The sequence below is a fragment of the Electrona antarctica genome (assembly GCF_951216825.1).
Source record: "Electrona antarctica genome assembly, chromosome: 1".
Taxonomy (NCBI): domain Eukaryota; kingdom Metazoa; phylum Chordata; class Actinopteri; order Myctophiformes; family Myctophidae; genus Electrona; species Electrona antarctica.
Genome location: NC_136806.1, coordinates 45,886,594 through 45,995,289, shown reverse-complemented (window position 1 = coordinate 45,995,289; position 108,696 = coordinate 45,886,594). Strand labels below are relative to the sequence as shown.

At 41.9% G+C, this 108,696-nt stretch overlaps 6 protein-coding genes across 12 annotated transcripts in view; 5 read left to right on the top strand and 1 right to left on the bottom strand.

Annotated features, from left to right (window-relative positions):
• aff2 (AF4/FMR2 family, member 2) overlaps positions 1-2,165 on the top strand; it is a gene marked incomplete at its 5' end in the record, with an annotated part of 112,102 nt that extends 109,937 nt beyond the window's left edge. The window contains 3 exons of the mRNA XM_079497174.1: positions 276-331; positions 922-1,172; positions 1,542-2,165. Coding sequence (XP_079353300.1) covers positions 276-331; positions 922-1,172; positions 1,542-1,663 — 429 coding nt within the window. The 3' untranslated portion in view covers positions 1,664-2,165. The remainder of the gene's footprint in view (positions 1-275; positions 332-921; positions 1,173-1,541) is intronic.
• A 6,222-nt stretch (positions 2,166-8,387) lies between these two features.
• LOC306924988 (homeodomain-interacting protein kinase 2-like) lies at positions 8,388-14,167 on the top strand. 2 transcript variants are annotated; one of them, XM_079503668.1, is made up of 9 exons: positions 8,388-8,438; positions 9,423-9,732; positions 10,814-11,005; positions 11,219-11,400; positions 11,722-11,845; positions 12,153-12,263; positions 12,364-12,438; positions 13,014-13,198; positions 13,297-14,167. In XM_079503668.1, the coding sequence occupies exons 2-9, from the start codon at positions 9,424-9,426 to the stop codon at positions 13,418-13,420; spliced, it is 1,302 nt and encodes a 433-aa protein (XP_079359794.1). In that variant the 5' UTR covers positions 8,388-8,438; position 9,423; the 3' UTR covers positions 13,421-14,167. The 2 variants fall into 2 exon arrangements, with proteins under 2 accessions (XP_079359794.1, XP_079359793.1); XM_079503667.1 differs by lacking the exon at positions 8,388-8,438 and adding an exon at positions 9,045-9,171.
• A 2,171-nt stretch (positions 14,168-16,338) lies between these two features.
• Positions 16,339-21,399, top strand: LOC306929047 (homeodomain-interacting protein kinase 2-like). Its single transcript, XM_079509398.1, has 8 exons — positions 16,339-16,628; positions 18,003-18,194; positions 18,471-18,652; positions 18,980-19,103; positions 19,392-19,502; positions 19,610-19,684; positions 20,335-20,519; positions 20,626-21,399. The coding sequence occupies exons 1-8, from the start codon at positions 16,362-16,364 to the stop codon at positions 20,747-20,749; spliced, it is 1,260 nt and encodes a 419-aa protein (XP_079365524.1). The 5' UTR covers positions 16,339-16,361; the 3' UTR covers positions 20,750-21,399.
• A 6,856-nt stretch (positions 21,400-28,255) lies between these two features.
• ids (iduronate 2-sulfatase) lies at positions 28,256-37,911 on the bottom strand. Its single transcript, XM_079500705.1, has 13 exons — positions 37,709-37,911; positions 37,175-37,311; positions 36,746-36,923; positions 36,415-36,503; positions 34,942-35,142; positions 32,629-32,799; positions 31,994-32,120; positions 30,755-30,919; positions 30,290-30,396; positions 30,039-30,155; positions 29,849-29,959; positions 29,179-29,310; positions 28,256-28,971 (listed from the first exon to the last, which is right to left on the bottom strand). Exons 1-13 carry the CDS (start codon positions 37,773-37,775, stop codon positions 28,879-28,881), a joined length of 1,695 nt encoding a protein of 564 aa, XP_079356831.1. The 5' UTR covers positions 37,776-37,911; the 3' UTR covers positions 28,256-28,878.
• A 521-nt stretch (positions 37,912-38,432) lies between these two features.
• dcps (decapping enzyme, scavenger) lies at positions 38,433-45,409 on the top strand. 3 transcript variants are annotated; one of them, XM_079509414.1, is made up of 6 exons: positions 38,433-38,671; positions 41,112-41,262; positions 41,448-41,593; positions 42,219-42,332; positions 42,577-42,687; positions 45,030-45,409. In XM_079509414.1, the coding sequence occupies exons 1-6, from the start codon at positions 38,477-38,479 to the stop codon at positions 45,294-45,296; spliced, it is 984 nt and encodes a 327-aa protein (XP_079365540.1). In that variant the 5' UTR covers positions 38,433-38,476; the 3' UTR covers positions 45,297-45,409. The 3 variants fall into 3 exon arrangements, with proteins under 3 accessions (XP_079365540.1, XP_079365539.1, XP_079365538.1); XM_079509413.1 differs by lacking the exon at positions 38,433-38,671 and adding an exon at positions 38,923-39,425; XM_079509412.1 differs by lacking the exon at positions 38,433-38,671 and adding an exon at positions 38,923-39,455.
• Positions 45,410-45,847: 438 nt separating this feature from the next.
• Positions 45,848-106,756, top strand: LOC306929015 (uncharacterized protein). Of its 4 annotated transcripts, XM_079509351.1 has the most exons (18): positions 45,848-46,667; positions 55,180-55,368; positions 69,577-69,626; positions 73,185-73,270; positions 80,635-80,809; positions 82,612-82,738; positions 85,080-85,220; positions 85,495-85,554; positions 91,443-91,601; positions 92,342-92,441; positions 93,327-93,573; positions 94,908-95,466; positions 96,164-97,601; positions 98,073-98,164; positions 99,016-99,169; positions 99,575-99,693; positions 100,780-100,870; positions 104,524-106,756. In XM_079509351.1, the coding sequence occupies exons 2-18, from the start codon at positions 55,351-55,353 to the stop codon at positions 105,018-105,020; spliced, it is 4,113 nt and encodes a 1,370-aa protein (XP_079365477.1). In that variant the 5' UTR covers positions 45,848-46,667; positions 55,180-55,350; the 3' UTR covers positions 105,021-106,756. The 4 variants fall into 4 exon arrangements, with proteins under 4 accessions (XP_079365477.1, XP_079365475.1, XP_079365476.1 ...); XM_079509350.1 differs by lacking the exon at positions 45,848-46,667 and having other exon boundaries at positions 54,604-55,368; XM_079509349.1 differs by lacking the exons at positions 55,180-55,368; positions 69,577-69,626.
• The last annotated feature ends 1,940 nt before the right edge of the window (positions 106,757-108,696 follow it).

Below are 108,696 nucleotides of genomic sequence, written 5' to 3'. Positions count from 1 at the left end.
ATACAATGACAACTACCTCATCTAATACCATGACAACTACCTCATCTAATACCATGACAACTACCTCATCTAATACCATGACAACTACCTCATCTAATACCATGACAACTACCTCATCTAATACCATGACAACTACCTCTATCTAATACCATGACAACTACCTCATCTAATACCATGCCAACTACCTCATCTAATACCATGACAACTACCTCATCTAATACCATGAAAGAAGAACCACAGTCGCTCTTTAAACAGACTTCTATCTGTGGTTCTAGAACTCAGCCAAGAGCTCCTCCCACCAAGCACCTTCACCATGGAGAAACAATGGAAAGTAAGTACACACACACACACACACACACACACACACACACACACACACACACACACACACACACACACACTCACGCACGAGGCGCGCACGCATGCACACACAAATAAATAAACAAATATGTGTAGCATAATTCCTTGCATGCCAGAAGCCTAATCTTTTCCTCAGCCGATGGGGGGGATTCCTCGTTGGCTGGTTACTCATGCAAACAGAATCCGTCCCTCATATTCATGGTCATCACCATGCTGGTGACCCGTGGTGGACCTTTTTTTGTCAATTCTTTTGTATAAATGGAACTGAATTCCATTTGTACACTCAGAGTTAAGTGGGTGCTTGCAAATAAAGATTGAAGCAAGTTGGACTCGTACTATGCCATAGTGGCGTAGTAAATAAGCGTCATAGATATTCTGAAGAAAACATGGAGACTGACATTCAGTAATTGGGTCTGATGATCAGAATAAGAACATTAAAATGGTGTGTAAAAAAGAAAATCTAAAATTTTCCACGGACAAGTCCAAGTCTTTGCCACAAACACATGTGTCCGTGTTACTGACATGTTGGTGACCCCTGCTCTGTGTGCGTGTGTCTTTCAGGCTAAGCAGCGCACCTTCACCTCTCTGCCTCAGCCCCTCCCCTGCGGGCAGTGGGGGTGCAGGCAGTGGCTCAGGAAGCAGCGCTGCATTGTCGTTGTCATCGTCGTCGTCGTCGTCATCGTCATCGGGCAGTGTGGCCATCCCTCAGCGGATCCACCACATGGCCGCCAGTCACGTCAACATCACCAACAACATCCTGAGGAGCTACGAACACTGGGAGACTGCAGAGAGACTGGCCGCCGAAAGTCACGGTAACATGAACATGCATTCACTCATTCATTCATTCATTCACTCATTGATTCATTCATTCATTCATGCATTCATGTATTCATGCATTCACTCACTCATTCATTCATTCATTCATTCATTCATTCACACACACGCACACACACACACACACACACACACACACACACACACACACACACACACACACACACACACACACACCGCAGAGTACACATATGCATTAAGATAATGTAAGCCATAATGTATGTATCCTGATCCCTGTTGCTCAATCTGCTTTTTCTCCTCCAAACTTCTCCATCTCCATTACTGTCTGTCTGTCTGTCTGTCTGTCTGGCTCTGTCTCCCTCTCTCTCTCATGCACTCCTTTATAGAGTTCTTCCAGGAGTTGGATGCAGTGATGGAGCAGTTGACTCAACAGAGCAGCATGACTGAGCTGGTCCAGTACATTAGACAGGGACTGCACTGGCTACGGATAGAGGCCCATGTTCCATAGGGAATGGAAAACTAAAAATGACTGCATGGGAACCTGGAAAACTTGAACTGGGACCACAGCTTGGGCTGGAGGTAGGCTAGACATGGGCTTGGAACCTGTGATGAGACCGTATAACCAAGGGGAGATTATTCGATTCGCACAGAAACTGCCTCTGAGATTTCCCACTTGGGCCACTGCCCCTAATCACGCCCTTATTTAACCAGGAAGACACTCTGAGGTTAAAGGTATGCTTCCAAGGGGCACGGTACGGCAGTCGGTAGCGCTGTGGCCTCACAGCTAGAAGGTACTGGCTTTGATTCCTGCTGGGGGCGCTGGGGGTGTGTTCTCTTCTCCACGTCCAACCGGGGAATCTTCCCCTGTCAGGTGAAAAGAAACAGCTTGAAGTGCATTGAATTGAGGTCAGTCCATCGCTCTCCCCAGGTTGGCAGTGGGAGTGTAGCGTCCAGGATTACACAAGATAATTGACACTGGGTTGCAAAAATAGTGGTATAAAGAATTTGGAATTTGGAAAAAAAAGGTATGTTTCCATAAATGTTTCAGACAAGCATCATAATAAATACGTGCTCTCTTTTGGTGGTCCTAAAACTCCCCTGTGATAAGCAGTGGATTAGAATATAGTTTTTGGAACCTCGCCTGGTTGTAGATGTTGGAATAGGCATTTAACAGAGTACCATGGCAATCAACTCTCAAACTAACACAATGAAATGATGTTAGATGAAATGAGGACCAAATGCAACAGGGATGTGGTCAAGTGACACTGTAGCACATGCACCTCTGTATCATTTAGTGCACTATGAGATGGTTCTCAGAATGTGGAAGGAAATCTCAGATGGAGACTCAACTCCCGTGAGAATATACTGTGCAATTACATAAAGACCAATGCTTATGGTTTAAGCAGAAGGGAGTTCCAACCACGCCTCAAGCCTATGGCAGGCTAGTCTGGTGCATCTCAGAGGCAGGACAGCCTATGGCAGGCTAGTCTGGTGCATCTCAGAGGCAGGACAGGTAGCAGGAGGAAGGAAGGCACTGGAGCAACTCAGACAGTTTAAGCCCTTATTTTATTCACAGGGTGCAAGTAAAAATGTACAACGTTTCGATGTATTGGTCACATCTTCGTCAGGTCATGAACGAAGACCTGACGAAGACCTGACGGAAATGTGACATCGAAACGTTTTTTACTTGCACTGTGAATAAAATAAGGGCTTAAACTTAATCTGAGTTTCTCCAATGCCTTCCTTCTTCCAATGCTTAGGGTTATTCCGTTGTTCCTTTCATAGCTTTGACGAAAAATGTCCATCGACTACCTTTTTTCACTGACGAAAACTAAATAGAAACTAAGCTAACTAAACTAAAACTAAGACAATATATTGCCAATTTTGTCAACAAATAAAAACTAGACTAAAATGTTAGGGAGGGACTAGTGGAGAAGAGAAGACATTTTATTGAAAAGACTAAAGGCCGTTTTGGATGGGGTGAGTGACACAGGCATACTCGCCTGGATCAGCACATGTCGATGTCTGCACATGAAACTGACCACAATCCAACTCTAGCAACCCGTGGGGGCGTGTGCACGAAACGAGCTTGCGTGCGACAATTTCACGGGACCTTAAGACTAAAACTAAATATGAAATTACTGTAAAAATCAACACTGCCACAATGCACCATCCATGACCAGTTCTATCAGTTTTATTTTCCAAAGGTGGCCCAGTGAAGTTATGGAATATGAATCCTAAATGGCTGCTCTAAAGGTTTCCTGTCATATTGACTTAAAAAGTTAAGGACTGGTTCCTGTCAAATCTTTTTTTTTTCTTCTCTTTTCTTATTAATAAATGCTACAGAGGCAGGTGTTGCTCCTTAAAGGTGCTGTAAGTGATTTGTTCCTTTATTTGGTGTTAAAGAACTTTTTAATAAAAAGATAAATTAACACATTGATGCCAAAGACGTATATTTACGTCTGTAGGTCTTTATAGTGGTTTATGATACATCGCAGTATTGGGTTGCTATAGCTAGTCAAGCGACCAAGATTCTGTGTAAACAGCGATCTTACATTTCTTTGAGTGTAAATTGCTTCCTGAATCTGGCCCTATAGATGTTTATAAGTACAGTATTTTCTGTTCACTAAAGAGCTGGAGAGATGGCAAAACACATGTTATTATCTGAATACGCTGTTAGCTGTAGTACTAGTGTAGACTGTAGAGCATTAACAGTTGACAGTGAGTTCACCCAAAAAAAACACTTACACCACCTTTAACAATGGACTGTCCTCTTCACAACAATTAAAATAGAGGGCTCCTTACATGACGGTTTACAGTCAAATGCTGTAATGTATCAGTACAGCTTCTAAAGTCTGTAATCTTTAGTGTTCTCAGCTGTTACCACATCAGTCGTATCTGGTTCAGTAATCTAATGAAATAACTCCACATACTAAATGTTTTGTTTTAGGAGTTGAAATGTCTATGGCCCTGGGTTTCCCCAAAGCACAGATCTTAGTCCTGAGGATCTATGCTGGGATTAGGATCATGATAACACTAAGGCTGAGAGCTCAATTCAGTGACTCTACTATAAATCTTGTAATGTTTTCTCCAGCCCGGTAATCGTGTGCATAAATGTACAGCTTATTGTCAAGTCTATTTAAATCGTTGCCTGACTGAACAAAAATGTTGTTTGTATATTATGATGTACAGACTGTGACCCTTGAAGAGAGTGTTTTCTCTCTTTTTTTTCTCCAGTGTTTTTTAAGATGGATGAATGAATGGTGATGGAAGAGAATGTAGCGTGCATGTACTTGCACTTACGGTATGTGTGTGTGTGTGTGTGTACGGTATGTGTACACTTGTGCAGCTTTGTATGTTTGTGTCTATGCAGTGTTTGGTTGCAATTACACAGCAAACAAAAAACCCATGTGACTTTGAAACCTCTCATGACAGATGCCATATCTTCCAAAGGAATAAGTGGTTTCATCTTGTTTAGACTCCAATTCAATACAATGTGTGCCAAGAAAACTTAACCTCTGTAAATGCAGCTCACTCAGCATGACGGTACCCTTTTTCACCATGTCCCCATTGATGAATGTGTATATTATGGGCGTTGACGTGAATGTGAAATGTCATTTTCACTCTGATGATGAAAAAAGCAACAAGTGCCTCTATTCATGTCCAGTGGAAATTGCTCTATTTATTTGAGAACAAAGAATTAATCTAAAGGATTTTGCCATACCATATTGGTATAAAGATATTTTCTTTTCTTTCTTTTTTTGGTAAACTTTCATGAGCTTTTAAAATGGTGTTGATGATAACACCATATTTTGGCTTTAAAGTATTACAAATGTGTGACTTAATGTCTTCTGAAATACCTGATATACCAGGAAATTCTAAATACCATAGCATGCAATACGTGGTGTCTTCAGACAAAGAAGGATTTGTTTTCCTTTTTTTTGTGCATAGCCATCCTAAGTCATTCTGAGCATGAATTAAACTGCAATCGCTGTCCATTGTCTGGAAGATTCAAAATGTTTATACGTTTACATTGATGGACGATAATCCAAAAGCCAAGCTTCCTTGTGAAATCCCTTTCATAGACCATTCAATTCCAATTCCGTTCTTACAAGTCATGAAGCCAAATTTGATGTTTATTGGTAAAGAAGGACCAATCAACTTCAGCAATCAACGGCCAATAAAACAAAAGGAACATAATCGTTTTTTTGTTTTTTTGGGAGGGGCTCAGTAGTTGTAAACCCAGTGTTACTCAGTTAATGATGTTTGATGTTGTTTGTTTTCTGAAAGTGTTGTTACTATACAGTTGTTATTGTTAGCTTCACACAGAAGTCCTCATTTTTGGTTTTATGCAAATAAAGTCGGTCTAATGTAACTATACCACAGTGCTCCATCAAATGTCATAATTTTGAAGACATGTCATCATCACTACAAACTAACTGCCACATTATATGGTTATTGTTAAAATGATACAACATCTGTCTTTCTATCTTTTTTATCTGCAATGTGTCAGACAAATTATTGGACAAAGGTTGTCTATAATTCTGACACATCTTTTATTTCTCTATTAATGTAATCACTATCACATTTTTGGGAAGGTTATTTCGGAAAATGTATTTATGTTGTGATCAAAATTCAGAACAAAGACAAATAATGTAATAATCCTAAAACGGATAGTTGCAGAGCTTCTAGTACGATTTGTAAGCCCTATATAAATATACTCTGCTATACCAGTAAGACGCCTAAGGGCGAGAAGAGAGGTCGCTTGCACGCATCCGCCTCGTTGACGGCAGACTGCTGGGCGAGCGATGGCGCTTTTGCATGGTGGGTCAGATCAACAACGTTTTAATCTATTTGATCTTCATCAGGTCAAGTCACATGACCTGATGAAGATCAAATAGATCTAGAGAATAAAAAGAAACGTTGTCAGAATTCTCAATAAAGAAAGTCCTACCCCTTGTACCTGGTGTGCAGGCTCCATCCATCATCTACTGAAGTCTCTTTAGCCCAGCACCCAGCCTGTCGATGTGCGTATTCTACGTCCGCATGTATTCTGTACTGGCCATATAAGGAGCATGTCTTGAGTGTACAGGGTTTGATGAGGGATGAGCCTTAATTTTCGGGACTGTTGAGAACTCTAGTTTTCGACGGCTGCCGGGCGTGGCTGCACTAATAACTTTGGGGCGGGCCCGTCTAGAGTTTGAATGGACAGGTATCAGTCAAAACGGAGACATCGAAGAGGAAAGATGGATGGGGAAGGATCAATATATGGAATGTCAGAACAGGTCAGCTCCATATATGGAGATCTAAGGGTTTGAGGTTTGAGGTAAAAAAATAAATGGTAAATGGTGCATTTATATAGCGCCTTTATCCAAGGCGCTTTACATAGATTGTGCATTACATTCACCCATTCACACACACATTCATACACCGATGGCAGCGGAAACCATGCACGGCACCAACCAGCAATTAGGGGTCAGATGTAGAGTTGCTGGCCAATAGTGATGACATCAGGGATCTCCATATATTGGCTTAATTGCGACAGCAAGTCGCATTTACTATGACATCAGGGATCTCCACGAGACCTGGGCACCATACAGTATATGGGGGCTTTCCCATGTATGGGGATTTTGAGTGACTGACTGACGGACAAAAAATGTACTGTGCGATTTCATGGTAAATGCGACCTGCTGCGGTCACAATGAATGGCAGGTCTACAAGCTCACAACGTGTCATCATGTGCAAGATGCTAGCAGGGCTGGTGCCTGGTTCCAGTTTACAGCTTACTCTGTCTGGAGCTATCTTCTCTGCAAAACTAGTACAGGTTGTATGAGACAGTTATACTATTGTTCTAAAATCGCAGAATGGCAACTGTGGACTCCATAGCCAGACTCTCTGCTGCTAAAGACAGTATTATAGGCCTACACATATGAGACAATTTATAATATAGGCCCCCAATCATGAAATTATCATTTTAAAGGAATATGACGGTTGTCACACATACACAATGATGAATAAATTGGATGGATATGTATACCTACATTATCTTGCTTTTTAACGAACTGAAACTGTTTTTTAGCTGCAACCAACTGGAAATGTAGATTGTCCTCCCTAATAGGAGTATAATATTGTTTAGCGACACGCATTAGAACTATCTATTTCAAATAATGTATCTGCCCCAATTAAATTCCATGAGTTCAAACTCATCTCTTTGTTTTGACAGTTCAGGTGTGCATCAGTGAGCACTGAGCATGCATAGCTTTGGATATTTAAATTAACAACAATCTTAACCTTTTTGCCTCATGAATCATATGTTCAAAACAAAACTTTGTGTAACTAGTCAAGTCAAGGAGGATCTACTCAATGCACATCACCAACAAAGTTAAGAGGTGTGGAAACTCCAGAGGGGAAGAAAACAACAGGTCTTGTTTATGGTTGCTCCTGCTCTGCTTCATAATGAAAAAACAAACAAACAATAGTATGGATGGAGTCATTTGTGAGGACCTCAGACCTGAACATAAATCACTATGCCAGAAAATGCCAACTTTTGTTGGCATTTTCCACAATGGATAGCAAGTGAAACTGAGTGTGAACTGGTTTTGTATAACTACATAATTCATTTTTTCCCATACCTACAGTATATAACCCTGTATGTGTACTGTATGTCTTGTGTTCATAGGAGACAGAGAGCACATACTGTACATATACATTTGATATGAGTAAAGTCGATTTGAGAAGGGCCCATTCACTTAATGTCACCTTGGCCAAGAAGAGCCGAAAACCAATGTTTGTGGCTCAGTTGTGTTCATTAGCTTACTAAGTCACTGGAAAACACATCACAAAAGCCTTAAAACTGCCCCAGGCAGGCAGTGATATTGTCTGGCCACGCAAGGCCCAAAGTGTTTACATAGCTACTGTAATGTCTGAAATAGTATATATACTATACGGCAACTGCATGCCACATATTTCCATAATAAATAAAGCATATGTTTTCATGAAAATGTATTTTTTTATTTCACAATATGTAGAATGGGCCCATTTCAAAAGCACAAGACAATACAAAAACTGCTACTTTGAGGACGAAACCATGAAAAGCACTAAGGGTCCTCCATTTTAGAGTGGTTTTGAAGGATTTAAGGGATTCACATTTCTTAATGGCTGTTGGAACGAAATCAGAATCTGCCATTGCAATTAAAACAAATTGCCCCAGGCACTGCAGGCAGGCAGTGATATTGTACGTCTGGCTAAACGAGGCTATAGCACCTACCCAAAGACAATAATAAGTATGTTTACATAGATCTGTATACTGTAATGTCTGAAATAGCATACTATACGCTATACGGCAATTCCGCAATTGCATATGCCACATATTTGGTCCATACCCCTAATGCTTCTATGATTCTGCCCTGCAAGCATTAGGGCTATGGACGAGAGCTAGGCTTTGGCGTGAAAACGTGTAGCCTATACTATAATTTAAGGCTACATAACATACCGGTATGTACGTGTAAGTTAAAACCAGCTCGTTCATAATGTACCAAAACGTAAACAGCTAGCCTAATAGCCTTGCAAGCTTACTGTTAGCTTGCATGATAACGGCAGCATTAAAATAATAATAATTACAGTTATCATTAGGCCTACATGTCAGACATCAGCGCACAAACAAGGCTATAGTGACAACAACAAAAAAATATTTAACTGGAAAATAAACACTAAGTCACTGACTGGGTCTTCAAACTAGTTCACACAGGAACAGAAGAAATAAGGTTAACAAATAAATTAATCTATTAGAGTCTTTTCTTGGATCTACTAGCTAGCTACTGTAGCTAGTTACTGTTAGCCTATCGGCGCAGGCGTTCAGCGCGCTACGTCATCACGTCCTAGAAGAACCAATGGAATGTGAGCGTTGACCTTGAACTGGAACGTCAATTCCTCTAACCAATGGGACGCGCGTATTTTGAAGATACGGTATGAAGGAATAACTGCTCGAGATTTATTACATTTTTGAACAGCGAACAGGTAAACTGAAAAGTGCGGCGCTCATGTTACAACAGACGTTAACTTCTTAAACTGTAATGCTAACTTTAATGCTAACTTCTCAAACGTTAATGCTAACTTCAATGATAACTTCTTAAAGTTTAAGAAGTTAGCATTGATGTTTCTGTCTGCATTTTACACCAACGATGTTCAGTAGTATTCAGCTGGATTTCCATCGACCAGTTTTACTTTTAACTAACTACTAACGTAATGTTTTTCTGTCTACATTTCAGCATGTCTTCTGCTTGTCAGCGTCAAGGTGATAGATGCTTATTCATGGCTTCTCAACGTCAATTGGGTGATAGATACCGGTTCTCAATGAGGGACTCCACCGGGTCCGGACTAGGGCATGTTGGACACCGTCTCGACGGTCCCGCCCGTCCGGCGCCGTTGGTTCTGACCTCGACTAAAAACTCCTACGAGGTGATGTCTTTTCTTGGCCGAGGAGCGTTTGGGAAGGTGCTCAGCTGTAAGGACATGGTAACCAACCGGACAGTGGCCGTTAAGATGGTGAAGGACAGCACACCAGGATCCAAACGTGAGGTAGGTGATCTGAACACTATGATAGTGCTTACGTTGTCGCTAGTAGCAAAAACGCCCGTTAACTCTCGAGCTTATTTTTGGGGGCAAGCGAGAGCCGTTAGTCCATGGTAAGCCGATCTATTGCCATTGGCTGCATGTTCTGGATATATTTCAATATGTTAGTGTTTGGTATAATAATGTTTAATGCATGGAGGTGTAGTCTAAATAAATTAACTTTTTTGCTGTGCTATGATTATGTCATAGGCTCATAGCGCCCTGGAGTGAGTTGTTTTTATAATCTTTCTGTTACCAATATTTGGGGATAAAGAAAAAGTTGAATTGTACATTTGGTTTGATAATGGTGTACTGTGCATGTTATAAATCATATATTCTTTACATTATTTCGGACCATTTTACAAGGCATACATATTTATTTATTTTTGAAATTATGGCAGCCAAATATGGACGTTTGTTTACAGGACTTAAAAGGGGTGGGGGGCAAAGTCTATGGACTTAGTTTTAATGTTTGTTTACAGGTGTGCACCTACGATATAAATACCAAAGGAGTGAGGTGCCCCTCACTTCACACAAGTGTGATTTGTTTTTGAACAGTAGGCCCTAATTTAATTTCCAACCGTTTACCAACTGTACCACTGCACATAAATTAGGCTTTTTCTTTTGAAGGTGTTTACCAATGGTTACAGGCAGCAATGCTGGTTGATGGGTCCAAACATTATGTGCAAGGCATCTATTACATAACAATAATAATAACAACAGTAATTCATCAAGAAAAGAGATTAATAGCAATGAAATGAATAAAAAAGAAAAACGTTTAATCTACACAGCATGAGCATAAACAATGTGGTTACAATGTAATGTTTACATAAAGGCTGCCATCAAGTTACTCAGTTTCATGTGTACAAACAAGTTGCTGTGGAATGTTGTTTACATTTACAATTTTGTCGAGATTTCTATATCTACTCCCAATAATTAAAATGTAATGTGATGATTATTATTAAAGAACTAATTGCATAATTATGTCTTTAATCAAATAATATTTGAATGTGAACTCATCATCTAAACTCTCTTTCTCTCTCAACAGTTTGAGATCCTCAGGAGGCTGCAGCAGCAGCGTTTCGATCCAGACGAACACAACTTTGTACGTTGCTTGCAGTTCTTCCACTTCAGTGGATCTTACTGTCTGGTATTCGAACAGCTGCATATGAGTCTCAAGGAATTCATTTCCCGATACCAGCCGTTGTCCCTAGGAGAGATACGGCCAATAGTTCAGCAGGTATGTTTTGTAATCTTTTGTAATATTGATGTAACTTAACTCCAACTTATAGTACATATACATTATAATAGTACATTATAAATTACATATACAATATCACAACGCATTGTGAGCTTGCCGATCTGCTATTTTGTTTGTTTCAATGGGGGCGCAGCTAGAGGCTATTTGAGGGTTGTTTGCATGAAAAGAACCCCTCTGTCCTCTACGTTGCAGGTGGCTACAGCGTTACAGATGCTGAAGAGAGCTGGAATCATCCACACTGACCTGAAGCCTGACAACATTATGTTGGTGGATCACCATCGTCAGCCCCTCAGAGTAAAGGTCATTGATTTTGGCTGTGCCTGCACCACTTCTGAAGTCAAGTGTGGCGCCAATATCCAGTCACCCTGGTACAGGTGAGTGAATGTTCCATTTTATCGCTTTATATTGTATCATATCTTCTCATTCAGCACTTTGTAAGCTCTTGTTTTGGAAAAATACTACATACACGTTTATAATGATAATAATAATAATTTGTTGTTACTTGCTATTACTTCCCACCTTGCATCCCTATTCTGGGCATGTCATAATAATAATAATGGAGGCATGCATTGCAATATGCATAGACCCCTGAGGGACTCTAGTCAATGAAGTATATGATGTAAGTGGTTAGTAACATTAGGAGCATTGACATACATGAATTAGACTTTGTATGTGTGATGTTTCTCTTCTCTCAGGTCTCCAGAGATCCTGTTGGGGCTCTCCTACACAGGGGCCATTGACATGTGGTCTCTGGGATGTGTGGCAGCAGAACTCTTCCTTGGCGCTGTACTGTTTCCTGGAATGAGTGAATACGACATAGTAAGTATAGAAACATAAGCTCATAAGTTATGGAGTTAACCTAGCGTCCCTATTCTCTGAATGTTAGGTCACCATTTTCACCAAATTGAACATTCAACAGAAATGGATTAACAACATTTGGCGAAAATAGCTGAGATTGTAGATCGGATATTTTCATTATTTGATGTACAACAAACTAAATGATAGTGTTTAAGTGGTTGATACATTACATTCTATAGCGTAGAGCTAATTTCAGTACGGTTTCCTATGTAATGTGAACGTTCATGGATTAAACATTATGAATGACTTGATGTTGTGTTGTTTCTAGATGAGATTCATCACAGAGACTCAGGGACTGCCACCAGCACATCTACTCCATGCTTCAACCAAGACCAACATGTATTTTACAAGAGACTTGACGGGTGTCAGGAGGCTCAAGGTACAGTACAAACACACTTCTGCCCTCAAGGTACTATATTCTTAAAATACAGGCTACTGTATATGTGATAAAACATGATTTTAATTTGTTTTCTTTTTAGACACCGGTGGAGGCAAGTGTCCGGTCTGGAGGAACCAGGGTGTACACTTTATGCTCCCTAGATGGAATCAAAGAGGTAAGTGGTCTTTTATTTTACATTCATATTCATCATTTAGCACTTGATGTTGACCCTCATCATCATCTCAATGTTGACCCTAACTAAACTTAATTTATAAAAAATCTGCCTTTATGGGTACATTTGGTCACATTGTACACACTAGTAGGGATGCAAGTGATTGATTAATTCTGATAACCTTATCGATCCATTCAAAGTTGATAAGCTGCGTTTGTTTTGGTTTTATCTGAGAAATTGAGAATCTTACAGGGCCAGGCTATGGCATCTTTTATGAAGAATACAATTAAATGAAAAGTGCAAAAGTGTCTTTTCTGTCACATCACATGCAAAAGCTGAGACATTTCTGTGTCTACCAAGGTGGGTGGGGGGATTTTTTAACCGGCCCACATGTGCGTTTCTCGGCTACACACTCAAAACAGCATTACATTCACAGAAAGCAGCCAAATGATAGAACCGCAGCATTAACGCTAATCAACGCTGATTAATCGATTTTCAATTAATTGTTAACATCCCTACTCGGGATGTAAAACTATTGACCAGGAAAGTGATTGTTTTTTCTTTTTTCCTATTTATAGATCCATCCGCTGTCCACCGAGCTGAAGTCTAAATACCTGAGAACGAAGGATTGCCATCGCTTTGTGGATCTGCTAAAGAAAATGCTCGAAATTGATCCTGGGAAACGGCTTGAACCAGAGCATGTACTGCAGCATCCATTTGTGACAATGAGCCACCTGGTGGACAGCTTGCAACATAGCTCCTTGTAAGTGTGTGTTTAGTTTCTGTTTTTGACCTGTGCTGAAGTCTGGATATGTTTTTGTGATTGATTAATCAAGTCATTCATTCATTATTGCTTTTCAGTGTGAGGTCTTGTTATGACAAGATGGGCGTCTGCCAGACACAGAGGGTCACAGCTCCCACAGAGAGGAAAAGGCCCTCATCTGAAGCAGCAGAAAGCAGCCCGGACCGAAAGAGGAAGAAGTGACAGCGGGCAACAGGAAACGGAGGATACATTCATTGCTGATTTGGTGGTTGGCTTATGCACTGGACAGATCAAGACTGCACCCTGTCGCTCGAGCATCTGACCAAGTACAATCAGATTCTCAGAATTGAAGAGGAGCTTGGAGACAAGGCTTGTTTTGCTGGGAAGGTTTTCAGAAATTGATATAGTGGATTGTCATAGTAGTTATATAGTGAATTATAGTGGCTAAGAGAAAAACAACTCTGTCAGTCTGTCAACTTTTGTTAACTTGTAAACAATGACTTCAACAGACAAACAACAAAATGAGAGAACGCTGAATTTAATTCAGCAATTTACTTCATAAGAGTAAGACATTGCTCAATGATTATTGCATGATGTACCATTATGTTTGTTTGCTTGTTTCAATATCTCACTTGTGTCATACTGCCATGATGACTGTTGTGGTCTTTATGTGTTTATGTGTGGTCTTTATGATACACATCCCATGGAAGCAATGGAGATGAAGTTGTTTCATTCTTTAGATTAATAGATTGTATTTCAGCACATGAAGCAAGATCCGTAGATCTTAGAGGATTAGTTAAACACCCCATGATTTTTGTCTTTTTATTGTGATTTATGATGAGTTATTTATGATTATGATGTAATATTGCTTGTTGTATATATTGTATATATTTAGAATTTTATAGAGGTATGTAATTAAACCATATATGTTATACCCTATGCAACATGTTGTGAATTAATTTATGTTAAACCCTGCACAAAGGTGTTGTGAATTGAATTGGCTTGTCCATGTAACTTCCTCTATTTACTGTTATCCAAATCCACATTTTAATTAATGATGACAGGAGTGGTTTAACACACATTTTCTGTATAAAACTAATAGAATAATGACATGAGACATTGATAAACAGATTCACATAGACAAAGACACATTTCTTAAAGCTGCATCAATATTTTGTTTGCAAATAGAACATTTTGGCTAATCTGTATGCTACAGTATGTTAGTGCAGTAAGGCTAGTGCATCACATTTGCAGTAGTTGGAGGTGATCTCCCTGTAGATCCTGTCCACTACTGGTTGACTAATGGCATTGCCAGAAACACCATTTCAGTTACCAGGTAGGAGCTACAATCACTTTCTGGGGAAAAAACTGATTTGTATGGTGCATATGGCCTTTATAACCACTGGTAAATTGATCTGCTATAATGTTTATACCTCAAGAATGAACCAAAGACAAGCTATTTTGCCTGTCAGGTAGGAGATTTTGGCAGGAGCAATAATGCATATTATGGCTTATAAGGAAATATTAGAGGTATGTCCACTGGTATACTATATCCAGTCTATATATCAGCTCAGTCGCCTTGTAGTTAGAGTTCATATGTAGGGCAACTGCATGCCACATATTTCCATAATAAACAAAGCATATGTTTTGGCGTGAAAATTGATTTTTTTATTATGTCAAGTCAATACAGAAACTGCTACTTTGAGGACGAAACGAACCCCTGAAAAGACTGTTTACATCAGGGTCCTCCATTTTAGAGAGTGGTTTTGAAGGATTCAAGGGATTCACATTTCTTAATGGCTGTTGGAACGAAATTAATGTAATCCCTCCGTAGCCAGAATCTGTCATTGCAATTAAAACAAATTGTCCCAGGCACTGCAGGCAGGCAGTGATATTAGAACCTACCCAAAGACAATAACAACTATGTTTACATAGATACTGTATACTGTAATGTCTGAAATAGCATACTATACGCTATACGGCAATTCCGCAATTGCATATGCCACATATTTGGTCCATACCCCTACCCCTAATGCTTCTATGATTCTGCCCTGCAAGCATTAGGGCTATGGACGAGAGCTAGGCTTTGGCGTGAAAACGTGTAGCCTATACTATAATTTAAGGCTACATAACATACCGGTATGTACGTGTAAGTTAAAACCAGCTCGTTCATAATGTACCAAAACGTAAACAGCTAGTCTAATAGCCTTGCAAGCTTACTGTTAGCTTGCATGATAACGGCAGCATTAAAATAATAATAATTACAGTTATCATTAGGCCTACATGTCAGACATCAGCGCACAAACAAGGAAATGAAATGAAATGAATTACTAAACTCAAGAACTTGTTTCCAGCCAGGCCCTGCTCATAGAACACATTTCATCGTAGTGGTTCAATGCCTTGTTCAAGGGCACTTCAGCGGTGGTAATTTTAACATGTCGGACAGCTGATTCGAACTAGCGACCTTCCGGTATCAAGACCGCTCCGCTATCCGTTCGGCCACCGCTGCCACTATAGCCAGCCAAGGCTATAGTGACAACAACAAAAAAGTATTTAACTGGAAAATAAACACTAAGTCACTGACTGGGTCTTCAAACTAGTTCACACAGGAACAGAAGAAATAAGGTTCACAAATAAAAATCTATTAGAGAGTCTTTTCTTGGATCTACTAGCTAGCTACTGTAGCTAGTTACTGTTAGCCTATCGGCGCAGGCGTTCAGCGCGCTACGTCATCACGTCCTAGAAGAACCAATGGAATGTGAGCGTTGACCTTGAACTGGAACGTCAATTCCTCTAACCAATGGGACGCGCGTATTTTGAAGATACGGTATGAAGGAATAACTGCTCGAGATTTATTACATTTTTGAACAGCGAACAGGTAAGCTGAAAAGTGCGGCGCTCATGTTACAACAGACGTTAACTTCTTAAACTTTAATGCTAACTTCTCAAACGTTAATGATAACTTTAATGATAACTTCTTAAAGTTTAAGAAGTTAGCATTGATGTTTCTGTCTGCATTTTACACCAACGATGTTCAGTAGTATTTAGTAGTTTCAGTCAGCTGGATTTCCATCGACCAGTTTTAACACACTACAACGTGTTTTTCTGTCTACATTTCAGCATGTCTTCTGCTTGTCAGCGTCAAGGTGATAGATGCTTCTTCATGGCTTCTCAACGTCAATTGGGTGATAGATACCGGTTCTCAATGAGGGACTCCACCGGGTCCGGACTAGGGCACGTTGGACACCGTCTCGACGGTCCCGCCCGTCCGGCGCCGTTGGTTCTGACCTCGACTAAAAACTCCTACGAGGTGATGTCTTTTCTTGGCCGAGGAGCGTTTGGGAAGGTGCTCAGCTGTAAGGACACGGTAACCAACCGGACAGTGGCCGTTAAGATGGTGAAGGACAGCACACCAGGATCCAAACGTGAGGTAGGTGATCTGACACTGACACCCCGAGACCAGTTGGCATGTGGCAGCATGTGGCAGCGGTGGCCGAACGGATAGCGGCGCGGTCTAGATACCGGAAGGTTCCCAGTTCGAACCAGCCGTCCGACACGTTAAAATTACCACCGCTGAAATGCCCTTGAACAAGGCATCAACCACTACGATGAAATGTGTTCTATGAGCAGGGCCTGGCTGGAAACAAGTTCTTGAGCTTAGCCCAGATACCCTGGGTAAATATAGATTTCATTTCATTTCATTTCAGTTGAAACACTATGATAGTGCTTACGTTGTCGCTAGTAGCAAAAACGCCCGTTAACTCTCGAGCTTATTTTTGGGGACAAGCGACAGCCGTTAGTCCATGGTAAGCCGATCTATTGGCTGCATGTTCTGGATATATTTCAATATTTTATAGTGTTTGGTATAATAAGGTTTAATGGATGGAGGTGTAGTTGTCGTGTATTTAGTCTAAATAAATGAACTTTGTTTTGCTGTGCTATGATTATGTCATAGAGCCCTGGAGACTGGAGTGAGTTGTTTTTATAATCTGTCTGTTACCAATATTTGGGGATAAAGAAAAAGTTGAATTGAACATTTGGTCTGATAATGGTGTACTGTGCATGTTATAAATCATATATTCTTTACATTATTTCCGACCATTTTCCAAGGCATACATATTTATTTACATGTCAACTCATTATGGCAGCCAAATATGGACGTTTGTTTACAGGATTTAAAAGGGGTGGGGGGCAAAGTCTATGGACCTAGTTTTAATGTTTGTTTACAGGTGTGCACCTACAATATAAATACCAAAGGAGTGAGGTGCCCCTCTCTTAACACAAGTGTGATTTACTTTTGAACAGTATAGGCCCTAATTTCATTTCCAACCGTTTACCAACTACCACTGCACATAAATTCGGCTTTTTCTTTTGAAGGTGTTTACCAATGGTTACAGGCAGCAATGCTGGATGATGGGTCCAAACATTATGTGCAAGGCCTCTATTACATAATAATAATAATAACAACAACAGTAATTAATCAAGAAAAGAGATTAATAATAGCAATAAAATGAATACAAAAGAAAAACTTTTCAAGTTTAATCTACACAGCATGAGCATAAACAATAATAGGTTACAATGTAATGTTTACATAAAGACTGCCATCAAGTTACTCAGTTTCATGTGTACAAACACTGTGGAATGTTGTTTATTTACAATTTTGTCGAGATTTCTCTATCTACTGCAATAATTAAAATGTAATGTGATGATTATTATTAAAGAACTAACCATGCATAATTATGTCTTTAATCAAATAATATTTGAATGTGAACTCATCATCTAAACTCTCTTTCTCTCTCAACAGTTTGAGATCCTCAGGAGGCTGCAGCAGCAGCGTTTCGATCCAGACGAACACAACTTTGTACGTTGCTTCCAGTTCTTCCACTTCAGTGGATCTTACTGTCTGGTATTCGAACAGCTGCATATGAGTCTCAAGGAATTCATTTCCCGATACCAGCCGTTGTCCCTAGAAGAGATACGGCCAATAGTTCAGCAGGTATGTTTTGTAATCTTTTATAATATTGATGTAACTTAACTCCAACTTAGCTCACTTCATCAAATATAAGAACCATATACTGCAATTGTTTCCTATGTCACAGGTTTTCAAGTAGGGCCTGCCAGGGGTGCCATTTGGAAAATAAAATAGTACATCTACAAGCTCACAACGCATTGTGAGCTTGCCGATCTGCTATTTTGTTTCAATGGGGGCACAGCTAGAGGCTATTTGAGGGTTGTTTGCATGGAAAGAACCCCTCTGTCCTCTACGTTGCAGGTGGCTACAGCGTTACAGATGCTGAAGAGAGCTAGAATCATCCACACTGACCTGAAGCCTGACAACATTATGTTGGTGGATCACCATCATCAGCCCCTCAGAGTAAAGGTCATTGATTTTGGCTGTGCCTGCACCACTTCTGAAGTCAAGTGTGGCGCCAATATCCAGTCACCCTGGTACAGGTGAGTGAATGTTCCATTTTATCGCTTTATATTGTATCATATCTTCTCATTCAGCACTCTGTAAGCTCTTGTTTTGGAAAAATACTACATACACATTTATAATAATAATGATAATAATAATAATTTGTTGTTACTTGCTATTACTTCCCACCTTGCATCCCTATTCTGGGCATGTCATAATAATAATAATGGAGGCATGCATTGCAATATGCATAGACCCCTGAGGGGTCATATACAATGAAGTATATGATGTAAGTGGTTAGTAACATTAGGAGCATTGACATACATGAATTAGACTTTGTATGTGTGATGTTTCTTTTCTCTCAGGTCTCCAGAGATCCTGTTGGGACTCTCCTACACAGGGGCCATTGACATGTGGTCTCTGGGATGTGTGGCAGCAGAACTCTTCCTTGGCGCTGTACTGTTTCCTGGAATGAGTGAATACGACATCGTAAGTATAGAAACATAAGGTCATAAGTTATGGAGTTAACCTAGCGTCCCTATTCTCTGAATGTTAGGTGACCATTTTCACCAAATTGAACATTCAACAGAAATTAACAATAGAGATTGTAGATCAGATATTTTCATTATTTGATGTACAACAAACTAAATTATAGTGTTTAAGTGGTTAATACATTCTATAGCGTAGAGCTAATTTCAGTAAGGTTTCCTATGCAAATGTAATGTGAACGTTCATGGATTAAACATTATGAATGACTTGATGTTGTGTTGTTTCTAGATGAGATTCATCACAGAGACTCAGGGACTGCCACCAGCACATCTACTCCATGCTTCAACCAAGACCAACATGTATTTTACAAGAGACTTGACGGGTGTCAGGAGGCTCAAGGTACAGTACAAACACACTTCTGCCCTCAAGGTACTATATTCTTAAAATACAGGCTGCTGTTTATGTGATAAAACATGATTTTAATTTGTTTTCCTTTTGCTTTTTAGACACCGGTGGAGGCAAGCGTCCGGTCTGGAGGGACCAGGGTGTACACTTTATGCTCCCTAGATGGAATCAAAGAGGTAAGTGGTCTTTTATTTTACATTCATATTCATCATTTAGCACTTGATGTTGACCCTCATCATCATCTCAATGTTGACCCTAACTAAACTTAATTTATTTAAAAAAATGCCTTTATGGGTACATTTGGTCACATTGTACACACTAGTAGGGATGCAAGTGATTGATTCATTGATAATTGATAACCTTATCGATCCATTAAAAGTTGATAAGCTGTGTTTGGTTTTATCTGAGAAATTGAGAAAATATAAAAGCCATTATATTCATTAATCAAATATTTATTTGACCATTTGAGATACAGGGCTAGGCTATGGGATCTTTTATGAGGAATACAATTAAATGAAAAGTGTCTTTTCTGTCACATCACATGCAAAAGCTGAGACATTTCTGTGGCTACCAAGGTGGGTGGGGGGCTTTTTTTAACCGGCCCACATGTGCGTTCCTCGGCTGCACACTCAGACAGCATTACATTCACAGAAAGCCGCCCAATGATAGAACCGCAGCATTTTCAATTATTTGTTAACTGTTACGTTTAATTGAAGAATTTCCTAACGCTGATTAATCGATTTTCAATTAATTGTTAACATCCCTACTCAGGATGTAAAACTATTGACCAGGAAAGTGATTGTTTTTTATTTTTTCCTATTTATAGATCCATCCGATGTCCACCGAGCTGAAGTCTAAATACCTGAGAACGAAGGATCGCCATCGCTTTGTGGATCTGCTAAAGAAAATGCTCGAAATTGATCCTGGGAAACGGCTTGAACCAGAGCATGTACTGCAGCATCCATTTGTGACAATGAGCCACCTGGTGGACAGCTTGCAACATAGCTCCTTGTAAGTGTGTGTTTAGTTTCTGTTTTTGACCTGTGCTGAAGTCTCTGGATATGAAATTGCTTTTGTGATTGATTAATCAAGTCATTCATTCATTATTGCTTTTCAGTGTGAGGTCTTGTTATGACAAGATGGGCATCTGCCAGACACAGAGGGTCACAGCTCCCACAGAGAGGAAAAGGCCCTCATCTGAAGCAGCAGAAAGCAGCCCGGACCGAAAGAGGAAGAAGTGACAGTGGACACCAGGAAACGGAGGATACATTCATTGCTGATTTGGTGGTTGGCTTATGCACTGGACAGATCAAGACTGCACCCTGTCGCTCGAGCATCTGATCAAGTACAACCAGATTCTCAGAATTGAAGAGGAGCTTGGAGACAAGGCTGGTATATGCTGGGAATAGTTATATAGTGAATTGTAGTGGCTAAGAGAAAAACAACTGTCAACTTTTGTTAACTTGTAAACAATGACTTCAACAGACAAACAACAAAATGAGAGACAACGCTGAATTTAATTCAGCAATTTACTTCATAAGAGTAAGACATTGCTCAACGATTATTGCATGTACCATTATGTTTGTTTGCTTGTTTCAATATCTCACTTGTGTCATACTTCCATGATGACTGTTGGTGTGTGGTCTTTATGATACACATCCCATGGAAGCAATGGAGATGAAGTTGTTTCATTCTTTAGATTAATAGATTTTATTTCAGCACATGAAGCAAGATCCGTAGATCTTAGAGGATTAGTTAAACACCCCATGATCTTTGTCTTTTTATTGTGATTTATGATAATGATTTATTTATGATTATGATGTAATATTGCTTGTTGTATATATTGTATATATTTAGAATTTTATAGTGGTATGTAATTAAACCATATATGTTATACCCTATGCAACGTGTTGTGAATTCATTTATGTTAAACCCTGCACAAAGGTGTTGTGAATTGAATTGGCTTGTCCATGTAACTTCCTATATTTACTGTTATCCAAATCCACATTTTAATTAATGATGACAGGAGTGGTTTAACACACATTTGCTGTATAAAACAAATAGAATAATGGCATGAGACATTGATAAACAGATTCACATAGACAAAGACACATTTCTTAAAGCTGCATCAATATTTTGTTTGCAAATAGAACATTTTGGCTAATATGTATGCTACAGTATGTTAGTCAGGGCTTAAAGTTCTCAGTCCTGAGGATTTCATAGGGGTCATTTAAGTCTTGAGATTTTTTTTTTGCTTTAAGCCCTGATGTTAGTGCATGGCTAGTGCATCACATCTGCAGTAGTTGGAGGTGATCTCCCTGTAGATCCTGTCCACTACTGGTTGACTAATGGCATTGCCAGAAACATCATTTCAGTTACCAGGTAGGAGCTACAATCACTTTCTGGGGGGGGACGACGATTTGTATGGCCTTTATAACCACTGGTAAATTCATCTGATTGGCTATAATGTTTGAAATATACCTCAAGAATGCAAGAATGAAGCAAAGACAAGCTGTCAGGTAGGAGCTTTGGGCAGAGTGCTTAATTTCACCCGGAGCTTGGCGGAGCTCAGCTCCGGTACCTGTCACTTGAGCTCCCCCACCTGTAGAGGCAGCTCCGGTAGCTGTAGAGGGCGCTCTGCCACCCCAAATGCACAATACAATATGAATCGTCTCTATTCAAGTCAACTAGGCTTCTTCCTCGTCATAGTTACTTCTATTTCCAGTACGATTCCAAAATAAAACGTGGTTTGAATGATCGCATTGCAAGTACAAACAAAAAAACACTCTTATTTTGAAATGTGTGCCCGTTTTGAGAGGAAATAGGTGGCTATGGAACCCCGGTGTCACTGTTGACGGTGTCGGATGCGTAAATAAAAACAATCTGTTGTCGTTCGTTGCATATGGAATATGGAACTTTCATACTTTTATGGAGCAATAGATTAACTGCTACTTGGAGTTTAGCCTTGGGGACAGCATGCGTTTTGGTGAGTTCTTATGAACAGAACTGACTGCATTGCCAAATCTCGCAAAGACACCCGGCTTTACAACATGGCTCGATCAGAATCGAATATCATAACGCTTGCTTTGGTGGGCCCGAAATAAAAAAAGACTAGTACAGAATTAAGTAGTAGTAGCATTATTGAGTTGTCATCTGAGGAGGAGGTGGTCGGAGGAGGAGGCGGAGGAGGAACTTGGATAAGACAACAACAACAACAACGTGCATGCAGGTATTTAGCATTGCGTACTGTTCTGATGATGGGCCACCCTAACTTAATACTGTATTTTATATAGTATTTAATATAATGTTGAGCCGCTGTGCCAACTGAACTGCAAATGCCTACTGTAGTTGTGTGTTGTGAGCCGGCGGGCCCCTGTGTAAACTGCTGCTGCAAATGTTATTGATTGACTGATTGGAAATTTTATTCCGTTTGTAGAATGGGTACAGTTCAAACGAAAGTAGCCTACACAGGTCAATACAAAATCTGACTGCTACGAGTATAAAACCAGAAAAAGAAAAAGACTTGTTACTTCAGGGTCCTCCATTTTCAATTCATCAGAACATTTAAAGACATAAAAACGTCTATATGCTACTCTATTGTGTTCTGATGGGTGGGCTGGCCGTTGGTTGTGCTAAAGAAAAGGCAAAAAGATCCGGGATAAAAAAACGAATTTTGCGCGTGCATGTGCGTGCACGTGCGTGCGCGCACCCGAGCTCCGGCACCTACGAATTTAGAAATTAAGCATGGCGCGCCGCCGCCGCAGGAGTAATGCATATTATGGCTTATAAGGCATTATTAGAGGTATGTCCACTGGTATATCCAGTATATAAGACCACTGAGCTCTTATACCAGCTCAGTGGTCTTGCAATTAGAGTTTCCGCCCTGAGACTGGGAGGTTGGGGTTCGATCAATGGCCAAGTCATACCAAAGACTGAAAAATGGGACCCCACTGCCTCCCAGCTTGTCTGTATTAATACGATAGTAGCCCATATCTAGTTTAACCTAACTATGTATGTCTTTGATAATTCATAGAATGATTATTTAATTTCTGGGCCTACACAGTAAAGTAGCCTACTGTATACATAGGAAATAGGCTGTTAAGAGAAAGATGATCGTTGACAGGTTCATAAAAGGAGCATATGGAGCAGTATATGGAGAATATGAGGGGTCTGTACTCTGTAGCCTACTTGACCCCTCCTTTTATCCCTCTACTCTACATCAAATCTCTTAAAAGAAAATAGCCGATCTACAAGCTCTGTGAGCTTGTATATTGACAACTACCTTGGACTGTATCAGCTGTGTAAGAGAGGCTGCATTAACCCTGTTTTTAACCACCCTATAAACTTCATTGACCAGGGTCTCGTTTTGGTCTATATTCTAAGCCTCCTCCCTTTTTGAGGGACGCTAGTACAAACCAACGTCTGGCTTGACATCATGTGGCAGCCAAGTCTATGGACTTTTTATGTTTGTCTTATTCATGCCCCGCGTGGTGTCATGTGGCAACCAAGGCTATGGACTTTTTATGTTTGTCATAAAGTCATAAAGTTTCATTCAGTTACTGTCTCATTTTCCCTACAAAACCAAAGAGCAGTAACTTTTTTTAATAGACATATGCTATAGTCTCCACTCTCCATGAATACGTTTCTGAATACATTCTCGCAGGTATAAGATAGCACTTATAACCTTAAAACCATTTTAGTGCCAGATCTGATCTTCTTGTGGACATGTAATCAGCAATCAGTTTCCATGTGGTTTCATTGTGGCAAGCCAGACTCCTTTACTGGGGTTAATGGATGCTTATTTCTACATCAGAGCAACAGTTAGGCTGCTTTACCATGCATGATTAATTCATAGAATATTTCACATTAGAATTCTAGAGCGATGGAAGGTGTGTGTATATTTGTGTTGGTGTGTATGCCGCTGCTGCATTGCCGCATGTGTACACATTGCACAAGTAAGAAAGAGAAGTGAAAATAAGTGTGTGTGTGTGTGTGTGTGTGGGGGGGGGGGGGGGGGGGGGGGTTATATGAGGGAGAATGTGAGGGAGAAAATAAGAAGAAAGGGAGGTGCACACTACACAGACAGAGGGAGGGGGACGAGAGATGAGTGAGAGCAAGAGAGTGTGAATCCTCTATGAATCCCAAATTAGAAGTGTTTATTAATCTGACTGATATGAACACCAGCTAATTTATAATTTCCATAAATGACCTGGGCTGGGAGGAAGGAAGCTACAGACTATTTATTGTGTGTGTGTGTGTGTGTGTGTGTGTGTGTGTGTGTGTGTGTGTGTGTGTGTGTGTGTGTGTGTGTGTGTGTGTGTGTGTGTGCGTGTGCGTGTGTGTGCGTGTGTGCGTGCGTGCGTGCGTGTGTGTGCTGAGGAGAGATTGAGGTCCAGAATTCTGTGCTAGTGTGTCTGTGTAAGAGTGCATGCACGTATGCTTCTGGGTGGCATAGTGCCAGCTATCTGACAAGCCAGATTTATAGGTTTAATTGCCAAAAGTAACCATGCAGTCAAATAAGCTCTCAGAGACATCATTTAGCCTCACGCTCAGTCTCATACACATGCATGTGCATATACATAAAGGTGGGGGTGGAGGGAACACCAGCACTTCTCACATGTGGTAGATATACAGCTAATTGTTTATTAGCCCCAGTAAAAGGTTTTGCAGAAATAAGAAGGTTCATTTTACGGGATTATTTTTTACAGTTGTCATAATATGAGCTTGTTTGTATACACTGATTCAACATTTCAACTAGACTAGAGTATAATGTCAGCTTCATTGGTGCAAGTCAGTCCAGACGTTAACCCATGTCATGTGCTGTAGTAGGCATATTAGCTGCACATACGCTGGTTTAGAGCTGAAAACCTGCATTTCCGTGTGTCACATCATACCTCCATATATGGTCACACCTCGTGACATCACGCCTCTATATGGTCACGGCCAGAGACTTAAGGCCAGGCCCTACCTGGGCCCTCATCAAACCCTGTACACTCAAGTCACTGCCCCCGCTGCCACCCTTAAATCTCCATATATGGAGCGGACCTGTTCTAATAAATAATAATAATAATAATAAAACTTTATTTGTATAGCACCTTTCATGACATGAAATGCAACTCAAAGTGCTTTACAGAGCAATGAAGAGAGAAAAAAAAGAAAAGAAAAGCAAGGCATAAACATTAAAAAACAAGAGCAGTAATGCAATACAGTGAGGACATGAATAACAAAAGAAATTAAAAAAAACAAATCAATTAAAAGCAAGGGTGTAGAAGTTATGACATTCCATATGTTGATCTGACCTCATCAAACCCTGTACACTCAAGACACTGCCTCTGCTGCCACCCTTATATCTCCATATATGGAGCTGACCTGTTCTGACATTCCTTATGTTGATCTGACCTCATCAAACCCTGTACAATCAAGACACGCTCCATATAATGGCCAGTACAGAATTCATTCCATATGTTGATCTGACCCCCCATGCCAAAGCACCAGCGCTCGCCCAGCAGTCTGCCGTCACCCAGGCGGATGCGCACTCAGGGCGTCTTACTGGTATATATGTATGGGTGGGTGTGTTTGAACCCTAGACTATAGTACTACAGACACAACAATTATCTGTTTCTATCACACGCTCCACCATAGAGGTGATTACCACAACTCCACTTAATGAAAGGAATTCTTCTCAAAACTCATTCTCTAAATCTCTGTGTGCAGAGTGGCAATTTAAAGAGCTTGCTTCGTCCATCACTCTGCCGCCTGTTAAAAAGTGATTTTGTTAAACAGTGATTTTCCATTCAGCTCTGCCGTCCTTGGCTCAGAGGCAATAATGAGACGAGAGCTTGTCAGCCCTAATTGAATGACTCCAGATTAAACTTGTTTCTCACTGAGTGCGAACACATCACATCCTTTCTAGCTCCTAACTGCATGGCTTCTTAAGCAGCCCACAAGTTCTGGAATCAAAAGATGTTGTCCACAAAAGTAAAATATTTGATGAGAACTGATAGTCTGAAAATGATAGTGTATGTTCACATTATTGTTATTGTATACTTTACTTTACCTAAGACCATTTTCAAATATTTAATTGTTTTACATTTTGGACAAAAACATCCAATTGTACATCGAGGTGCCCAGATGTCCCTATAGTGACTACGTATCCTGTATTCCTTTTATGCACACCACTGTTCATGAGTGATTGGAAATATGTTTTAAAATGTAATAAGTGGAATGAGTGAAACGAGGAATAGGTCAGTTACCAACTCTGTTTTAAAAAAAGAGAGAGAGTGAGAGAGAGAGAGAAACGGTATAGACATACAAAAGAGTCTCCTAAAAGTCTCCTGGCAACTTTGTGAAAAGATTTAAAAACTGCCCTTGGGAATAGCTAGTAGCCTACCAAGCTACTATATGTTTATTTATTATTAATAATTATATATACATGTCATGCACACACACCTTCTCATTATATCCATGTAGCCAACATTAACACAAATATAATGTACCAGGCATAAGTAACTGGGCATTACCAGAATGCCATAACACAACTACTAGTGTATATGGCATAAATAATGGATGGGGTGGAGACTAGAGTGAGTGGGTTGCTGGAGGAGCGAAGGGGCGGAGAGAGTGGAGACGGGAGTATAGGACAGAGGAATGGAAAGGAGGCAGAAGAATTTAAAGTGTAATGTAATTGCTATAAGGATCAATGTGGCAGTGGTCAAGGATCACAGCTTTAGATGATAAATATTGATATATTAAATGCAGGGCAAGGATATGAGTTGACCTATAAAGAGGTACAGAGAGGAGACACCAACAGTTAGGTTGAATCATGTTTAACCTCCATCTCATTTCATACAGACAAGGAGCACACTTGTCTCTGTACTTGTCTGTGTACTGTACTTGTCTCTTCAGCCCTACCATATATCATACATAAACAGACCATTTGTATATTTATTACTAGCCTACCTTTCTCCATAATCATTAAGTTACTGGACTTACTGGATTAACTGGTTGCTTTGTGTTCAATCATTCCTCCAGAGACTACGGCAAGCCTTTTCAATTCACTTAATGCTTTAGATAATGTGATGACTTTGACAATTATAGATCACCATGTGTCAAAAACGTTTTGGAATTCTATGGTTTCCTTGAAAAAATGTCATGTGAGCAGCTATAGTAACACAACCCAAAATTGGATCTTTCGTCCCTCTGTAAATGCATTCCACTTCCACGCAGCACGATTGTTTTTCTCCTTGACCATATTCACATGGCATGATGGCAGCCAGCCATATAGCACACTACTCAGGTGGTGAGAACCCAGATTAATTGAATAAGTATGAGTTGAAATGTCATTTTCACTTTGATGATAAACACATTCAAAAAAGGAAAATTCTAATGGCTTTGTGTTATGGGCTTATGGCCTTATCTTGGGCACACCCTACCCTTTATACCTCAAATTCTTTGCCATATTTTATAATCTTGAAAAACATTTTAAAATAGTTCAACTAGCCAATTTACATCACCACGTGAGCTTGTAGATCGGCTATTTGAAGGTTTTTCAAAATAGTTAAACATTTTAGGGATAAGGGTAAGATATAGCACGTCTTGGTCTTTGACATGAAGCCAAGAGGAGCTAGGGATTGAACCGGGGACCTTCCGGTTCCCAAACAGACAACTCTGCTGCCGACTGGAGAGGTATAGTCAAAGAGACTGGATTTTATACACACGTATTCAGAATATACAGTCAGGACTCATAGTCTTGTTTCACTTACATCATTTATTGGAATTGGATGTAGTCTACAAAAATCAATTGGGCATATAAATATATTTATAGCTTGTCCTCCTGAGATGTGAATCATTTGTACAGAAAATATTTTTCCCTTCAGTGTGTTGGTCCTTCGCATTAAGGCACAGCCTCAAAGTTAATACCATCAGTGTCCTGCAAACACCCCTGTATGAATTTACCACGTCTTTAAACACATTACTTTGATTGTCCCCAAAATATGAAATGTGCCAGGAGGTGAAGGGCTGAATACATCATTGAAAATGTCTCCAGAGAAAATCACTTGTAACCTTTAACAGTTTAATTCCTTAAAAGTAGTTGTTGAATCCATTGATAGATCAAATGGGTCCTTTGACAACAAGACATGGCACACCGAGTGAACAAATACATTTTATATAAAATTGCACTCCGCTAATTACTCAAGTGCTACATGTAAATACAAAATGCACGTTATATTAAAGTGACATCCAGGATTTCTTTCCCTTCCATGTAGATTAAGCCTTCTGCTCAACCTGTCATCCCTTTGTATTCAGTCTCAATCCTCCATCTGTTCCGTTAACTTTAGTGTCTGTTCATCACAGACATCATGCCTTCTGCCTAGTCGCTTTCATCCATCTCTTTAGTTTGTCTTTTCATCCCTGCAGTGAGGTAGAGAAGCTGCAGCTTCATGGCCTCGAGTAGACTCGGAGACTGGACAGGGAAGAGAACCATAAAATACGAAGTGAAATAATACATTACACACACACGCACGCACGCACGCACCAAATCGAAGGAATCACCAAATAAAAAACCTTAACAAATCTGACCTTGAGTCAAACCATGAAGAGTCAAGTAAATCACACTATTATTCCCCCCCCCTCCTTTATATTAAGATAGCCATGAAGAGGACAAACTCACATGATTAAAGTTGGCCATCTTTTTCATCATCAGGCTGTGTTCAGTCATAGTGAGGTTATAAATGTTGATGTCCTGAGCAGGGTCGTCATCTAACATGTACAACTCTCCACCATGAACGTCAGATACATTCACCTGAACAGGCAGACAAAATAAATATCTAGCCAAACTGATACAAATATTCCCATTTACCGAGACAGACCGATGAATAAACATTTTCATTGGGCAGAAACGCATCTCCAGATCTTTGTTTTTTGTAAAAAGTATGCATTGTGAGCTTATGCCAATAAGCTTCATGCATTGTTCCTATAATGACATGGCATACCCCCAAAATAGGAACACAAGGTTGAAAGTGGTTAAGTCCTTCAGTGGGGTTTATAAATATTTAACCAATGAAATAAATAAAATAACAGCTTGTGATAAAAACATTTCCTAAAACACAGATGCCTGGACCGGACTCTCTCAATGGTTGGGATGTTCATCTGTGAACCTGTTGGCTTAAGATGAAATGCTGCTAGAGCCTTCTTCCTGAGCCTATATAATTCCTATTATCCCAGGGTTTTGTCCTCAGCCTGAGAGGATCCAGAGCTGTCAAGAATTAAGATAGATACAGATGGCTGAACTGTTATTTTTTTAGCAAAGTCATTTTCTGTCCAGGTGATAAAATCTGTACCTGGTATGTTTGAGGGTTGAAGCCCAGCCACACTGTGTATCTGTAGTCCCATGATCGTAGAGAATAACCCATTATCTTTATGTCCTTCAGGTCAGGGAGATCAGAGTTCCACTGGAAGGAAAACAAAGAAAATAGTCAACATGTTTGGCAGGAACATGTGTGAGCGATGCATCCACCCATCCCTGTATACCTGAGGAGTATCAGCAGGTCTTGGGTACTGACTGAAAGATATCTCTTCCTCATCCTTTCCCTTCTCCCTATGTCTGAAGGTGTAGGCCAGGTTGTCTCCCTCAGTGCACAGCTCCTCCTGGAAGGACCAAGGGTATGAGAGAAGACTTTAAATGAAAGTTATAGGAAAGAATTGCAGAGTCAATATGAAAACGCGCGTCTTTCAACTCTAAACAAGGAAAGCGCTGGAATAAATGCCTGAGTAAATGCTACCTTGAAGGAATCATCATCACAAGGCTCTGGGGCTCTCAAGCCAGCCATGTAGGACATAGTAGGGAACACATCAACCAGCTCCACAACATTCCTTATTACTTGGTCATCTAGAGAGACAGAAAGAGACAACGATTAGGGTAGTGAATGTTTGCTTTGAACGATGAATTAAGATTAGTACAAAATCCTTTTCTTTTTTTGAAATATGATTTCCAAGTATTAAAATGTAAACAGCTTTGGCAAGTGTCTTGCTGTCCAAATACTGCATAACAACTTGCATTTCTGTCACATTTTAATCTGGTTAGAGATCAAGTCCAGAAAGGTCACAGGATTACACTTGGTTGACCATCATTTTGTCTCATTTATATTTCATTATAATTATTGTACTCTCATCAAATCTTAACTCTGTATGGCTCAAGAACGTTTGATTTATTAATTTGCACTCAGTCACTGGTGTAAGGGTCTTACTCTCAAATGTTTGTGCTGACAGGCTGAAAACATCCATAAAAGGGAAGTTAGACTGGTATTCGGGAGAGGCAGTCACTCCAGGAACATAGAACATCAGAGGCACCCGAGTTACGACATCAAAATTAGAGTATTTAGCCCATTCACCATGCTCTCCTAATGACCAACCTGGAATATAGAGAAATGGAGACAAGAACACGAGTTAGTGCTGCTTTGAGTTACGATATCTCCTCATGATCAGGATCCCATCTCCCAGGCAGTGTAGTTTGGTTCCAAACAATGCAGTTTAGAATCCAAATGTTGAATACATTCGACATTATAGTGAAGACAAGATAAGCGGGTGAAGATATTGTATATAGATGACGGGCAACATGGGTCATTAATTAGATTCAAATCCATGATGTTACAAATACATCTCTACCTACACAGACTTATCAATTTTAATAGGTTGAGACAATGTCTTAAAAGGAAAATTCCATGCTAGAAGGCTTTCTTACCTTTATTTGTAGTTAAGTCCCCACCAAAGAGGTCCAGGTGTTATTTTGTGCAAAAGCACATTATTGGCCATTTACCCTACCATAAGCTCTCAATTAATTGAATTGCATGGGGCATTGTGCCAATTTGCTTATTTCCATCGCTCAAAAATCAATTTGTTTTGTATACATCCTCTCTTCATAATGTAAATAGTATCCCAAGCAGCACACTTTACTACTTATTTTGATGGAAATAAGCTAATTAGATTAGGAAAACCAAACCCCCATTGAGGGCTTATATTAGGGGAAATAGCCAATAATGCACTTTTGCACAAAATAACACTTGGACCTCTTTCGTGGGGACGTAACAACTACAAATAAGGTAAGAAAGCCTTCTAGCATTGAATTATCCTTTAAGCAGCATTTGTCCCTTACAGTTTTGAGGGGCACCCTTTGGAAACTTATGATACTATACTGTAACCACACTGCCATCCACAGGGGAATGAGTGTATTGCAGGTATGCAAGTATGGGGACCCTTGTACGTTTTCTCTTTTGTGTCTGGTATACCTCCCTTTACATTTTCCTAATTTAAAAATCATTTAACCATCTATAAAACGTAACAAGCAGAACGTGAAAGGAGAGCAGGGGGAACTACATGAATATACTTTGTCACCCTAATAACATTCGTGTGTCCACTGTCCAAAATTGTCACCATGTATACAACATATTGCTCTGTGGTCTGTTTGTCTATTCATGGTGCATACTCACCATGATCTGAAGAGAAGACCACCATTGTGTTGCTAGCCAAGTCGAAATCATCCAGAGCACTGAGCAGTCGTCCAACCTGAGCGTCCATATAGGACACTGCAGCAAAGTAGTGCTGACGGATACGCAACTATAGGATAATGAGACAGACGGAAAAACCTGTCAGACAGTTACATGTGTCAAGATCTAGTGCAGTGTTATACACCAAACCCAACCCAAAAAAAAAGCATCCGTACACACGCTTTATTGCGCGGTGCACAGGTTTGTGCGCATTGGAGTGCACTGGTGGTCTGTGTCCCATTTTAAATAGCTCCTAAAGACTCATTTTTACAAAGCTGCATTTTAACCCCTTATCCATGTGATTTGTGACTTTTTTTATTGTCATCTTCTGTTGTGTTTTATCGACACACTTTATTGTATTTTGTGCCTTTATGATCCATGCTGTTTTTATATATTTTTTGTTAAGCACTTTGTGACTTGCTCTTAAAAGCTGCTGTACAAATACAGTCATACACTCTAAAACAGTGGTGCACAATTTTTCATATAGAGTGGTGATGGCATACAGTGAAGGTACGACCTGATGATGGCAGAACCACATAGTCAAAAAATACTAACAGACTGTCATGTTCATACTGTACCTGGAAGTCCTTAGGGATTGGTCCATAAGGAAAGCTGATGTTGAGAGCTGCGACATCCTCTCTCAACCTCAGGTCCATCCAGGGGTTGTAGGCCACGGGGGGAAGGAGATTAGGAACATCTGCATCAGGAGCCAGTGTCATTTTATCTATGGGATACAGACTCAGGTACTCCTGAAGATTTAAACAAAATGATATGCCATTAGTATGTTGCCTGAGGAAAAAAGGTGCCATCGAGAAGCCATAAGACACTTTGTGAGGGATAGTCAGGACAGTGTTTATAATGTGAATTTAATTCCTTGTGCTGCTCAAGGAGCCGGCACTGTAGAATGTACACCTTAAATGTCACGGTCACAACATTATAAGACCATCTTAAATATTTGGAGTTTAAACCAGATGCAAAATGAATATCATGCAGACGATTGACTCAATTTGCAAGTGTTGTAGTACAGTTGTACTGGTAAAGGATGCTCAAACCACCATCTTACAGAGATTTAAGCATAGCAATGTTTCCTCCATGTCACCAGGTTAGAGAAAGTGAAACTTAATAGTGGAGCTCAGGTAGTAATGCTGCATCTTGGTCACCTATATCTTGATCACCCATTTACTGAGTCATACATCTGTAGGGCAGGACCGAGCCCAGCCAAAGATACTTGCATAAACACATTAACTAGTGTCTGTATGCCGTTCTCTTGTCCACAGAGAATTTTGCATCCTATTGAGTGAATGGTATTGTCCCTGTACAAATGTGCATTGTTTGTAGTCATTACGGAGCAATATAAAAATTTATTTGCGTCATTCAATATAGTTGGCACTTATTATATTAAACGCAGCAACCCAGTCTTCACAGCATTGTAACAACCCATTTTCTTTTTTGCAAATCAAAGGAGTAGGCAGTCCACTATAACCCAGTCATTTCAGCTTTAGCAATGGTGACATGTTTCAGATATTATGATGAATAATGACACCATAAAGATATTTATATGAACTAAGTTAACTATGATAAACATTTTTCAAGCACTGTCCTCACAGTCTTATCAATTAATTCCCTAGTAACCATTGTATAAACTCATCCCTCAAAATATTCTTAGTCTTTTCAACAGACATTACTACTAGAATTATTCTGCGGCTGTAAGTAAAGGTGGGTGCATGTGAAGTCCTGGCACTGCCTGGTGCGTTTTGTGATACTTGGGGGGGTTGGTGTAAACTAATGTAAGCAGGGGTGTGTCGAGTTCTACAGTTATACGCTATATACATAGTGTGCCGGAAGTTTTGGGGCAAAAAGCATACATCGTCTGTTAACCATTTCATTCACTGACCACACACACACGAGCGTACAGCCTATACGTGCACATGTCGCGCAGGAAATAATTACCGTCTGAAAAAACCTAGACTACAGCACTGAAGTGACAAGTTTCAATAGGTTTTGCACTGGGCATGTGGTGATCACCCCATTTTACAAGGATGGACGATGGGGTGCCGTGTCTGATCTTCACATTCTCCTCACAGCAGAGCAATAAGATCTGCCCCGAGTGTTCCTTTCTGCCATTACAATTTCCTGTTAATTAAATGATACACATCTGTGCTTTGGGCAAGCAGGGGTAGAGAGGTTGAATTGGTTGCTGGGGGGGGGATATGCCCATGTTGAGGTAGCATAGGTTAGGAAATAGTAATGTCTTATCCAGTCATATTGAGCTCAAATGACCATTTCAAGGAAGGCAGAAATTTGATTTCGTTCAAATCTGATCTACTGTAAGTGGTCTGGTTATTGGAGTGAGTCAGTGAGCCAATGATTTGGCGCTCACATGCTTACAGTATGTATCATCATCCGACTGTAGCGTGATAATTTTGTTACAGTGCCTTGTTGTCCAACAGTGAGTTGGTGTCACATGTTCATCTAGTTTTCAGACCAATGTGAACAACTGCAATTACCATGCATCTGATTATCTTTTTAAATGCCAATTCTGACAGGACAGGTCAATAACGGCAATTTCAATTAGACTAGCAATTGTGATTCAGCTTTAATGGTCTTTAAAACAGTGATTCTGAATGGACCAATTACTGTAGTTACAGACAGATGGAGGAGGTTGTGTAAGTGTGACTCTGATAGGACCACTATGATAGCAATTATTATGAGACTAATTTGTAAGGGTGAGTCCGAATGGATGTCTTTAACAGATTCGAGACAATTCATAATGGTGATTCCAATTGGAGGCTTTGATTCACATGGATTGGCTAGCAATGGGTTTGCTGCTTGTACAGCTTGATAACAGTGTTTCTACAATAAACAACTCATGTATATATGAACCAATGTACCTCAGGTATCCTGAAAGGAATATGTGGTTTATGAAATCCCACAGCTAGGAAGAATGGTGCATCATCATTGACCCTGGTTTTCAGCAGCCTTATTGCCTCTTCTGTACTCTCCATGTCAGGCAGGGTTCCTCCTGGCTGCTCAGTTACATTCACGGCACATAGCACATTTGAATGAAGCTTACCGTCTGGTCCCTTACACACCTAAATAAGGAAAACGTAATGTTAATATACAATAAAAGACAATAATTTGTTCTTGTACGCTACTCTGTTACGCTGACAGCACAAGGAGGGTTTACAACATGGTTTATTTGACAACCAGCAAATGATTGTATAGTTATCAAGCTATAGTTTTTTTTCCCACGCACTTCACAAACATGATCATATTTTCTAAGAAGGATGAGCACCCTGACATCAGGACTGCTTATCAAAAGAGTTCCTTTTTATCCAGTATTCAACTAGAGCAGCGGTTCCCAAACCTTTTTGGCCACGCACCCCCTGTTACAGTACCTCCTGACCTAGCTGACGCACCCCCTGTTACAGTACCTCCTGACCTAGCTGACGCACCCCCTGTTACAGTACCTCCTGACCTAGCTGACGCACCCCCTGTTACAGTACCTCCTGACCTAGCTGACGCACCCCCTGTTACAGTACCTCCTGACCTAGCTGACGCACCCCCTGTTACAGTACCTCCTGACCTAGCTGACGCACCCCCTGTTACAGTACCTCCTGACCTAGCTGACGCACCCCCTGTTACAGTACCTCCTGACCTAGCTGACGCACCCCGTTACAGTACCTCCTGACCTAGCTGACACACCCCGTTACAGTACCTCCTGACCTAGCTGACACACCCCCTGTTACAGTACCTCCTGACCTAGCTGACGCACCCCGTTACAGTACCTCCTGACCTAGCTGACGCACCCCCTGTTACAGTACCTCCTGACCTAGCTGATGCACCCCGTTACAGTACCTCCTGACCTAGCTGACGCACCCCCTGTTACAGTACCTCCTGACCTAGCTGACGCACCCCCTGTTACAGTACCTCCTGACCTAGCTGACGCACCCCCTGTTACAGTACCTCCTGACCTAGCTGACGCACCCCCTGTTACAGTACCTCCTGACCGAGCTGACACAACCCCTGTTACAGTACCTCCTGACCTAGCTGACGCACCCCCTGTTACAGTACCTCCTGACCTAGCTGACGCACCCCCCCCCCCCCCCACATGGAAATAGAAATTGCATAAGCTATATAGAGACATGCAACCTGAATATGGCAAATGTATATACAACATAGGCTATATTCTGCATATACTTGCCTTATATTGGCATAATATGTTAATATATTTCAAATACAACCATAGCACCACCAAGAGCCTTTTCATGTCGCGCAACCCCTAGAAGGCGCCCGCGCCCCGCGCACCACAGTTTGGGAACCACTGAACTAGAGGGTAACAAAGTATTATCCCATAAATGTACCTTTTGTTTTTCATGTATGAACGAGGGGGGGTGATAAGGAGGGATGGACCAGCTGTAGGGGTAGTCATCGGTGTGGTTGGAGGCAATGCCTAGTAAAATAAGCATTTCTTGTTATTTTCTGACAAAAACCAAATCAGTTGGACAGGACCAAAATGTTATAGATTCAGTAAAACTTTTTGTAAGTTAAAACAGTGTGCAGGACTTTTTCCTACACAATTGTCATTGGAAGCAGGTGTGCAAGAGACCTCTTTCAATAGACTTGTTTATTTTCTAAATTATATTACGCTCACCCAATACCCACCCTAACAGGAGGTCAGAGATTGAATCTTACCTGGATGAAATATCTTGCCCACAGACATGGTAGTGTATCCTGTGGATTTAAAGTACTGTGGCATGGTGGTGTAGTTGCCAGCATGTACTCTCCAGTAAGAGTTAAAGTCATAAAGTCTGGTTGTGTCTGGCCTCCGACTGGTCAGCATAGAGGTGCGACTGGGGCCACATACAGCTTGCTGACAGCGAGACCAGGAGAATGAGACACAAAAAGACAAATACTGATACTGTACAAACCTTATCATGAAGCACTAAACAATGCTATGCCTTGCCCTATGCATAATTCAACAGTCAGTGTGCACCCAGTCACTCGCACACAGGCGAGACCAACTGCTGGAAATTATTGACAACTTTATCAATACACAGGCCACTTAATCACTATGCAATAACTCTTTGCACAGCATTGCAACTGATAAGCAACTTCACTGACCTGGGCATATGCATTTAAAAAGACTTGGCTTTTGGAAGCCAATTGATCAATGTTTGGTGATTTCACTACTGTGTCCCCATAGCAACCCAGGGATGTCCTCAGATCATCTGCCATGATGAAAAGAACATTTCTCCTCTCTGAAAACAAAAACATGGTTTAAAATGATCTACTGGTCACTTCAAGTGGGAACTATAATTTCTGGATGGTTATGGACTTATGCCAGTATAATAATTTCGTTGCATGTGGAATGGGATGGAATGAGTCGACAAAGTGTACAGCAGCAGACAGTGTCTGAGTGGGGTATCGTTCATTATATTTCAACAATATAAAATATATTTTATATTGTAACAAACTCGTTTGTTTAGGTTATGGATGTGCACTGCAGTCCACCACTGAACTCAACAGGCTACCAGCTACTTTCAGACTTCCTACACAATAACACAGCATATTAGTTGACCATATGAAATTATGAACAAATAAGACAAACGTTATAAAGTTAGGTTAAAGGTTTTCTACCCAATTAACCAACTTTACCTCTTGCAACGACGGCCATGCAATGCAGAATCAGGAGGCAAAGACATTTCTGCATGAACAAAAACATCCTGTTGTACCGAAGAAGATTTAAGACAACCTTCTAATGTAATTTACGTTAACGTTGATTTAATCTCGTACTTCATGGACATCTACGACGAGACGTGCGCGTCTGCTGACAAGTGCCAACAAATCTAATCAGCTGAGTTTGCTCTTTAAATTACTTCCTGATTAGGTGCGTCCACCGATTCCTGCATTTTCATTGGTCTACTTAGAGGCCGCTCCGCCCAGCAATGCTAATCATATTAGTGAAATGATGAATCATTATTCTGTTTCAGTCACATTCAGTGTCATTGAAAGAGAACGACACTGAGAATGAGTCTGCCTCTATAATTTACTGTAGCCTACTGTGGAAGGAAAATGTTGCCTTTATTATGACAAAAATAGGACATTTTCTTATTGAATCAGTTGATCGGTTCATTGCGTCCTGTTGCCCTGATTTTCTATTTGATTTATTTGACACTGTACGTGTACTGTACACAATAGTTACAGAGCACCTACACAGTAAAATCGTCAGTGTTCATTTAACTTGGGATTCAACTTTAAAACTGTATATTTTACAAGACTTTACACTACAGTGTAATTCCCTTGCCTGTCTTATGGGTGCAGCATTTCTACAGTATCCGAATTTAACCAAAACACAGGAGGTGACGTAGGCTCATAGGCTGGCCATCTGGCCATGCCCCCCCTCCCTTTTTATTTCAAACAAATATGGCGGACAACGCGACCATTGAAAACAATGAAAAGAGTAGTAATGAATTATCTAAAAAGAAGCTGAAACGTGATTTGGATGTGGAAGACCATGGGGATGGAGTGGAATGTGGAGCAAATATCCTGTCTGGTTTCAAAACAACCCGAGTTTTGAGAGAATCTGCACGGGAGAAGACCATATTTATCCATGGAAAGGTAACGTATCTAACCGTAGCGTTACTACAGAATTTCTACAGAATGTCCGTTTTTGTATTACTGCTCCGTAAGATTGCATTCGGAAAACATGGCACATGCTGATTGAAAAAGCAATTTAAACTGGTGCGCGTGGTGGCGATGAATGAATTAGTTCGGCTCTATAGTTCGGATTTATGTCCCGCCTCCCACCTCGTTCATTGGCCAGGAGTTTTGCTGTCACTCAAACACTACCGGAAGGCGGGTGACGCACAGTCAGTCAGTCAGTCGGCGTGAGCGTAATAAGCTGGCGTATAACATTGAAACAAACAAACAGCTCTTACATTAATTAATGGACTGGAGACGAGACTGCAGCCAGCTCATCTCCGCGTAGAACCACTGAGGCAATTTTATTAATGAATATATTAATACGAAGAAAACGGTGCCAAGTATGCCCAAAGTGTGTTTATACCCGCGGTGCTTCAACCGGCAGAAGACGAATTCAACTGTTACATTTCACCAACTGCCTCGAGACCCTGAAGTTCTGCAGTTGTGGCTAAGCGCAATGTCTATAAATGATGTGGAATCACCGAGCTTACGTTCACGGGATGTCCGTGTGTGTAGTGAACACTTTTCTGACGAGGACTACCGTACCCCGACTAGAGGACAACAGAAATCTAAACTTTTGAAATCTTTCGCTGTTCCATTTACTTTTGTCGACCCTGGAAGACTTATAGAAGTCTTCCAGGTAGAAGTTCCAGTGACAACAATAGTAAAGGTAGAAGTTCCAGTGACAACAATAGTAAAGGTAACTAACTGGATAACTCACTCACCCCTTTTCCACCTCAGAGTCAAAAGTGTCATCTCACCCCGAAAGTCCGGGCATGTCGCCCGGGGTGAGATGTCTCTACTTTCGTGGTGAGTTATCCACTGACTAGTCCCACTGTTATGTCCTCTGTGACAGAGAGAGCGCGCAAGAGGGTGTGGAGTCTGTGGACATTAGATGGCAGTAGTAGTTTTTGAGTGGTGTAAACCACTCCAACAACTGGCTTTGTACCCGTGTCTGTTCGTACCAAAAAAAATGACCCGTGTCTGTTCGTACCAAAAAAAATGAGCATGGTTGCTATGGTCACCCAGTTCACACGGGTGTGATTTCATTACGTCAGACATTACGTCAGACCACAGCTGATCAGTCTATATAAGACCTTACACCACTCAGTTCACACGGGTGTGATTTTTTTGAATATGAATAGTTTACTGAATATTTCTACTTTTACTGTGTGTAAAGTGTTTACACCTTTATTAGTTTGTTTTACAAGGTTATTATTATGAAAGCAAAGCACTACCTAACACTAGATGTAGCCTACTTAACAACTTGAGTACTTCCACTCAAGTGGTTACTGATCAATTTTAAATGTCAAAGTTTCACTCAATCACAGCTTATTTTACAATGTCTCATAGTAATTTATACTTTCATATGTGGTCAGTAAATCATAAGGTGAGCTGTCCGCATCTCTTGGATGAGCTGTCCGTCTCTTGGGCGAGCTGTCCGTCTCTTGGGCGAGCTGTCCGTCTCTTGGGAATACTGGTTAACTCACCCCTTTACTACCCCTTTACCAACTCACTGTAGAGACATCTCACCCCGACATGTCAAAAAGTGAAAACATATCAGAGTTATCCAGTATTCAAACTAAATGGAACAGCAAAAGATTCATGTGGAAGTGAGCTAAACGGTGAGGTGATAAGTTGGTCGATTTGCTTTTTTTTAATACAATATAATAAAAAAATATATCAATTGAAATGACAGTCTGACATGGTTGAAGGGCTCATGGACTAGAAACCTGAACATGCTGGGAGTCAGTGGGACCCTGGACCCAGCCCATGCAGTTGACTGGTGATTCTCGTATTTTCCACTCGTTTATGGATTTGAATTACTGGGCACAGTTCCAAAGAAGTGGTAGACGAGATCAAGGGGCCTGCCCTAAACGGTACCGGTTATTGAAACACTCTAGTCTGTAGGTTCTCAAAACAGACTATAGAAACTTGCAAGATCTTCTGTTGCAAATGGCTCATAATATATAAAATCAAAGACAACTGTAATATTGTATTTATTGGAATGGCCTATTCCTAATGGATTTTATTTGTCTGATTTATTGTAACTATATAACAAATTATATCAAAATGTGAGTTGATGACACTGAATTATGTGCATGACGTGATACCTGGGAAACAAAAGGGGGCCGATCATTTGTGTCCCTATCTTAATATTAAAATGGTTGTTGATAGATTGATAGGCCTAGTACGGCATAGTGCATATGAATCCCATAAATAACGATAGCGATTAATTATACTGTCCTTACAACACCAGACGAGAAACGATATGTAAACTTGAGCAGTCAGTGAGATTGCTTGACTGAAACTGCCGTTACACATTTTTAATTATGACTTTCATCCATGTCCCCAGCTGGAAGACCAGGAGGCCGTGGTGATCCTAGAGAAGACTCCCATCTCAGAGGACAGCTTGTCTGAGCTGTTCAGTGGTTCCAGGATGAAACTGGACATGAAAAATGATATCTACAGTACTTACCAGCTCCAGCCCCCTGCCCATCTCAATAGTATGGCCACCTACACACACTGTTCTGTCATTTTCTCTCAAAATGGCAATCCTCTTTGCCTGTGAGTCAGTGTAATTGAATGCTGGAATTCTGCCTAGAATGCTTGTAGTAAGATGCAGTGAATAGTGAATACTGTAGCAACTGTAGGCCTGTTGTTGACAGACCTGGCTTCTTTTGTGTTGCAGAGATCAAGACAACAGTGGTGTGTCCAGCCACAGAAAAACATGTGAAGAAGTACCAGAGTCAGGAGATTTTTCTGGTGAAGGAGACCGAAGAGGACTACAACAACATCACTCTGCCATACATACAACAGCAGAGCTTTAGTATTCAGGTCAGTTAACATACGTAAGTTGTTAAAGGTGTATTTCACTTTACAAAACCTTCTGGGGTCATTTTAACGTCTGCTCTGACTTTTCTGTGCACCCGAGACAGTTTTTAAATTGCTGCTTGATTTTAGATATTTGATATTAATTTTATCTGACTGAATGGGCTTATGAGGGTGCAATTGTGCATGTCTGATAAAAATGAATATCAAATACTAACAAACAAAACAATAACTAGTATTAGTTATTATTATAGATTGGTTTAAATGAGTCCAACAGGACTCATTTAAACAAATCAGATTCCAATCTGGATGTGGCTCAGATCTGATTCAGGCTGGATTTGGCTGCCAGTGTAAATGGGGCCTTAGATTTAGGCATAACGATTTCCAAGCATGGACAGTATTCACACTCCTAAAATCTAACACACCCATTATTAATTAGGTCAGTTGCAGCTATGTTTTTACAATACGGTGTACTATAAGCCAAAGTCAGTCTTATGCAGTCAAGAGTCTTGACTCTACGATGTATTTAATCATGGTGTAGTTTATAACCTGAACTGGAAAACAAACTACAAAAATCAAGTAATTAATTGGACCGTTTTGTCATAATTCTTTGCATAACTGTGTCCTCCAGTGGGTGTTCAACATTCTGGAGAAGAAGGCAGAGGCTGATCGGATTGTTTTTGAAGATCCAGACTCGCAGCTTGGCTTTGTGCTCCTACCAGACTTCAAATGGGACCAAAAACAGGTTGGAGAGATAAGATGGATAGAACAACAAATTAACTTAATTAGCAAATTGCCAATGTGATGTGAACTTGTGTGTTCACATCACATGTGATGTGCTAAATCGGGACGCCATGTTGAGCGTGGAAATCATTGACATTGGGTTCAGACATATGTAATTTCCAGTCTAAATCTATAAGGTATTCTTAGTTTGTTTTTAATTTCATCCATCACCCAAAGCACTGATATAGCTCCTCTGTCCTCTCCAGAATGATAACCTGTACCTGATTGCAATAGCTCATCAGAGAGGGATCAAGAGCCTCCGAGACCTGACCCCAAAGCATGTTCCCCTTCTCAAGAACATCCTTAAGAAGGGAGAGGTGAGAGTGAGATATTTATTTCCTTTTAAAATGAGAGAGGGCAGGCCCACTCCCTCAGTGGACAGTAAGTAGTAGTAGTAGTAGGAAGTGGTGGGGTTCTAAATTGGCATTTTCAGGTGGGTTGCCAATTTCATCCAATCACGAGAGAGTACCCATTTATCACTTTAAGTTTTATAGTGTTCCGTTTCCAATTTTGCCTGCTCATTTCATTTTGTCATCACTTCCCATATTCATTTGTTAGTTTATGCTGTATATTGTATAAATGTGTATCTGAAATGCATTTTCTTTTTACTAAAGAGCTGGAGAGATAAACTCAGCTTAAACTGAACTTTGGTCCATTATTTCTCCACTTTAATAATACCAATTGGCATTGTATTTGATATCATTTTATCTATCCTATCCTTGATTAGTCACCTTTACAACGAGGTATAGATTGTAAGGATCAGGCTTTTGTGGAATGAGCAACACAACTAAACGTGTGGGTAGCGCCTCCAAAAGAACAGTGATGTAAATAGGGTGCGTTTTGCGTCCCAAAACGCACTTTATAGTTTTGGGCCGCAATACACCAACAACCTCTGCGTCCACGGGATGCACTACTTACTCAGCATACACAGTAATAATAATCCACGTGAAAAAAAAGAAATCGCGGGGGGGGGAAATGCGGTAAAACAATAATCTACGGACACGATAATTTTGCATGCCCGCATCCGACCTCATCCTATGTTATAAAAAATAAAATCCACGTAGGAATCGTTGAAGAACCACTAGTCTGTAACTAACCTCGCCTCACCAGGCTTTCCACCACCTCGGAGGAAAGCCTGGTCTCTGTTTCAAAAGTCCGCATGATCCGGTCGGGAGCGGATGATATCGTTACGTCATGTTGTAGTATTGTTTTGTAGTCGACAGGCAGGAACAACAGGCGCGACTTCCTTTTCCCTCAAACCGATTTGTCTTTTATTAAGAAAAATCGGTTTGAGGGAAAAGGAAGTTGCCACCTGTTGTTCCTGCCTGTCGACTATCATCCGCTCCCGACAGGATCATATACCCAAATGAAATGGTGCCCAGGCTAGTCTGTAACAACACAGTGCGCTGCTGTGCGCCGCCATGTTGGCTCTGAGCGCAGCCTCTAGATTAGAGCTGTTTAGAGACAGAGGGCCCTATTATGCGTGTCTTAAGTACCAGGTCTTATGACCTAACTTAAGACCTGGAGGCGTGGTCAATGCCATTTGGCTATTCTGAGTGGCCAAACAGCATTGACCACGCCTCCAGGTCTTAAGTTAGGTCATAAGACCTGGTACTTAAGACACGCATAATAGGGCCCAGTGAGTGATGACAATGGAGTGATCAGTGACGCATGCAGCCCCACGAATAAGCAGTGAACGGAGATGTCGCAACTCTCTCAACTAAACGGCGCTGCCTCCGACAGAAATATTTAGTGGAACATGTTTTAGTGTGACAAGCAGGCCCGATTCAATGGGAAACACACATTGTGTAACACACGCCGATATTTTGACTAAGTACAATAATTGCAACTGCAAACAACTTTTGGTTGGTATATTAACTCTCAAGACTTAAAATTGTTGTTAAACATCAGGGGTTCCCAAACTTTTTTGGCTTTGGTACCCCTTGGGGGGAAGAATCCCCCCCAAACGATTAATCGTTAATATTTAATTATACAAATCGATTTTCATTTTGGACACATTTACACATCCCTAGTATGGGATGCCATCCCACAGCAAAATGTGGCTAGGTTGGTTGACAAGCATGGTGCCAAGCTGTTGCAACTGCTTTTGGATCTTCCACCCGCTACCGAGTTCCCTAACACTGAGTGTAAAATTAATAAAGTGTAAAAATGGCCAATAACAATATGTGTGTTCAATACTTGTCTTTTTTTAAAACTTGTTTTCCTTATTACTGTGGCAGAGTGCAATCATCCAATCCACTAAACATCAAACATCAATGCTTTGATGCTTCACATCAAAGCAAGGGTTGAATACCAACCACCACATCCTTTGGAGGTGCTACCCACACGTTTAGCTGTGTTGCTCATTCCACGAACGCTCGTTCCTTACAATCTATACCTCGTTGTAAAGGTGAATAATCAACGATTAAAATGGTATAAAATACAATACTGATTGGTATTATTTTAGTGGAGAAATAATGGACCAAAGTTAAGTTTAGATACCCCTTTTACTGAATAAAGACTTTAACAATGATTGCGCATGCGTTACCAGTTAGCTAAAGAGCCAGGCCCGATAGGCAAGCAGCAATGCAGCACCCTTATGCAATCAATTTATCAATATGGACGGTGAAGTAACTGTTTCACTTGTGTTCCATCCTAGGAGACCATAATGCAGCGCTATGGGCTGCCAGCCTGGAAGCTGAGGGTGTACATCCACTACCAGCCGTCATACTACCACCTCCATGTCCATTTCACCGCGCTGGAATACGACGCACCTGGTTGTGATGTGACCCGGGCTCACCTCATCCAGAATGTCATCCAGAACCTGCAGTTGTACCCACAGTATTACAAAACCCAGACCCTGTCCTTCACCTCGAGAGAAGATGACGGACTGCTCAGCAAGTTCAAAGACGCTGGAAGGTTGTAGTGTACAGGATAAGAATGTGCTCTATAGTTATGGGTAGAATTTGGTGTTTAACTTTGTGTTTCATGAACAGTTCTTTATTGTTTGAAATAAATGTTACTAACTTTGTACAAAAATTGAATTATACAGTACGTCTGTATTGTGTTGACTGTAATGCCATTTTACTTTTGTTTGATTTTTTTTTTAAACAAACTACATGCTATGTCAAATGAATGGTTTATATTACATTAGGACTAGGTCTTAATCACATGGGTGATGGTTCTTTATAGACTTGAGACTTTTTGAAATAGCCAATCTACAAACTCTACAATCGATGTAGATCGGTTAGTGCTATTAAATTACACCCTTGGCTTGCACACTTGAGGGCGCTGTTGTATTGAACACGAGAATGCTGAAAAGGGTTGACCATAATGGGAATGCTGGCAAATAAGAACCTAAAATATGACGGGGGGGGGGGGGGACATCAGATGGATGGATTTGTTTGTATAAAGAAAGGACATTTTGTGTTTATCTCTGTTTATCGGGGGGTTTAAGCATTTAAATTGGATTTTATTTGAAAATTTAGAATTTCTATTCGGTGCTCAAAAGTTAGAAATTACGCCATAAAATGTCTTGAAATACCGGTAGGCGGTAGCCTAATTTCCATCCTTTTTCGGCGCTTTCACAGCTTTGTTTCCATTGAATTAAAAAAAAATACAGAACTCTTTAGCAGATAGGTTCTCACTTGTTAGTTGTTAGATAACATAAAAACCTAGAGACTTGTCAATTAGGCTACTTATCTGATCTGAGGTCAGTTGGGCGGTGCTACTAACTGTATGCACTCGCTCAAGGTGCGTTCGTGCAGTCTCTAAATTTGAGGAAACGAGGACTACAAAACTCCACAGCAGTGTGGAACAGCCCATTTCACATCTTCGGTCCCGAAAAAAAATGCTATTTATTGTCTGAAACAGGCTGAGGAACCGGTAATAATGATTATACTATTGCGAACAACAACAAGACATCGGTTAACAGACGTTTCAGTAGGCCCATTTCTGACCCCTAGATATTTTTCAAACCTGTTATGTCGTTTCAGGTCGTTGTCTTTTACGTTGCGTATGATCGAGTTAAGTGTCCCCCTTGCGCATGAAACGCAAAAGTACAGAGATTTTTATTTAAAATAATTCCCAACAGTAGAGTTTACATTTTACGAGTTTTACAGGCGAGCCTGAACGTTACATGGGAGAACAAGACGCCACGGACGGCCAGGCTGCAGAGAGAAATAATCTAATGATTAGCCAGCTCCACTATACTAACATCATTGATGGCTTGGTTTCAGTCACTGAGGGATGACTTCACCCTGAGACCGTTTGAAATAGGCCTAGAGGAGCAGACCTGGTAAGTACCGCCACCTTTACACGTTGAAAAAGTATGCATCAAAATCTCTGCGAAATTTAACTTTGTTTAGAGCCGAATGCTGCATAGATCGAGAACATGTGTGCTTGTGTGGTCTTTGATTGATAATCAATACATAGTGTGCTCACTGTGCTGTGCTTTCGTTTCATTGACCGTCAGACAAAGTCGAGAGAAAAAGTCCTCTGCTAGAGTCTCTAGACCACGACTCTCATTGAACATGATGGTGATGCGAATGCATGAGTGTGTTTTGCCCAATAGGATCCAATCCAACATTTGTTCATGTCTTGTAGGCACTGTGTTATTATCCCCATTGATTTTGTCCCCTACCCTGGTCCCTGACTAAGCCTTTTTGATTGATTTTTGATTACCATGAGAATGATGAGACCATGCATCATAAACTTTATAGAGCCCTGCCAGGCTGCCAGGTCCGGGAGGTCCCCGCTGTCAATCATGTTATCTTGTGTCAGAAATCAGAATTTATAGAGAGTTGGACTCGGGGTTGTCTATTATCTAGTGTAGATTTAGGCTAGCCCATCTTTTTATTGCTTTTTTTATTATTATTATTTTTTTTTACTTTTATAGACTGGGTGAAGTGAAATAATGATTATCTTTTCCCTGCGGGCATTCTGTCTATCTGTCAAAAGCTATGCATTGCATTGACAATTCCCTGACACACACACATACACACGTTGTGTATGACTGTTGTTGGATAGTCAGGTCAAGGACAGCCAAGATTAAGGTCTGTCTTCCACTGTGTGGGAACCACTCTAATCCCTAACACAGACACTGACTGTTGACTCTGTGGTGCTAGAATGATCTCAGACTACTACTACTTATAGTCTGTCTGAATATATATTTTTATTTTTTAATCCCCAGTTATGTCTCTGCATGGTGGCCTATATTTCAACAGTAGTCCACTCCAGTCATTGTTTGATGCAGTTGGATTGTCATTGATCAAGTGCCAATGCAAATGTGTTGTAGCAACTCAGTGGTTCTCAACCTTTGAAGGACCAGGGCCCACTTGAAAATCTCCAAAGTGTTCGCCGGCCACTGATCTGACAAATTAACACAGCAGCTGAATGGCTCAAGCTACCGTATCAAGTCAGATGGGCCGGCCAGTGCATTTTCAGAGCATGTTTAGGCTATTTTAATGACCAATCAATCTTGTTCCCAAAGTCATTTACCATGACATTTTTCTATATTAGCCCCCCCCCCCCCCCCCCCCCCCTTATTATATTATCATTAAAATATTTGTATTGTGGAATTTGGGGGCCCATTTGTAAGATCCTCTCGGACCGCAGGTTGAGAACCACTGGCATAAACCTTATGCTTGACAACAAAGTGTTTATAATTCTTGTTTTGGATAAAGTGTTGTGTGGATAAAGTATTGCGCTTCGATGTTGTTGACTGTGTCCTCATCTTCATAGTAAATTAATTTGTACAGTATGTGCACAGGAAATTTGGCATTGATTCGTTCAGTGGTTTGTGACACACACACACACACACACACACACACACACACACACACACACACACACACACACACACTAACCTCCTGCAGAGCCATGCCATAAAAAGACTGCACCTGATCTCTCTTTCAAGTAGAGTCAGAGTACATAGGGTTGATGGAGGGCATCGCAGCTGATAATCTAATTGAAAGGGGTTAATGGTTCATTCGTGAGATGGAGAAAGAATTGCAAAAAGAGAACAAATAGAAATAAATTGATTAAAAATGTTTTATTCGAGTTGGACCACTTGTCCTGTAAAGTGTGTGTGTGTGTTTGACCTGCTGACGGTCTGACTGTCAGTCAGCTGATAATAAAGCTGATTAGGTCACCTGTCGTTAAGGCAACAAACGCCAATACCACACAAAACGATGTATGCACAGTTGCACACACACAATCAGACAGACCAGCTCCCAGGAGTGTCAGAGAGAGTCAGGTATATCACTATTATAAGTGTGTGTGTGTGTGTGTGTGGGGGGGGTGGGTGTGCAGGCATTCACGTGCATGCATTCACGTGCATGCACATAGCTATGGAGAATGGAGGTACAGTGTGCTCTCTTTTGTGAAACACAATCAACTGACCTGTGCATGCATCGACCAGCTTTATCTTGATGACATGAATGATGATGAGTCAGTCCCGGCATGTAAAGAGATGCTTAATTTATAATGCCCCATATGATGTTGTCGTGCACTGTCTGAAACTAAGCGATCTGCAAGCAATGTGTTGTGAGCTTGTAGATCTGCTATTCTTGGAGCCACCAGCCTGTACCAAAGCATGAATCAGGCTTGAGAATAGCAGCGCTCTCTCTCAGCATGAGTGCACACCCTGCCTGGCTGTAGGTAAAAGTGATGTTGAAGAAACCAATTTCCCTTTTTATTACCTTGTAAACTTTGGTAGAAGTAGATGTGACATGGTGGACAGACACACGCTGGCAGAGAGAGATGTATGTAGTACTGGTAGAGAGAGAGAGAAAGGAGGGATACATTGAGATGTAATAAAGGAGAGAGGAAGAGGAAAGAGGAGTCTGCATCTGTGCACTGAGGAGAAAAACTAGTTCTCAGCCCACAGGACTTATGTGTAAACTCTCTCTCTCTCTCTCTCTCTCTCTCTCCCCCCCCCCTCTCACATGCACAGGACCCAGTGTGGTAGGCTCAGAGCAGGGGTATTATTACAGAGCTATTCACATTACAACATAGAAGGAGAGAGGGAGAGAGACACACTCTGAAGATCACTTCCAGATGTTAGGTGGAATTCTGCACTCAAGTAGAGTGACTCCCCCCCCCCCCTCCCACCACCCCTATTTTTTGACTAAAGCGTTGTTTTGTTTGTGTGTTCGCTGAATTTGCTAGCACACTTACATGGTGTACATCTTGTTGTCTTGCAGAACATAAGTTCAAACTGCAAAAAATAGGCAGACGGAAAGAAGGTGAGATACATTTCTTCTGCACGTTCAGAAACCACAAATCAGAGAGAGAGAGAGAGAGAGAGAGAGAGAGAGAGAGAGGTATAGTGAATTAGAAGGGAAGGGGATGAAAAGAGGAGAGAGAGATTGAGAGAAGGGAAAATGGGGCCTCTCGCTCGCCCAGAGATCTAACCACTAGAAATGAAGCTGCGTGATGGAAGCCATTGACTGACCATTATTAGTAGTTAGTTCTATCATTTACACATAAAGGGATGGTTGGCTCTGTTGTCCCATAGAGCATCTTGGAGTACTTGGGAAGCAATAAGCAGATGATGATGATGATGCTGATGATGATGAAGGTATTGTTATTATTGATAGGAAAAAGAGAGCTTGTGACAGACAATCAGACACCAGTTGGTCTATCTGTCTCTCTTTGACTCTTCCCCTCCCTTTCTAATTTCTATCAGTCTGACATTTATTGCATTTAGACTAACAGTTTCCGTCATCATGTTTATCTCTTCCTCTAACCTCTCTCTGTCTCTCTCTGTCTCTCTCTGTCTCTCTCTCCCTCTCTCGTTGCTGCACTTTCTACATTACTGTATCTCCAAGCTTTCTGTCTCTCCATTTGCCTCTGTCTTTCCATCTATCAGTCTGTCTCTTCACATCTTCCTGTCTCACTCACTATACCTCCCACCCCGTCTGTCTCCAGTTTCTTTCTCTCTCTTTCCTCTCTCTGTATCTGCTTCCCTCTCTTCTCTCGCTCTGTCTGTGTTTCAGTAGGGCTAGACTCGGGCTGTTTCAGGAAATACCAACATCATTTTTTTTCTTCTTCTTTGGGGGGAAACTGACCGACATTCCTCTTGGTTCTATAAACAGAACAGTGTATGATTGATGAATGTATGCGCACACGCATGCACATATGCACACACACAAGCTCGCACACGCACCGTTCACATGCATAACACGTGTGCGTGTGAATGCCCATTGTCCAAGATTATATATTTTTTTAATTTTGCAGTGGACAAACTAAACATTAACAGTGTAAATGCCCTACATTTGCTTTGCAGTCTCTAGGTCCTCTGAGCCAGAATTCTGAACCACTGTGTTAGTTGTCTCCATGTATCTGAATCACACCTGGAGCACAATTATTGCCATCACGTGATGCAACACGAAAATGGCTCATTCTGTTCTATGGTGAAAAGATAGATGTACCATAGATGGTTATACTGTAGATATTAAATATTGAGAGTCCAGTTTGTCGTGTTATCCTGGGCCCCGGGGCCTAGAATTCCAAGCAGCATGCCTACACAAGATAGAGAATGTCTCATTGGCGTAATATTCTCAACTGTTTTGTGTAGCACTACTGTCAAACCACTGGCTTCTCCAGTGTGTGGCAACCATGCACCAGTTGTGTAATTGGATTGGCCTGGTTTCACATGAGCAGCACCTCAGTGTGCGTTGCAGATTTAGTTTTTTACTTTTTTGAGTGGTGCTCCCTTACGGAGCTATGTGTGTGGGTGGGTGGGTGGCTGGCTGGGTGGGTGTCTGGGTATGAGCACGAAAACAGCATGGTTGTTTTTCACCACCTGTGCGCAACCTAACGCACACACAAACACACACGCACGTATTAACTGTATATATTATGCTTTCGGGTGTGCCAGTACAGTACAGTACAGTAGAGGGACCGCCACACGGTAACTCTTTCTCAACCGTTTCGGACGCGGGGCGGAACGCCGGAACCGGGCCGGCACCCTGGGTGCGTTCCTGTGGGTCTGGAACTCCCCCCCCCCCCCCCCCCCCCCCGGGAACCCCCACACGGAGTTGCACCACTCACTTCACATTTGTGTGATTTTTTTTTAATCATCCAAATCCTTAGTTTTCTGAAAAATGTATGTTAGTACTGTATATTAGTGGTTCTCAAATCTTTTCCTGTCAAGTAGCATGTATTCGGTCACCAGAAGCAAAGATTTGAGTGTATATATATGATTTGCACAAATGTTTTCTGGAAAAGCTATGATTCTATGTCAGTCGTTCTTCGATTTAAAAGAAATAGCAGACCTACAAGCACGTTGCACGCCACTCGGTGGCGCGCTATGAGCTTGTAGATCTGCTATTTTTCAATAGCTAAAGCATAACATGATGCTAACACCAAAAGGGGTTCCCGCCCAGAATGGGTTAAATAACAGATCTACAAGCTCATAGTGTGGCACAAAGTGGCATGCTATGAGCTTGTATATCTGCTATTTTTGAAAAGCCAACCAATGTGCTATTTATATGTAGCTAAATGCTTTCCCAGTTTTAAATGCTGCGGTTATGCATAGATAATATATAGTAATACAAAGAAAGTAAAAATCAACAATTGAAAATAATGTGGGTGCAAAGTGATGACAAAATACCACCATTAAGCCATTTTGCACACAAGATCAAGATATAATCAGCGGATTGCCTGGAAACTTGCATAGCACATGATACTCCTGGGACGATGGATCCTACTGATTTTGGTGAGCCCATGGCCTTTGCTCCAGCACAGGAGTATCAAGGAGAGACACGCAGCAAAGGTCGTCATGAACGGGACTCGAACACGCAATGCGCTGTCAGGCCAGAGCCTATATGTGGCATGCACCTGGACCACTTGGCCAGCGGGCGACCCTGTTTGCTCAATTTAATTGTATTTGTACCGTAGTTCCACTAGTAAGAACATGGGGCTCTATGAGTTGGATGTAAGGAGCAACACAGCCTCTAGGGGCCACTAGTGGGACTTATTGTCTTGTTATTTCCAGAATGGAATAATTTCTATCATGCATGCGTGCTATTGGAGTGGTCGTGGTGGTAACTGCCTAGATTCTCACAAAAACATTTAAACTCTCAGAAAATCAAAAATGCATTCATCAGTTCTGTTGTATCTCTTGGAAACAGGAAACAAACATTCTCCTGTTTCAATTATAACCACCTTCACCTGGAACTCTCATGCCTCTATTTATTTAGTCCCTGGTTCAATCCCCCACAAAACAATGCGTCACTAATTTAAAGTCACCCTGGTTAGAGGAAATCTGTGGTATTCAACACTAGATCTGTTTCCCTTGGCTTTTCTGCTTTGATGAAGGGATTTAAATCAACCAAAGCCGGTGTGCTTTTAAATCACTCAACAGTTTTTATTTTTATTTATTTTTACATTTGTTATATTATTGTTTTCAGCACTTTATTTCCAAAGGTAGTGACTTTATTCATTCAGGTTAAAGATGGAGTGAGTCTGGGTGTGAAATCTCAGCATCCTGGTTCCCGGCATTGTTAGCTAAATCAATTTAAGTGTGTGTGTGTGTGTGTGTGTGTGTGTGTGTGTGTGTGTGTGTGTGTGTGTGTGTGTGTGTGTGTGTGTGTGTGTGTGTGTGTGTGTGTGTGTGTGTGTGTGTGTGTGTGTGTGTGTGTGTGTGTGTGTGTGTGTGTGTGTGTGTGTGTGTGTGTGTGTGTGTGTGTGTGTGTGTGTCAGAGCATGTGGAGAGAGGAGGAGAGAGATTGTTCTGTTGAAATGGAGCTGCTGAACTCTGGAACCAATTCTTAGGCTGTCTTTGTTTACACCATTGACTTTATATAAATGTTTACACTGGCACACACACACACACACACACTCCGGAGAATTGGGCAACTTAGATGAGTTTCAGCATGTCTGAAGTGATAAATGAATCACACAGAAAGAGACACAACCGAACACAGTACACAGTCCCACACAGAGGCCAGTGACACTGGTTTTGGCATGTTGGGATTGAGAAATTGTTTCCAGGAAGATAGTACGTGTCTACCTTGATGATCAATTGATTGGTGTAACGTAAGCAGCGGCCAGCAAACACACCCATATCCGACTACTACTAATATGATTTTTGGTCCACAAAGAGTCAAGCAAGTTGAAGCAAATCATGACAACCTGTTTTGATTTCCTGTTCCACCGTAATCGTGTTATCCAACAAGTTAACGCATAAAAAGTAATCTGGATAAAGTCCAGAATCCATGTGTGAAATGTGAATATGTGAATCCTGTTGTACTGCAACTATAGGTTTAGGTTATTTCATTTCATTTCATATTTATTTATTTCATTTCAGTTATGGTTTTACATGATCATATTCATTTTTACTTTGTACTTATTATTTTTTACATATTCCATACAGAAAAGAAAAGGAGCAGGAAGAAGATAAATCTTATTTATACCTGCCCCTATCATTAAAAAAACATCTAATTGATGCTGCCACCAACCATACATGATTACATCAAATAAAAAAGAAAAAAAAAACAAATAATTGATGCTGCCACCAACCATACATGATTACATCAAATAAAAAAGAAAGAAAAAAACAACCAATTGATGCTGCCACCAACCATACATGATTACATCAAAAAAGACCTCTTCTGTGGTGAGTGAACTAAACTAACTTCATTACACTTACCTGTATTTAAGGCTAATCTGTACTTTATTGTATGACCACATTGCTTTCTGAAAAATAACAGATTTTCATATCGGTTATTTTGAGTGAGTGACACCGTCGTACATTGTATAAATGAGGTATTTAGAATTTAGATACTCTCTGTGTTGACACACCATGTGTGTATGTTTCAACATACGTATACATGTGTCTGTGGGTGGGAACCTCAGCTGGGATCAGCCCTTATGTCCGCCACACACACACGTACGTGCGCGCGCGCGCGTGCACAGGGGGCTGTAGTGGCTGAAGCCTGGTAGTTAAGCCTACTACCACTTAATAGTGATTAGCTTCGACAGGCTGTCGCACAACTTCTAGGCTCCATACTGAGAGGCGCGAGAGAGATAGTGTGTGTGTGTGTGTGTGTGTGTGTGTGTAAGTGGGAGGGTGAGAACTGCATCTGGCAGCGATTTCTTCACACTTGCCTCCTCCTATGGTCCCTCCTCTTTCTCTCTATCCCGCCCTCTTCAGCATACTGTACCACCAGTGGCTTGGAGGAAAGCAGAGAGACATGCAGCAGCCAGTCGGTCAGTCAGTCAATTATTCACAGTAGACAGTTCTAGAGTCCTTTACTTTGCATCCAGCTGAGTTCTTGTGTATGTAGTGTTCTCTCAGAATGTGGACGGCTCTTGGGCTGCAATTCTCAGCAAAGTTTATGGCAAGGCTGGCTAGGGAGTCAGCGAGTCTTTATTTGTAGGGTTTCCTTTCTTCTTTGTGTTAATCCTTTCTTGGCTCCTCTCCTTGGGATTGTGTGTGCATTTGAATGTGGAAGAAGTTGAGGCTGGCTTCCTGTGCCTCCACTGCTGCTGAGCTTTACACAGGAGTTGTACGCTGTATCCTACCCTGCGCTGACAAAGGCTGTCAGAACAGTGAGCCCAGTGCCCAGTAATGGGCTGTAAGGTCTCAGTGGAAGAACTTTTAAGAGAGGAGCGTGATACAGAACCCAAGGTTTTTTGACGCACAAACGCATCGTCAGGGTCCTGCTGTGAAACCACTTGAGAGTCACTGTGCAAGAGGATGGCTTGACTTAGAAGACAGAGGTGTCTTCTCTAAATATAAATACAACTAAAAGAAAGGGAAATTGGAGTGGCATCTTTTCTCTTGTCTCATCTCAAAGGACACTACCACAGAGTGTTGCATTATAGTGTTTTCTACACACTTTGGATAGACCAGGAGGGAGGACATCACCTTGTCTTGGAGAGCGAGAGAGCACAAAGAATCATCAGAGCTTTGGATTTCCATAAGAGAATTCTCTGTTTTCCAGTAACAGCATGGCTGGGATCTACGGATGCTTCAGAGGCAGGAAGTAAGTCCATGGCCATGTGTTTGTTCCACAGTCAATTATACTGTTATAGTGAGATTAATCGGCAAACATATCGATATCGGCTAATATTGGCCTTAAAAGGATATATCGGTAATTGGTATCAGTAACATAATAAAGTAAAATAATAATCGGTTTTAGCAGATATTTTATTTTATAATTATTATGTTGGAAAAAAATGAAAAAGCCTTTTGTTATGATGAAGGCTGCAAATAATATCAATATTTTCTGGGGAAGCTTTCAAAACAGTCAACAAGTTGGAACATTTTTAAATTCAGAGTTTATAAGCTTTTTTTCAGAATGGCCAAAATAATTATATATTTTTTAATACTGAATGAGATCATATGAACATAGGTTATATCGGTTATCGCCCATAACAGCAATTCATTATATCGAATATCGATATCGGCCAAATTGTCTCATCGGTACATCCCTAATACAGAGTGTAAAATCAAGGGTAATTTTGGACACTCATGCAATTATTATTGCGTTATTCTTTCTTTATTCTCCTTAGAAAACAGCCTGAGAGGCGATTTGTAAAGATGAGTACTAATTGAAGCCTCTATTGACTAAAATAACTACTATACTAGTTGTGTGACTTTGGTCCTTGTACTGTAATTATGCAGTTTGTATTTGTTCATACAGCAGAGCTGTATCTGTAGAGTTGGATGCAATGATACCCTCTTTCTCCTGCTGTGTGTTTTATGTCTCAAGATATTACAACAATACAGGCGTTTGTGGCACGCTCTGTTCATAGCGAGAGAGAAAGCCAAGATAAATTTAAGAGTGAAGGGATAGCGTGAAAAATGGAGAAAGAGAGATGTTCGGAGAGACACTGAACTATTTGTTTTCTGAGTGGACTCAGAGACCAAGACTAACAGGGATCTATTCTTCTGTTAAACACACACGTGCACGCACACACATACACACACACAGCCCATCCCCATTACCCAAACTGCAAGGACATGGATGTTTTCTGAATTTGTGTGTGTGTGTGTGTGTGTGTGTGTGTGTGTGTGTGTGTGTGTGTGTGTGTGTGTGTGTGTGTGTGTGTGTGTGTGTGTGTGTGTGTGTGTGTGTGTGTGTGTGTGTGTGTGTGTGTGTGTGTGTGTGTGTGTGTGTGTGTGTGTGTGTGTGTGTGTGTGTGAGAGAGAGAGATGGGGAGTATAGGGGTCTTTAAACTTCCTCACAACACATTGCATGGTGACTTGCAGCTATATTCGGTGTGTGACATCATTCAGCACGCAACAAAGTATAAATCATGCTTAATCCCCTCTAGAAAAGTCTCCATCCCTGTTGTGTGGACATTAACAGGTTGAAGTGAACGGAACAGACAATTTGACACAAGAAGGTTCAAGCTTTACCGCAACATACTTTACCGCCCTGTCTGAACTAATTTATAAATCACTGTCTATAAGAACCCAAATCCCTATTTGTATTTAAGTATAATATTTATGTAATGTAACTGTAATATAAAATGTAAGTACATGTTTGGAAGTGATTGTATATACAGCATCTATTATTGAATAATGTATTATTGATATTATTGGGAGGTTAATATGTTGTAATATGCATGTAGGTTACGTTTTAAAAGAACTACAGACAGAACCATGGCTAGATACTTGCACTGGGTGTGTTTGGAAATATGCTGTGACAATATGCTCTGACCTGGTTTTGATGTCATAGAGTGCTCTGATATCAGTTAATTTATGTACGCCCAGAGTGCATATTTCACTTAACTAACATTGCGATTTTCATCTTTTAAAATTAATGAAAATGTGTGTTTATTCATGTTATGTATAAACATGTTTATACATGTTATGTATAAACATTATAAACCTGTTTTGTTACGTTTGTTACGTATGTAGACAGATACGTGTTGAACACTGTCACTGTTTACCTGATAACTTGTAACCGCATTTTGGTTACAAGTTGTCACTAACGTTCAGACACTCGACAACCCAGCTTTTCACCCTCGAGTTATATTCAGAATCAGAATTATCTCTATTGTCACTTCACATGTTTACATGTGTAAAGAAGAGGGTGGATTTTTTTTAAGGGCGTGAAAACTGAATGTGATTGGATGATTACAAGCAGAGCTAATGAGGGACAGGTGAGAGGTATGCGCAGTGGCCGCATTGGCTGAGGGGAAGGAAGTTGGGTTGAGAAGGAATGTAGGACTGATTAGCACCTGAAGATCTCTGGAACGAGGCAGTGGGTGTGGTACTGTGGTTGTGACGGCAATACATTTCAGCTAGACTCTTCAAAGCATTCCACATTTTAAAATGCAATGATAACATAACTTGACTACCTCAAGCAAGTTTCACGTCTCTTGATTTTCATACGTTGGTGGTTTGCCATGATGTGAAGTATCATGGGCTAAACATGCCCATGGCCAGCGGTTTCGTACTTTAACCTTAAAACCTGGCATCCCTATTTTGAGCACACTTTCAAATATACATTTTAAGTGTTTCTTCTTCAAAGCAACAGCCTGGTTCATACTCATGTAGCTACAGACATTCACACCTAGGAGCTGCAGTGCAACCAGTCTTTTTGCCGGTGGATACTGAGTCCCACCCGAGCTATTGGGATTCAGTGCCTTGTTCAAGGGAAGATGGGTCACTTGTTGAGTCTCCAGAGCAGTAGCGGTGATGCAGATGTAAACTAGATAAAGTGCCCCTCGGGGCACAGGTCTCCACCAGGGCAGGTCAGGTTGTGGCCTCCTGGTGGCGCTATAATAGGCCAATGTGAAAAGGGTGCCATTTCTTCTTACGCCTTGGATGGTAATTGGATGATTTGAGGCATTTTGTTCCAAAAATGTGTTTTGCAAAAATCCACCTGTTGGTGGCGCTATAACAGGCCAATGTGAAAAGGGTGGGATATATTCCTCAGCCTAGTAGGACAGTCTGTGAAAGATTTTACGTAAATTGCAGGCTGCGTTCATGATTTGAGGCTTTTTGTTCAAAACGGGCCAATCCTGCAAACTTTGAAAGCCAATGTTAGCAAAAAATTTGTTTTTCAAAAGTCGGCCCCCTGGTGGCGCTATAACAGGCCGTTCTGGAAAAGGTGGGGCAGAGCTTCATCGTTGGCATCCAGGGAGTGTGTGTGCAAAATTTGGCATCGACCGGGTTAACGGTGCCGGAGATTATCTGGTAACGGACGGACACACACACACACGGACGGACGGACGGACGGACGGACGGACGGACGGACGGACGGACGGACGGACGGAGTGCAAAACATACTCTCTCTCCATGCCTTCGGCCTGGTGGAGACAATGAATGCAGACTGACCAGGATGAGTGATGGGAGTGTTTGTTCAGTGTCTCTTTCTCTCAGTCCTTGTATGGCTTGTTGCTAAGAGCACAGACTCTACTAAACAGCGATCTGGAGGGACAAGGAGAGGGGAGGCCAGAACAGGAGAGGAAGGGAAGAGAGGAGTGGAGAGGGAAAGGGGGGTGGAAGGAGGCGTAGAAGGTGAGGAGATGGAGTGAAAGGAGAGGAAAGATGAGATATAAAGGAGAGGAGGATATTGAGGTGAGATGGAGCTGAATTCAGGCCTCTGACCATCCTACACTGAGCTGTGAAGAATCTTTCTGAACCCAAACCACCATAAATCTGAAACGTTCCAGAAAATGTAACTATATAGGGCTTCCCACTTCAGATGGAATTGTGTATAGCTCAGACTGTAGTTCAACTATCTACACATTTCAACCTGAATGCAGGACGAGAAAGAAGGCTCTGGTTGTTTACCTCTTATTCCTACTTAGATTATTATATTATATCGGATGCGTATTTCTGCCCTTCACATGATAAACTGACATATTTATCATATTTCCTTGCTTAAAGCATACCTGGTCCACTATGGGTCCATGTCCTTAGCAGCTTGAATCCAGATCAAAACGCATTCTTGAACATGAAGTGGAAACACATTATTTTGTCAGTTTCTCATAATCGTACTCCTTGGAGACACATGTTTATTGTGACAGTAGAGTCATGAGTTGAACCCATGATGTAGCTATAGGAAGGGAGCATTCCCTTTACGTCTTCATGTGTACTGCTGCTACATGGTTCTAATGAACACTGCCAGGGTTAAAGACTTTTCACCATACAAGATATGAATTGTATGTATCTTGGGAGCTGGGATGAACTATCATGATCCACAATTAAGCCAATTCAATCCCCTAAATTAAAATTCTTCAAATGTTCTTGCATCCGAGACTCAAGGGAGGTGAATGCATAAAAGACATGGAATTGTTTTGGAAGTGCAGCGTTTTTTTGCGAATCATTTCCCTCTTAGTCATGTGTCCACATTGCAGGCCAGCCGAAGAATGGTTGAAGAGGAAATGCTGTGGTTGTGTGGCTGTGGCCTCTTTAGCTATGTGGAGTTGGATTGAAGTGGGGGTGAGCCCACGGTAGGGAGAAGATGGAGGGAGGAATGGGGATAACAGAAGAGGAAGTACACTGTGAAGTCATGAGCATCAGTTTAACTCTTTAAATTAGATCATATGCATACTTTTCATTGCATTCATTCCAATTCACAATCACCAGCCGCAGGGCCAATAGCTTTCCAGTGATCATGGCAGCAGTGATTGTAGCCAGGTGAAGACATCGTCATACCAGGCATACTCGTCGTGCCTTTGATTATGACCATTCATTATTAAAATGACTGATTTCATTTTTCATACGGTGCCGACCAGTGATGTCAAATTCAGGACAGCCATGCACCACTCTGCCACGGTGTATAGTATACTTTAGAGTGGTTAAAAACCAACAATGTTGGTGAATAGTTGTACAAGTAAAATAAATAGTAAAGACACTTCTTAGTGGACTAATGAGAACGGTCACAGACTCACAGACTAGAAATCTAATCTAAATCTGTAACCCAAAACGTATTTAACAGAATCTGACGAGTGCCTGTCAGCTGAGCTGTGGTTACATGAGCCACTTTCTTTCATTCTTAAATTATTATTTAGATATAGTGCAAATAAAATGCTTGGATAAGATATCCTGTTTACTCCACAAGTGACATAATAAACAGATTTTTCAGAATAGAATAATGCTGCAGTTATGTTATCAAATGCATGGGAGATGGTGAGTCCATGATGAACTTGAAAGTTAAAAGTGCCACATCAAAACTGGCACTGACATCATTGCCTTACCCAACCACTAGCAGTAGCCTCCTCAGGCTGGACAAGCACTACTACCACTCACTAGTCTCCTCAGGCTGGACAAACACTACTACGAAAGTGTCTAACCAGAAGTACAGGAAATACATGCAGGGCTACAGGAAGTTCCGGTATTCTGGACATCATGCCCTAGCTGTACTTCCCTTTAGACACTTTGAGGAGTAGTAGTTTTTCATGCTTTATGTTCTTGTGAGATGGAGATAAAAACCGGGAATTAAATAAGTAGTAAAATTGTAAATACTAGGGTACGTAGGCGCCGGAGGGGGTGTGTCAGAAGGGTCTGAATGTTCCCGCACTATTGGGGGATGACTGGTCTATTTATTTATTTGTTTGTTTTTCCTGACCGGTGCTGCATGCTTGCCTCTCACTGCAACGACCATTCTGGCTATAATCTAGTGACTTCACTAGACTATACTATATGTAGACTAGACTCTAGTCTACGTGCAGTAACTGCAGATGCTCTCTCAGTCTCATAAAGGTGTCAGACAAGCTAATACACAACAATTCATCGTTCTTTGTATGCTAGCTGTAGGAGTGAGCTGCGCCTGCTATGTCAAACCTAATAAATGTTAGCTATTTGAAAATGGCCGATCTACAAGCTCTGCAACGTGTTGTGAACTTTTGATCTGCTATTTTCAAAAGAATTCTTGACGGAGGGCGACTGTGGCTCAGGAGGTAGAGCAGGTCGTCCAATGATCCATGGGTCGGCGGTTCGAATCCCGGCTCCTCCTGTCTACATGTCGAAGTGTCCTTGGGCAAGACACTGAACCCCAAATTGCTCCCGATATGCTGGTTGGTACCTTGCATGGCTTCTGCTGCAATCGGTGTATGAATGGGTGTGTGAATTGTGAATGGGTGAATGTAATGCACTGTAGTAAAGCACATTGGATAAAGGCACTATATAAATGCACCATTTACCAAAAAAAATAAAAAAGCCTGTCACAAATTATAATTTCAGATGGGGGTCCGTGGACAAATACACATTAATTTGGGTGTCCTTGACTTGACATGAAAATGTTTGACAACCACTGGTTTAAACAATAAACAAATGATATAAATATCTACAAGCAACTTTACAGAAAAATGCCCAAAGTCGCTTATACTAAGCTGACCTGGCAACACTGGTAAATGCTTCGGAGGATGAGCAACTTGGTGCATTGCGTGGTTAACTCCAGATGCTAGATTTGATGTTTACCAGGTCCTAGTTACTTCGTAGCGCTTAATTATATTCTTTGTTCTCTATTTATTTGCCCACTTACTCTGCCATATTTTGTTGACCAGGGTTCATGCCATTTACTCTAATCTTGCATTTTGTAAGTTTCCCTGGATAAGAGCACCTGCGACTGCTTGTGCGGCTTGCGCCTACATTGTAACTTGTGTGCAGTGAGTGCAGAGAGGTGGTGGATTAGGAAGATGTCTTGAAAGGGGAGTTGTTATCTGAGCACATTCTTCTTATTGTCCTTTGTCTATATCCTTATATGGCCTTTTCATTCCAACTTAAATGTAATGCAATATGGGTCACATGCAGCGTTCTAACTCTCGTGCAAGCTTTTAAGCATGGACAAATGTGAGAGGGGGGGGGGGGGGGGGAATCAGAAAGATGGAGGAGGCAAGAAAGGATAAGAGAGAGAGAGAGAGAGAGGGACGGAGAGAGGGAGGGGGAGAGAGAGAGCTAGCTTGTGGGGAAAGGTCATGGTCTGGATTTGAACCCACTAGCTCAGCAGAAGCTAGAAACTTTTAGCTAACTTTAGCTCACAGTGTATCTGACCTGGACAAGTCAGCTACTAAACTTGTAGACCACCACATCAACCAAACAGGAAATCTCATCCCAATGTGGTGAGTAGGGTGTACTAAAGCAGGATGTTCTATTTTAAGTAAAAAGTGGTAGGACTGGGTTTTTACCCTCTCCATTAATATGTATTGGGAATTTGTGACAGTGAACTAGCTTTCTAAAGTTTAAATATTGACTTACTTACTGTAAGTACCTGGACAGTAAGAAACAGCTGTGTCTATTTAAAAGCTGAGATATTGTGACAGTGAGCTAGTTCATGCCTTTTAACGTGGCTTAAACATACTAATAGGAACCATAATCAAATGCAAACTATGACTGTTCATTTGCCTCACATTCAATACTACACATCACACTATATAAAAGACCGATAACAGATTATTGTCCCAATTTCCAGCCCTCAAAAATACCAAAGCATCCACTTAATGCCTATATAGGCTACTTATTACTATTATTAGGCATACTATACGCCAACTGGAGAAAACAGCCGATCTATAAGCTCCCAATGCATCACAACATGATGTGTTGCATTGAAGCTCGGAGATCTGCTATTTTTACCAAATGAAGGTCAGAATTGGTACGCTAGGGTATGTGGTCAACAAGTTCAGCTTTTAGGGCACTAAAACTACAACATAATTGACCTTTAGGGTGACAATCCCATCCACTGTGGTGGGAGAATGACATAGTTGCAGTACCATTACACAGTTTTTATTTTAAAAAGGAGAGTGGGTGCTGGGTGGTCCGTCCAGTCACCATTTTTGACAGGCAAAGGCTGGTAATGAGACAATATCAGGGAAGACTGCACTGGCAGGAATTCAACCCAGGGCAACAAGGTCCTATGTGGTTCTGGAAGGAGACCTCTTAACCAGTATGCTATTAATAGGTACACATTGCATTTCATTTAAACCTACTATATAAAGACGACTGTAAGATGGAAAAGTATAGATTACTCTTAGAGACTACCATCAAACATCAAAACGAATGCAACTCTTAAATTCTCTCTTGGAGCATTCTGTGGCTTAGTCTGGCTCACAACCAAATAATGTCTTGTTTTTCACTCTCTCTCCCTCTCTCTCTCTCTCTCTCTCTCTCTCTCTCCTCTCTCTCTCTCTCTCTCTCGGAACAATGCAAGCCGGGAACGATATAAGTTGAGAATGCATGCCTCACTTGAGGGTACCCACTGTCCCGTTCCGTCCAAATTCCCACTTGGCACAAACACCAAGTTTGAAGTCAACCAGTAGAAAGGCTCCAGAATTATGTCCAGGGCCAGGACACATACAGACAGACTGAGACATAGACAGGTTTCCGTAATTTATATACACATGATGACCACTGGAGACAACTTACAAAGTTGTCCCTTCTTCTGCAGAGAGAGAGGATTGTGCAAGGTATTAATATTAGGACGGTAGTCTTTTGTATGTATGTAACCACCTGGATTCAAAGGTGTACCACAAACCAAACATTACCACTCTTGCAATGGGGAATCTCGTCTCAAGGCAGGGCTCATTTGCTACATAAGGCAACGGAGGAATGACAAGAAACAGAGATCATGAGTGACATTCAAACCATCAGCACATGGTGTTTTGAACATGTATCAGGGTGGTGCATTATGCTTAATTTATACTGACAAACAATATATAAGTCAGGCTTTAGATAGTTTGTGTTTATACATAGATTTGCACATGACCTATTGTACTTCATGTTCTGTACACACACTTATAAGTTGAAGTGTGCGTTGTGTGACTGACTGTATACAACAAGTCACTCTAATGCTATATTTGTGTTTAGTGGTTCATCCCACCAGGCCATGTGTGTCATTTCAACTGTCAGAGGAATCTATCTTGACTCCCTCTCTGTCTGCATTCTCTGGCTCTATCTTTCTCCCTCGCACCAAACAACCCCTGTCTGTCTGTCTGTCTGTCTGTCTCTTTCTCACCTTATCAAACGGGCTATTCACGTGTGAACACATCTGAACAGGACGTTCTCCTGTTGCACATTGCTACATGTGTGAAAGGCCAACCCCGGACAATGTCCCGACCTGATTCCCCAGATATCTTCCAGTGTTGATGAAATGAGAAAGCAGCTATAGTCTCTCCGGCCTTCGACTGTCCAGCCTTTGGCCATCTGGCCTGGCGGAGACGATTAACTTACCTGGTTAGACTGTTTCTTAAGCCTAAGGCATGATGCTGCTCTATGCTGCATACCTCGGAACAATCTAAGCGCCTGGCTACGTACACATACCAGTCTGGCCGGTGAATGGGTGCTACAGTGATGGATGGTACGTCAGAGTCAGACTACAGCATTGCTCTCATTCTCTGGGCCGGTCCATGCCACACTTAACTGTGTTCACGTGGCTTAGGTTTAGGCCTATTTTTACCATTCAGACCCAAACAGCCAATGGTTTGTTCTGTGAATCCACTGCAGCAGTACAGGGATTGGAATGCCCTGCTGGCCTGGCGGAAAATCCCTATTTACTGTACTCCTGTAATCTGGTTATCTCAGAGTCGGAATGGAAAAAACATGGGTTTTATCACACGATTAGCACAGTCCGAGTTTAGTAGTTAACATACTAGTATGCAATGCATCACATGATCAATCAGTGTAGTCACTTTGGCACTTGCAGAATTAAAACTAATGAGCACAGATTAGGTCTGGAACAACAGTTTAGTTAAGACTGACTCAAATGTTTTCTTTGATTAAAAATATTTAGATTATATATATTGAACATATTCTGAATTGGCGTTCTACAAGCAAGGACAATTTAGTAAATTCATCACCACAAGTCCCCTATTTGTTGCTGTAATGTAATCAGGCCTACGATACTAGACCACATTTACTACATTACATTACTGCATTAGGCCTGGATTGTTTCTTTATGTAAAACAGCAGTGTTCTAATAGAGGGTATGCGCGTGACATCATCATTATACCCGGAAGTTATGCAGGAACGCCTACTGAGTGGCAAAAAACGACTTTCTGGCCTTGACAGCGCGTACATCCAAACAGAAAAGTCTTATCTGATTGTATTAAACGATGTTAAACAACGTTAAACTCACTTTGCCACTCGATTTGCCATCGATTATGCATGCGCATACCCACTATACAAGTAGGGCTTCTATAAATTATTTAAATTTCTTAGCATTTATTCGATCAAAAAGCACATTCATCATATGTTTTATCTTTTATATACCAAGAGATATCATCATGCTCTGTCGCATGATTTATACAGTATATAGTATTAACCACTTAAAGGACGAATTCACCCATTTTCAACCTATCTTTGATTCTTTATATAATTGGTCCTCACTAATGTTCATTATTATATGGTACAATTTTTGTCTATTCACTCTGTCTCAGAGGAGGGCTGTGGACAGTTCAGAAACCTGCCTACCAGTGCCATTATCAATGGGGAATCGAAGCTAATGGCAGGCTTTCTATTCCTGGAAAGTTAGGATGCTATAATGGAAGCCATTGTTCTCACGTTAATAAAATTCTAGGTGGCACGGTGTCACAGTTGGTAGTGCTGTCGCCACACAGCTAGAAGGTCCTGGGTTCGATTCCCGCTTGGGGTGCTGTGGGTGCTGGAGGCGTGTTTCCTCCTCCGTGTCATCAGTGCCCATACCCGAGGCGGGGTTGGCGAAAGGGCCTTTCTGTGTGGAGTTTGCATGTTCTCCCCGTGTCCCCTAGGGTAGGTACCCTCACAAAAAACATGCAGTAATCCTGGTCTCTAAACTGCCTCCCCCTGACCAGCCGGGGCGCCTGATGGAGGGGAAAGGAACTGGTTGGAATAACGTGTTCCTTCCACGCGCTACGTCCAACCAGGGAAACCCCCCTGTCAGGTGTAAAGGAGCAACTTGGACACTCAGGCATGAAGGAAGCATGAGTTCAAGTCCGTTGCTCTCCCCATGTCCCCCATATATTGGGACTAGGTTGGTGGAGGGTGTGTAGAGCCCAGGATCACATTAGATAATTGACACAGGGGTGAAAAATGGGTTACAAAATTGCAGGATAAAAGTTAGTTAAAAAAATAAAATCTAAATAAAATGTTGTTTGAATCTGCCTAACGATGATGTCACTGGTAGATAGGGATGGGCGATATGGTGTTAAATATCGTAGCGTGATAAAATGTCTCCATGATATGCCTTTTCAGAGATTTATTGTGATACAGTGAATGCGCATTCTATGATTTGCAGTTCTATACCTTAATTTATACTTTAGTAGAACGACGGTTTCGTTAGACAAAAAAGTATTTTGCTCTAAATGTTCTGTTACTGCTTTTTCTTTTAGTTGTTACCTTGTAGGTGGTTGTACTGTTAAGTAACTTGACCAATAACCCTAAAAACCGCATGAAAGAATATTGTGATAATATCATGTATCGTAATACTGCTTGAAAGAATATCATGATATTATATTTTACTGGTAGGTGGGTTTCAGAAGTCTCCACAGCCCTCCTCTGAGACACAAAAACAAGTAGGAAAAAATTGTACCATTTTATCATGGGGTGGCAGTCCTCAGGGTCTGCCAGTAGAGCAGCCAGATGGGAAAAAAACGTGAGGTTCCTAGTTCGATCCCGGGCTCCCCCAGAGTTAGTGTTGAAGTGTCCTTGAGCAAGACACTCAACCCCTAATTGCTCCCAATGTGCAGGTTGGTGCCTTGCATGGTTTCCTCTGCCATCGGTGTATGAGTGTATGAATGTGTGTGAAATTGTGAATTAAAGTAAAGCGCTTTGGATAAAAGCGCTATATAAATGCACCATTTATCATACCAATCATTTTAATCGTTGATTAGTCACCCTTACAACAAGGTATAGCTTGTAAAGATCGGGTGTTCGTGGAATGAGCAAAACGGCTAAACGTGTGGCTAGCGCCTCCAAAAGAATTGCCAAAATGGCAAGAGGTTGGTATGCACCCTTGCTTTGAGTTGCTTAGTCAGTGGATTGGATGATTGCACTCTCACACAGTAATAAGGTAAAAAACAACACCATTTTTACACTTTATTAATTTTACACTCTGTGTTTGGGAGTGGAAGATCAAAATAACCAACAATTTTACATCAAGGTGACCAGATGTCCCTAGTGCCCACCCATCTTGTTAGTTGTTACCCTGGAAAGACTAGTCTGCATTATAGAGATGTACCATGTACTCCGTCCATACCGACATTACGGAGTACCGATCCGATAGCATAAAAGAAACTCTAGGTCCTAGAGTTTCTGTATATGTATATAGATAGGCCTATACACCGTATATCTAGGTGTGCCCTGAGATTTTTAGGCTATGAAAAGTGTGCCCTGGGACAAAAAAGGTTGGGAAACACTGCTCTAGGACAGTGGTTCTCAAAGTGCGGCAACGTGGTTAGCAAGTTAGTAAAATAATAATGTAAATTGTACAGTATTAGTAAGAATATAATACAGGAGTGCAACATCAATTCAAAATATTACTGTAAATTAAATCTCATGTGATAATTTACGTGGCATCGGAATGGCATCGACTGGCATACTCAGTCAGTCAGTCAGTCGGATACCAATACTGGTATTGGTATCGGCACAATGTTTTTTTTTATGCTGTGTAGCAGTCTGCTAGTATCAGTTAATCACCTCCTTCTTCACGTCTCAACACTGTCTCTCTCTGTCCATGCACTGTATGCGTGTCTTTTTGTATCTCTTGCCTGTCTCTTTGTTTTTCAACATTGATATCTGTAAGACAGAGATTGTCACTCATTTACGGATATACATGATGCAATGAATGCAATCCTGATGGATCTGTATTGTGTGGATGGATTTGGCATGTGTTGTCTACATCAGCTAAACAAGACTTCCCTGATGGCAGATGTACTGCGCCTATGTACTGCACACTAATCCTTTATTACCTAATGGAGTTAAAACACACACATGCACACACACGCACACACACACACACACACACACACACACACACACACACACACACACACACACACACACACACATTATGCACACTACAGTAGTAAGTCAATGAGGGAAGAAACTTACTTACTATGTGTATGAAAGGATGTGTGAAGGAAAGGGGGCATTGTTTACACATAATGCAGCACAGTGCAGCAGCTTATGAGAGATCATTATTCATAGCAGTTTGACTTTGAGGTACTGTTTGTACCTAAATATGTACCCAGGTAAAAGAAGATCCCAAACAGTGATTTCACGTTGTTCATGGATAATTATATGGTTGTGGCTGATTGCATTGTCTGTGAACCAATCTCATAACACTACATTCCTCTGCTGATCCAGAAGCCTCAGTCCTTCAATATGAGAAGTCTTATTTGGATCAACTTGATATAAAACATTCGACCAATAGGCTACTGAGTTTATTTCAGCTTTCGCCAGTTTTAGTTTTACCTCAGCAATGGACAGTCAAATCTCTAGCATTCACTTATCTCTTCAGTGTAAAACAAGAAAATACCTGGAAGGCCCCATTTTTACACTCTAAAGAATTGAATTAACACTGAGAAAACTAAACGTGTGGCTAAACTTTCTGAAGAACATTTCAGCTACACAACTTAGAACTTGTAACAACGCTCTAAGCGTCCAGCGTTTTTAAGTGCAAAAAATGCTTTCTGTGGATAGGCCACAGTCTCTTTGTTTTATGGGTTATGCATATGGACAAGCAACTAATATGTACTTGCATTTTGCATTTTCTTCCTGTCATTAGTTGAAAACCACTATCCTGCCTAGGATGATCGTACGATAGCGTCCCACACTAGTTTTTTAGTTTTAAGACCACAATGTGTTGCATTGTAGATCGGCTGTTTTCCTCTGCTGTGTTGCAGGACACCGTTGTACCGACTGCGTATAATAAACCAGGCTTCATTGTCAGCACTAGAACGTCTTCATCCACAAGTGCTTTTCTTATTGTCCAGTTTGCCTGTCTCCTCTTCTTAATAACCGTCTATTTATCTAACAGTCTCTTCTTTTCTTTCATGCTGCTCTTTCCCACAACCTCTCTGGACTCACTCCCTCTTCATCTCTGTTTGTTCTTATCTAAGACTCTCTAATGTTTTCTCTCTCTCTCTCTCTCTCTCTCTCTCTCTCTCTCTCTCTCTCTCTCTCTCTCCCCCTATAAGTACAGCACTCTTCAGTTTGTCTCTTTTACCTCTGAATCTTCCGTCTCTGACACTTTCTGTTTGCCCTCTCTTTATGTGTTCCTCTTTCCCAACCTTCACTCCCTCCTCCATTCCTTCAAAAGATGAAGCGGAGGACACCGACATGGGGCGCTGGCTTTGGAGGTTGGCTTAGGTCAGTCACCCTTGACCCCTGACCTCATCATCCTTTCAAATGATACTGTAATATGTAGGCATACAGAGTACAGTCCTCAGTCAGAGTTACAAATTAATACATAATTTTACTGTGTAGTAGTAGTATCATCTTAGTGCATTAAATCAAACTTTAATACTTCCTTTAACCCATTCCTTTAACCCTGACACCAGATTCTACAAAATGTCTTCTAAATCATGACAGTTTTCTGAAAAACCTATGTGTCTATGTCAGTGGTTCTCAAACTATTTCATGCCAAGGATGCCAAAAATGATATGTAATTGGCCACCGACCCCAATTTGAAAATATGTTACCTCCCAGAGGCAAAGATTTGTGTTAAAAACGTTCGCTCTGAAAGAATATATATTCAAAGATTTGTGGCACATTTGAAAGATTTTTCAAAAATAGCAGATCTACAAGCTTGTAGTGCGGAACTCGGTGCCGCGCTATGAGCTTGTGTCATTGAACAGTGACACAAGCAACATGCGGTGTCACTGAATAGTATGAAAATTATTTGAATCAGTCACCAAATCTCAACCTAATTGAACAACATTGTGGATGTTGTTGTAATGTCAGCACTCTCCAACACCATCATCAAAACACCAAATGAGGGAATAGCCTATATTTAGTTAGAATTGTTTTCCAGACCTCTTGTAGAGTTGCAGAGACTTATATAATACAGTATATGCCAAGGCGCATTTTAGCGGTTCCGGTGACTCATGGTGGCACAACACCTTACTAAGATACTTTCTGCTGGGTTTTTCCTTTAATTTGTCACCCAGTAATTGACTTTTATACGAATTCCTCAAGCTGGAGAAAATATTTTGGTACATTTTATATACATTCTAGCCACATGTGGCAATGGTTTAAATGCTTGTATACAACAAAGAACATGACAAAACATTTGTTTGTCTTTACTTCAACTTCTACTTTAACTCAAAGTTTATTGCAGCAGATATCAAATACTAGACTTCTGTGTAGATATGGAGATCTCTGTATCTGTCAAGCCTCGTCCTATGCCCAAGAGCATGCCCCCTTTTGTTGCCAAGACTGACTTTCTCAACAGCCTGATTTTGCCAAGTGGAAACTGTCCCACAGTCCGGTTGTTTAAAATATGCCTAGCCTGCCTGGCAGCAGCGGCATGAACAGGTTGTGGCTAAGGTTGTGAGTGTCCTATGATTCTCTCATGCACCTCACAAAGGTCTTATTAGGTCTATATTATGCCACTTGCAGCACCTGTGGTGACCACATGCAAGGGCTTTAGGGGATGCAGCCCTGCGCACCAAGCTCTGGGCGGCACCAAACCTTGCTCTCTTTTTTGTCCTAGTCCTGCCCCCCCTTTCGCTTTCTGAAAATAACAAAAAACAATGGAGCTTGCACAAAAAACTAATTTAACATTACACCTATAAACTGCGATGTGACAATATTGATTCAGATCTTTCTAGTATATATCGTGGAGACCACCCGCTTTGTGGTTAAGGGCAGTGCAGTTGAACTTGCCATACTGAATGGTGATTGCAGTGACGAATCTACACCTCCTTCACAAGAACATCAGTTTGCTCTTGGGAGAAATTATGTTTGGAGTCAGTGGAGTGGTTGTCCATAACAAAAACGAAGGTCCCATGTTTAGTCCCTACTAAAGCTGTGCCTTGGCCTTTCCCTGGCATAGACTAGAGCAACACACAACCCTTTTGGCCAACTGTTCATGTATTGTTAACTCTTTCTGAATAAGAGGGGCCAGTGATCAAAATGAAAAGCCTACTGAATGTGAAATGACAGGAATGATTAATAACCTTTGTGTTGATCAGTCATATATGCTAGCTATTCCTTTTGGCATTTTACATGTGTCTCTAGAATACACAAGTCACTGTAAACACTGTCCACAATAACTCTCCAGCCACTCTCTTAATGGACACTGCCTCTCCTCAATAACAAGACACTTTACAAACACTGGTGTTCTGCAGGAAACCTTGCATCTCCAAAATGTCATTTATTCTTCTCTCCATCTCAATCTTTCACTCTTTGTGCCTCCTTTTTGTGCCTCCTCCGGCTTTGAGTGAGGCGTTTATAACAATAAATGATAGTGGCCATTTCTAATATATCCACTAAGATCACCCCGCTCCCCAACAATTCATCTTCATAGCAGTGATTTTAAACTGACGTATAAGTCATTGGGTGTAGGGGAGCAGCTGATTACCACTTACAACTCTTGAAACGGAATTCTCACAAGACATCATGTGCTGCCTTCATGTCTATTCTGGCTGCAGTGCTGCACTGAGAATAGTACTACCGTAATACTAATCTAATGCAAGAATACTACTATTACAAGCTATACTAATACTTAGTTAAATTATACTATAACACTACAAAGCTCAGAACTAGTGGGCTTAAGAAACCTGCACATAGAGGAAGCTCAGAGTCTTTAGTTACGTGAGAGATATGTGCAACAAAGGCACAGAAAAGGTTCACAGCAATAACAAAAGTTGAAGCCAGAAATCTGTGAGCTTGAAGGCTTGCTGCCTCAAATACTTTCACTTGCAGGAGATGCCAGCCAGGGCAGAGCGGAATATTGGAAACTACATATCTGAGATGCCACAGTTGAGATTGTTTGGATTACAAACAGTAACATAAACATGACTAGCATAACAACGAAGTTTCACAGCGCAAATTGAAAATGGGATTGTGTGTGTGTGTGTGTGTGTGTGTGTGTGTGTGTGTGTGTGTGTGTGTGTGTGTGTGTGTGTGTGTGTGTGTGTGTGTGTGTGTGTGTGTGTGTGTGTGTGTGTGTGTGTGTGTGTGTGTGTGTGTGTGTGTGTGTGTGTGGTGGATATCATTACAAGTGATGTTGCTTTATGCAGTGAACTTGGTAGAACTTAAATAATGGTTATTATCTGACAGTCAGTCCACACAGATAGCTTGGTCAAGTATCATCAAAGGAGGTACAGTTAGAGTTATGGGGTCACAAATAATCCTCTGGAGCATTTCATTATTAAAATCCACTCATCAGATTTTGAGATATCTTGTGTACAAGTGTATTTCTTGGCCTAATAGCAAAGACCATGCGGTCACCAAAATCAGTAGGCATCAATGGCATCATCATATCTAAGGTACACAGCAAATTCCATGCCAATCCAGAAAGCAGTTTTCGAGATGTCTTGTTTGAGAGTGAAGTATTACACTCTAACCACAAGGCGACTGAGCGGTTTTATCGTCTTTGGTATGACCCGAGCAGGGGAAGCCACTGTTTTATAGTCTTTGGTATGACCCGAGCAGGGGAAGCCACTGTTTTATAGTCTTTATATGACTCGACTAGGCCACTGAGCTGTCCATTGTAACTATCAAAATAAAACGGGAAAAACTAAAATAAATAAATACGTACGTTGTTTTGTTTTTTTAATGTTCTGTTTATCGGGTTTTTAAATACATTCAGTAGTGACTCACTTTTGAACTCACTATTGGTTCACATCAGCTATCCAGTTAGCATGAATGATACATGACACAGAAAAGGGCTTTCATTTAAATATTCTCTTTCTCTTTCAGCGCCAGTGACAGCGCTGACATGGCTTCGGGACCTCCAGATGCGACAGCCAATCAGGAGCCTGCTGAGGTTGTGGAAGAATGCGCAGGTGAGAATGTGATCCAACAGGACAGGTGGCTTCAACACACACAGGGCTAACCCATCAAGACCTGAGAACACATTCTACAAAATGTCTTCCAAATCCTGACAGTTTTCTGAAAAACGTACCAGTGGTGCACTGGTACTGAAACCTTTTCATCAAGGATCCACATAATTGTCTGTATTTGGCCGCGGATCTCCATCTGAAAATATGTTGTTCCAGGGACCCCCCCAGATGCAAAGATCTGAGTTAAAAATGTTCACTGTGAGTGTGAAAGAATATACTGTATATTCAAAGATTTGCGCCACATTTTCACAATCAATCAAAAAATAGCAGATCTACAACAGCTAAAGGTTCAATTAGACTGAGGTTCAAGTCGTTAACCTCAGAAGCGACACAGATGGGCGTCTGCTGGCCGAGTGGTCCAGGCGCATGCCACCCCCGTGTCCCGTGTTCGATTCCCGTTCATGACGACCTTTGCTGTGTGTCTCTCCCCTTCTCTCTCGCTCCCTCTTTCCTGTCTATCTTCACTTGAAACTATCAATAAAGGCAGAAAAGCCAAAAACAAAACAAAAAAGCGACATACCATGGAATTGCAACGCTCACCCCAACTCCACATTCCACCTAATACACGGCATCTCTCACGCACACATGCGTGCTCAGACACGCACGCACGGACGGACGCACGCACGCACGCACACACACACACACACACACACACACACACACACACACACACAAAGCAAGGTCCCTCTGACAAGTAAGTTAGGGAAAAAATGAAGATAGACGTGATAGAAACAGTCGTTGTGTGTGCATGAGTGCATGCGCGTACAGTGTAGCGTGGCCTGGCTAAACCGTTTAGCTATCATTACTGACTGGAAATGAAGGAATCAAAAACTATTTTCATCTTATAGTAGCTCTCTGTCCAGCACACACACACACGCACGCACGCACGCATGCACGCACGCCGCGCGCGCACAGGGATCTACTGGCTGTGATGAGAACCAGGAAGTGGTGGATATAGTGAGGTCAGAGTTGGGCTTGTGAAGCACGTAGTGTGTGGGAGATATGGGAGCACAGTATGATAGAATACATGCAGAATACTGCTCAGCACAGAGATACTAAATCCTACCTGCTATCAGTGGTGGAAAAGTACTCACATTTTTCACTTAAGAAAAAGTATCAATACTTGCAGATATACTCTGTTACAAATAAAAGTCCGGATTTAAAATACTCATTGTGCAGAATGTCCCATTTCACAAGTGGGAGATCTTTTGAATCTTTTGAAAATATCTGACCTCTAAGGTCCCGTTTGTTTCCATATCTACACTTACAAACCCTCTAGGGTCCATTTGGTTCATATTTCATAACTATCATTCATTCACTCAACTATCAACATCTGTCATTTAGCTGGGGGTCCCCTGGAAGCCCCTCAAGGACCCCTGGTCACACACCCCACAGGTCCATTTGGTTGCTTGTGAGTGTGGTGAGTGTGATGTTTGTCAAAATGTTTAGGAGCAATATAAACGTGTGTGTGTGTGTGTGTGTGTGTGTGTGTGTGTGTGACGTGGCTTGGCCTGTTGTAGCGCCACCATGAGGCTGATTTGAAAACTGTCAAGTGGCATTTCTTCCAAAGCCTAGTGGGAATACGCATGCACAGTTTCACCACAATCGGACGCTGCGTTGAGTAGTTGTGGCGATTTGTACAAAACGGGTACAAAGCGGGCTACTCCTGAAAAGTTTAGAAGTCAATCGTAGCCAATGAGGGTGGATTATGAGAAATCAAACAAACCCGTCTTGATCACATGACTATGGAGAGCATGTGTACCGATTTGCGTGAAATTTGGATACAATCTGAAGGAGTAATATTAGAAAATGTGTTTTACATATGTCGGCCTCCTGGTGGCGCTATAAAGAGCAGATGTGAAAAATTCCAGGAAAAGGTTTTTCCTTGGCCTCTAGGGAGTTGGCATACAAAGTTATCCACAGATCCGTGCAGTTAGAGGTAAAAAACACTTTTCGGCCAGTTATAGCGCCACCATGAGGCTGAGTTGAAAATGTTCATGTGGCATTTCTTCCTCGGCCTAGTGGGAATGTGCGTGCACAATTTCACGGAAATCACACAATGTGTTCATGATTTGCAGCATTTTGTTTGAAACTGAGCACTCCTGCGAACTTTGGAAGCCAATCTTAGCCAATCATGAAAGACCCGTTTCGTTGAATGGCTCTAGAGAGACTGTGTACCAATTTGCGTGATGTTTGGACAAAATCTGTAGGTGTTCCAAAAACTTGTTTTGCACAAAGCGGCCTCCTGGTGGCGCTATAACAGGCCCTTCTGGAAATTTTGGGGTAGAGGTTCATCGTTGGCATCCATGGAGTGTGTGTGCAAAATGTGGCATCGACCGGGTTAACGGTGCCGGAGATTAGCTGGTCAGAGACGGACGGACGGACGGACACACAGACGGACGGACGGACGGACGGAGTGCAAAACATACTCTCTCTCCCCATGCCTTCGGCCTGGTGGAGACAATTAATACTACTGTAGTATACTATACAGTATACAGTAAACATCAGACAATAATGAACTTTACAATTAAAATCTCTTTATGTGCAAGAATCAGGAGGTGGATTTCAAGCCTTGGCATCAGTGCCATGGACTGGTCATGTCCATTTTAACCATGCAGTAACTGTGCCTGTGCCACTGTGTGCCAGGCAGATACTTATCTCATGTCTAACTGGGTGCATGATGGGGGCTATGCTGCATTTTAATTGGATCAGCTGTGTCTTCCTCTGCCTAGAAGAGGGATTGGGTTCTTTATATAGAAATATCCAAACCACAGGCTTACAACCTCTGTGTTTTCACTTTAGTTTAACTATGCTGTCCGTTGAACTTACACAACTGTATGGTGAAACAAAAACACATTTCACGATGTGTCTCTGTGCAGAACAAACACAAATGAACAGTAAACAGACGTCACGATACAAAATGTTACAACAACAGTGCAGCGGAACAGCACAATGGTATGAAAGGGACAATAAATGACCAAGAACCAAAGTATTTTGATGCAAATCCCAGTCAATCCAAGTGCAAAAATCCAGACCAGACATCAGTGCTGCTATGACAACTGAATTTCCCTTGCACGTCTACAGTGTCTGTCTGCCTGTCTGCCTGTCTGTCTGTCTGTCTGTCTGTCTGTCTGTCTGTCTGTCTGTCTGTCTGTCTGTCTGTCTGTCTAGTGTTCCATGCTTCTTGCTGCACCGACACTCTCTCTGTCTCTTTCTCTCTGATCTCTACTGACTATCGTTTCCCTGTCAAAGGTCACATTTTGTTTACAGTGAGTTCACTCCGTTTATCGTGTGCATGTAATAGTAAAGATCTTATATTCCCATACTTTTATGGGAATGTGTGCATTTGTGTGCATGTGCTTACTTGTGCAAGTGTGTCATGGGTACAGTGCACTGTATACATGTGTAGTATATATTATGTATGTGGGAATGAATGTGCATGGGGTGCTGGACGTTATCAGAAGTATTTCTATAGATCTGAATTGACCTTTCACTGAGGCTAGGACCTTTAGAAAGAAACACCCAGAAACACCAGAGACCTTTTAGATTAATGGTGTATTGTCCTTAAAATAGGTCAGCGTTCAATTCATTACAGTAGGCTGCTGACTGTTGGGTGGTGTTTCCCAAAGAGTTGATCTTTCTTCTGTGGCAGTGTGAAAACAACTCAAATGAAACAATAGAAAAAGTTATTGAAGGTGGTGTGCCACGCAGATTATTAAAGTTGGAGTGCCGTGATTTTCTTTCCCTGTTTTGTATGCGTCTACTTTAACCCATTCAGGCCTGACGTCGAAATTAAAAAAAAAAAAAGTTTTCTAAATCATGACAATTTTCGGAAAGATTTGAGGCACATTTTAACGATTTAAAAAAATAGCAGACCTACAAGTTCATAGCGCGCCACTCGGTGGCGCGCTATGAGCTTGTAGATCTGCTATTTTTCAATAGCTAAATTATAACATAATGTTTAAAACGCTAACGTGACATGGATGCGTTCCAGGTCTCAATGGATTAATAGACCCCCAGGTGTGGTTTTAATATTCAAATATGTCTTCCCTGTCTTCCCATTTTGGTTTCTTCCTGAAAGCTGAAAGCCTTTGAGTCAAAAGGTCCAATCGAAATACTTTAGTGACATCATAACACTAACCCCTCCCCTATAAACCCCTTCCCCATTATCATAGAGACACAGTTACTACAAATTTCACGCCCCCAAATGAGACAGCGGACCCACTTCAGGTCCGTTAAAACGGTGTACTGCAGGCCAGCCCATAGAAGCCCATTGGAAATTCAACTGTAGTTGGCCCACGTTTAAAATAATACGAAATGAACTGAAGACTATATTGATTTGAATAGAAATGTTTCCTAATGTATGGAGTGTCTTTGTCAACATATCTTCTTGTTTTCTCAATAGAGGACGTGTTTCACATTTAATTTACCACTTGAATGGGGTTACCCATAAGCCATAATGTTTGATATGTTGAATGGAAATGAAATATGACCTCAAAGTTTAGCTCTCGTCTTACTAAGAATATACAGAAATCAATATACTTTAGTCACATTAATGGACGTATTGTCTTTGGTATTGGCGTCCCTATTTTGGGTCATGTCACTCTTTATAAGTGAAAAGGCTTTGCTTGTAGATTGTCACTTTATTTAGTATAAATTATGGTGGTTTAAAAAACACAAAACATTGCTAATGTTGTTTTTCTTTTGTAGGGACAGCACTGATGTGGGGCATCTAGACTGTAACTTAGCCTATGAAAATTATACACATGGTTTTGACATGATTATAGTCCAAACATACGCAAGAAAAAGGTACACCCTGCATTTCTCCACGAGGTTGGACGAAAACAATAATTATAGCAGAAGATTGACTTTGTCCGAGATCTTTGCCTTAAAGAACAGATGTCCTCAATGGTGATATACTGTAGGTCAGGGGTTCTCAACCCGTGGGTCGCGACCCCTCGGGGGGGTCACCAAATTATTTTGGGGGGTCCCCTTTTGCAACTGAATGGCTGGAAAGTGGTAATGAAGAGTTTACATATAGTAATATAGTACACATAGTACATGCATACACCTTCCCTAATGATTATATCTGGTTTCAGTATTTATTTATGGTCTATTGTCTATATTATTAAGGTTATTGTAGCGGTCAGTTTATATTGGGGGTCGGGAGGGGGCGGGGCGGGGGCCCCGAGACATTGCCAAAGCATTTCCGGGGGTCCCCGACCAAAAACGTTGAGAACCCCTGCTGTAGGTGATGGTCTGAACTTGAGATCATGCTACAGCTTCCATGCCGTACTATCATAATTCAGTGGGTACAGTTTGAATGTGGCGCTTGTGACCCTCCAATAATTGTGTTGTTGTGTTCCACATCTAAAATGAAATGTTGTTGTGGACGTTTTTTACTTTCTGGCCTGTATGCACATAATCAACACTTAATCAACTCCAGTAACATTTAACAGGGTTGTTCATAGTTTTGCAATATGTCTAAGATCTAAGAAGTGTAAAGATGAAATGGAAGTGTTGTGCTGTTAGTGGAGTGGCCCAGGCAGTAACGGATCTTAACACCACTACCTACTGTACCTACATTTAGATTCCAGACATTTTTTTAGGTCTGGTTATGTTCCAGACAGAAACACACAGGGAGAAGGAATGTTTAGTCAAAGGAATGAATTCATCCTCTCAATCAAGGTTTTCTTCACAGGGACATGCACATAGATTGGATGAAAAGAAGGAATCCGTTGACATTTTTCTACAGAACTATTTGTTAAGGTTGACTCAAATGTATAACTCAAAAGGAACCAAATGGATCCTTATGGGTATATTCGTTTCCTTTGTACACTCTTACAGGGGGGGGGGGCCTACACTGGGGACAGAATGGAACCGTATGCAGTAAGATGGCTGCACCGACAATTTGTCCGTCCCGCTTCACAAAGATTCACACGCCGAGCTTACGCACAACCTGCGCACTGCAGCTTACGCACAACCTGCGCACTGCAGCTTACGCACAACCTGCGCACTGCAGCTTACGCACAACCTGCGCACTGCAGCTTACGCACAACGTGCGCACTGCAGCTTACGCACAACGTGCGCACTGCAGCTTACGCACAACCTGCGCACTGCAGCTTACGCACAACGTGCGCACTGCAGCTTACGCACAACCTGCGCACTGCAGCTTACGCACAACGTGCGCACTGCAGCTTACGCACAACCTGCGCACTGCAGCTTACGCACAACCTGCGCACTGCAGCTTACGCACAACGTGCGCACTGCAGCCGGGTTACATTGGTTATAGTGGCAGCGTACCGTTGCGGAGCCAACTCCGTCCCCAGTGCAGTCCCGTCCCGCTCTTAGAGTTAAAGTAACACTGAGAATTAGATTTGGGTTCCAGAGATTAAACAAAACAAAAATAAAACCATGAAGGTCCTTCAAAAGGTTGAGAATCACTGAAACCTGCCCAAACTGTTCAGGAATCATCTTCTACTAATGGAACACAGACGCAGGTTCAGTGGCCACTTCTATAACAGTACACTGTGTGGCACAAGTGATTTTCCTTGCTTTGAACATTGTCATTAACAAGTAAAATGTACAAAAATGAAGCGTGACTACTAGGTCTTTACTAGAGTGAGAACACCAGAGAGGAAGAAGTAGCTATTTTACAATTTTTAAAGTTCTGGATGAATTCCCAGCTGACTGACAAACCGTTAACGCAGTCGGTAGCTGTTTAAGTACTTATAAAAAAGAGCTTCTGACATTTTCCACTGTAGTGCAAATGGACTTGGTCTCACGAGGGGGTGGTTTTACAAGGTGTGTGTGTGTGTGTGTGTGTGTGTGTGTGTGTGTGTGTGTGTGTGTGTGTGTGTGTGTGTGTGTGTGTGTGTGTGTGTGTGTGTGTGTGTGTGTGTGTGTGTGTGTGTGTGTGTGTGTGTGTGTGCAGCATCTATGTGTGAGAGTTTTAAAGTGTGTCTCCTGGGTCTTTACAGCTACCAAAGAGCTAATTGGGGTAATTACAGTTCACTTAAGGGCACAATTTAAAGATGCTCTGCGTGTGATTTGCCCATTATTAAACCATTTAAAAATGTGGTATAATGTATTGTATTAGTCAGTATTATAAACGTAACTATTTTATACTGTATCAAGAAACTAGGGCAGCCATAGCTGAATGGGTAGACTATTTCATGTACTTCTGACTTACAATTGTTTTTTCTTTTCTCTCTCTTTCGCCCTCTCTATTTCTATCCCATTTTCCTCTGATTTCTTTCTCTGCCTTTATCTTCTACTGTATTTCACTCTATCTCTCTCCATTGCAGGAAAGAAGAAATCAAAGTTTCAGTCTTTTAAAAAGTTCTTTGCCAGGAAGAAGAGAAAAGAGGCGTCTGTTTCTGGGGTGGAGGGGGGACTTAAAGCCAGCCAGTCAAGTGACGATGTCAACAGTGAACCAGAGAATGGCACGCTCACACGATCAGAGAAGGACAACGGGTCTGGGTAAAACGTCTCTCTCTCCACTCAATTTTTTCATGCATGAAATCACCTGTGCTCGAAGTCGAACACACAGACACAAATGTTCAAACTCATGCACTCTATGCATACATCCTCAAATTCAGTTGGTCACAAAATAACACACATAATCCAAATATGATGTGAAAACGTGTTTGTATTCCATCCAGTATAGCTCTTTTGGAACATGATATACTGTGAATTGTTTCAAAGGTGATTTTATTTGCCACCATATCAGTTTTTACAAAATTTCAAATTGACTATAATATAATCCAATGCATCAGTGAAAATCATTATCAGAACAGGGGTGATTTAAGCCAGGATTAAAGTGGTTAAAGAGCCTTGTTTTGAAGCACACTCGTGATGACATGCCTGTGGAGCTTCCTCACTTCCTGTGTTTATTATTTTTTTGTTGGGAAATGTCACTCCTCATGGAGAGTCTCAGTTTCCTGTGCATTGTAGGGTGTTAAAATGCCATTTCCTGTCGTGACTACTCTTCGCTTTTACTTGCTGTCACAATTTATTGTATTGGTATGCAGTAAATTCACACAAAAAAGAAAGAAAAGAACCTGCACACTGTCTTACTTGCTCAGTAAAGAGACTTCTATATTTCATTTGCAACGTTTTGCTACAAGCCTTCTTCAGGCATACTTACAAGCAGTCTTTTTATACAGACTTGTTATTGACGTAATTAATTAAGTGTGATCATTGCCACAAGGTATACCCCATCCTCACTGACTAGGGGTTTGTGTTGGTTCTGTTGACCCACTTTTCTGTATAAAAAGACTGCTTGTATCATTTGTCAGTATGCCTGAAGAAGGTCTTGTACCTAAAACGTTGCAACTGAAATAAACAAGTGTCTTTGTTGAGAAAGCGTCTACAGTGTGCAGGTGCTTTTAATCTCCGCCAGGCCGGAACGGCCGTCAAGGCAAAGATAATGTTTTCTTCCCTGTCTGTCTCGCAACATCCAATCATACCCACATTGCATGTTGAGGAACACTGGTCAGTGGTTCCTGAACAGTGGGTCGGGAACCATTTGTTGGTTGCCGATACATTATGGGTCCCTTTTGGTTCCTACATTATTATTATTATAATTATTATTATTTCACATTTTCAAAAAAATAAAGCAAAAATGTACATGAATTGATAACAAAATTCAATGATTCTTTCAAAAAATAAAAGAAATTCCATAAATTGGAAAACAAATGTTTAAGAAGTAGTGAAATAGCTCACAACACGGCACGAAGCTGTGCATTTTTACATCTGCTATTTTCACTAGTTTGGGTCCCGGATAAACGTCTAATCTCTCTTTTGGTTCTTGAGCTAAAAAGTTTGGGAACCAGTGCTATAAATATGCCCCAAAACTACCATAAACGTGAACACATTGTTGTACAAATTGCTCCGCAGCATCCTCATATCATGTCCTGGCGTCTGCACGCTTTTCTAGTTTATTATTATTCACCATACGCTAATACTCCACCAACGCACCTGGCTGTTGCCCAATCTATCAGGTGTGAGAAAGCCTTTGATTACCATTGAATATAAATGCACCATTTACCATTTTATTTATTTATTACAGTAGTAATTCTCCTCCTCCTCATTCACTCAGGGATTTAAAACATGTGCAATGTATAAAATATTACACAAAAAAGTGCTGAGCTGGATTTGGTGTTTGTGTGTGCCACCGGGACATTCCCATATCCTGATGTTTGTTTATGTCTAGAAGCTGCTGTGAAATCTCATTGTGTGTGGTTTTTTTGTCTCTAACTTCCTTCTTCCTCTCTCCCAAGGTCAAAGGTCAGTCTTGGCAGCAAGGCCTTGTCACATGACTCCATCTTCGTCTCTGATTCGTCCGAAGCCCACGAGGCTTTGGGGGCATCTCAGGACAGCATCCCTGGGAAGGTCAAGTCACTACAGGTACGTGTGAGCGCACGCACGCACGCACGCACGCACGCACGCACGCACGCACGCACGCACGCACGCACGCACACTTGAAATGGAGAGATACATGCAGAGGATGGAAATGGACACACATGGAGGAAGACAGACAGACAGACAGACAGACAGACGTACATTACGTATACACACAGAAATAGAAAGGCTAACAGACAAATACTGCAACACTAAAGGCTCTGCATTGCCAGTTCTATCTGGTAAAATGTATTGATAATGCAGACATCATCATTATTCAAAACAATGAATTACAGAATCATGATTTCCTTTTTTTTTTTAAACAAGACAAGACAAACTCAAAAGAAAACAGCAAAAAACAAACCCCCCCACCCACCCCCCACCCCAACCCCAGAAAGGTAAACTAAGATTTGTATTTCTTGTATTATCAACTTCATGTGGCTACCGGTATATGCTTCACCCATTTTCAACCTATCTTCATAGACTGTAATTGGTCCTCACTAATGCTCATTTGAATTTGAATATGGCACAATTGTTGTCTACTCTGTCTCAGAGGAGGGCTGTGGGACAGTTCAGAAACCTGCATACCAGTGACATCATTGATGGGGAATCTAAGCTTTAAAGTTTACATGCTAGAATTTAGCATTTATATAGCGCCTTTATCCAAGGGGCTTTACATAGATTGTGCATTACATTCACCCATTCTTCACACACACATTCATACACCGATTGCGGCGGAAGCCATGCAAGGTACCAACCAGCACATCGGGAGCCAAGGACACTTCGACATGTAGCCAGGAGGAGCCGGGATTCGAACCGCCGACCCATGGATCATTGGACGACCTGCTCTACCTCTTGAGCCACAGTCGCCTTGTCATTGCGTTAATAAAGATCTCAGTATATGCCCATATACAGACTCCATATTTAGACGTACATAGATGCATTGGGAACTCCTTATGCCTATAGCTGTGTCAGAGTTTAATATGTGACGTGTTCCTCAGGCAGGGTCTTAGAGCTACAGTAACATGGCTGTCATTAACAACAGCAATAAGTAACCTCGGCCTAGCCAGTGTCAGTCCTGTGCTCTGGCTAATGAAAAGCACCGTTGTCCTGTGTTTGTTCTGTGCCTGTGCTAGTTAAAGGAGTCCTTGAGAGACTGTTACAGGGCAGCACATAACAGATGGCAGATAACAAGTTCATTAGGTTGAGTTTCAGTGATACCGTCCATGAAGCACGCACACGCACACACACACACACACACACACACATGCACGTACGTAGGCATGCACATACATCAAGCCCAAATTAAGCTATTTCTCCGCTTTGCTGTTAGTGATTGCCACTTAGTTGAGTTGAACAGGACCTCATTTAACCCAATCTGTGCCAACCTCGAGATATCTCGTGAATAGCTATTCGACCCTCCTGTGGCAATCACGAGATTACGAGGATTGATAAAAGAGCATTAATCCAGCATTAAAATGAATATGTTTACCTTATTTATTTTAGCTTCCGACGCTGGACCCCATAGGACTCCCATGGTAGAAACAGCCTAAAATCCCAATCCTCGGTGCACACGCCTGCGGTCATTAGTGGTTTTAGTGCTCAGAATGGGATAAAGTACGATGTTGGGAGCTTAATAAAACATAAATTCAAGGTCGCACTAACCATATTAATAGTCTGATCGCTAGAAAATTCCTGCGACCCTGGCACGACAATAATGTCGTGCCAGGGTCCGATAATGCTTCTTCTTCATATATAGTAAATAGTTATTTTCAAATTGTTTATTAACAGGTTACATAATTACAAGCAATTGAAATATACAGATTTTCAGTTTGTTAGGTTAAACAAGATCTTTGAAAATGGATCGACGTCTCCCAAGGGAGAAGTCCTTCTGGAGTTATGCCACAATTTGGAACCTTAGTTAAGGAGAGAAGCCAGACGTTCGACTCCCATACCTACTGAACAGCAGCAGCAGTGGTCAGATGGATTTCCGAGCATTTTTATTTTAAAGATTAATCAATTGATTTTGTTTGTGGCTTGGATCAAAATATTTTTTTCAAGGTTTCAAGCAAAGAAATACCATGATTATAATTTTTTTCATCCTATCGATTTGAGTGTTTTGGTAATTATTTTGGGGGCTATATCTTGTGCCACCCCTTATCTTATAAACGTATTTGCTATTTTTTACTATTTTGAAAAACATTTTAAAATGTCGATGTAGATCGGCTAGTTGAAATATTATATATTATATATTTAAAATATGGCAAATACGTTTAGGGATAAGGGTTAATACGTATTGGTGTCTACCTGAGATTGATGAATGAGGGCCACTGTTGTTTACGTGCAGATGCAGTTGAAGCAGGCCATCCGCTTGGGCTCACCACCATCTCTGATGTGTGTAAAGAAGATGGAAGACCCCGCAACCTTGTCTGAAGACGATGGTCTGCCCTGTAGCCCACCTGAATACTCTTCATTACACACTGTACTGGTAATAATCTACACACTAACTACACAACACTCTACACTAGACTAAAGGCTTACAGATCGAGAGAGGGAGTCAGGTCAGGTCAGGTGCGACAGGCCAGAATAAACAGAAAAGCACAAAATATTTACATAGTGAAAAAAGTGACACATTGAAAAAAGGAGTGGAAGTCCTCGGTCCATCATCAGCACTTAAAATAATAGTCTACACTCTACACTCACTACACATTCAACTCTGTCTTTCTCTCTATCTCTCTTTCTGTCTCTGACTCTTCTTTCAGAATCAAGTGCAGACAAACAGTTCTCTCAGTCTGGAAGGAACAGACAGTGATGAAGACCAGGTATGACTATGCACACACTTGCAAACGTGCGCGCGTGCACACACATACACACACACACACACACACACACACACACACACACACACACACACCACCATCATCATCTATGCAAGATGGGCTGTCCACACACGACCACTATAACTACAAAGATATAGTTATAAACATTGTTCTAAGAGAAGTGGATGGCAGAGTATATTACAAATATAATGATGACAATGGTGAACAATATAAACTAGTTAGGCATATAGTGCTTTTTGTGGACAGCCCTTTAGTCTGAGGCTTTCTGCGAGATTGTACTTATTTATTGTTCCATCTGTCTGTTGACATTTAATGTTCTGAATCCCAGACTGTGTGTGTGTGTGTGTGTGTGTGTGTGTGTGTGTGTGTGTGTGTGTGTGTGTGTGTGTGTGTGTGTGTGTGTGTGTGTGTGTGTGTGTGTGTGTGTGTTGGGGGGGGGGGGGGGGGGGTTCTACTCGTGACTGGTATGTTAGTTAAAACATCTCATGATCATGATCTAATCACTGCAACCCAGCATACATACTGTACATAACCCGTGTGTGTGTGTGTGTGTGTGTGTGTGTGTGTGTGTGTGTGTGTGTGTGTGTGTGTGTGTGTGTGTGTGTGTGTGTGTGTGTGTGTGTGTGTGTGTGTGTGTGTGTGTGTGTGCGAATTATGTTCAGTGTTAATTTATCATTATCAATTCGTAACTCCAAGAGTACGCTCTCAGAGAGTTAAGAAAGACACTTTGATAAAAGGGTCAGACTAATTTAAGAAACAAACAAACAAGCACATTGACATACATACTGTACACACTTCCCACATGATCTAAGAACTGGAGACAGACTTCTTGGAGTCACTGGAACTGGAGTTTTTCCAGATTGAAAAATCTGTTCCAATGTACTTTTATTCATTTCTTTTGTAGTGTAGTCAAAGACTGCCATTGAACCATTCGGCCATACAGTTTGCAGTTTGCCTGGCCGTCTCCCTCCATTGTAATCCTATTATTTCCACCGAGCCCAATGCCGGGGCGGAGTCGAGGTGCTGCCTTCAAACATTGTCGCTGTCGGGTGGAAACCTCATATGTCCCAAACTGTTTAATAATAAATGTCATAATAAAAAGTTGTTTTGACAATCATGTGCTGTTTGAGAACACATGTCCTGCATTGGCAATTCAGTAGATTGTCAGAAACAGAACATCGTCAGTGAGAAAGGGGGGCATTTGCCAAGGTGTCATTATATGTTAATTATGCTGAGCAGGGGTTGAGAACCCCTGCTCTAGAGTCTAGAGCAGGGGTTCTCAACCCATGGGTCGCGACCCCTCGGGGGGTCGCCAAATTATTTTGGGGGGTCCCCAAATACATTTCTTTTTTTTTTTTTTTGCAACTGAATGGCTGGAAAATGGAAATGAAGAGTTTACATATAGTACACATGGTACATGCATACACCTTCCCTAATGATTATATCTGATTTATTTATGGTGTATTGTCTCTATTATTAAGGTTATTGTAGCAGTCAATTGATATTGGGGGTCGGGCGGGGCGGGGGTCCCGAGACGTTGCCAAAGCATTTTCGGGGGTCCCCGACCAAAAAACGTTGAGAACCCCTGCTCTAGAGTTCCTCTGCTGAACACTTATTTTCTAAGCAGTAGATTGATTGATTGTTTATTTATTTCACCATTTATTTCACCATTTCACAATTGCATTTACAGCATGTTTACATTACATAATTCATGCATTTACAGCATGTTTACATTACATAATTCATGCATTTACAGCATGTTTACATTACATAATTCATTATATTCAACTCAGATTTATACAGAGTACTCTGTCTTCTTTCCCAAGTAGAATTAGCAAGGCTAATCAGTGAACAAAACCTACAGGGAAAACATGCATTTTCAGAAAACCTTCAGGAAAAGATCAGGAAAGCGCGAAGAGTTGGCCATTCATTTACATACAAAAACAACATAAATAGTAGGAAATACAAGGTTTCAGCCTGACTGTGATGATATAATGTCATAATGACTCATAGGAATAGACTATGTGACAACCGGTATAGTCTGGTGACCACCGGAGAGACGGGTGACAGCCGGGTATAGTCTGGTGACCGCCGGAGAGACGGGTGACAGCCGGGTATAGTCTGGTGACCACCGGAGAGACGGGTGACAACCGGGTATAGTCTGGTGACCACCGGAGAGACGGGTGACAACCGGGTATAGTCTGGTGACCGCCGGAGAGACGGGTGACAGCCGGGTATAGTCTGGTGACCACCGGAGAGACGGGTGACAACCGGGTATAGTCTGGTGACCACCGGAGAGACGGGTGACAACCGGTATAGTCTGGTGACCACCGGAGAGACGGGTGACAGCCGGGTATAGTCTGGTGACCACCGGAGAGACGGGTGACAACCGGGTATAGTCTGGTGACCACCGGAGAGGCGGGTGACAACCTGGTATAGTCTGGTGACCGCCGGAGAGACGGGTGACAACCTGGTATAGTCTGGTGACCACCGGAGAGACGGGTGACAACCGGGTATAGTCTGGTGACCACCGGAGAGACGGGTGACAACCGGGTATAGTCTGGTGACCACCGGAGAGACGGGTGACAGCCGGGTATAGTCTGGTGACCACCGGAGAGACGGGTGACAACCGGGTATAGTCTGGTGACCACCGGAGAGACGGGTGACAGCCGGGTATAGTCTGGTGACCACCGGAGAGACGGGTGACAACCGGGTATAGTCTGGTGACCACCGGAGAGACGGGTGACAGCCGGGTATAGTCTGGTGACCACCGGAGAGACGGGTGACAACCGGGTATAGTCTGGTGACCACCGGAGAGACGGGTGACAACCGGGTATAGTCTGGTGACCACCGGAGAGACGGGTGACAGCCGGGTATAGTCTGGTGACCGCCGGAGAGACGGGTGACAGCCGGAATGTAGACGGCACCTGGGTGAGCAGTATGGGTTAGCGCCCCAGCCTGTGTCCTCCGTGAGGAGGAAGCCCAACAAACCTCGGTGAGGCCTTTAGGAGGGCCATTATAATCCACCACTCCTGAATGGAGTGCCTGGTGCTGGGAGTCTGGTGCAACTCACAGATCCTGGGTCTGGTGAGAGCAGGAGTGGACCTGGTGAGACGTAGGAAGGGCCCGGACAGGAGTCAACCCACAGAGCCTAGTCCTTCCACGCGCCAGAATTTGGTTCTCCCAGTCCCGGCAGAGTAGTTCCGGAGCAACGGATTGTGTGGCCTTGCTCATTCCCTGATGGACTGATCGAGGGTAGCTACTGGGACTTAAGTCGGGATTTGATCAACCCCGGCTGGGTCACCTGAGTGAGGGGTATGATGTTGGTAGACCCGAAACCCCGTTGACCTCAGGAAACATCACTGAGGATACGTACCAGGTGCATCCATGCGATGTATTCTTTAGTAGTAGTAGTAGTCTGAAGAGGTGTGACACTGGCTCCATTATAACATGTAGTCTGAAGAGGTGTGACACTGGCTCCATTATAACATGTAGTCTGAAGAGGTGTGACACTGGCTCCATTATAACATGTAGTCTGAAGAGGTGTGACACTGGCTCCATTATAACATGTAGTCTGAAGAGGTGTGACACTGGCTCCATTATAACATGTAGTCTGAAGAGGTGTGACACTGGCTCCATTATAACATGTAGTCTGAAGAGGTGTGACACTGGCTCCATTATAACATGCCCTCTTTTCAATCACTGCAACATGGTGTTTTGGCCCGACGGCCTTCATCAGAACACAACCAGACATCTATTCCTTTTAAAAGAGCCTCATTGAAACAGACAAAGCAGACAAACTCCTGCACACAGACACACACACACACACACACACACACACACACACACACACACACACACACATTTGTAAAGTAAAGGTACCATGGTAAATAGTTGTCATGTGATGTGTGTGATTCCTACAGCTCGAACTCAGACTGTGTGTGTGTGTGTGTGTGTGTGTGTGTGTGTGTGTGTGTGTGTGTGTGTGTGTGTGTGTGTGTGTGTGTGTGTGTGTGTGTGTGTGTGTGTGTGTGTGTGTGTGTGTGTGTGTGTGTGTGTGTGTGTGTGTGTGTGTGTGTGTGTGCGCGTGTGTGTGCGTGTGCGCGCGTGCGAGAAGAGAGGGAGAGAAAGAGAGGTTATGCAGTAGACATCCTTATCAGGATTGAAAAGCAGCATACAACTATGCAGCCACACACAGTCACACACACACACAATCTATCTTTTTACTTTCTCTCTATTTGTTTCCATAACGTTCATTGTTGAGATGGTGTGTGCGTGCGTGCGCATGCGTGGTGTACATTTAAAGAAATACATGCATGAATAGTTTGAATGACGAGAAGGGAGGGAGACATGTTGAGACACAGATTGATAGAGAGACTGCACAGACAGACAGGAAGAGAGACATAGTTATGGACAGAAACAAACAGACAGGAGGAGACAGAAAGACAGATGAGGACAGGCGGACAGACAGAGAGGTGTATGCATCCTGGGTTCAATTTGTAAAAACAACCTTATGAATCCTTGATTCATAAGGTTGTTTTTTCATGGATATTTTTTTTGATAAGCCTAAGCCAGTTATTTGATGACTGGTGGAGTCACAAATTATCATCATCAAATGATTGGCTCAGGAATGCGTAAAAAACGAAAGAATCTTCATATTTTCGTAAAAAAAATAGTAGAAATGTTGATTTACAAGCTCAATGCATCGCAAAATAGAAACATATTTGAAAGATTTGACAAATCTTGAAATGTTAGGACACAGAGGTTAACATATCTGTAATCATTTATATATATATATGAATTGTTAAATTGGGCTATTATCAAACATAAAGGCATCCGTTTCCCAAAATAAAATGCATGTATTTTATTCAGCCTGACCAGATGAATGCAGCAAAAGTAGAGGCATGGAACCCTGGGTGTATCAACCCTGGGTGAACCCTGGGTGTATCACCATGGAACCCTGGATGTATCACCACTGGGTGAACCCTGGGTGTATCACCATGGAACCCTGGATGTATCACCACTGGGTGAACCCTGGGTGTATCACCATGGAACCCTGGATGTATCACCACTGGGTGAACCCTGGGTGTATCACCACTTCACCAGTGGGTGAACCCTGGGTGTATCACCCTGGGTGTATCACCACTTCACCAGTGATGTCAGAGAGAGCTGATAAGGAGTGCTTATATTTATACAGCTGGAAATTCTCTCTCTCTCATGTCACTGCCGTCTGTCCTCCTCCTTTTTCTATGGTTAAGTGCTTCCTTAGTTAGCTGCCGGTTAAGTGGAAATCCAACTTTTTGACGAAATGACAAAGCTGTAATCCAACATAACAATCTTGATCTGTTTAGTCTATCTCAAATGCAAGGCCCAAGACAGCTCAGGTTGTGAAGTCTGCTGTGTCACCAAGCCACCAGAGTATTTCCAAATGGAAGAAAAGCTGTGAATAAATATTGATAGGTGTCCATGACCATGATAGTGATTTAATAAATATTGATAGGTGTCCATGACCATGATAGTGATTTCTGATTTGGGGTCTTTACACTGGAATGGAGCAAATGTGCATATTGTTGTCACTGCAGGGCATAAATGTTAGGACCACAACCATAACGTTTCAGGACATGGAAAACATAACCTACGTTCCAATGGATCCAATCTAGTAATTATTTAGTCACAAGCCCTTGTTGGGTAAATCCTACAAATGAACACAATTTCTGTCCATCTCATATTCTGTGTCAAGGACCTCATATTCTTTCTATGATAAGCTTCAGATTGAGTTATCTTACCATTGGTGGCAAGTTAATTGTGATGTGATGTTTTTAGAGGGTGGACATTGTGACAACTGACAGATACAATTTTTTCCTCCCCAGTTTTCCTGTGCTGCTTCCAGTAGAGCGGTGAGCCCCCTGGTGGTGGTTCCAGGGGACTTCAGTCAACCAGCCAGCCCCAATGTCTGTCTGAATAACTCTGCAGCCAAACACAAACTGGGTCTGCGACACAAAGCCCACACCAAGAGGAAACCCGCTAGTGTAAGACACAAACACAGAGAGGGCGGAATAATGTCCATGGTTGCACTATGCTTTGCACTATGGTTTGCATTCCAACCAAACAGGATACCCACTGCGTTAATTATAACTCGCATAGCCAGACGATCAGAGAACTCCTACTACTGATACGTCTGGGGAAGGTTTGAATGGGCTTGGACGGCGGAACAACAAACCTACACACCCACTGCTTTGAAAAGCAATCCTGATTTCATTCCAATTTGAAGGACCACCCTATCGTGCATTATCCACACATTTCACACATAATGATTTTTTGCTAAATAGTTGATTTTACATTATTGAATCATGTATTGTGATGCGTATCGTATCGCTGTTAAAATGTATTGTTATTCGTTACAGATCTCTGATCGCCTATGCGAGACTAACTGCAACATCCTATAACTACCAATTAGCACTGATGTAGTGTGAATTAAAAGCCTGCATGTTCCTGGCAACAGAGGGCACATTGATAACCACATAGTAACTATACTGGTTAATAAAACTCATTCACAACTTGTGGCTGGGTAAACCTACTGCTTACCCACTTTCTGACGTTGCGACATCTCTCTAAATGAGTACAGTATGTAAAATAAATACAGCACATTTAGCCATTGCCTACAGTTTTGTGGTGCACTGTTTTTAGAATTGCAATACTTGTACAGCAGGCCCTGTATGTTGAATAATGAAATGGTTGCTAATGGCATCAACGTCTTTTCTCCATGCAGAGGGTGGAGCTGAGAATTGAGGGAGACTCATTGATGGACGAGACACTGAGCACTTCCATAGCTGAGTCAGTTGAGGAGAGAGATGAGCAGGAGAGGGGAGGTCTGTGCTTCAATCAAATCATTATGTGTTTCTCTGGTTTTTCTGTAATACCAAAAATCTATATTTGATCTGAAACTGTAAAGAAAATACAATCCTGTGATTGTGAATACCTTAACACATTTTATGGAAGCTGTCAAATCTGGAACTGTCCCAGCTGCAAATCTGTAGACACCTTCCAATCTAATTCATGCCATTGCTCCTGCTAAGGACCTAGAAACCTACCTAACCTAATTCTATTACAAAGATTACACGACTCTCTGGAAATTCGAAGTTCGTTCAAGGCATATCTTCACGACAGAAAGTGTCCGAGCAGATAACCTGCAGGGTTGTTCCAGGTCTATATTTCCTTTAGGCCAAATAATACAAAACAATAAAGTAACCATAATTATGAAGCTATTTGTAGCCACCAAAAATGACTAGAAACTTGTCTTCCTATGGAATGATAGAGCTTCTGTTCTGTTGTGTTCTATACTCTTCTATCTTGGTTTGTTTTGTTCATGTTTGATTGATTGATTGAAATATTTATTAACAGTTTGCAGAATTACATTACATTTCAAGCACAAACTCAATACAAAGGCTGTTAACTGTGAGTGGACGACCCAATTAAGCATTACACTTGTTTACAAGAGGGTCCACCATGTTCAATTCATCAAAACATTTAGAGACGTACAAATAGACACTTGTATATAGACAAAGAACAGAACAGGAATTCATCATAATGTCATAATTATCATGTCTGTTCAATTCTATTCTATACTGTCATAGCCAATGACATCTATTTTCAAAACTGTTTTTTGTTCTCCTCCTCTCAAATTTCAAATATGAACCCTGCCTATAACCTACCGTACGTTGACCACAAAGTGACTCTCATATCTTGCCTGGTAGATTTGAATGGCGAGCAGCTGAGAATGACAGCGGAGGAAGAGAGGGAACGACCAGAGCATTCCACACGATCCCCGTTGAGAGATACAGAGGAAGACGAGGGAGAGGAGGATGAGTTAGGAGCAGGACCGGATGTTTCTCACGCCCCAGACGCTTCCTCTGCTCTCCTCTCTGACAGCGAGAAACGTCTCCCCGAGGAGGAAGCTCCAGACGGCCAGCCCCTGGCCTCACCCTCCACCAGGGCCTCAAGGTGATTCAGCCCTGGAAGATCAGGTTGTGTTGTGCGTTTGTGATGCAGAGAAGACACCCATAACTCTTGAGAGTGTACATTTTCAGAGTTACAGGCATGTAAGGGTCAAATTTGAACCCTCTCAAGGAACCCTGAGGGTCACGGGACCCCACTTTGAGGACCAAAGTGGTGTCCCGTCACCAACAGGGCTGGATGCAATCTCTCCCGATCCCGACGACCTTTGCTGCGTGTCACTCCTCATCTCTCTCTCCTAATTTCATCGGTCTACTGTTCTATAAATAAAGGCATAAAAGAGCCTCAAAACAAAAGAATGACATGAGTTTTAATGTGCGGTGGGGGGAGTACGGGGGAGAGTGAGCTAGCAATGTACACCTCCTGCCTTCCGTGCTTACCTAAACTATCGCTACTCTCGATTACTTACTTACTTTTTAGAGTAAGTAAGTGAAGAAAATCATGAAAGTGAGGGTAGAGAGGGGGGAGAGATTGCACGCAGCACTGTTGGTGAGGTGGGAATTGAACCCTTGAGACACAAGAGTTCCAACATGTTTAGTGAAAATGTAACCACACAGTTTGTGTGCAACATTCATTTGACCCGTCTTGCCATTCTCCACTCCCAGCAGTGTAGTCCGGCAGCCGACAAGCTTCTTTTGTTTAAAGTGGGAAATTTCAAACTAGGGGGTTTTCATGATTCTGAATCCATTCCAAGCATTAAAAACACTCCTTGGGCTAAAAACGGCCATTGCAATCATGACAAATGTGATTAGGTCAGCACAAATGTAATGAGGTCAGCACATTTTGGGCACATTTGGGCAAATGGTAAATGGTGCATTTATATAGCGCCTTTATCCAAGGTGCTTTACATAGATTGTGCATTACATTCACCCATTCACACACACATTCATACACCGATTGCAGCGGAAGCCATGCAAGGTACCAACCAGCACATCGGGAGCAATTTGGGGTTCAGTGCCTTGCCCAAGGACACTTCGACATGTAGCCAGGAGGAGCCGGGCAAGTGGCTATGGCTGTTTTTAGCCCAAGGAGTGTATTTTGTGCAAAACTAATGCTTGGAATGGATTCAGAATCATGAAAACCCTCTAGTTTGACATGTCACATGCTACTTAAAGCAAAAGGAAATTTTGACATCTTTGCCTGCCATAGGATGTTAATGGTAGGGTCACAAGAAACCCCTATAAGAAAATGCCCAATACTGACAGCCGGTCAGCAAGTAGATTCATGAATGTATGTATATAGACAATATTTTAGGCTATATACCAAATTTGCCACCCGCTGGACTAGTGTGACAATTCCTTGTTCTCTTCTGCACCCTGTAGGCTCACCCCAGAGCCCCCTACCTGTCAGAGAGAGTATCTGCTGGACGCCCCAACCAGCCTCACTTACAGAGGAAGTGTGGGGGAGAGAGACTCCCCACTGGGGCTATCTGAGGGAGAAGATGACGATGGGGTCCTGGGTAATATCGGAGGGATGGAGAGTGGGCAGGAAGAGGAGAGTTCCTTCTTACAGGAGGTGCTGAGCTCCTTGAAGACCCCACTCACCTCCTGCTCACTGGGCCTGGAGGCCGGCAGCATCATCCTACGTGTGGATGAAGAGAAACAGGAGAGTGAGGAGGAGGAGGGGTCGGAGGATGCGCTGGAGGTGCTGGAAGCAGAGCATGATGTGGAGATTGAAGATGATGGGATGGTGAAAGAGGTGGATGCTGTTTTCCCCAGCTCCCTGACCTCCACTTTGACCCCACCCGCCCAGGAACAAGACGACGTGGTTCTGGATGAGACAACGCCTTCCTGTCAAGCTGTTGGGGAAGAGGAGGAAGAAGAGGGCGGTACCAAAGAAGAAGAAGAGAAAGCCTTGGTGGGACAGTTCAGAGGTCATGATGTAAGTATTGCTAAGAATCATCCGTAATATTATATAGTGGTTAGTCTGGTTAGTTAACCCATCCTATCCGTCCTATCAAATAATTACGTCCGATGCCCAGGACGGAGATTAATCAGAAGACGGAGAATTACTTGTTTGATAACAGAGCGCACCACTCCACAGTCTAGGAGCGTCTATTTAAACATTCGATCATTTCCGGTTGGGCTGTCACCCAAAGTGTTCCCCCTCCATTTTAATGGATGGGATTAAAAATCTAAAAACGTGAATAACTCTGAATCTAAATCAATGATTCCAAACACAAAAGATTGTGTTTTTAACGGCCCATCGCGGTCCCGTTGCTAGTTGTGTTAGAAGTAAGCATACCTCCGGTGGCCGGCGATCCTCCCGCGGGGGTTTTGGTTTAGATGCTATGCTACTGCACAAAACAAGATGTGTCACCTTGAAATGGGCTCTGAAGCTGCAAATCGTTGGGCACACTGATTTACTGGTTCCAACTGACCCTGGGCGATTAGAGTGTTAACAGCGTATTTATATTGAATACAGGTACTTGTAATCTTTAATGATTTTGTTTTGTTTATGTATTGTAGACCAAACTTCTGGCAAGCCAATAAAATCTCCTCAACTCTCGTATTTCTCTCTTCTCACCTCTTTATCTCCCGCTTCATGCTTCTCTGTTCCTTTTCATTTTCCCTTTTAGGAAGAAGAGGATGAAGAGGAGAAACTGGAGGCCCGGGAAGTCACCCCTGGGCATGACACCAGAGAGGAAGAGGATGACCCGTTTACGACGGGAAGTAACGGAGCCGAGAGCGACGGAGAGAATGAAGTGAATGAAGTTTCTGATCCAGAAAAAGAGTCAGAGGAGGAGGAGGGGGCGGAGGAGGAGGAGGAAGAGGAGGAGAAGAAGCATCAGCGGCAGGAGGAGGCGGAGAAGGTGGCAGCTTGGGAAGAGAGGGATGGGAAAGAAAGTGTGGAGGAGGATATGGGAGTTGAGGAAGATGAGGGTGAGGAAGAGGAGAGGGAAGAGCAGATGATGGTGACGGTTCCTGATCAAACGATGGTCGGAACTCCAACAGCAGCGTCGGTGGCAGACGAAGCGCTGGATGGCGCGTGGGAAGAGGACACTGCGGCAGCCACAGAGCACATGGACCAAACCCTGATCCACCCGGAGCCGTGTGACCAGCCCTCCTCCACAGAACCAGAGTACCAAGCCACTTCCAACAGAAGCTCTGCGGATGAAGAGGAGGGAGACTATGAAGGAGTGGAGATGGAGAGAGGGATGGAGCAGAAACCAGACATGGACATGAACCGACTGGATGTGGAGCCAACTGACCAGGCAGGTCAACAGGATGTGGACCAAGCGAGTGTGGGAATGTCGCATCCAGATCTGAACACCCCGGAAGAAGACCAAAGTGATCCAGAGCAACTTGCTGTGGAACCAGCAGCCACAGAGCAAGCCACTGTTTCCTCCCGACCTCCCTCTTTCTCTTTTCCAGAATCACATGGCTATTCCGAGACTGAACCACAGGAGGAGAGTGAGACCCGTGTTCCCAGCACACCCGATAATGACACCAGTAATACTGCCATTGTCGATACCAATTCTGTCTCTCCCAGCTCACAGCAAGCAGTGACTCCAGCTCAGCAGTCGACTGGAGGAGAAATCGACAACACAGCGACAGAGCGAGACACAGTAAAGCGGTCCTCTAGTGGTGCCAGCATGGAGGAGGACGCAGCAGGTCTCGGAGACAAAGAAGCAGGAAAACGGTCTCCCACTGATGCCGAAACCATAGTGGAAGCTCCACAGTCCTCCGGTCCCCCAACTAACACAGAAGAAATGGTCAAACAGACATCCGCTGGGTCGGACCAGAGCAAAGTTCGATTCACTATCGCCCCCGCCTGGCAGAGATCACTCTCTACAGGAGGAGGAAGCCCAGACGAGCCTGTTGTTCCTCCGTCTCCATCGTCCCCTACACCCTGTCCTTCCTCTGACTCCTCCTCATCTCAGTCCAACCCTCTCGCTAAAGTAGAGCCAGTGAGTTCGACTAAGGTGGAGGTTGTGTTGAGCCCTACCAGTAAGATGAGGAACATAACCGCCATCCCTGGTAAAAACCAGACCTCTACCATTGCAGCCACAGAAGGTAAAAAGATTTGATTGTTTGCTCAACTGTGTTTCGTTTTAGTTAATACTTTGTGTATTTTTGTGTTTCTTGTGTCAACAATGTGGCTCATTTGCCATCAGATCAAATAATAAAAGTAGAGCCACACAGTATGTATACTATAGGTCCCTTTGCCAAACTCTCATTACAGAGAGTGATGTTTCGACGCTATGGTCTTCTTCAGACTCACACACAGTGAGTCTGAAGAAGAGCATGAGCTCAAAAAATCAAAGTTTGGCAAAGCTACAGTGTGCGGTTCTACTTTTATTCTTTGAATTCACTTCGGAGCCAGCACCGCCAAGACTCTTCCAACCTCTTGGCCCAAGAGGTTGTTGGTGTGTCTCTATCATCCCAGCAGTCGGTTTGTTAGGCAAAAGATGGTCACAGACACGCTTGTGTTTGTATTTTATACACTTAACTAACATAAAGCTTTTCCAAATCTCTATCCTAAAGAAAGTCCAGTTAAGGGGGAGAGCCCATTTGGAGTTCGGCTGAGGAGGACAGTAGTTTTGCACCGCTTCAGCTCAGAGGAAGAGAACACAGAGGTAATAATGATAATCACAATAATAATAATACTAGTCAGGACAACACATGAATGAAATTACAAAACAAATATTTGCAATGAATATAAAATGAGCAATACATTTATTTGTTTTGGTGATGAATGGATCTGTTTTTCGGTACTCAGAGGGAAAACACTGCATCTCCAATACCAAATAAGAGGCCTTCCCATACTTACCCCCATAGTGCATAAAAGCAAATCCAAAAACAATAGGTGGTAGCTGGGGTTGTGGAAATTGAGAAATAGTTCCTAGGATAGCAACAAAAGCATGAGACAACACAGCAAATTGTTTAAATAAGGCATGTGTGGCCCGGGCGGCTGGCGTAGCCGTCTGGGCACCTTGGCTGGTAATCCAGTCTGGCAGTGTGCCACGGGTTCGACTCCCGATCCCGACGGCCTTCACTGCAGGTCACCCCCCATCTCTCTCCCCATTTCCTGTCAGCCTACTGTCTCTATCTCTCTATAAAAAAAAATACAAATTAAGGCGAAAGCCACAAAACATTTTTTTTAAATAAGGCATGTGTGTATGTAATTGATTGAGAATAGAAGAGTGCAGCTGAGGCTGACCAATGGTCGACCGCCAGCAACTGGAAAGAGTTTCCTGACCGCTCATTTGTACCCAGGCATCACACGTTGTGAGCTTGTAGATTGGAAAGAGATTTGTGTAGATGGGGAAAAAGCTATCCGAGTGCAGTTGTAAGTTGTAACCCAATTCCGTTTCTCTAAGAATACAGGGTTTAAGTGGTTCATTGGTTGGAGAAATCTTGTGGTATTCACCAATGGAGGGTGAGGTTTCATGTCTGTATTTTTTATTGATTTTACTCTCACCTTCAGCCTGCTGTTGAGCTGCCAGCACAACCAGCTACAAATAAGGCTGCTCCGCCACATCCAGTCAGTGCTAAGCCTTCACTGAGTCAGCCAGTCGCCATCAAGCCTGCCCTACCACGGAAGCCAGAGGTACATGGAGAGAAACCCAAGTGTACCCCAGGTATGCACACACACACACACACACACACACACACACACACACACGGTTCTCATTTTGGGCGGGAACCCCTTTTGGTGTTAGCATTATGTTATGCTTTAGCTATTGAAAAATAGCAGATCTACAAGCTCATAGTGCGCCACTCGGTGGCGCGCTACGAGCTTGTAGGTCTGCTATTTTTGAAAAATCGAAGAACGACTGACATAGAAACATAGCTTTTTCAGATAACTGTCAGGATGTAGAAGACATTTTTAGAATCTGATCTCAGGTCAAAATGGGTTAAAGGCCTCATTGTGCACCACGGTATACAAAATCGACCCACGAACAGGGAATGAACAACCAATATTGTCTGTCAAGTTTACAGAGTGTTCTTGACTTGATTTATTTTTTGCTGTGTTGTTGCTTTAGACGTGACATCACCTCGTGGTGTTCCTGCCGGTTCAGATCCCCCCAGCTGGATCTCTGTGGCCAGACAGAAACAGAGGATCTACAAAGATGGCTCGCTGGAAGAGACCACGCTCAGGAAGGTCAGGCGCTTTCACAATCAGAAGCAGAAATGTTTGGCAGAGTCAGCCCAATGTCAAATGTCACTTAACAAATTCAGGACTGTGTGTGTGTGTGTGTGTGTGTGTGTGTGTGTGTGTGTGTGTGTGTGTGTGTGTGTGTGTGTGTGTGTGTGTGTGTGTGTGTGTGTGTGTGTGTGTGTGTGTGTGTGTGTGTGTGTGTGTGTGTGTGTGTGTGTGTGTGTGTGTGTGTGTGTGTGTGTGTGTGTGTGTGTGTGTGTGTGTGTGTGTGTGTGTGTGTGTGTGTGTACACCCAATACAAATTGACCGCTACAATAACCTTAATAATAGAGAAAATACATCATATATAATCATTAAGGAAAGTTTCTGCATGTACTATGTGTTATATGTAAACTCTTAATATCCATTGTCCAGACATTCAGTTGCAAAAAAAATTAATGTTTTTTTTCTTTTCTTTTTTTTTAATAATCTGGGGACCCCCCCAAAATAATGTGGTGACCCCCAGGTTGAGAACACCTGCTGTAGACCATACATTCAGACAGTCAAATTATGTAATATTATACTGTATGACAGTGTCATCTGTATATATTGTTTTTACCTTTTGCTGTGTGGTTCTGCTAACATGAATCTATCACGGCACAAACGAAAGCCAAACCTTGTTGTAGACAAATCTCACTTTCGTCCCTGGTGGCCTGGACATTTTCTGTTTTTTATTCAAGCTGCCTAATTAGGGACTGTTTAGCACACCAGCTGAATGCGGTAAGCTACTGTACCTGGCAGAAAAGAATACCTAGCAGCAGTCTGGGTCAACAGGACCCCGGGGAGAGTTGAGATCTGTTTAGAACACCGGCACACACCTTTCTACATTTGTACCTGTATGATTAAGTGCTGCATAAAGCCTTCTTGATTCTCGGTTTTATTTGGAAAAGGGAAAGTAGAACATATAATTATTGAGGGGAAAATACTGGCCCTGCAGAGTTAATGTTATGAACACTAGCACTGTCTCTGGAGGTGAGAACCACTGCCGGACAAACAAAATGCGCACGCACACAACAACAACCTGCCCAAACTGGTTCATTATGTTTCCAGGAGGAGCCAGAGAGGAAATCTTCCTTGCCGCTGTATGTCAGCTCAGCTGCCTGCAGGGACCACTCCAAGACACCAGAGCTCACCAGCAAAGGTTAGGATGTGCAGCACACATGGAGTACACCACATAAACATTGACTTCTCCCTCCTACACACGCACGCACGCATGCGGGGCCCAGCAAAATATCGCTTCCAGCCCGCATCCTTGTTGTGGGCAATGAAGCTCTGAGAAGGAAGTGAAGTGATCACATGACTGGGCTGCGCCATGACACTTTCATGGACACTTTCATGGGAGCCAAACTACCCGGAGGTTACTTTCATGGGAGCCAAACTACCCGGAGGTTTGGCAGAATGCACTGGAGTCAATGAGAGCTCAGTGACCAGCTCATGAACAAACATTATTTATGAACAATTGAGACCTTTTGTAAAGTAATCACTTCTGGAAAATAACAGAAGACATGTAACACATTATTGTCTGCTGTGTTGTTATTCAATGTGTACACTGTGTAATTTTTTTAGAGGTATGGTATCTAAAGAGCACAAAGTACCTTTCTGAACGCACCAAGTATCGCGAGACTTCCCAGCCAGAAACGATACCTGCTGCTGTTTAGATCCTCAGATAAAATTATATACTGTGCACATCGAAAAGTAAGTGATTAGAAAACAACCTGTGATATGTCTTCTGTTATTTTCCAGAAGTGATTACTTTACAAAAGGTCTCAATTGTTCATAATGTTTTTGTCTCCACCAGGCCGAAGGCATGGGGAGAGAGTATGTTTTGCACTCCGTCCGTCCGTCCGTGTGTCCGTGTGTCCGTCCGTCCGTGTGTCCGTCTGTGAACAGCTAATCTCTGGCACCGTTTACCTGGTCAATGCCAAATTTTGCACACACACTCCCTGGATGCCAACGATGAACCTCTGCCCCAGAATTTCCAGAACGGCCTGTTATAGCGCCACCAGGAGGCCGCTTTGTGCAAAACAAGTTTTTGGACAGTACACCTACAGATTTTGTCCAAACATCACACAAATTGGTACACAGTCTCTCTAGAGCCATTCAACGAAACAGGTCTTTCAGATTTCTCAGACTCCATCCTGATTGGCTAAGATTGGCTTCCAAAGTTCGCAGGAGTGCTCAGTTTCAAACAAAATGCTGCAAATCATGAACACATCGTGTGATTTCCGTAAAATTGTGCACGCACATTCCCACTAGGCCGAGGAAGAAATGCCACGTGAACATTTTCAACTCAGCCTCATGGTGGCGCTATAACTGGCCGAAAAGTGTTTTTACCTCTAACTGCATAGATCTGTGGATAACTTTGTATGCCAACTCCCTAGAGGCCAAGGAAAAACCTTTGCCTGGAATTTTTCACATCTGCTCTTTATAGCGCCACCAGGAGGCCGACATATGTAAAACACATTTTCTAATATTACTCCTTCAGATTTTATCTAAATTTCACGCAAATCAGTACACATGCTCTCCATAGTCATGTGATCAAGACGGGTTTGTTTGATTTCTCATAATCCACCCTCATTGGCTACGATTGGCTTCTAAACTTTTCAGGAGTAGCGTTTTGTACAAATCGCCACAACTACTCAACGCAGCGTCCGATTGCGGTGAAACTGTGCATGCATATTCCCACTAGGCTGAGGAATAAATGCCACTTGACAGTTTTCAAATCAGCCTCATGGTGGCGCTACAACAGGCCAAGCCGCGTCACACACACACACACAGACACACACACACACACACACACACACACACACACACACGTTTATATATTACTCCTAAACATTTTGCCAAACATCACACACACTGGTGGAGACCTGTGCCCAGAAGGGCACTTTTTCTAGTTATGAGCTGGTCCAGCCGGCTCCATTCACTGCCATGTATTCATTGCACTTCCGGTGTGAGTTTGGCTCCCATGAAAGTGTCCATGAAAGTGGCATGGTGCAGCCCAGTCACGTGACCACTTCCCCTCCTTCTCAGAGCTTCCTTGGTTGTGGGGCAGGTAGGACCCGGAGAGACACAGATCAATCACTTTGCTAGAGTGACATGACGAGCTTCTAAACAGTGACTTTTCCATACTAGTACTACTTCAATGGTGCAGATTTTCTCGGTTCATAACAGAAGGACTTTAGAAGGAAGGATTTTATTATCTGGACTTTCTATCAAACAATCAAGTATCAAGCAAATGTGCACGGCTGATGGCGCTGATGGCGCACAGAACCGTGGATGCATAACAGCCAAGCACTGGTCATTTAATTAAGCCACATACACATTTATATAATCTATGAGGTTTCAATTTTAATTGGGTGTCTAGCTGGTCATGTCATGATTTTATTTATTTATTATTTATATATCACTAGTAAATTGTAATGCATCTACGACCTAAGCTTGCAGATCAGCTATTTCCAATGAACAGATTTAATAATTTATTCTTTCATAAACATGAGGTCGTTTACATAATGTCCTTCCCTATAAACAACAAAATGCTTTTGTTGCAAACACAAACTCTTTATGATAAATATGAAATGAAATAAAAATGACGAACTATAATGTGTCACATGAGAATTTGGTCTCCTATAGCAAATAATTCTGTAAACAAATACAACATATGACTGACAGTCCCACATATACTGTAGGCAGGTAAGAATCTACCGCCAGATGAAGAATGCTTGAGAGTGAATGACAGGCACAGACAAGCATGAAGCAGACAGCCGGGGGGCGCTGTTGCTCTGAACTGCTCATAGTGAAATCAATTGATGGCATGAGGCCAGGCAACTGAGTAGGATGAACTCAGAGCTAATACACAGTTTCTCTGTTTAAAAGAAGAGACCTTGAACAATGAAAGAGATCCTATTCTATGAAAAAGCTCTTGTTTTCTGTTTGAAAAGAGACTGTTTCTAGTCTCCAGATAACATTTTATAATTAAATGTCCTAAAATGCCACCAACATTCAAGCATAGGTGACCTGACCTGCACAAAACAATACAATCATTTCTACCGGCACGTGGCACCTGTAACATTTGATTATACCTATTATGCAGTTATTATCCAATTTCCACTATGTATCACAGCTGATGTATTTAAGCAGTCACTGAGTCACACCTGGACTGAGTCCAAACTTAAATGGACTTGGAGCTGGATGTGACTGCACACTTGTTATCAAATGAATCAACACACACAGAATAAGTCAATCATCTCCACACACTGAGGCTGTCCATCAGCTGGTAGTATCGTCTTGCTACAACCACATGCACCGAGTGGAACGGCCAGATGGGAACCGTGAGGTTCCCACCAGTCGAAGTGTCCTTGAGCAAGATACTGAACCCCTAATTGCTCCCGATGTGCAGGTTGGTGCCTTGTATAGTTTCCTCTGCCATTGGTGTATGAATGTGTGTGTGAATTGGTGAATGTAATGCACAATCTTTGTAAAGCGCTTTGGATAAAAGTGCTATATAAATGCACCATTTACCATTTACACAAATCTTTATTTTATACATTTTATAGCAATATAGTTGTATTGTATAAGGTTGTCTGTCCAAGTTCCAGTTCTTAAATTAGCCATTGATTATGTTCTTGGCTTAGAAAATAATTGGTCTAAGACCTTACTTGCTGACCCATAATTCTGTGTGTGTGTGTGTGTGTGTGTGTGTGTGTGTGTGTGTGTGTGTGTGTGTGTGTGTGTGTGTGTGTGTGTGTGTGTGTGTGTGTGTGTGCGTGTGCGTGCCGTTTCCATCGCCCACAGGGAGTTCATTGGAGACCACCAAGCCCACAACACCTGTGGAGAAAGAAGGGAGGAGAGCTTTCTCTTCTCCAACACCTGTGCCACCTCAGCCAGCAAAATCCCAGTCACACCCAGCCCCCATAGCTCCCAAACCCTTGTCCCAACCTACCCCATCCCAAAGAGCCCTCTCTGCCCCTACTCCGGTCCCAGTTTCCCCTAGAGTTTCTCCCTGCGTAAGCTCCCCATCCCTCGCCAAAACCCCCCCTTCAACCAAGACACCACAGCCTCAAACCTCCGCACAACCCAATCAAAGACCCCTAGGCCAGTCGAGTTCTACACTTTCCTGCCCTCCTTTTTCAAACCGATCAACCCTGGCACAATCTGGTACAATTCCATCCAGAGCTGCAGGACACTCCAGCCCTACCCAGCCATCCCAGCCTCAGGATGAGCCTCCCTGGATGGCCCTAGCCAAGAAGAAGGCCAAAGCTTGGAGTGAGATGCCTCAAATTGTCCAGTGATCACTTGGTAAAAGTTATGTCCAATGTTAGACTGAACTCTGGCACAAGTTTGCAAAGCAAAAGGCCTCAGAGGGTCAAATGTGGGCTTAAGTGATCAAGAGGAAGAGGAAAGCAGAACAAAATAATTGTACTCTTATGTAACCATACACAAGATGTAACGATTAAGAAACCTTGAACGAGTCCCGAACCAAACTGATTTGCACTCCTATAGCGTTTATATCTGTTAATATCCACTTATTTGCTTTTCTACTATCTTCAGAATTCGTCGGATTGGTACCCAGTACCTGCCTAACCCCTCAGTCACATGACTGAGCATACACCTAGTTAAATTATGTTTATTTTATCACATTGTACTTTCTTTGATAAGATTACATAATAGGGTCGATGTCATTTCTGAAATTACCTGCCAGGACCCAAATTGCCTGCTTGTGTACATGCGTGACAAAACTATCAAAACGTTGTTGTGTGTCTGAGTGAGAGACTACATTCTGACTGAGTTTTGAGGTGTGAGAACCCATGGCCAAATGCATTCTCACACACCTGAAAATGTGTTTACGTTTCAATAATTATGCACAGTTCACAATGTGTGAGATTAGCACAGATTTCACAGAAAGAAGGATGGGAATCATTATTTTGTACAGAGTATGTATTATTCACACTTGAGTTTTTAGAATGACAGGGAAACTTAAAAATGAGATGATTTATTGATTCATCTTTGACATCAGAACGAGTTGACAAGAGGGCACGTGTCTTTCCTGACTGTCTTCTTCTTCTTCTACAGTATGTAAGCCTCTCTTTATCTTAAGGCCATGACACTTGGACATTTTAAGGACAATGTTGTCCACTTTTCCAATTGCCACCGGCATCATGGATGGGGTTTATGAAAGGAAAAAGAGTCTTTAACTTTCCTATGATTTTATTTTTATTATTATTATAATAATAATAATTATTATTATTATTACATTTATTGTATTTTTTCACAAAAAACAAAACAGAATATTTCACAAATTAAAAAAAATATTAAACAATAATGAAAAATATTTGGATTAGCTCATCTACAAGCTCAAAGCGCTTCACAAACCTATTTTCCCTATTTTTGAAATACAGTAAAGTGATTAATTGATCATGTCAGGTTTGGTAGCCTCTGATCCACAACAACTGAAACTTGTCCTTGTACAGTGGTACTTTCATAGAAAATATAATTATTATTCCATAACTCATCACACGTGACAGCCGAGAGTAGACTAAACTATTGATATCAATCATCTTAATGATGTGCTGAGTATTCAGAACACATTTCAGACTGTCAATATAAAGTATGTTCTGTTTCTTTGTTGGACAACTATGTATGGAATAGTTGTCTGTGGGCCTGCAAAACATAATTGAAAGTGCAGGTTTAACATTGATATTGTAAAATGTTTTTTATTATACTATGATAATTTGCTACATGTGGACAATGGGAGACATCTGTTACAACTACTACTCAATTATAAACAACCCAAGTAATTGCATTTGAAAATACAAATTGGGGCAATACAGTAGTTTGGTGCAGGGTCCAATTCATAATTTAAGGAAAGCCAATTTATTAACTTAATTTTCTATCTGTAAGTAGGCGTACCTTTCTCTGTCTCTATTACAGGAACTAGTATGTTTTATGCATTTTGTTTTATTTTTGTATTGCCTTTGATAATTTCTCTTGTACATAAAATGTTCAGTAAAGAACAAATTTCAGCATATTTTTTTTGTTTCCCTGTATAATTCCAGACCTAGTGGGAATGAATATATATATATATATATATATATATATATATATATATATATCTGTTACCAACTTTTACCATCTGTCAGGTGGTAAAAGTTAGTCAAAGATTGTAATAACTTGCAGTTAATGTTAATGTACTCAAGTGAGTCTAACTCTCACACATGCAGAAGAACTCTAATGCACTTAAAGCCTCACTATGTAACTTTTTAATCAATAAAATTGTCCAATCTGTATAGTAGAATATGTTAATACAATATAATTTATAAGAATAAAATTAAAATATTCCCCTGAGCAAGCAGGCCGGCTCTATTGGCTCAATGGTAAAAAATTACAGCACTTAAGCAGGAAACCATGGTTCAGGTTCAAATTCAGGGTAGAAGAGGAAAGTTACATAGTGCTGCTTTAACCTTTGGAAAGAATTCTGACAGTTTGGAAGGATTCACCTATGCATTGAAAACAGCTACTTTACTAAAAACGTAGTTTGCTCTTGTTTGTTTGCATCCAATATGCCAAATACCATTTGCACATAACATTATCCATGAAAACTAGTGCTACAGCTAAACAATACATCACAATGATACAAAATGCCTCAAATGTAAATGTATCAAAAATAAACGACAAAACACTCAAACCAATTATTTTATCAAAATAAAAACTAAAATAGATTTCCTGGGAAGCATTATAGATGAGTGGTTCACAAAGTTCCTCCAGCACACCTGATTAAAATAGTGTTATGCTCTAGTGGAGATTAGATCTTTAAATGTATTTTAAATATATTATGGGCGGTCCGGATATCACACCCAAGTAGATTCCTGTCTGGTTCATTGGTGTTGTGCATTTCACGGTACAGACTGAGAAATGACCTGCTGTGATGTCAGGAGAACTCATGGCCAAATGGGATTGGGTGTTGTTTAACTTTAATATGACTGATGAGTTTCAGGTTTGGAGGAATTCTTGACTGACATTGAGCATAAACACGTGTACTAGTGAATTCAAGAACTGGAGACACAGGGAGACCCCTATTACTGAACAAATACACTAGAAAGTTTACTGCACCATTAAATGAGAGCCCATGAGAGATTGACCTGTAACACTAGTCACAACAAGACACCAAGTCATTTCATCTGTTGAATCCGCTGGTGGTGGAATAGTATTTATTTGTAGCCGCTGGAGTCCCAGGCACAGGGTTGAGTCACGTCTTTAAAGGTAAGCATAGATTCGATATAAGGACAAAATGTGGGGGCGCCCGCTGGCCTAGCGGTCCAGGCGCATGCCACATATAGGCTCCGGCCTGACGGCGTGTCACATGTTTGAGTCCCGTTCATGACGACCTTTGCTGCATGTCTCTCTCCCTCCCTCTTTCCTGTCCATCTTCACTGTAACTATCAATAAAGGCACAAAAGCAAAGAAGGATACAATGTGACCTATGCTTGATCATCATAGATAAAATATTCTGGACTCTAACATATTTCATCCATCCATCCATCTTCAACCGCTTATCCGTAGTCGGGTCGCGGGGGCAACAGCTCCACCAGAGTGCTCCAGACTTCCCTCTCCAGAGCAACATTAGTGACTTCCTCCTGGGGGATTCCGAGACGTTCCAAGGCCAGTGAGTCGATGTATTTCCTCCAACTGCGCCTTGGTCTGCCCCGGGGTCTCCTCCCAGTGGGACGTGCGTCGAGGACCTCCCTAGGGAGGCGCCCGAGAGGCATCCTAACCAGATGCCCGAACCACCTCAGCTGACTCCTTTCCAGGCGAAGGAGCAGCGGTTCTACTCCGAGTCTCTCTTGTGTGACTGAACTTCTCACCCTATCTCTAAGGGAGATGCCAGTCACCCGTCGAAGAAAACTCATTTCGGCTGCTTGTATTCGCGACCTTATTCTTTCGGTCATGACCCACACTTCATGACCATAG

Coding starts and splice junctions, on each gene's coding strand:
- LOC306924988 (XM_079503668.1), top strand. CDS start 9,424: ATGTCTTCTGCTTGTCAGCGTCAAGGTGATAGATGCTTATTCATGGCT. Junction 11,006..11,218: donor TACGGCCAATAGTTCAGCAG/GTATGTTTTGTA, acceptor TCTACGTTGCAG/GTGGCTACAGCGTTACAGAT. Junction 12,439..13,013: donor CCCTAGATGGAATCAAAGAG/GTAAGTGGTCTT, acceptor TCCTATTTATAG/ATCCATCCGCTGTCCACCGA.
- LOC306929047 (XM_079509398.1), top strand. CDS start 16,362: ATGGCTTCTCAACGTCAATTGGGTGATAGATACCGGTTCTCAATGAGG. Junction 18,195..18,470: donor TACGGCCAATAGTTCAGCAG/GTATGTTTTGTA, acceptor TCTACGTTGCAG/GTGGCTACAGCGTTACAGAT. Junction 18,653..18,979: donor ATCCAGTCACCCTGGTACAG/GTGAGTGAATGT, acceptor CTTTTCTCTCAG/GTCTCCAGAGATCCTGTTGG.
- ids (XM_079500705.1), bottom strand. CDS start 37,775: ATGTTTTTGTTCATGCAGAAATGTCTTTGCCTCCTGATTCTGCATTGC. Junction 32,121..32,628: donor CAATCCCTAAGGACTTCCAG/GTACAGTATGAA, acceptor ATTATCCTATAG/TTGCGTATCCGTCAGCACTA. Junction 30,397..30,754: donor GTCAGCACAAACATTTGAGA/GTAAGACCCTTA, acceptor CTGTCTCTCTAG/ATGACCAAGTAATAAGGAAT.
- dcps (XM_079509412.1), top strand. CDS start 39,099: ATGCCCAAAGTGTGTTTATACCCGCGGTGCTTCAACCGGCAGAAGACG. Junction 39,456..41,111: donor CAGTGACAACAATAGTAAAG/GTAACTAACTGG, acceptor CCATGTCCCCAG/CTGGAAGACCAGGAGGCCGT. Junction 42,333..42,576: donor TCAAATGGGACCAAAAACAG/GTTGGAGAGATA, acceptor TGTCCTCTCCAG/AATGATAACCTGTACCTGAT.
- LOC306929015 (XM_079509349.1), top strand. CDS start 46,594: ATGGCTTGGTTTCAGTCACTGAGGGATGACTTCACCCTGAGACCGTTT. Junction 80,810..82,611: donor GAGAAGGACAACGGGTCTGG/GTAAAACGTCTC, acceptor CTCTCTCCCAAG/GTCAAAGGTCAGTCTTGGCA. Junction 93,574..94,907: donor CCCTCCACCAGGGCCTCAAG/GTGATTCAGCCC, acceptor TGCACCCTGTAG/GCTCACCCCAGAGCCCCCTA.